Below are 139364 nucleotides of genomic sequence, written 5' to 3'. Positions count from 1 at the left end.
TGTGTGTAGCAGCTGCAGGACTGACTTTAGGCATAGGCAAAGGCGTTTTTTCTAGGACAGCAAGGCACCCATGCCTCTGCTGCTTATTTCACCTACAGCAGAGCCCCGGAGAGATCAGCTAGCCCTGCTGCCAAGAGGGGGTGTGGAATGGCTGCTTTGAGTCACAAACAAAGCAGCTCTCTGTGGCACATCTATATGGCACTGGAGTTACCCACCTCTTTTGGACTTGGCAACAGATCAGCAACCTGCCAGCAAAAGGAGTAAGTTTCAGAACTGCAGCTATTTAATGCTACAGCCCAGAAGAAGCAAAACTAGCCCTGGATGGGGATGTGAAAGTGCCACTACAGTGTCTTGAAGAATAAATGGCGTCTACTATTTATGCAGAGAAAGGTGATCTGAACCAGCGGGGGGGGAAGTATTGACTAGGTGGGTATGTTACGCTGTCCATCCAAGAAAGAATGCTGGTAGCCAACCAAACAATAAAGGTAAAAACCCAAACATCACCACCACCACCCACCCTGAGGGCCCCATACCTGGGTGACAGCTGTAACACTGGGGCTTCTGCCTCTGCTGTGGCTGCGCTGGCGCAAATGGGTGTAGCAGCTCTGATCTGCTGTGGTACCTCTGCTGTGCTCAGGTCTGAAAAGTACCACAGGATGACCCATCAGGTTGCCTCGTTAGCTTTTTCATAGAGGAAAATCACACATGCTGTAGCTTACAAAGAAAAAGAATTAAGCATGCAAAGGCAAAAACATACATAATGGAAAATGCCAAGATGAAAGTTGCAAATGCAGGCTGATCTTTTCCCCTAATGCCTAACTTGTTGTGATAAGGATTTTAACTTTACAGACATTGATTCATTTGCTCATGGGGCCTTCGCTTGGCGTGGTGTGCGGGACAGGCTGTGCCCAGGCAGCGAGCGCCAGCCTTTGCGCGCAGGGAGCCCGGGCTGTGCCTGGATCATGCTCCTCAGCTCTTCCTCTGCTAAAAGAATGACTTGTTTTCTGCTCAGTATTTGTCACTACTGCAGAGAAGTGTGCCGCTGCCATGCGAGGTGAGCAGGCGCTGCAGCCTGCTGCAGAGGTAGAGGCCTGAGGGGGACAGCTGTTTGGCCAGGTCTGTTCTTAATACTTTCCAAGGGACCATTTGAAATGAGTAAGGCCTGAATGCACAGATAATGCGATTTTATTTCATGCTCAGTTCCGAAAATTACTTCTGAGGTTGTCAGCTCAGGTATAAAAAATGAGGACAAAACACTGAGCAACTGTAAGCAACTGGTTTAAGTGACTTGCGCAGTATTACATCAGTCTGAGGAGAAAGAAAGTGGTGTCATCGCTTTTAAACTCTGTGTGTGCGCGCGCGCACTGACTCTACGTACAGAAGAGCAGTGGTAATAAACTCAAGTGCTTGAAAACTTTGTGTCAGGACACCCAAAAGAAAAGCTGAGATTTGCTTGTGAGATTTTATGGATCATGTGTTTGACCTGCATGACTACAGTTGTGTTGCCCCTGGCATGGAAGCATTTAGGAATCATGTTTTTCAGTTGCAATCAAAGGAACTAAAATATTTTTCCAGAAGTACTGACTAGACAGAGGTAAACTTTTCCAAGTTTACTTAGAATTAAACTAGGAGTTACCTGGAATTTGATGCTTTAAGAAACGATAAAAGTCACAATATTTGTGATCCTTTTGAAAGTGCTGGTAACAGGGCGAGGCTTGGTAATTCTGCTGTGTAAGGCAATGCTTTTAAGCCCTTACTGCTCAGTGTATCTGACCTCTACCGCAGCTGTTTATAGACCCAAGTGCAAACTAATTTAGGTATTCAAGCCAGTGTCAAACATGCTGAGAAGTCGTAGTTTCTCTTGACAACAACTACTGTATTGCATGCTTAGTACTTCTGGGTAGAACAAGTACCTAAATGTAGGGGTCTATAAACTGCTGGTGGATTGAAGAGGGTAGCAAGAGCAAGGAGCTGTAATTTCTGTCCAGCCTGAGGAGAACATGGATAAATCCAAATCAAAATAATAAAAAATAAGAACTGAGAAAAATTTTCCTGTTCAGTTTGGCTGAGTATATTGGTGTTTTCACCATCACTCTGCAGCTGAGGTAGTGGTAACTTCCAGCAGGAGGGTGGTCAGAGCACTAATTTCTTAAGCTGTTGAGACTAAATTTAAAAAAGGAACAAAAACCCTGCATGTTCATGCCTCAGCTGCAGATAATGTACACCAGTGTAACCTTCCTTCACATTGCTACATGCCAGACTTGCCATTCAACCTGCATGATATGTGCGCATATAACTTTGTTATTCTACCAACTGTCGGTGGGCTCCTGAGTTTTTGGTAAAAAGGGATAAGTCAAAATTATTAATGCGGGAAAGCCAAGCTAATTAGCACTGTTGGAAGGGAGGACTTAAGCCTTGAACATGCAAACTCCAGCAGCGCAAAACTTACCAAGAGCTGTCGCCATCCCCTCCAAGTCAAGACCCATCCTTGGTCAGAATGGCTGAGTTTTGGCTGAGTTTTGGCTGAGCAAGAACTGTAGAATGAAACTGCAGCAGCAGAGCCTCACTCGCCACCAATATGCACTTACATGAGCCATGAGGCACCCTTACTGGTAGGGCTCAGGAGCTCCTGCTCCTCCCACCCTGTCCTGCTGGCATCCACCCCACCACCTCCCCCCCACCCCCCACCCACCCCCACCCACCCCCACCCCCGGCGCATGCCTTCTGCACTGTGCTGTGGCAGCAAAGCTTGGCAGAACTCTCCCCGTCCACACTGATCTAGCCCTGTGGTGAAATTACTTTTCCTTCAGAATGGCATTTTCTTGGTTTCAGTCTTTGACTGAGGCTTCTGCAGTTGGATGCCCTCAGCTGCAACAGCTTGTGTCAGCAGCAGACACAACATGCCAGAGGGGGAGAACCGTGACTAACAGCCCTCATGTCGATGTGTTGAGAAATGTGCTGACATTTCCCCCACAAGCTGCATATCTACTTGTGATTCTCCTCAAGCTCCAGGGAAGTCCACGGCATTGGTTTCCATCAAACATGCGTGTGAAAACATGCAGCCTGGGGGTGAGCCACAATGACATTGACATCAGAGAACTGATTGCTATAGGAGAACGTTTATAGAAGCAAAAAGTATAAAGCCGGGGGGGGGGGGGGGGGGGGGCATCGGGGGGGGGGCGGGGAGGGAGGAGGAAGACTAGGCAAGTGCCAGTTTAGGACTATTAAATAGAAAGGTATGGAAGTGGCTTCTGACTTAGAAGACCCTTAAACTGCTGATGGCCAGAAACTGGAAAGTATACCCGGGAACGCTCACTCCGTGCATTTCATATTTCAGATGTTGCTAGATGTACCCTGCTGCTGGCATCTCTCCAGTATGAGATGCTTTGGTGTCTTTGGTCTGACCCATTTTTGTGTCACCTCTTGCTAACTCTGCTGAAAAGGGTAGATCAGGTCTTAGTGTAATATCACCCCTAACACAACACAGTGATGTGGGATGGCCACGGGACAAGTTTTACTTCCCATTTGAAAGTCTTATCCAAAGCATTTTTAGGTGTCACCTTTGTGTTAACCATCACACTATGAATGTCATTACTAGATCAACTCATGCTAATTATTTTTCCTTTGTGGCCAAGTGAACTAAAACCTTTTCCTGTTTCCATTCTGTTACTCGCATTCCCAATGTATCTAAATACACTGATCTTAGCACTGGAAGTGTAATGTGCATGGTAAGAAACATTCCTTGCTACAATGAGCTAATAGCTTAATGGAATATAAACTACAGTAAAGGATGTCAGAAACGCAAGGCAAGAAAGGAAGAGGAGAGAAAACTGTACTGGTAACAACATGCACTTCCAAACTATGTGCCTAATTAGGTGGTTTAAATTTCTACCGGGTTTGGGGATTTTTTTTCATGTTGTTGTTCCGCTCCTTATGTAATTATGTGGTTGTACTTGACTGCACAGTGGTAAGCAAATAACACCAATTGCTTTTCTTATTGGAGGGCAGTGGACTGCAACCATGACTTATGTTTATCAGCTCCAGGTAATAAAAATTGTATGAAAAGAAATATTTCAGGCAGCATTAGCACCTTTCATCTCCCTCTCTCTCTTTTGTACAGAAGAGGCAGGTCTGACAAGCAACATAACAGTGAACTCCTTCTGCTGAGTCAGATGCTCAGACTTACATAACTGGGATGTATTTCCATATTCTCTCCCTGCTTTCATATGCATGAAGCACAGACAGAACAAATGACTGCTCCAAGGCTGCTCACAGTAGCTTAGTGTGGAAGCCTCAATGTTGCAACTTAAATATGAAAAATATCTTGACATCTCCACTGTGGAATAATTAAATACCACATTCAGTCAGCAAAGCAGGGCCTGCTACCAAGTGACAAGGGAGTCCATACATTGCACAGAAGCATGCTGAAACTTTTCTGTTTCTTGGAACACTCAGTAAATCAGAATTTGGTCAAACAGTAAGTCATTTCCTCATTTTCGGAAAAGTTATTTTAAAGACATGGTGGGAAAGAAAATGTAATTATTGAAAAAAATCTAATCATGGCAGCATTTCAATGCCATTTTCTGACTATAACTCTGGTATGTTCTGTGATTTCTCAGGCAGTTACTTTTTGCAACAGTATGGTGTAAATGTCTGCTAAAATCCCAGAGCTCTAGCACATAAAACTAATTTACTAGAACTTCATCTGGCAAGTAAGCATTTATGCCCGTAGCAGAAATATTGGTACTGCATTTAGAAATAAGTGCCAAGAAAAGTGAGTTTAATGTTCAGAGACAGCATGTTCCTCATTGACTATTTGAACCTACAACAGATGTATGTACAGCTTCAGCCCTATGGATTGTATGGCCTCAAAGTTGTAATGAACTTTTGTTAAAAATGAAAAACAGGTAGAAGTATAAGAAACACTGAAATAAAAACATCTATTTCATTTATTAAATTAAGAAACAAAGACCGAAAAGAAAACAAAAAGGTGAGAAACACAGCAAGTTAAATCAAACATATGTATATGTAGATAAGATGATTAGATGAGCTACCTGAGAGATGTAAATTCGCATCTTGTCAGGCAGAATCTCCTCCCACTTCTTGGAGGAGTGCCTTTACCACTGGGTTTCAGGATAACAGAAAATGTTTAAAGAGCAAACCGTTCACTTTCTTTTCTAGCTTACAAGTACCATTGCAGGTTGAACAACATGACAAGCGTGCGTTTGGGGTTTTTTTCCCCTCACCAAAACAAGATGAAAAGAATAACATTTATTTTGATTGCCTTCTGAATAATTTCCCTCCCTCTCATTTGGTTGCCCAACTGTAAAAGCAATTACCCACACAATCCTATACCCATTCTCCATTGACCTGCTTTCATCAGGGTTCCACTCCACATCCACCTGGGTTTGGCAGCCACAGCAGCAGAAACTAATTCAGCTAGAAAATCCTGCAGGCCACTTACAGCGTTGAGTCTTCTTTCTGTGCCTCCATCCACGAGGAAGCCTTCTCCCCGACAAACTGGCAAGGTACAGACTGGATAGGTGGTCTGCAAGATGGGTAGAAAATTGGCTAGCGGGCTGCATTCAGAGGGTGGTGATCAATGTTACTTACTCAGGCTGGCAGCCTGTCCCAAGTGGGGTCCCCCAGGGATTGGCACTGCACCCCACGCTGTTTATCTTCACAAATGATCTGGATGATGGGCTTGGAAGAAAGCACCTCCACCAAGCCTGCTAACGGCACTAAACTGAGTAGTGAGGTGGACACATGAGAAGGGAGAGCTACCATACAGAAGACCTTGACAGGGCTAGGAAAACAAGTGCAAAGTCCTGCACGTGGGCTGACGTAAATGAAGAGCCCAGTACAGGCTGGGAGCTGTGTGTGGCTGGGTAGCACCCTTGCTGAAAGGCACCTGGGGGTCCTGGTGGACAACAAGCCAAATATGAATCAGCAGTGTGCTGCTGGAGCAAGGAGGGCAGGTCAGCTCCTGGGCTGCATCTACAGGGGTATTACTAGCACAGATAGAGATGTGATCTTCCCACTCTCTTCAGTGCTTATCAGACCATGCCTGGGGTACTGTGTCCAGTTCTGGTCCCCGTATTTCAAGAAAAACATGGACAGACTGGAGAGGGTCTGAAGGAGGGCCACAAAGAAGATAAAAAGGCAAGGCAACCTGGCCTGTGAGGAAAGACTGAAGGAGCTAGGTCTCATGTCCCTGGAGGAGAGAAGGCTTGGTGGGGGCCTCATTGCAGTATTCCAGTACTTCAGGAGCGGCTACAAAGAGGATGGAAGCTCTTCACAAGGAGCCATATGGAGAAGACGAGGGGCAACCTGATTTTTTTTTTTTACTGTGAAAACAACCAAAGGCTGGAACCCAGGCACATGGCAGAGTCCCCGTCACTGGAGGTTTTCACCATGCCGCTGGGCAGCGCGCTGAATAACCTCACCTAGGCTCCCTGCCACGAAGGGCTGGACCAGATGATGCTACCAGCTCCCTCCCAGCCTGGGCCATCCGATGGTTCTGACTCCGCAGAGCGGCAGGGGCTCCCGGGGCCACCTTCAGCAGCAGGGAACCCCCAGCCGACCCACCCGGCGCTGGCGCTGCCACACAGGCCCATACGCAGCGCCGACGGGGGCGGCCCAGGCTGCCAGACCCCGCGCCCACCGCGCCTGCGGGGCCCGCTCGGCGCCGTGCCGTCCTCACCCGGCGGGCGCCGCGGGCCCACGCCGACAGGCACCGAGCTGCCCCCCCGAGCCGGCCACAGGGCTGCTGCGGACGGGGCGCCCCAGCCGCGGCCCCCTGAGGGCCCCGTGACCTTGGCGGCTCAGGGCCGCGGCGCGGCCCGCCGGGGCTCACCACCGGGACACGGGGCGCGCCGCCCAGCCGGGACCCGCAGCGCTGGGTGAGAGACAATAGCCGGTAGGAGCAGGCGGCGGCGGCCAAGCCCCCCGTGCGGGACGCGGGCCCTCAGGCCGCCGCACCGCCCCCTCCCGGGCATCAAAGCGCGAGGGCGGGGAAGGAGGGGGCGGTGCGGTCTCCTGGCGCGGTGACGGGCACGCGGGCCGGCCAGTCGACGTGCCGACAGTGCCCGATGGGCAGGCCCGCTGGCCTATCGCCTCGGCGTCTCCGCCCCCTCCCCGGCTCGGAGCCAATCGCGGCGTCGGCAGCCGGCGGGGAGGCGTGACCCGCTGCCGGCGCGGGGAGGGGTGTGTGCGGGGGGACGGAGCGCACAGCATCTTTGGGGCTCGCCGCCGCCGCTGGGCTCCCACCCCGATCGCGTCCCCGCTGTCGTCTCGCCTCCCGCCGCGCAGCCCGGTCGTCCCGTCCCCTCCCTCTCTCTCGCGGCTATGTCGTCGCCGTCGTCTGGAGAGCGGTACGAGGAGGAGGAGGAGGAGGAGGAGGACGGCGCCTACGAGAGCCAGGCCAAGCGGCTGAAGCCCAGCGCCGCTGCGGAGGAAGGCGAGATCGAGTACAGCGGCGCGGAGGAGAGCGAGAGCCGGCGGGACAAGCCGCCCCCGCCGCGCGGAGGGGGCTTCTCGGGCGGGGTGAGGGCCGCGGCGGCTGCCGGGGCGGGGGGGCCTGCGGGCCGCCCCCCGCCGCTCTGCCCGGGGGTGGGGGGGCGCTCTCCCGGCGGCGGGCTTCCCGCGGGGGCGACAGGGCAGCGCCGGCCAAGCGGCCTTCCCGGGGCCGCTCCCCGGGCACGGAGGCGCTTCCGGCGGGGGGCGCGTCGCCGCCGCGGGCGGGGGGCGGGAGGGGCCGGGCGGGTGCTCGGGCCGGCGGTTCCCGCCGCGGCGGGGCCCGGGCGGCTGCAGGGCGGCGGGCGGGCCGTGGGCAGCTCGCTGCCTCTCGGGCTGTGCCGCCGCGGGCTGCGGGCCTGCCCGGTTGCCGGGGGGGCTGTAGAGAGGCGGCCGGGGGCTGCTCCCGTCCTCCTGTGCCATCTTTGTGTCTGGCGGGCGGCGTGTCTGCTTTCGGCCTTCCCCCCCCCCCCCCCCCGTGCTACGCCGCCTCGCTGCGGGTTTTGCCGCTCGCGTTTTCGGCTTAGTGGATTCCCACCCGAGTGTAGTTCCTGACCCGTGAATTTGGGCTAATGGTACTCTTGTGCCCACGGCGTTATGTCTTAGCTAACTTAATTGTCTGGCAGATCGTAGCCATGTTTCTTCTTGATGGCTCTCTGTTTCTGACCGGTGAAAGCACGATCAAGAAGACACTGATTTAATGGCAGACCTTGACATTTAGAGTGCTTCTGTGTTGTGATTTGTTAGAACGGACCCGCTTATCGCTGGGGTGAGTTAGTGAGAGCCTTTGCTGTTACCGTCTCTCCAACGGCTGCACCTCTCAACGATGGGATACCTGCTACATCAGTGCAAAGGTTCCTCGGTAAACTGCAACAAAGATACAGCTCTGAAGAGAACGGTTTTAATTCTGTAGTTTATTGCGACAGAGCACCGTCTCTCTCGCAGTCGAGGCTTAGCAACGTGTTTGTCTTAAAGACCAGTTCTGAGTGAAGTTCATGTGCTTGCTTAAGTTATCTTGGGATTTTGTCATGCCGGAGGGCTGGACAGGATGCAGTGTTGCAAGTAGGAACAAGATACTGCTCTTGCCTTTCCCCTTTTCTGAAGTATTTTATGAAATCAGGTAGTTCTTACTTTTGTTCTATTCCCCCTGCCCCCCTTCCATTCTGGGTTCTGGCTCAGATTATCTTCATCTTGAACTCGATATCTCAATTTATCCCAGTTAATGTGCAGGGGACACTGCCCTGCCCCTTCAGGTAATGGGAGCATGGGGTATGTTTGTAACTTTACATTTGGGATTTCAAGAATGGTATGTGCTGAGTCTCATGAGTAAAGAAACTGAAAATGTGTAGCAAACGAAGAACATGAGGATTTTTAGGTAGGTTGTTGTGTCAGTTGCAGTGTGCCTCAAGGAGGTACGTGGCCACACAGTGATTTATTGGCAAAGCTGCATGCACAAGTCCACTGTTGGAGAGGCAGAATTGCCTCGTTAATAAAAGATCAAACTAGTTTCTTAAGGATAAGCTATAATGTCAAGTAGATATATGAAAAATGAATGACTGAGAGCTTTTTTATGTGGGGCTTTTAATAGCAAAATGCCAGCATCTGTTCATTAGAGTTAATGTGAATTTTAGGTTGGTTTTTTTTTCCTCTAATAGATTAAAAATTTGTGCAGGAAACTTATTTATTCTGTGACATGTGTTTTTCATTTCTCTCCAGGGAAATGTTCTTAGCTTATAAAAGTTGTATGTCATTCAGGGCAAAGACGTATAAGATGAAGGTTGGCTGAGAGGAAGGAAGAAGTGTCAGTATCCTGTGTTGCTCAGAGAAGAGCAGAAAAAGGAATTAGTGAAGATGGAGTACGAGGAACTGAATAGAATGGGGAGTTAGAAGGAGGAATGGGAAAATGGATGACTGGGGTAAAAAGAGTGGTAGGAGTCAGTTAGCCTCACTTTTTTTTAACGTGTCCTAGAATATGGTGAACTGTACGTTCATATGGATTATATGCTGTCTTTGCACAAAAGCAGGTTTGTGGTAGGACCCCTGCTAGTGGGCTGGTGGAGTCTGCCTGCTGGTCTCTGTTTATTATTGTGCCACTTTCCTGTTCCTCTGGGATTGTTTTGTTGGGTTGAACAAACTCTTCATGGTTGTAGGTTTTGGGGTGTAGTCCCACCCCCCGAGTAGGTGCCTAGAAGTCTGTATGCTCCATCTCTATGATAGAGAAAACCAAAATGTATTTTGCTGTTCTTTTTCCTGTGTTTCCCACTCATGTGGATGCTTCTCATAGCCCAGAGGTGTACCCTCCTCATGGCTCATCTGAAGGCTGAGGAGCATGGAGAGCCTGGAACAGAGCAGAATGTTGACCATGGGAGGAGTAGGAAGTGGTCTTGCAGAAGTATTCTGTTGATGAGAGTATGATTTGGAAGAATGACATTTACAGAGGCAATGTTGGGTGGTGGTGAAGCCTTGGCAGAGGAGTCAGAGTCATCACAGTGTAACAGGGGCTCAAGGACACTGGGAGAATGTGGATTAAGAGCTGCGTTTGAGGGCGTTTGGAGGGCCTTTCAGCTTTGTCCCCTCTTCCTTAAATTTCAGTTTCATTGATTAATGTTGTATTTAGACAGCCTGTATTTTCTGTAGCATCCACTTGCCTCACTGTCTGACATAGCTATTCTCAAATGTTTCTGTGAAGTAAGGAAGATCTATTATCCATATTCTTACAGTTGGGGACATGAGATATGGCAATTAAATACTCACAAATGTGGCTACAAGCTACCACAAGGTAAGATAGGGAAGTGAACTTGCAGCTTCTCAGCTACTCTGCTGTGATGTCCTGCATGCAGCGTTCTTGCTTTGCGGTAAATGGAAAGCGGCTCACTTTGCAACTCAGTTGCTTTGTGTCTATCACAGGCGTTTTCGGTAATGGTAGCTCGCTGGCAGGGAGTTCAGCTCTTGACCTATTTTGCAGCAATTTGTTCATATATCCATTCCTTAAATGAAGTACATCCTAGAAATTGGTTATGAAGTAGTGTTAATCTTCTTCTTTGTCCTCTATTAAAATAAGTAACTGTTGAATCTCCTGATGATGCTGCGTATTGTGTGGGGTTTTGTTTTGGGGTGTAGTTTGTTGTTTTTAAAGGGATATTCAGATTGTTTTGACCAGAATGGAAAATAGAATAGAATATTTCAGCTGGAAGGGATCTACAGTGATCATCTAGTCCAATGGCCTGGCCACCTCGGGGCAGATTCAGAATTAGCAGAAGGAGCCAGAGTGCAGGTATTCTGTCTTGTGGCAGTTGTAGTCATTGAAAGGACACAGTGGTAGAGAGTGCTAGGAAGAGGAATGCATTAAACAAAAGAAATGATACACCAAACTCCACATCTGAAACAAAACTAAATTGCTAGGTAGCCTTCGGGATTATGGGGTGTGATTAACCCCCTTCTCCTGCCTAGCCTCCTCCCAACCCCCAAAACAAGCCAACCAGCCAACACCAAAAAAAAATAAATATCCAGGATATGCAGAACTGGTACTTCTACTGCCATGGAACCTTTGCTTTGTTTGCTTGGTTGTTCTAGGACACTGTCTTACTTCACTGTGTACTGGAATTATGTTGCCACTGCAAAGCTACAGGAATTCCAGGTGGCAGAGAGGGGGGGTGTCTCCTGTATCTTTGTAGGGAAGAGACAGATCTGCTCGAGTCAGGCTGGTGTGGTCAGCAGGGATGATGTACAACAGGGCAAACAGCTTTAAGTAATGCCACCGTCGTGTCGTACAGCTGGTGGTGGAAGAGTGTACACAAAATGCTGCATATCTGCTTATGAAAGCCATTTCTCATCAGACCATCCCGAGTGGGCAGAGCTGAGATTATTAGGGGAATGTGTTGTGTACCTTGACCTTGTCTTTATAGTGTGGTAATTTTAGCTACCCTTGACATGCTGCAAGGCAGCTGGATGCAGATCAGTCCATAGTTAGGCATTAATAAGGTTTTTGGTGCTTACCTAATTACATACCTAATAAGCAACCTTTCAGCGCTTCTCCCCGCTGCCCAGTTCTGTCGTGTTTATAAGAGCAATTTCAGAGCATTTAAGAGGGATGCAGCGAGAGGAAAAAGTTGAGAGTGAATAAGATAATCTGAATGGTGAGAAATAAAATAACAGTACGTTTAGGTACCTGATGGAGATAATACGAAGGAGGAGTGCAATCCTTTTGTAGTAAGGAGAAAAAGAGAGATGGTGGAGGTAAGCAGAGGAAGAGTAAAGGAGCAGATGGCCCAAAAAAGGCAGTACAGACTAACAGAACTAAGGTGAACGTGCTGACTGGAAAGTATCTGGAAAGAGGATAAAGGATGCATTTATGTGGAAACAGGTGGTAAAAAATTCTCTAATCTGGAATTGGTGAGCAAGAGAGACATCATCCTAGAGCCCATGATGACTTCCTTCCCTTTTGGAATGGCAAATCGTAATTTGTTAGCAAGAAACCAGTGTCTTATTTAAAAAATTGTCTAGAACCATGTAGGGTCACCAAAGAACAGGTGTTAAAGTGCTATGGCCATGCTTTGAAGCTGCTTCTGTTGCAGTCTTACGTATGCGAAGTAACTTGTTTGTGCTTCATCTGCTTGGTTATGTCAGCACTTCCCTTCATGCCTTGGCTTTCTACAGAAGCTTGGTTTCAACGTTAAGTGTTTTTATCTTCCTTGCTTCTTTCTTGAGGGAAACTTTTTCTGTTCCTGTTCCTGGTCTTGAGCACTTAGAAAGGAAGTCTGTTTCCATTATCTATTTAATAATTGCGCTTTCTGTCCAGCTAATGATTCTTCAAGAAATTGTTACTGAGCTTTCAGAAACCCTTAAGCCATCTATATTAATGGGTACAGCAGTAACATCAGAAGAGCAACGGTTCTTCTGGCTTTGGTGGAGTATAAGTGTTAGAGTTTTGCATGGGGCTTTTTTGCCATTGTGGGAGCTGGAGTTACTGGAAGGCTCCTTTGTAAGCAGAGAAATACTGGTGGTGGTTAATCTGTATGTGAGCAGATGCTTTGGTGAAACCTTTGTCTGTGTGACAGCTACAGCACGTGTAGTTTTCAGGATACAGTGGCCATGAGATCTTGGTTAAAAATCCTGCATTTCTCATCTCCAGGAAGAAATGATGGCAGCAGTTGGATGAGTCAAATGTACATTTGGACCTTAGCTGTGGAGATACTTTATGCTTACACGTTCGGTTTTTCATGTGACTTTATTTCTCCTTCTTTTAAAGGAAATCAGGTATCATTCTGGATTCCTGAATGGTAGCTGCAAAACTTGTTTGACAATAATACGTACGTCTGCTCTTTGTGAAGACTTTCTTGCACTCAAACATATGCCTGTGGCACATGTTCATGTCTTTCACCAATATGCTCTGTGAATGTTAGTTTGCGGCTTCCTGGCTCAGGACTGACTTGCACTCGATTCTTGTGCTGCTGTTTACTGCTGCTACTTGGAAGCTCTTTTGAGTAAAGCAGAGGCCCTCTGATTTTGCCATTTATAAATTCAGTGGTTTTATCTGTATAAATTAGTTTCTGAAATGCTGTGTAGGTAAATCCTTAATTTCATGGCAAGTGACTGAGATTTCACTGTTCTGTGGGTTTTGGTTTGGTTTTTTTTTTATTTTATTTTTTTATTCCATGCCTCCTGAGCTTTTGCGGAAGTTACTACAATAGCAGCAGTGCTACAATTTTTGATTCTTGCTAAATCTCCTACTATACTACACTCTACTAAGGGATGTATTTGGTGTTATGGGAGAAGGAAATTTGGCTTGGAAAGCCAAATGTTGCTTTTACTACAAAAGAAAGCAAAATTTGTATTTGCTGATGGAATGATTCCAGTTGCAGAAGTGCAGACACCTGTATATGTGTGTGTAATTTATATAATGGATTTAAAGATGCAAGTATAAAAGTCTTAATTTTTGAGAGAGTTTTAACTGTTAGAAAGATTTGTATCTTTAGTACGCAAGCGTAAATTCAGTGTTAATAAAGAAAAATACAAATGGATATCTGTGATAAAGAAACATGAACTGAAACTAACAGAAGACTGGGCAGGGGAGGGAGAGAGATGCATCATTCTGTTATGATCCACTCTGGAAAGCTTGACTTGATGTATGGGGGTGCTAATTAAGTAAGGTAGCTCTTTGTAGTGAATCTTTGCTTCACAGAGGAAAATCATCGCTTATATTTGCCATCTGATTAAACAGAAGTATTTTTTGGTGAGTTTTCTTGAATGTGTTAAAGAAAAGGAAACAAAAGAAAATGCGTGCCTCTAGCATTAACTAGGATCTTAACATAGTAACAAGTATGCAGGGCGATGAATAGTTGATTTAATAACTTCTGATTGTTCTGTAGACTGAAAATAAAGGTGCCTGCTATCTTAACACCTTAGAGTAATAGACTTTGCAGAAAAAGCTGGTATTTATTGTTAGTTTTCTTTTGAAGGTTTCCTTAGGTACTCTTACAGCTTTGAAACGTGTATGCGGGTAAAGAACATAGAAGCTGAAAAGAAAAGCCTCCATGTAGTTCTGTTCCTTCTGCAGGTGCCTAAGATTTGCAGTTCAAAGTATTGACCCTTTATGACTGCTTTGATCACTGCTACTGCTGTAGACCTCAGCTAATTAATCAGGATATATAATATCTTACACAGATATCAGTAGTGGTGTTTTCCCATGATTGTCACAGCTCTCACTCAAAGAAATGCGTTGCTACTTAAAATGCTTTCATACTGCAAGTGAATAGAATGTAAGCTAAGCTTAAAAAAATTACACACCAGATTGTTCTGACATCTGACAAAGTCTGAAGTGCTGCCTTTTGGTTCAAGTGGAGTGGTCAAATTCTCAATTTAAAGAGAAAATACATAATTGTTTTGGGAAAGCTGTGTATGGAACACAGGAATTACCAACAAATTTAGTCTTCTGTGTGTTTATCTGGAATGTTTTTCCTTTAATCTGTAGTTCAGACAGATAGGGAAGAGAGGAATGTGTGTAGCCGTTACTAGCAATCACTGTGGTTACTTAATTACTGGAGCTGAATGCTTCTTTGTGCTATGAATGAGAATCTCTCTCTAGTTCCAGAAGATGCTATACTACTCCTTGTGAAAAAGTGAAAATCCAACAAGACTTGATCTGTTAGATCAAACACATTGATGTAGTTGCTAAATTTGAATACAGCAACTTTACACTGCTGTTACACTGTATGAAATTTGGGTGCTGGTAGTTATATTTAGTGTGCCCTTTATTATCTCTAATCTTTCTTTATCTCTCATTATTGGCTTACATAATATCTTTTTTTTTTTTTTTTAACCACCATGTCTTAGAATATATAAGATAAATTTCATCCCTCTTCAGGCTTTGCATGGAAAAATGAGCTGATTCCAACCTGAATTCTTCAGTAACACAGAACTGACACTGAAGTCATAGCGATAGCTCTGGAAATTGCGCGTAGTGGGAACTGTGTGTGCTAATGTACAACGGCTCAATCTGTTAATGATAGCCACCGTCGGGGTGAAAAGAGAGAGTGTGCCCATAGGTACAGAACTTGTGAGTTTTTGAAAACGTGTGAAGAGTGTTCAGAATTAGAAGGGAGGTTGGATTTATTTCAAGTATAGTATGGAGCTGGCGTTTTCTTGCATTGTGGGGCACAGCTCTTTGTACATTAGAAAAATAATCAATTTTCATTCAGTTTACTGATGGCCCTTGTTTGTTCTTGCTTTTTTTATCCCCCCAGCCTGCCTCAAACAAATATTGGCATAAATAAACAGGAAGAGTGATGGAAATATTTTAGCTATTGTGCATGTCCAAGTATTTATTATTTTTTTATGCTTTTAACAAATAGGGTGGAAGACCTCTTGCAATTCAGCCAAGTGTTAAGTAGGCTCTTTTTGTATTGGAAAAATCTTGATTGTGCAAACACATTAATGAAATCTGCAAAGCTTTTTATTTCAAGTAGATTTCGGCAACTGAACTTGGCAATCTGTTTGGAAAGAAAAGTTAAATTATTTAAACCATGCTTGGATTGTACATTTAGATGGGTACTTCTGGACCCAGTGTAGTGTCTGCCAGATATTTAATTTTAGTTAATGATAGCAGTATTCGTTGTTCTGTGTTGAATTTTAAAATGTCATTTTGTTGCTAGGATGCCGGGGGAAGTCATCACAAAGTCTCTGTTTCTCCTGTCGTCCATGTTCGAGGGCTGTGTGAATCAGTTGTGGAAGCAGATCTTGTGGAAGCTCTTGAAAAGTTCGGAACCATATGGTATGTCAAGCAGTATAGAGTCACATCTCTGGACGAGTTAGGAGCGTTATTTAACAGTCTCTTGGACCTCTTTAAATATATTATGATAGCCATTTGAAATCCTGAACTTAGTTAATAGTGAAGCATGAAGGTTTTCTGGCTGTGCTCTGTTGGCACGTGGGAAGTCTGGTGGAGTGGGCTCACGCTGTCTGCACGCCCTGGTGTCTGCTGTCAGCCTTCAGCAGCACCGCTGCTCCTGGCCTTAATGTGAGCTGTAGCTAAACTGCATTGTGGAACAGCACAAGGGTCGTTGTGTCAATACAAGTGAATATACCAAAAATGATGGGCCGCAGAGCAGGCGATGCTTTTCCCTATCATTTCATCTGGGAGGAGTGCTTGTGATATGGTAAGACCTTCAGAATGAGATGGTTATTGAGAGAAAGCCCCTTCAGAGGTTTTATGTCATAAAGACTTTTCATCTGTGAACAAAATAGTAAAGGCAAATGGGTAGCACCAGCTATTCTGAGTTTTGAGGGCTTCTTTTTGGAAATTTGCATTTCTTTTCAAGTAAATGTATGTATTGAAGTCAAATAGGGTGTTGTAAATAGTACAATATTTTTCACTGCCTTAATAGTCAAATAATAGAATTATACTTGTACCAGTATCTTAAAAAAAAAAAATGAAGTGAGCACAGGTTTGTTCAGGAGTACAAATAGGTACATTTTAGCCTGAGAGCTTTACTTTTTGAAAACTTAAATCAGCTGACAAAGCTTCTGGAGTTTGTCTGTATCTGAATTTGGTTAACTAGAATACTTCTGTTTATTTCCTCTAAAGTAGTTTTGTGTCAAAAATAGTATTTTAAATACCTCATAAATGGCTTTAATTTTTTTAATATTAATTGTAGTTCTAGTAAGTTCGTGAATAATCGATTGTTGGTTGAATGGTTTTATCCATTGAACTTTTTCAGGAAAACAACAGCTTAATAGTTATTTATCTTACATCTGCATTTCTGTGTTTTGTGCAAATGCTTTAGAAATGCACTGTCCAGGTGTGGGAAGCGTGAGCAGGGAGACCTGCCTTTTATGCTGTTGCTAGCAACAGTTTAGAAAAAAGGTATCATACGTGACAGTTTGGGACTTTGGAGTAGTTTTGAGTAAGCATGTAGGAAAACTTTACTGTAATGTTTCTCTCACCAGCTATGTCATGATGATGCCATTTAAGCGCCAGGCTCTGGTGGAGTTTGAAAATGTAGAAAGTGCGAAGAAATGTGTAACATTTGCAGCAGATGAACCTGTATACATTGCTGGACAGCAAGCCTTTTTCAACTATTCAACAAGTAAGAGGATTACTCGGCCAGGGAACACTGATGACCCATCTGGTGGAAATAAAGTTCTCCTGTTGTCAATTCAGAATCCTCTCTACCCAATTACAGTGGTATGTTTCTTCTGTTTCTTCTGTTTTCTTTTTCTTTTTTTCATCTTTTAATAAAATAAAAGAAGGCAGGTAGCAACAATCTGTTACATTAACAAATAGTGCACATTGGAAATACATTGTACACTGTTAATTTGAGTCAGGAATTAAATTCACCTACCAAAGCTTTACACCATCTTCACATAAGTAACATGCATGTTCTGGGAAAAAACGTTTTCCGAGATCAGTCAGTCTTGTCGTGCAGATATTTTCCAATACATTTTAAGACTTCAATGGTCAGGATTTTGAAATGTTTAAACTGCTACATGCTTCTGTAATATGTCCAAATGTGTTGCCACTACATCAGGAATGTCATTTAGCTTTTAGGCTTCGAGTGGTGTATGTTTAAATAGCAAGTAACTTTTCCAGTAGGAGGGGTTATTTTATTGCAGTCCTTCATTCTTAAGTATTTCCTTTGTGGGAAGTTGAAAAATTCATCTGTTGATGATCAGCTCTAGTTTGATGGAATCTTCCTCACTTTTATTTGGGCCAATACCTTTTACTTTTCAGTATTTCAAGTTATACTATACATATAGTTGCATACTAATTTATTGCGATCTATTTATGGCACATGTGCATGTTTTTTAAATGATACAGTTGTTTTTTGCTAGTATTTAAGAATGCATGTTTTCTCATGCATTGAATGCTTATATTTTTACAGAGGCTTTATAATACATGTTGAATTGCACGGAAATATTTCAGAAAAAAAATTTAAAAGTCTGCTTTAAGCAAACTTAGATTACTGCGATACAAGCATAAGTTACTTGTTCTTAGGGAAATATGGATCAGTCAGTGTTTGTGTTGTGTGGAACCACATAATTTAATGCAATTGTCAACTTTTGTTTAATGTGCCGTATATTATGTTAACAAATTAATTGAAACTTAGTATTCCTGAAATTACTTAAAGCAGTCAGTTCCATGTCATGCTTGTTGCTTCACTGTATTGTGAATACCAATAGGTTTTTGCCTGTTGATTCATTAGTGGATGATGAATTTTCTTTCTCCTGTCAGTTTCCTTTATAGAAAAGCATGGCAAGGTATGAGTTGCTTTTTCATCAGTGTTTAAAAATAGACTTGCTTTGAGCTGTGTGAGAAAACCCACTAAGTTAAACTATTCTTTGCATGTGACTGTAATACAAATTTTGGAACTGTTTCATTCATTCATTTTAAATTTGGCTTGTATAAGCAGCTGAGTGTAGATGCTTGAGGAAACTGGTAGCAGAAGCATCATTCTGGGCTAGGAGAGTTCCATGGAAATTCTGAGGATGAAGCCTCTAGCACAGTAGCTTGCTTTGTGAAAACAAACACCACCCCACCACCCTCCCCTTATTCCTCCCGCTGCCCCCAACTGTTTGTCAGGCATATACTAATGAGCAGTAGAAGCAAACAGATTGTGAAAATTACTTGCAAGCATCAGAGCTCATTGGAGATAATGTAGACCAGTAGAGTTATGGCAACTGGAAAGAGAGTTGAACCTGTAACAGCTAGGAATGTGATGAGAAAAATAAAAATTTTGCACTTGGCCAGTGGGTTAAAGAAACAGTTAACTTAAAAGTCTGCCTTATTAAAAAAACAAAAACACCCACAACACACCACAAGACACCACCAAAAAACCTCCCCAAAAACCACACAAGACCCAACACCAGCTCTCTCTCTTCAACACTTTTTGTCTCCTTAAATTTGAACTACAGTTAAACAAAATAGATGAAAAATTGCAACGAGATTAAGTGACAGGTCTGTCTGAATAACTGCAATAGACTGTTCTATAATTCTTAAGAGCTTTTCTTTCAAAACAAGCTACAGTTGTTGCAGAGAAATTGGCCTGCTCAAGGCCATCTTGTAGAAGAAGCCAAATTATTTTAAAATTTTGCTACAGCTTATTTCCTCCATTACAATTGTGACCTGCTTATTTTCTTTTTAGAGGGGTGTGGCAGTGAAGGGCAAGAAGGGCAAGTTAACTGCATTTAATGCCTAATTACTTCCCACCCATTTGTGATGGGGGGGGGGATGTTTGGTGTTTTGAAAAAGTTTTGCCTAATGTGTCGTATGCAGGCGTTCGAAGTTCTGTTTTCCAGTTTCCTCATCTGTGGGCAGAACTTCATCAGGGATTTGTCTGTAAGAACAAACATATTTGTCTGTTGAAACAGAGCTTTTCAAAGTGACCCCTGCTGCTGCAGTCCTTACTGCCTGTTCAGTTACAGCTCTGCTGGTGTCTCTTGGTTCTCACTTACCTTCTAAACCTTCCGTACATGCACAAGGAAGGGGTGGTTTGCCTTGGCAACTGACATGTTATAAACTTCACTGCCAACTGCCTCTGAGGTTAGATTGTTGCACCTCCTTTTTTATGACATCCTAGTATATATATAGTGTTAGTGTTAATTTTTTTATTTAACATATCCCATGTTACCGTATCTTGTGAATCACTTGATTGATGTGGTAGCTGACTTTAAATAAAAAACAAATTTAATAAATTCAGCTCTGTGTGTCTGCCTGCTGGCTAATGACACTGATGGCATTTTGAGTAGAGCTTACATTTTGAAAGACTACTTTTTAATTAAGTGGCTGTGAGGGAATCTTTTGAAAGACAAATTGTAAAAGAAAATAATATGCCTGAAAATTAATGTCACCTGGCTGGAAAGTTTTCAGGACTCCTCCCCAACAAGAGGAGATGGAAGGCAGCTGCTTGTGCTATTGAGCGTGCATAGAAAATACACCAGTAAATGATCTCATAAATCTTATTTTTTAGGGGTTCAGGCTACTTGAATAATTTCTAAAAATGTCTGTCCATCTTCTGGAAATCTTAAGATTGACAGTCTCCTGTGCTTGCTTCATGTAGCTATGCAGAGCACTCACTGGAGTGTCTGGAGCAAGGCGCCTGAGGATGAACAATGTTTTTGGTTTGTTGTGGGTTTTTTTGTTTGTGTTTTTTAGTGGTAATATGCCCATATATTAAACCTTACAGTACTTTATATAAGCCAGATGTTACACCGCTGCATCTGACGCCAGCAATAAGACATCCTCTTTTTCTAGTTTCTTGTTGGCAGGGGATAGGTGAGTATATGGGGGTGTGTTTGGTTTATTTCTGAGAATTCCAGCATGCACCCTGACCACTTTGCCTTCCAGTTGCTCCACTATTCTGCAGAACACAATAATAAATACTATACCTAGTTCCTTTCCCCCTTCTCTCTCATCCCCCAAGTAAACCTGAGGATGTATACAAAGATCTTGGAATGAGCATTTTGGAATTATTTGGTTTAGATATAAAGAAAGGAAGGGAAAAATAGATCGTGGTAGAGTGTTTCACTGAGAAGTCAGTGCCTGTGCCTGCTAAGTTTAGCTGTGAGACTGACTGACTGGTAACACTTAGGTGCTTTCAGCTGTTTGAACATGATCTAACAGGTGAATTGTTTCAAGAAATCATGGTTCCTGTTTGTTCAGGTTCTCAAGCCCAAGTCCTGGGAATTCTGAGTATGGGTGTGTAATCACTCTAAAATAAACTTGCTGTTCTTGGACAGATTCACGCTGGAGACTAGTTTCTGGTACCATAATGTCTGGATTGTTAGGTGTAATCAAGTGTTGTTTGAGGTCCTCCTAGCACCTAAGCCTGGCCTGATGTGCAGTAAGGAGAGCTTTTCTCCTTACTGTTTGGTTCCCCTGCAGCACTGAAGATGGTCTTGAATTTTATTTGTTCCTAGTAATATAGACAAATGCTGGTGAAAGCAGAGTGTTAACAGTGAGTTTGTATGAACGGAGTGTTTCCTGTCAGAAGTTTTCTCTGCCTTAACTGAAGAAGCACAGCAACCACTTGCAGTGCCTTTAATTCAGGTGAATACGGTTGAAATACATTTGATAAGCTACCTAAGCTTACATCATGGGCTACCCGCAGTTACTCTTCTGAAAATGACCATCAATGATAAAAAAAAAAAACCCTCAGCTGCTAGAGCCTTATGAAATCCAATGTGCTGTAACTACTGGGTCACTTTGTCTGTCTTTGCCTTGGTAAAACTACTGAGTGCATGTTTGACAGGGAGCATAGTCTGAGACATCGATGCAACTATGGGCTTTTAACACATATCTTCAACTGTGTTGAGCTAATGTTTGCATGAGTACTTCTTATAGTAGGTTTTTCCTGGTTTTTTTCAGATTTGAGTGCCTGTACTATGTTAATCCATTAAAATGCTAATCATGAGTATATAAATTGTATAGGGAAAATGATAATTGAAAAATTAACATGCTTTTTCTTTGCTCTCTGGCATTTAAATGTCAATGCAAGAAAATGTTTTGTCAACCTAAAGTGTTTGAAATGTCACATCTGACTAAAATTTTTTTTTCTTCTTCCTTAGGATGTCTTGTATACTGTGTGCAACCCTGTTGGAAAAGTTCAGCGCATTGTTATATTCAAGAGAAATGGAATACAAGCTATGGTTGAATATCCTTTTTGAGTGTGATTCCCCTGCCCCCCCGTAGGCTCTTGACTGCAGATAGAATTTAACATGAGAATGTCAGAAAAATACTGTGTAATTTTGAGACCAAATTATTTTTTAATTTCTATTTAAGGCATCCTAATTTCTATATCTCTAAAAGACAAAATAGCACTGAGAAATTTCATCTTTATAGGAGAATGACACTGTCAACAATAGTCTTGATAACCATGTTTATAGGTAGCCCTAAGGCTAGTAATTGCAGACATGTAATATGTCATAGGTTTGACAACACATTATACACAAAAGCTTCATGGCTTCTGTGTGTGTTTTTACTCAAGAAGTGGGTAAGGGATTGCAGAGGTGCAATTTGACTTCTTTGGTCTTTTAAGATGGTTTGAATATATCCTGCTTATCTTGCTGTTGTGACTTTTAACAAAGCATGAGACCAACTTAGGCCTCCTTGACCTGTTTATCACGTGTTGAGGAAACTCCCTTGCAGCATTAAGTTGTACATAGGATGAAAGTTTGTAGAGTTCTTAATGCGTTACTGCAGTTTGCAAAGTCCAAAGTCTGCTATGATTATGCCTTAGTTTGTAAAATTCTGATAACCCTCTTCATAGAGACTGCTTACCATCTGTTTCTGAGCTGTTATCCAGACAAAATTGTACCGAAATCTCAGAAATTATTTTATGATTTCAGATGCTACTGATGTTGCAGGCTTTGTTAGTGGGTCTCTTCTGTAACATAGGAATTAACCGGTGGTTGCATTGGTGATTTGCCAGGCAAAAAGAATTACCCTAACTTCCATAAAAGCAAACTAATTGCTGCTTATCTATTAAAAGACTTAAACTGTGTCCTAACAGACAGTAGTTTAACTTACTACGATAATGTGTCAAGTTGTGTAAATGCTGTTGTCTGGATCAGATGACTTTTATGGTTGGGGGTTCTTCTGCATCACAGGAAAGATTAGGGAAGCTGTGGTGAGGATCCTGCATAGACTGAAACTACCATAGTTCTGTCCTTTGAATTAAATTCTACAACATTCCTTCTATTAAAAACAAAACCAACCAGCAACTGAAAGAAAACTCACAAATGTGCGAGCAAAGTAATGCAACAGTGTAGGTAAACAGTTTGGGGGGAGGGGGAAGAAGTGAGCTTCAAGGCAAACCTTGTCTGAAAAGTTAAAAAATTTACTCCAATTTCAATGCTGATTGCAGATGTGCTCCCACAGTTCTAGCCAGTGTCAAACAACTTCTTGGAGGTCTGGGAAGCTTAACTTTTCTCATTCTTAAATTCCATAATGAACCCACATCACCTTTGAAGAAGTTGGGCTACAGGAATGCGGTAAAACACAAGGGATATGCTATTGATACAGACTTCTTCCAAAATATCATTTTTCATTATATTGAATATTTTTATATAACATTTGATATAACATTATATCAAAGAGTGGTGCAAAATGTCTGGCCTACTGCAAGGTTCAGGCTTTTTGACACCGTTTGCTGTTGAGTATGTATGAGAACATGGATCGCTGTGCGCTGAGGCTCAAGTATGTTTTTCTCCTAGTCATAGAACCAAGCTTTGGCTTGTGTAGAGGATATGAAAAAACCTGTATGTTGGAGCCTGGTACATACATCAGCCTTGAGCGGTGGATTTAAAGCAATCTTCTTCTTGTATTTCTTGATGCAAGATGATTTTGTTCATTCAAAGTATCTCTTAATTCTGTGGTTTTATTTGGCTAGCAAGCTTAAAAGAGCATATTCTTTTTTAGTTCTTCTTGCTGTAGAGCAGCTACTGAGTTCATGTTCTCTCTACCCACAAGCCTCTAGCTAATGCTGTGAGAAGGGCTGCGTTGTCTTCAGTCACATCTTCCTGCCCCTGAGCTGTGATCCCTTCACAAGTCATGCAGCTTGGACTTCCCTTTCAGACCTTCCTTTCAAATATTCTCTAGGCTTGCTGGGAATTTTCTGTGTCCTCTGATGAGACTTACCAAATCCACCAGAACATCCCCTTCCTTCCAAATGATGTAACATCAGAGCATAAACAAAGTTTGAGTCTATAGAGTCCGCACTGTAGGGTTTACGAATTTATGAATGGTCTCATCATGTGCTACATCTCAAAAACAGATGCTTGACATAAGTCGAACCCGTACATATGTGTTGACAGTTTTATATTTAAGTCTGTATAGAGTTGTTGTAGGGTATATAATAGTGAAATATCTGCAGGCTATGGAAATAAAGACGTCAGGAGAAAGGGACATGAATGAGACACCTGGGGGAAAAAATCCTTAACGTGGTGTGTATGTTTGAGTCGGTGTTTTGTGCCCAGAAGGCGAAGGCTGCGCTCAATGGAGCTGATATCTATGCAGGATGCTGCACACTGAAAATTGAATATGCAAGGGTAATGCTTGGACCTTCTCTTTTCATTTTGCTGGAAAAATAGGTATAGTCAAGATGTAACCTTTTTCACTTTTACTTTATTTGAACAGCCAACTCGACTTAATGTCATTAGAAACGACAACGATAGTTGGGACTACACTAAACCGTATCTGGGCCGACGAGGTAGGTTTTCATACATTATTGCTGTAGATGTTTGACTGTACTAATGACAATCCTTTATACGTGGTCAGGCTGTATCGCAGTAGTCATTCCAAAGCAAGGCAGTGCTGCTGAAGGCTGTGCTCACCAGCCAGGACATTAACCCCGAGCCCTAGTGCCCCCTACTGCCGTGTGCGTGAGCCACTTAGTGCAACAAGGAGCCCACACCTGCAAGCACCTTCGCAGTTCTCAAGGACTTGCATTTCTCCAAGCAGCTCTCTCTCTTTGGAGGAGAGGAAACCTGGTACAGACTATTCCTTACAAACTACAAACTTGCACACTGCTTCTCCTTCGAAAGGACTCTTTTCCCCTATGTTGGACGAGGCATTAAGAAGGATAGAGGACTTCAGCAGGCTGACTCTACACTTCATCATGCACCACATCGGCATCAGCAAAAAACCAAACAAACAAACAAAAAAAAACCCTCTGAAAAAACTCAGACTTGCAATTCACCTTGTCTGCATACTGCATGCACCACCACCACAAGTTTTTAAAGGAGGACACTTTTCAGTACTTCAGATTTGTATGGGATGAATAACATGATAGACTGTACCCATTCTGTTCAAGTTTGTATGTATGCTGGTCTTATTTCCCTTAAAATTACAACTGAAAAACAGAGAACCTCCAAAATTAAGAACCTCTCTTGTTGATATCATTAACGTTGTAATCTTTTTATTACTTGCTGTATGTGAGAGTTGCATTCAGTCTTAACAGTGTATTGTCTAGTAGTAGGGAAGTTTAATCCTTATCTGTAGATAGTTGGAACTGAGCAGTGCAATATCGGATAGGCCCCCTCAGTTATTTAAGTATTAAAATAGGGATATCCATAATGGGTACAGGCATACTGTCTCTTAAGTACTCAGCTGTAAAAATTACCAGAGCTTAACTCATGTCAATAGAAACTATGACTATATATGTAAAGACAAACTGCTGTGTAGCCTAACTCCTGTAAAGTGTTTATTTTTTAAAAAAATAAATATCTGTAATTATTGAGTGCAGTGTTCAGTAACTTATGTACAATCATGTGTGCAATGTAAAGTTAGAAGAGTGAAGACAATGTGTCCAAGATAGAGTATCTGCTTCTCAGAGGCTATATGAGAACCAGGGCTTTGGCCGTCTCAAGTGATACGCACTTTCAAAGTAATTCTGCAGAGACGCTGGGCTTGTGAAACTGTTGTACAACTAAAAACTTAGGGCTTGAATTTTCAAAATGAAGTTCTTGTAAAAAGTTAACAAGGGAGCTACAGTATTGGTTGCAGCTTGTAGATTATGACTATATCAGGATTCAATTTTTTTCCCCTCAAATTCCTGAGTTAAAAAAGGATTTTGAAGAAACTCATGGGCAAGAAAAAAATGTGAAGGTTTGAATTTGAAAAATCTGAAAGATTAACTCGACCCTTGTGTGTTTTCATCATTACGGTGTTTGGAGGCTGACTTGTAACATTGTGCATCTAGTTACATTATGTTATTGGTCTGCAGATAGATACGGCTGATAGAGCTAAATGTTGCCTAAGCTGCAGAAAACAGTGGAAAATGAAAAACCTAGGATAGGTATGAGTTGCTTTTTCTCAAGAACTCTCAATCTACTCTCTTGCTTTCCTTTTGTTACTTTTGACAGCCTGTCTCTTATTTTTTCTATACATCACTCTATTACACCCAAGAGGAAAATAATTAGTCTTACATTATATATATCATGCTATATTGTATATAGCATGATTTTTCATTTACTGTGGCCCACATTCATCTATCTAGAAAACAGGAATATATATTATTGAATGAACACTGAAATGTACTTGAGAAAGCAGGCATCTAGAGCAGTTTTGCCCATAAAGTAATCCAGAATTTTTGGGTTTTTTTTAATTATTTGTGCATCAATTTACTCTTGTAGCAGCATTGTTTGGCTTTTGAACTTAATGTGTGACTGCAGGGACCTGACTGCAGCAAAGAAGATCTTAGCCCAGAGGAATTTCATTCTGAGGGGGGGCTTGCTAACACGTCCTTTCAGAATTTCACACGCCTCCCCTGCCTCAGGTCTTAGGAAGGAAATGCATTTTGCTAAGGCCTTATTTTTGTTTCTAAAGAACTGTTTGTTAGTTCTTAATGGTAACAAATTGCAGACTTCTCCATAGTATTTCTCCACTTAAATAAACTTCCTAACAAGTGTCTACTGCATTAGACTGAACAGAAAAAACCCACCTGACTATTAGTATTATTCTTGCTTTTAACTAGAAGGTTCAAACTGTAGTTCGGAGCATTTCATACACGGTGGCTCAAGGACCCGATTTAAAAACAAAATCAAAAAACAACAACCCCCAAACTTAAACTGTATTATAAATAATATTTCCTTTCAGAATTATTTTAAACACAGATCAGTTGTCATGCTTCAGTGCCTGTTTGTGCAAGTGTTTGTGCTGGCGCAATCAAGGGACTTTGTTTAAGGAAGGAACAAGTATGGGGCAAGGAGAGAGCAGTGGACTACGCCGTCAGGAGGAGGAAGTATTTATCAAACTGTTCTCCTAAAACTCCTTATTTGAAGAATATGGTTCTTTACTATGTTACTGTGTGCAGTTTCAAAGGATTTAAGTATTCCACAATCTGGAATTACAAGCTTGATTTTACTGAAAGGTGATTACTGCATACAGTTTAAATGTGCAAAATACTTGATATGACTGCTCATTTGCTTTCTAGAGCCAAGAACCAGAGCTGTTACCCTGAAAAGGAAATGGAAAAACAAAACTGAACAAAAGTAATCTTTCTTCTATGTATTTGAAGGCATTCAGCACTGTTCTGTCTTCAGGCTTTATTGCCAAAGTAAATAGCTGACTTGGAACCTGTCCTCAAAGTCCTGAGCAGAAAGGGCCCATGTGTTTTCATCTCCCACTGTTGTGTTGTTTAATGCAAGTAATTCCCTGTTTTTCAGGGCAAATACCTCCAGCTGCATTGGGCTGGAATCGCCATTTTCAGCATTCATACCTGAATTTCCTGGGAACTGTTGTAAACTGATAGAAGTCTTGCCCCATCTTTTAAATGTGGCTTTTTTAATTGTGAGAAATCAGTTGTGGCTTACAACAAAGAAATCTGGAAGTTAATTTTCTTTATCATGCAGCATGGATTTGGTTAGAAAAATACATCTTTGGCTGTGATGCACAGCTTGCCTCCAGTAATGTAGACCCCTTGCTTAACTTTATATCCTAGAGAACTGGGTTTTCTTAAAGGATTGACTGTTGTTTACGTGCATTATTCAGTGATGTTTTTCTTCAATTAAACTGTTGTGTGCTGCTGATAATGCAATAATGTACAATCCTTTCAGCACGCCCATAAATCAGTAGGTGTTCTGTAAATATATATGTACACATTTGTAATGCTCTCTGTTTACTGATTATGAAACCATGTAATACAGGTTGTTGTTGGCTTATGCTGAAACTTCTTGAAAGAAGCCCACTTTGAAAATGTGTTGCTGTTGAAGCTAATATTGTGATTCAGGTACTGTCTTTCAAAAGTACTGCATTTCAAATTTGTTTTAAGAGACGCATAGGTAAATCCAGCTGTATGGTGTTATCTATACTAATGTGTGGTGTCTGTTTAGGAAAACTATTGGGTATTTCCATAAACTTTAAACGTCTGAATCTCCACATTGGCCGCTGCCCCCAATCAGCTTAAGTGCAATTTGTTATACAATGGCAGTCTTTTAATTTTGGTGTCCCAGGGCTGCAGCTTGTGGTTTTATACATATAATGAATGAGAAATAGTTTATAAAATTAACAAGGACTCAAATTAACTTTTTCGCTTCTTAAGTAGAAGATTTGTGTCTTAACTGGAGAAATCAAGTGCATAGTTGTGCATACTAAACTGTTTTCTTTCCCTTCCCACATGTTAGACAGAGGGAAGGGCCGCCAGAGGCAAGCTATTTTGGGAGAGCACCCATCATCATTTAGACATGATGGTTATGGTAAGTAACACAGATGACAGATGGTTACGAATTCTTTACATGTTATGTGGAATTCTAAATATTCAGTCAATGCTTAACTGTGGACCCCTACAGCATGAATAGTTCACTTTTGTCCTGTGCGTGCGGTGCTGTCAGTCCACATTCTGAAAACGGTAGCGATTCACTGAGTTCTATGTGCATTTATTGCCATACCTCTTCCTTTCATGGAGAGCATCCAGCTGTACAAATTTATTCCTTGGATGAATGTTTCCTTTCATTTGCCATCACTCTAGCAGTGGATGGAAAATGACATCTGTACTGGGAAAGCAGTTTTCTTATAGAAAATGGCAACACAGCTTGATCAACGGTTTGGTGCAGCACAGAGCTCTTTGATATTCTGGCATGCGCGCTGTGAATTGTGGGCTTTGCATTTATTCTGATTTAGCTAATTCTGAAAAGGTATAGCTATGCAACTGTGTAAGAATGATGTTTTGGAATTAGTGCAATAAAGTGCTGCAGTTGTTACCAGTGCTATCTGTAAATGACAACCTGCTGTCACTTTTGTGCGTTAGACCAAGACCTCAGTGTTGAGAAACGAATGTTCCCAGTTAGATGTGACTTTTCTAGTTATTGACTCTCTTAACTGTCAGATGCAATGTGATTTGTCTTGCCACTTTCTTTGCAAAGATATTTATGGTATTTTACGATGTAGGTTGACCTTCTACATACTCTTTCCAAAGGCTCTTCAAATCTCCAGAATTTCCAAGTTCTACCTTGTATTCGCTGATGTTCTTTTTTCATTCTTCTGATACAACCTTCTACATTAAGTAATGTGGCTGTTCCCTCCTATACTACTGTCTCCCTCTCATTACTGCTTTTTGCTGGGGAAAAAAGGACAAAAGGTTTCTTTTACACTTGGCTTATGTGAACTTCACATTACTTTTGTATCAGAAGAACAGGTATCCTCTCCTTTGTCTGATATTTTCTGTAAACGGAAGTATTGCATACGAGTAATGTCTCTTTATTTAAAAAAAATAATAATTGCTTATATCAGTGAAAATTGTCACTTCACCTGTAGTAGAAAATAGGATAGCTTTGTTTCAATTAATGCAGGGGTTTAAGTATTCCTGTTTCCTCCAAATGAGCTGTTTGTAGAAGGGTAGCCTTTGGACTTAATCTCTTGTCTCTGGAAAAAGAGCCATGTCCTCTCCTCTCCTGATCTCTGGCTAAAAGTTCACTTCTTTTGGTTTGTTTTCCCTGCTTTGTAAAATTCTTTCTTGGTGACATATAGCTTTGTAAGTAGACATGGCAATATTCCTGAAGGTTTATTTTAAATACTACTTCTGACAAGTTTATGTTCAAATATTTTGTATGGTTCAGGGAAGGCACTTTTTTATAATAACTGAAATACCTTTTATTACTTGTATGTAAAAAACCAGCTCCTTCCTTCTTGTCTGGTAATGTAAGAAGAGACTTGGAACATTAAAGGGAATAGAAGAGGGTGGTTTGGGTTTTTTGTTTTCTTAACTGGAAAAAGAATTAATGGAAACTACTGTAATGATGTTTCCCCCCTCCTTTAAGTATGCATTACGTATGTGGGCTTCAGTGCACGACTAAGTAGTGAAACTTGTTTCAAACAATATGAAAACATGGCCTTTTGTCTCCTTAGGGTCACACGGTCCTTTGTTGCCCTTGCCAAGCCGGTACCGAATGGGATCTCGGGACACTCCAGAACTTGTTGCTTATCCGTTGCCCCAGGCATCCTCCTCTTACATGCATGGTGGAAATCCTTCTGGGTCGGTTGTCATGGTTAGTGGGTTGCATCAGCTAAAGATGAACTGTTCAAGGGTCTTCAACTTGTTCTGCTTGTATGGAAACATTGAGAAGGTAAGGCATAACTTATTAAAAACTTGGAAACTACTATGATAATTTTAATTGTTTTGGAAAAACCCTGGGTGAGATGTTCTAAAAATATTTCCTAATAATGTATAAAACTCAGTATAAGTATAATGTATAAAACTGTTTGTTGCAAATGCCATTTTTTCCCAAATCTATCTTAGGTGAAATTTATGAAGACCATTCCAGGCACAGCACTGGTTGAAATGGGTGATGAGTATGCTGTGGAAAGAGCTGTCACACATCTGAACAATGTCAAGTTATTTGGAAAGAGACTTAATGTCTGGTAAATAAGTTTTATTATATTAATAGTCTGCTAGTGGGCAGATGGGGTGAGGTTGTGAACAGACAATATTCCATTATTCCTTTAACATTGTTGGAGTTATGATTTCCAATTTGCAACTTTTATTTTTAGCTATTAATTATTTTATTTAGTATTAACTTATCTATATTAATAAAGCATATGGGTGTTACTTGGATTGGCTGTTAATAAACTGTTTTCCCTAACATATCTTATCCATCCTTTCTACATTATTTTTTTTAAGGAAGGTGTCAAACCCAACCCATCTTGTTCTTCTAATTCAAATTGTAAAGAAATTCAGCTCTGTGCTGGTTAGATCAATGATCCGTGTACAAAGTATACAAGTCTTAATTATTTAAGAAACTCTAAATATATACATATGTGTGTATATATCCTTAAATCCCAGTGTTTCCAAGCAGCATTCAGTAGTTCCAAGCCAGATATTTGAACTGGAGGATGGCACAAGTAGTTACAAGGATTTTGCAATGAGTAAGAATAATCGCTTCACCAGTGCTGGCCAAGCATCGAAGAACATCATCCAACCACCCTCTTGTGTGCTGCATTATTATAATGTTCCCCTGTGTGTAACTGAAGAAACCTTTGTAAAGGTAGGCAGTTGAAATGACTGTGGTGTAGAGGGCTTTGGGGCTCTGTCCTAGCTTTACACTGTGCTACTTTTAAAAAGAAACAACTGGGATAGTTTCAGCATAGTGACTGGAGGAGAACTGGTTTATAAAATGGGTTTGTAGCCTCTCTAGATAGAAGCTGCTATATTTTCACAGTTCTAGCATTGTTATTTATTTATTTATTACATGAGGAACAAGATCTTGGACATCTAGTTGAGGAACATAACGTTTTTTTGTGGAGGAAGGGGAAAAGACACACAAATCCAAATACAGGGAAAGTTAGGGTGACAATTCACAAAAGATTTACTGAGTCCCTGAGATGGTTACTCTAATGACTGCTGGGATATTTTGAAATGGAGCGAAGTGTGCACCTGGAACAGTCTGCACAGCTAAGTCCTAAATGAACTCTGGATGCTCAAAACAACTCCTCTCAAGTGGAGGCAGTGGTAAAACTGATGACAGTTCTGTGAGTTCTTCTGCAGTTCAATAAAAGTTTTGTTGCGGTTTTTGGTTTTGTTTTTAAAGTTTTGTTTGAAAGTTAACTGGTTCATGAGTGGTGTGCTTGCATGTAGGACTTCAGAGCTAGTGTATTGAAGTGTAAATATCAACAAGAACTTGTTTTTACTTGAGGTAGTGATATCAGTACTCTAACAATTTTTTTGCCTATAAAATCGTATTTATCATGGGACAGCACAGATACACAGGAGCCTTGTTTTGCGTACTATAGAATGGTATTCTAAAGAGTTACCAATCTAAACATATTTTAAAAATAATAATTGGCCATAAATTCTTGGAAGCTCTAGTAAAGAGTCAGTATTTTCCTTTTTGTGTCTCTTCCATAAACTTGGAACTTTTGCAAATGTTTTTACACGCATTTTTACTAGAGTTTTACCTCTTTATTTTTGTGACAGTTATGTGAGGATCACGAAGTTCTCAGCTTTATTAAGTACAAAGTGTTTGATCCAAAACGTAAGTAAACTTTGACCTGTTTGGGGATTTACTTGTATTCCAGTTTTGGTAAGAGCATACACTGTCAGGAGACATTACTAATCTCCTCCTTCCCTTTTTTTTTCTCATTTTGACAGCTTCTGCCAAAACACTGTCTGGTCTGTTGGAATGGGAATGTAAGACAGATGCAGTGGAAGCTCTCACTGTACTTAATCACTACCAGATAAGAGTCCCAAGTAAGTCAGTTTTACTGATCTTACGGCTATAATTTTGTTCTCGTTTTCTTACATGTTGATACTGCCTTTGTAAAAGGTGAGGCTTTGCAGCTAAAAACTGCATTGTCCTTATTTTATAGATATAGATATAAAAAACCCAGTGTATATACACACACATACTGTACTAAGTATATTACAAGATACAAATACTATATATTACAGTATTTAACCTCTAGTTTACGTTCTGTTAGTTTCTATCTAAACGGCACTCTAGTTTTTGAGTCAACCTATAGAACTCAAAATATGCTCTGCAACTTGGAAGTTACGGAAGGATGGAAAAAACCAAAAATTGATTTGGGAGGAAAAGAAGGCAAGGCAGGAAAAGCATTAAAATACACTGTCATCAAAAGCAAACCTAATGGGTAATGTCTTACAGAAGATTTTTAAATCTTTCACAATAAATGCAGAGAAATATACAGTATCTTTGGGCAGAAGATTCTCTAAGGTACCCAGCTTACTTCTCTAAATTAACTGTAGTGGATTCTCTTTCAAATCAGAAAGGATGAGACCAAGCTGAATTTAGCTCCAGACCAGTAAGAACGGAGGGGGAGTTCCCTTGCTAAACAAGTACGCAATAGGCCAGATCTGCACTGGACTATTAAGATTGTTTACTGGATTCAATGGAATTTTTCCAGGTGTTCACAGACATAACTTTGAGTCCAGTCCAGTGTCTAATATTATTTTAAACTACTGTCTCCAAACTTTTACGAATTTGTCTCCCTGTCAAGTGTTAACAGTTTAAATCTTTCCTGCACACAAGACACATGCCCACACCCCCACAGCCACCCCCACCCCCCACCCCCCCCCCCCCCTTCTCAGTGATGGGCTGAGATCACTTCAGGGCCTGACTATTTTTTAGGGTGGTGTTGATAACAGACTGTTCATGATTTCAGATTCATCTCAGTTTGGAGAGGTGGTAACAGCAGATGCCTTTCAGCATGGAAAAGGCAGACCCTAATGCATAATCAATCTGGTGCTCAGAGGAAAAGGCAGCATTTTAGACCGAGGACTGCTGGTTGAGTTGCTGCAATCAGCCTGTGGGAGGCTGGCTGGCCAGGACAGGTCCCCCATTGCCGGGAGCGCTGTGTGCTGCCCGCCCTGGCTCCTGGCCGCCCTTACAGCCCGGGGGTGCTCTGCCTTCGGGAGAGCCCTGAAGGGCAAGCTGGGCATCCTGCCGCTCTGCCAGACACGTGTCAAACCTGCCCAGTGCCGCTTGGTCCCTGGCAGAAATGCCACATTCTCAGTCCTGACTTCTGTAAATATCTCGAAGTTGCCTGTTAAATACTACTATTATAAATAGTTCAGCTAGGAAGAGGGGCAGCAATAATGGTAAAATCTTTATAGCACAGCATTTGCAATTCCAAATCTACATTCCTTTGCAACCAGAAAACACTCTGTTTTTGTGTCTGGGAGATGCTGGCAGGCTCTCGGTAAGGCCCGCTGGGAGGCTGGGCGGTGTCTGTGGGCAACTGGTGGCAGTGGGCGCGGGGGGCAGAGCCTTACATCAACACAACTGGTAAACTTGTCGGATTATGAAAAGTGATCTTGATAACAGGAGAGCTGTGCTCAGTGAAAGCCCTGAGTATGTTCTGTGTTGTCTCCTGACAGATGGCTCCAACCCTTACACCTTGAAGCTTTGCTTCTCTACTTCATCCCATTTATAGAGAAGAGGACAGCATGTTAAGAGCTACATTCACATTGATTTGCAAGTTTAAAACTACACTTCGTTCACAAAGCTCTAAAGTGGTTGTTCTAATGTTGCCTTGTTTCAACTTAATTCTAATATCTTTTATCTTGTTTTATAATAAATGGTTGTTCCTTCATAAATACAAAACAGATTTTTTCTTTTTGCCTCTGAGAAGTACATGTTGTAAGCTTACTACAAAGTTTGTATTTTGTTAGTGTAGTATCTCCAAATGTCTAAAGAAGCACCAGTAGTATAAACAAGATTGTTTTCTTCCAAAAATGAAATATATTTGCATTTTCAATAATGTTAAAGATTAGCAAGTATTTTTCCATTTGTAGTCTTAATTGGCAGATAGAACTATTACATAAGAATTTTAAATGTAGAACTTGTTTTTCAGTATGTTAAGTAGTGAAGTATGTTGCAATACTAAAAAGCTTGTATTTATAAATGCTTTAATCAGGTTAATGTTGCACATACCAAATTTTTAGTAGTATGGACTTGATTTATAGTTCAAACAAAGCTAACTTAGAAAATTAAGTATGTACACGTGTATGGTGTGAATTCATACTTACTTAAAGTGGTTTTGGTTTTGTTTTTTTTTTAAAAAAAAATTCTCTTCCATTTGCATTAGCATGATGCCATCTATAGCTAGTCCCACCGTAGGGGCCTTTTAAAAATTAAAATTGCAAGCCTGTATCGATGTGTTCATCCTCATTTTCCATAATTTGAACTTAAACCTTTAGTATTTAACATATCCTCTTGACTTTTTTTTTTTTTTTAAATAGTGGTTATGACATACTAAATGATAACAGTTGGATATATGAGAAGGTCGATCGCCATAGGAACCAAGGTGGTAAAAATAGTTAAAACAAAAAGCAAGCCCCGCTATACTCTGTCGTACCTGGACAGTTAATTTGATGGGGTTTTTTTGCCTGACTTATTTTATACATCTGTTATGACCATGAAAGAATTCATAGGTAGACCTGGCTAGCCTCTCGCTTAAACTGAGGTAATCTAGGTGGGATTCAGATAATGTAACTAGTTACATGATGTGGAATTAATAACAGGAAATGTCTGTTCTCTCTTCTAGAACTGGAGTTGCATCTTACTTGGGCTAGACCCCTGGAAATGGGAGTCCCAGCAGGGAGGTCTGGGAGCTGTGGTCTTAGGCGCTCTGTTTGTTCCCCTTCCTGAACTTGCAGCAAAGTGTTTAGGGCTTTTTTCAGTTCTGCTTTTAGTGATCAGAGAGGTTATTTTATCAGGTGTTTTATGTTTTATCATACAAGTTCTTTGTTCTGTCTTTACGGATTTTATCCACATCCATCCTTTATGCAAGATTATTAGTGCTTGAGAGGTTATGTGACAGTACATTTACTGACTGCGGGCATTGCGCATGTCTGTGAATACAGACCGGCTTTTCCCCATTCTTAATTTCAAGTCAAGTACACCTTATCATACGAGGGAAAATGTGTCAGCTGTTCTTCAGGTTTTCTCATCAACAATGGTTCAGTTTTGCCCTGTCTACCTCTATTTTGTTCATGCTTCAGGTAATTAGTATTTCAGGTATTCAAATCGGGCTTCTGAGATGTCTGAACTGGCAACTGAGGGACAGGCTCTCTGGCAGCCCTTTCTGCACAGGGTTTGGAATAATAACGGGCCTGCTGTCTGGTGGGTGGCGGACTGACTTGTATTTTAGGGGCACTGCTAATACTCTTCCAAGCCTCAGTGCTTTTCCCCCAGAAGTTGCTTCCAGAGGACTCCGGTGTAGAAGGTTATGTGCCATGTCTTGCTACTTGCCAATGGAAATGCTGGGTACTAGTGAAATGTTCTGTGCTGCCTAGCGGTTTACTGTAAAAGGTCTCTCCCAATCGTTCATTTCTCTTCCATCAACTTGAATGTTCTGTGGAAACCTGTTCCTTCTGCCGTAACTTGCATTGCTGTTTGTATTAATGTAATTTCAGAAGTTACGTTGTTTGCGGTTGAGTATTAAAAACATTATGTTGTCTGTTGGTCCAGTTTGGGATGTAGGATGAGTGACCCTTAAAAGCATTCAGGGTTTTTTTGGTTTTTTTTTTTAAAAAAGCAGCACTTTAATGTTTCAGTGTCCTCAGTGGATCACAGTGTTCAGTGCCTAAGATGTTCAGGTGAAAGGAGTCTTTCCTGCGGCTGCCCAGCTCAGAGGACAGGCTTGATACCAGCTAGATGTCCCAAATGCAAAACGAGTAGCCTGTGACACATGGGGAAGAAAAGAGAGGAGACCGGAAAATTGTGCACACTTCTTTCTCCTTAAAATAATCATCATTTTCACATAGAAGTTGACAACAGGAAAGATTCCTTCTTGGTGTTTTGCTGTAAAAAGAAAAGAATTTCTTCTCTTGGGCCTACCAGGACGGATGCTTGTCGTCAAGGAGGAATGAGGTTGGTCTTCTCCTTCCACGCAAGGTCTGTGTTCACCTATGATCTTGCTCTTTAGAATAGAGCCAAAACAGTGGGGCAGGTGAAGAGTTAGTTGCTCTGAGGGGAATGGAGTTTGTCTATAATTTGGTAGCAATACTTACTAGATTGAAGTGAAACCATTAAGGACTTTCAATCCATTTTTTTTTCTGTCTCTTGCATAAGCCATACAAGCAAAATAGTGAACATCGCTATGCACATTCCCTGCTTGTAAGCAGCTGGCATTCACACTGTAGTATCTTCATGTCCAGTGTTTGTTTGTTTGTTGGTTTTTTTTTTTAAAAAAAAAGTTTATTTTTTCTAATTGATCACTTTTCATTGGAGGTAAATAATATATATTGAGGTGGAGATCTTTTTGTCTTTTCTCATGATACTCTAATCCTTGTTTATATTTATTTTTCCTTATATCTAAGAAGTGGGAATAGCTGCTTTTTGACTTTCTATACCACCACAGCAAGAAAGTGTATCGCTAGGATGATGAAGGATTTGGAAGAAACCATTCAGGAAGTGTTTGGGTGTCCTGCTTTATGAAAGGAATGATACAACTTAATGCGGTGTCACTAAGTCTGTCGTTTAGTGAGGGATCATGTTGGGGTAAGCTGGCTTGTAACTGGCTGAAACCCTCTTTGTTGTAATTAAATGCAACTTGCTCCTTTTTCCTGCTGTGTGTTTTCTTGTGAACAGTGCTTGAACTGGTTTGAATGTTATGATTGCTTAGCAGGAGACATTCGGTCTCTTCTGTTAAATAATAACATTGAAGTCTGGCAACACGAACACGCTTGCTCAATTATTTTTTTTCTTTTTCCCACTTCTAGGATGCGTTTAAACATCTTCGGTATTTTTTGTGTCCTCTTTTGAAAATACCTTGTATTCTTACATCTGTAGCTACTAGTGTTGCGTTGGTTTTATTTTTATGCATTCAGGTTTCTATGTCTGCCCAGTGTATTGCTTTATTCCCTTCTGGCAGTTACAGAGGTGGGAATAATCTTGTTTGCATGGGCATGGCTTTGGCCAGAAATAGTGTGCAAGAAGGCGTGGGAAAAACCCCACTTGTTACAGGCCCAGCTTCAAGTGAAGAGCTCTTAAAGCACAAAATACCGTTGTTCTGATTTTGACCTTAAATTAGATGCAGCTGTGCTGCAGCTGAGAGCCACCCACCTTCACATGCCTGGGGTATAAAAGGTAACTTCAGGCTCCTGCCGTAAAACTTGCCTTGCAGCAGTGGCACCTGCCAGTTCGCACGTTTGGTGCTGGAGCCAAGCAGTGCCCTGGCACGCTGGCACAGAGGGGCTGATGGTGCCCTCTGAATACGTGGCAAAAATGTGTCAGCTTCAGGAGACAGACCTTGCTGATGTGGGTAGCGATGGTCCCGAGGAAAGGGAGGCGTGTAAGAGAGAGGCAGGCTGGCGCTGCACGGCGTTCCCTGCGTGTCGGTGCTGTGCTGCTGTGGCGGTGTCCCGCATCGCGGGCTGCCCTGCTCGGGGGCGCCGGGAAAGGCACCGGCGTGTCGGCCGTGCCTCGTCACACCTGGCTTGTTGTGACGTTCAAGAGTGAGTGGAGACTCCTGTCTAAGCGAGGGGCGAGGGGTGCGCAGGGCCCGTGCCAGGGGCGCTCAGCTGTGGGCCGGCCGCGCGAGAGGTGCACGGAACTGTAGCTGGGCAAAGTGGTCTGATAGACGGGAGCTCACCTGTCCTAGAAGAGAGGAGTTGCTCCCGTCCTCTCTTCCAGCTTGTGCTATTTTTGTTCTTAACTGTTAAGACCACACGTTTTCAATTAATCGAGGCTCTCCCCAGCATACCCTTGCTCCCGTAAGGAATGCTCTGGGAGTGGACTGGAATGTGAAAAGTGTTAATGGTATTCACCAGGGAAGTCTAAGCTGAGAAACTCCTGGTGTCATTCTTTCTCCGTAAAACACGGGATGCCAGTTTTTTCCCCCTCACCTGTTAAACCTCCTGCACGCTGAGGAGTGGTAAGACGCCACCTTCTCAGTTGCACCATTACGGCTGGCACTAGCGGAGAGGGGCGATCAGGTGTGCTCACGCAATAATGCGATGCTTCTAGCATGCCACTTGGGGTCTTTAGAGGGGCTGGCGGGGGCGCGGGCTGAGGTGACGATAAGCCGAAAGGAGTAGCTGTTCAGGGTTTGGGATGGTGAGACCCCCAAATTCTACTGCTAAAGCATCTCCTTTGATAAAGGCTGAAGAGCTTCCATTTCTAGACAGTCGTATCATCAGGTTAAAAGAATAAAATATTTGTGTTCTGTTAAGCCTCCTACTGCGTAGTACTCTTTCCCCGTTAAAAATAGAAGACTTCTTTCTCTGAGGATTGTACTTCCCACAGGATGCAGAGGAACCTAATGTGGCCAGATTGCTTGTGCTGTGCTTTGGCCACATCCCTGTAAAGGAAATAACCTCGGTCCCTTTTCTTGTGTTCAGAAAGCCTTGGTATCTGGCCAGTGCCAAGCCTTCCTGCTCTGGCCTTTCCCAGCCAGCTCCCTGGGTAGAGGCACACATTTAATTCAGACAGGTTCCCTGTTCTTCCTCTGGACTGTTGCAGCTGCTGATGCGAGGTCTTAATTTCTGGCATGGTTTATTTAATTTTTTCCTTCTCTGGTGGTTTATGGAGCAGCTGCAGACTGAGTGGGCCTTCATGCAAGGGAATGAGTGCTCTGGGAGGAATGGTGAGGGAGCCAGCAGCTATTAAAAAGGCAAGATAATTAACCCTCTTTTCCAAAGCATCCAGGATCCAGGAATACAAATTAGTCCTGGCAGGAGTAGTATAGCAGTATTCAGAACAAAACACTGAAATGGGCTCATGGCATGGAGGATGGCTGAGGCCGGCAGTTGCTGCAGAATACAGGTTGTAACTATTCAGCTTCATATCAGCCATTACCTGTTTGGTTATTTTTCTCTTGTCATCTCTTCTTCCTTCAATTTGTGGTCTCATCCTTCTTCAAGCCAATAAGAAAATTAAATTGGAGATGCTTGTGCTTCACTTAATTTTAAGTGGGTAGTAGTCACATAAGCCCACAGAAGTTATTAGTTGGAATACTTGCTTACTAAAACTCTCCTCTCCTGAACTTTCTGTCACTTAGGCTGTTAGTGCAGCAGACTTCGGATATTTCAGGAAGCACAGTTTGTATGAGTTGATGCTTTCTCTGTCGTCTAAGTGTAAACTTCTGGCCGTTTTAAACTTAATGGCACAGATGCAGGGATTTTCATGTAATATAGATTATGCTTCTATTTTCTCTTCTGTTAACCACAGCAGTGGAACTCCTAAATCAGATTAAATCGGAGGGCTTTAGATAAGCATCCTGTTGAAAAGCTTCGGAAGAGTGTCTAAGAAATAGCCTGGTCAGACAGTGACCTGGGTAATCTTTTTTGAAGTTACTGCATGGCTTCTGTCTGAAACATGGCAACCTAAAACTTCACTATTTTAAGGTGGGAGTCCCACTCACTGAGCTTTTAATTCTCAATTACTTGTCTTTGGGGCGGGGGGAGGGGAGCTTTAAGCCGAAACCAAACGCCTAAATTCTAAGGATGGACCTCAAACTGGAATATTTTAGTTATACTTGAATATGTTCCTCTTGCCCAGTAATTCTGTGGAGATTTTTCATCTTTTTGATGCTATATAGACAAAGACTTGTCTGTGCCTTTTTAAGGATCCTTTTTGTGCCTCTAACTCTTCCTTTTTGTGTCCTTCTAATGTGAAGTGATGAGAACTAACCACAGGATTCCAGATTAGGACTGTGCTATTCACTTCAGAGCATTTCAGAGTAACATGCTTTCTAGGCTGGCTTTTTTTCAGCTATAGCTTTTGTCTAATAACACCACCACCCCTCCCCTAATAGTCTAAAGAACAAGTTTCTCTCCATGAAGAGAAATGAGGTGGTAATACTTCCCCATGTCTTTCAGGCCCCAAGTTCACAGCCAAGTGTCACCCTGCTGCTCTTGGTTTGTCCTGTAACACACCGTTGGTTTGAGTGTTGCTGCAACCTGCCCCGGCTGTCACCTTCAGTATCTGCATCTTCGATGATCTTGTCACTGCAAAAACAGAAATGGAGCTCTTGCTTTTCATTTCACAAAGCTTCCAGAGCAAGTTTCTGCATTTTTGAAACTTCCTAAGAAGTAGAGCGGGGTATTTGGGGATGCAGGGGCAACAGAGCGCTGAGGCTGCCAGCGCAGCCTCCCTTTCCTTGCTGCTGAGAGCAGTTTTTCGGCAGCTCTGCTTTGCAGAGAATGCCCAGCTAAGGATAAGCCTCCTTTCGTACCGAGGGCAGAGCGGTTCGGGAACCCTGACGGCGTGAGTTCAGCCACAGCAGGTGTGTGGGGTCGGGCTTCATGTGCTGAGGGGCGGCTGCCACTTCGATAGTGCGCTGCCATCCCAGCGGCCTTGGCAGGAGACCTGCCTCCAATAAGCTGCTCGTAGCTGATGGATGTGTGAGAGGGGCAAGTCTTTACGCTGCTTTAGCAGCAGTAGCTTTCCGCGTGAAGCTGCTCCGAAGCCATCGTGCGAGCACTTACGCTGCTTCTATCTTGCACTTCTCTTGAGGTGCTGATATTCCGTTTCCCCAGTCACTGCGGGACTGCCTGTGCCCTGTATTGGTCTGGTCTCTGTTAAAGACCATGAAGATCAGCATTCCCAGCAGCGTCATCCTCTTCTGTGCCTGTCTTGAGTTGTGTGTGCAGGCTGAGCTCAGGTCTGCCAGCTGGGCTCGGCTCCTGAGCCACGGCGGTGGGGGTCTGCCCTCCCCGGCACAGCAAAGCTCCGGGAACAAGCTGCCCAGAGCTCCTGGTTTCACCGGCAGCTCGGGAACTTGCCCACACTTACCCTTGCAGCTCGGTGAGGAGTCTGCCTACCTGCTGCAAAGCTCGCTGCCAGTAACCCCGCATCAGCTTTGTAGCTGGGGCTGCAGCACAGGCCCGGCCGGCAGCTGCTGCCCGGCGCTCTGTGTCCCTTCCACCTGCAGACCAAGTGTCCTGCTGGGGTCTGAGGAGAAGGTGGGGGGAGGGGAGGGTGCTGTGCTCACCGGGGGGTGCTCTTACTGTCAGCAGAGAGCTGACCAAAGGAGCAGGAGAAGCACCAGCATGCCTCTGGCGCCTGGTCATGCCAGCGGTACGGTGGCCACCGGTGCCTGTGCTGCTGGGCTGTAGAGCAGGGGAGCTGTCAGAGTAGGGCTGGCTGAGTGTTTACAGATGGGCGTCTGGTAGACGGATTGCTGTAAAATGGATTTTTTTTATGCTATTTATAGCTGTGGTCTCAGTGCAAGGTAGCGCTGCGCACCTGGCGTGCACCTGATGAATGCATGAGGTCCGAGATCTTTGACTTCCTCGTCGTTTTCTTGCCGGTTCTTCGTGGTTCACCAGTGGTGAGACGGCACGCTCGCCCTGAGCGTGCTCGTGCTGCTTGCTGGACCCTGTGGACTGCATTGGTCCTCAGGGGCACAGCCAGCACGCCTGCCCTTGTCCTCACACAAGTCTGCACTTTGCAGGGGAATGTTACTGGACTGGTGGTTGCGTTGTGTGGGGCCGAGGCTGCGTAAACAACCTGCCCATGCGTGGGTTTTGCCTGCTGGGCTGCGTGGGGCAGGAGGTGCTGGTTTCTGCCGGGAATCTGGTGAGGGGAGGTGAGGGCAGTGAAGAATAGGGCAGCTATTGCTTCAAAGGCATTTGTCAGCCACTTCTCTACAGACTTTTCACAACAGATTTCTCCCTCTTCTGGTTTCTTTCAGAGCCTGTGGTTCTGCCTGTAAATGAATGATACGGTATTTAATAAAGAGGATGCAAAAATGGCTTCAGATGGTGTGTAGTCCCAAACTCCCTTTGTGCCAGGCACAGCCCAGCTGATGGAATCCTGGGTTGCCCTGTTTATCTGAAATACAAAAGGCTGCCAAGAAGGTACATTTGGGGTCCTGAGTGGGTCCTGTTCAGGACAAAAGCCCCGCAGCGCTGCTTCTGCAGCACTTTAACTTATTTGTCCCTCTGGACCAGACACCTGATCGTCTGAAACGCTTCCTGGCACGCGCTCCTCAACTTGGGCATTGTCAGTTGAAGCAGGTACTATCAAAGTAGCAAGCATAGATTTTATTCTTTTTTTTTCTCCTAATTCTTATTTCCTCTGTGCCTGCAGCTCTCGCCTTCCCTCTCCCCGTGGTGGGCTGAGCAGGCAGGGGGGAAGCGCCCTGTGGGCCTGCCTGGCAGCAAAGGTGGGCCGCTGCTGCTGCAGGGCAGGTGGCTGAGTGCGCATGTGGCGCTGAAGGCCAGCTGGAGCACAGAGAGCATCGCATTTGGATGTGCTCAGCTGGGCTTGAGCTTCAGCAATGACTGCTCTTGGGATGGAAATCACTGAAAAGAAGACAACCCGACCTGGAGATCATCAGGCAAAGAGTGGGCAACGGCTTCAGCCTGCGAGGAGCTGTCCTTTTGTGAGGATCCACCTGGGTGGTACTGGGACACCATCTCAGAATTATTTCCCCTCTCCGATTGTCCTCGGAAGCTTGGCAAATGAATTGGGTGCATTTGTCTTCCCTGGCTGCCGGCGGCGTGCTTCCCTGCTGCACCGCACCCGACGGAGGCTGGCGTAGCTGCAGCTCACACCAGCACTAACCAGGACCTCTTCTGCACAGGGGGCAGCATGAGGTTAATGCGAACTACGTAAAAGCACTGCTATAAAGTGGGCTGGCGAAAATGAATCAAGCCCCTTTGTGGGCGTAATTCCAGACTGAAGGAAGCTAAGTTGTACGCAGGCCACGTGAGCTCTGAAAAGGCACATGAGTGGGGTGCGATGCCCAGTGGCACATCCCCTTGAAACACCAAATTGAGTTAAACTTTGCTTGTCCCTGAATATCCTACTGGTGTTGTAAAAAGCGACATTTTGTCCTAGAAAAACCTGCAGAGCAAATACAAGCAAGTCCTGCCTTGGACCCCTTGGAAACAGATCAGAAATTTTGAAGTTGCTGTCTGTCCCTTGCTCAAACTGCTCTTGTAGTGGCCACGTGTGTCCTGTGTTACCTGCTCCCTGTCCTTTCCTAGCTGTGCACGTGCTGCGTCTTCTCAGCCTCTGCTGCTCAAGGAATTGCAGATAAAATGCCTCTTTTGGCTTCTGCTACTCTTGTGCCCATCTCGCCTTGGCTGGTGCTGCAGCATGCTGGGCCCTCTCCTGCTTGCCCTTGGGGCTTTTCACTGCACGGGTTGCACCTAGATTGTCCCCCCCGGGATGTCTCTTGGCTTGTGCTCAAGCCTCTCTCAGGCTGTGGGTGGCAGATGCACAGAACAGCCTGTGGGAGGAAACGGCCCCGGTCTGTGGCAGCCGGAGTCCACAGGGTTCCTCTGCACATCCAAGATTGGGGACACCTCCGTCGGCTGCCATGTGGGGCATGCGAGCAGGAGAATCAGGCCCCAGGAGGCACTACTGCAGGTTCTCTGGCCGTGTCTCTGGGTGCACGAACCCGGCCTCAGGTGCCTCCAGCGCTGCCGGGCCGGGGGCTGCGGGGACCCCTGGCTCCTGCTGTTTCTCCCCCCAGGTGCAGGCTGGGGCTCGGGGCAGGGCTGGCGGGCAGAGCGAGCGGTGCCTGCCCTGCTGACAGGTGGCAGCAAGAAATTCAGGTCCCTTCACTGCGTTTGGCACCAGGGCCCATGTCACTCCACCTGGGGGCAGGGGTCTGCAGCACAAGACTGGCTCCTGAACTGGGGACAGTGAAATCTTACACGTGCTGTCTTAACCAGGTTTCACACTGCTTCTGGCTTGTGCCCGTAGGCTGTTTGAGGTCAGGGGATGCTCTTCTGTAGCATCTGCACTGTCGCCAGCAGGGACGTGCAAAGCTCGCTGTGCATAAGGACCCCCAGGTGCTGGAGCTGGGGCCCTTACCCACCAGCATGGCTGCTCCAGCTCACGCAGGGAAATCTGCCGAGACATCTGTGAGTGCGGAAACTGCGTGGTGTGCCGAGGGCAGCGAGCATGCAAGTTGCTGAACACAGCTACGCTTTGGACAGGGCGGCGGGTAAGGTTGCGGCTGTGGAAACCTTGGGAATCCTCTCGGGGTTGCCCAGGAAAGTCCAAGTCAGAAAACTCAATGTCTGAATCTCTGCTGCAGCCTTGCCAGCTCTGGGGCGTGAGCTGAGGCATCTCTGCGACCCCTTTCCTAAGAGCAGTATTGCAAAAGAGCCCCACTGGGTAACACTTGTGTAAGCAATGTAATCTATCAGGTAGGGGGGGATGTTTCATCCTTTTTCTTTGAGGGAGCTGATGTGCTGCCAAACACACACAAATGCCCTTAATACTTCAGTAATAATGGATAAACAGCATCCTGGCTTGGGCACAGCAGATCTCGCAAGACGAGTGTGATCGCCTCCACTGCGGGCAGAATGGAAAAGGATCCCGCAGCCAAAGGCACGAGCGGTACCTCCAGCGGGCCAGGACCTCTGAGCAGCATTTGTTACGTTTGAGTGCAAAGATGTGTGGTGAGTGGCACAAGAGACCAGCTGTCGCAGTGGCACAAGCGGAGCCCAGAAAAGATCGGGGTCCCTGGTGGGGCAGGACGTCTACCTCAAAGGGCTCGCGGGAGGGGTGAGGGGGGACCACAGGTTTACCCGGAGCAGGTGGGATGGGATCCCTTTCCTCCTGGTTGTGCTCCAGGCTCTGCCTGTCGTACTTGCTGTGGCAGGGGCACCTGGGAAGCAGTGGCAGAGGTGATGTTGTGCCCGCTTCCCTGGCTCCTGCGCTGGCTGTTGGATTGTCCTGTGATCGAGCAGGGAGCCCTGCCACATGAACTCTGGTGGCTTTTTTCAAGGAGGAAGGACATCTTTGTCGTGATGATGGGCTGCAGAAGGAAGGCATTAGTGAAGCATTAATACTGGTGGAGACTGGGCCAGAGCAGGAGCCTGGCAAAGGCTTGGTCTGGCCAGCCGTGTGCTTTTGAGCTGTGGCTGTCCTCTGGAGTCCCTGGCATTACCTCCGCTCCTGGCAAAGAATTGGGACAGCTTCAAACTTGGAGCCAGATCACTTATACCCAAAACAAGCCAGTTGTTTTGATGTCAAATAAACCACATTGGTTATTCTGGGGAAACTTCCACCTTCTTTTTGTTTTCCGTCCTCATTACGTGTAACAAAACCCAGCTTTAATCGGGGTTCGGTACAGGAATGGTGCATCAGTTGTACCGCAGCTGGGCAGCGCCGTGGGTGACTGAGCCCACTGGACAGCTGTTCCTTCGCGCCCCCTCCTTGGCCTTAGCCAGGGCTCGCTCCTGCTCTGCTCTCCTGAGTTTGTTATTTTTTGTTTTTTTTCTTTTGTCTGGGCTCCCTTCTTTCAGGCCAGGGCACATGACTTTCAAGGGTTAGCCAGAGCCAGGGTTTAACCTTGGCTATAGATTTCATAACTCTTGAGGGAAAAGAGGAGCCAACCCCGTCCTGGCATTTCCAGCAGCCCTCTGCCGCTGGGCTGGGAGAGCCCCGTGCTCAGCGCCTCTTGTACAAGCTCCTGGGACTGTCTTGCTGGGGACGGGAGTGAACTGGAAGTGCAGGGCAGCTGCCAGCATCCCTGCTCTTGTGCCGGGCAGTCAACACCATGGCATTTGTCCTGCTGGCCTGGGTGAGACGTGGGACCTGGGGTTTCAACCTTTTCTGTGCCAGGACACCTCCAGTATTGGTGACTTGGTGAACGCTGCCTGCCATGCAATGGGGCAGGTTAACTCTCACAGATAAAGTGGTGCTGGGTCAGTGTGATCACATGGCAAAACCAACTGTGAGCTCCTGCCCTTTGGACAGGGTAGAAACTCCTGCTCACAGGCAGCCAGAGGAGCAGCCTGGTAAACAGCCATGTGAGCGTGCGATAAGGGAGCGCTGGCACCCAGGCAGGCTCCCTGGGCAAACCCTTTGCCTAGAGCTGTGAGCTGCCCTGCTACGGGGCGAGCCGTGACCGCTGACACCCGGCCTCCTGCACTTGCAGCGTGACCCTGAGCTGCTTCCCTTGGGGGTTTGCTGCCAGCTCTGGATTGCTACAGAGGCAAAGTGCAAAGGCGTCTCTTGCGTGGCACAGGAGGGGTGAGGGCCGGGCAGCCAGCAGGAGCACGATGGGGTGTGCAATCCTGGCTCCCTTGCTTGTGGCGAAAGCCGGCACAGCCCCTGCTGTAGCCCCAGCCACAGCAAGGGCATTCCTGTAGCGTCACTGCATTCGGGCTGTGTCCTCGCTTAGCTTGGCTCACCCAGAGACCTTGCTGCTCAGCTGGAGCAGAGCTCTTGCACTCCAGGAAGGCTGAGCAGCCCCCAGCCCACCTGCCAGTGGCTGCACACCAGGACACAGCCCGAGCCTGCTTTGTGCTGCAAAGCACCGGGCGTGCGCATGACGTGAGGCTTTTAAGATCCAAGGACCAGCTCCAAAGCATTTCCCCGTTGCCTGTAAATGAAGCAGACTAGCTTTGCAAAACCAGAATATTCCTAGCAAGCCGAAGTTGCTTCCTCCTGCTGAGATTTGACTTGTCTGAGGGGAGGGCAGTTTCCCTTTGAAACAGCCAAAATGTCTCCTGCATTAAAGGCCCAGCTCACCTCTCAGTGACAGCACTGACAGCTTGTGCCACCTATTTATAAGGCAGCTTTGGAGTTAATTATGTAACCTATTTAAAATACATTAATTCATCCCTTTATTTTTGTCTTCCCTGCCAAAGAAATTGGTAAGCCATGGTTTCAGGTGAGCTCTGATAGCTGGTTGCTGCTGCAGGGTGCAGAGGGGTCAGGCATGGTAGCAGCTCACGGACTCGGCATCCCTCCGTCTTGCTCACTGGGCATTGCAGGAGCATCCCTGTGTCCTGCTGTGTGTCACCTCCCAGCGCTGGCACACAGAGACCTCAGGCCGAGTAATGCAGCACACTGTTCCTCACAGCGCATCACACCTTTTTAGGCCCTTGTTAATGGTAAGACTTAATTACATTGCAGCAGCTGGCTCCCTGGCCCAGATGTGAAGAGTCACAGATTTTAAATATTTGATTTTTTGATCTTGCCTTATGAACCTACTTTTCCTGTGGCTGTTGGTAAACTATGTGGTCCTGAGCTTAGGCTGCTGCAAAATCTACTATGGACCGCTGCATCCCTCAGTGGGTGCATCATTGCAAGTTGTACAAGAGCGGAGTTTGATGTAAGTTGGCATGTATAGCTGAAGGCAGGAGACCGATTTCAGCTCAGTCTGATGTAGAATTGCCACCCAGTTTATCATGGGCTTATAACAGTGCTGGTGGGAAGGGGCCCATGAAGGTCTCTGATCCAGCCAACCCTTGGAGCAGGACGGTTGCCAGCACCGCCTTAGAGCAGCTGGGGCTCTGCACAGCTAAGGATGGGGACCCCTCCTCTCTGGGTACATGTCCCAGGGTGGCACCACCCTTCCAGGGAAGGACTTTTTCTTAACACCCTACCTGAACCAGCCAAGCTGCAATCTCTGCCTCTTGCTTCACATTGGCAAGGCTTTGGCTCTGTCCCCCCTGTATCTGCCCGCCGAATCACTGCAGACTTCTGCTAAATCACCGCAGCCTCCGCCTCCCCCTCCCCCTGCAGGCAATGTCTCCTGACCGACCAGCCTGGTGGTCCCGCTGGGCCCCTTCCAGGTTCCCAGCCAATCCATCCTCATCCTGGAGGGGCTGTTCACAGCCACTGAGACCTGCCCGAAGGAGATGCTTAGAGCTGGGGCAGCTGAACTCAAGCTCAGAAATGAGCTCCTTGTTATGTCTGCTCAAATAAGGCTTCAGGAGAACCTGGGTTTGATTGATTCCTGAATGAGAAAGTGTAGAGGAATTATAGAGGAATGAAGGCAGGTTAATTAACATCGATAATACACAGCTGTGGGCTGGCTTCAGGGGCGGTGGGTTGGCTGGTGTGGATAAGGTGCAGCTGTGGCTGGTTCCTGCTAAGTGGTTAAATAGCTCTAAGGGGTATGGAAGAGGAGCCCTGGAGGAAGAGGAGCCCTGGGAGAGGTAGAAGAGAGCATGTGCCCTGGGTGTAGGAGAGGCCCTGGATGAGGAGAGGCTGGCTGGAAGCGAAGCCTGGAGAAGGAAGAATCTGGATGCAGCAGAGGCAAGAAGCAGGGTGGACTGGCCTGAAGGGGATGAAGAAACAGCACGGACAGTAGATGAACTTTTGAAACCTCATGGGGGATTGGTGGCTGTGCTGGGGCAAGGCGTGCTAATGACTTACTGAAGTTAACCTGGTATGGGGTGGTAAAAGCCTTGCTGCAGCCGGCTAGTTTTGTTAGTGCTGTGACAGGCAAGTACCCGGCAGCGATAAGCAAGGCCTGCCTGTGCCTGTCTCCTCACGGCCCTGCAGCATCCTTCTGACCATGGAGGGCCATAGGGCACTGCCCCAGACTGTCTCCTCAGCCACGTGAAGGAGCATCTTTCTGGGAGCAAAGCAGTTTGGGGATGTCGCCAGCACCAGGCTGATGAGCCTAGAGCCTCAGACTTATGTGGGACTTTCTAGAGCAGCAGGCACCTCCCCACTGCTTCCTGGGCACTGCCCACCCTGCTGAGACAGGCCCAGGGGGCTTGGCTGCCCCCAGACCCTCAGGCAGTGTGGCTGGACCCCAGGGAGCTGCTAGAGCCGGCTTGCCCTGCCCAAGGCCAGCTCAGCCACCTTGCTGGCACAGCTCGTCCTGCCATGGGGAGGCGAGCACAGTGCTATATTTGGATGGTTACCGGGGAGCAGGAGGGCTTTGCAGGGTCAGCCTGGGCATTTCGGCAGTGTCTGGGCTCTGCACCTGAGCCTTTGGTGGGACATTAGGCTCCCTCCTCCCCTCCGTGGGACTGGGGTGTGAAGGGCAGCCCGTTCCTCCTAGAGCTACCTGGTCCCCACTGATCACTCCTCTGAAGGACGGTGTCAGATGTCCAAGGCCTGAAAGATTAGACTGGAAGTTTTCTGGGTGGGAGATGTCCCAGGGCTGAGGTCAGGGACAGAAATGCAACGTCTGCCCTGCTCTGTTATACAATCTGCTGTTAAAAAGTCACTTGGGGTCACTGCACCTGCCAGGCCACTGCGGGTGGCAGTGGGGCTGCCTAGAAAACAGGTTGTGGTTTGTGGGACTGCTGTCCCCCAAGAAGAAAGGAAAGCTGTTACGTGCTTTTGGGTAGTCCTACGCTCAGACCCTTCCTAGCCTTAGGGCTCCTTGTTGCAAGGTGCTTTTTGGTGATGGAGGCACCAGCCTCGCAAGGGCACAACTGATTTGTAAAGCCAGCAGCCTGATGTTCGCGGTGGGGAGGTGGCTTTGGCCACTGAGAGAAAAGGCTGGTGTTCTTCCGCAGGATGCTATGGCTCGATGGGTACAAGCAGGGGCCCGTGCCTCTCGCTGGGACACCGGGTGTCCACCAGATCTAGGCAAGATGCACCTTGCTCAGACCCAGTGGAGACCCGGCATCCATCCAACACAGCTCGGTGTCTCCCAGCCTCATGGCTGCTCTCTGCATTTCACAAAGCTGGAGTGGAGCAAAAGCTAGGGCTCAGCCGTGGAGCCCCCATGTAGCAGCTTGTAGGGGTTAGGCTAGTGCCAGAGTTCCCAGGCACTAATTTTGTGTGGTGATGTCCCTCTGGGGCTGACACCCATTTAACAGTACTGTATTAACGATTTTGAAGGTGCTGCAGAACAAAGTAGCTGAAATGGGTATGTGGAAGGCATCGGGAAACCTGTGGGAATGGCTAGCGATGATCCGTACTGGCTGCAAATGAGTAGCTGCTTGAGGGAGTTGGGTGACGTGTCCTAGCAAGTAAAGGCCAGGTCCAGGAAAAGAACCCATGCTGATGGGGGGGCTCCCAAAGCAAGGCTGCAAAGCAGTCGCCCTGTGCTCAGAGCCCAAGCCTTGCTGCCCTGGGGCTGCTGTTCTTGAGCATGCTTTTAGCCTATTAGCTATTAGCCATAGCTATTAGCCATGCTAGCCTATTTTTGCTGGGTAATTTCTTCCCGGAAAGGGGTTCTGGCAGGTGGCCGTGCTCCCCTGGGGGTGAGGGAGAGAGTTCAATACAAGCAACAAACAGGTCTGGGGCAGGGTGAGTTCCTGTTGTTTTCAAGTCAGTGTAGGTGGTAAATAGAAATGCTGGGGGATGGCTGGATGGCCCTGAGGAAGCTCAGTGTTATCCCTTGTTTGTGTTTTGCGCGCCCCCCCAAACTGTGCTGTTTTGGGGCACTGCTGTGCTGGAAGAGCAGGGCATCAGCGTGTCCCTGTGGCAGTGGAGGAAAGATGCTCGAGCTTCTCAGTTTTGCTGTGCATCTCCCCACACAGAGGTCAGGGCACCGCAAGCAGTGGCGCCATGCCAAGAGCCAGCCCAGAAGCCAGTGCCAGTGTGGGAGCACTGGGGACCTAGGATGATGCGAAGCACCTCATGCACCTGCCAACATCCCTCGTGCGGGGTGACAGGCGTGTTGCAGCCCTGGTGCTCCTCTCCTCCCCAAACACCACTCGCAAAGCTAGCAGGAGCCACGAGCCAGGTCCCCTGCCGGTCCCTTCTGCTCCATCCCCGAGGCTGCTCCGGGACAGCGGGGACGCCTTGTGCCATCCCTGGACGGGACTGGTGGGGCTGGGGTGGAACACTGGCTCTGCCAGATCACTTGCACGTTCCCCTGTGGTCACTTGCTCACCCCCCGAGCAGCACGGAGCAGTGGTCCCGAGCGTGCTCGCCAGTCCCTGCGGGCAGGCTCTTCCATGCCCGGCTTCCTCTGATCCGTGGGGGCATTCTAGCTTAATGCAGCTATTTTGTTATTTAATCCTGCTTGATTTTCTGTAACACCTTTTCAAATATTTTAAGCTGTCCTTTGTGGTGCTCGTCCACTGTTTAATCTGAGCTCAAATGATTGTATCTTAATCCCTGGATCTCAAATGAATTTGCCTTTGGTTTGGGCAGCTAACCCTCCGGCCCTCTGCTACAGCCAGGCTGCATTTACCCGGGGCAGGCCTGAATAAAACGCCTTCTCCCTCCCCTTCTCTCACTGTTTCTCTCTCTTGCAGGTTAGTTACTTGAGCTGCAGAAAATAGGTGATATCCCCCGAGTAATATTTCAAAGTAATTTCATGTCTTAGCCTTGTGATGAGCCACTGGAGCCTTCTTTTGTCAAGCTCCCTAAATGGGATCAGAGCCAGCGCAACACTGAGCTTTTCGTGGCTGACCAGGTGTGCAGAGCAAGCTGACGTGGAGTCAGCGTGCAGGACAGCATCTGAGTCCACTGTACAGTCTTACTGGAGGGACCCAGCCATGCTCTTGATGAGCAGTCCCTGGCAGCAACCTGGCACTGTGCTTTTCCTAAGGGACACGTGCACTTCACTTTGGTGGCATTGGAGTGGCCGCCTTTATTTCAACACACTTGCCTGGCCCACGGGAGTGTGTTTCTCAGCTCGGCAAGGGGAGACCTGCAGTCGCTGAACCCCCCCCTGGAGCCAGTGGAGCAGCACAGCCCTCTGCCGTTTCTGAGGGCATCGAGATGAACAGGACCCCATCAACATAAGCCCTGCTGCCTCTTGAGCAAGCCCCAGAGCAGGGCTGGGGCCAGCAGGTACCAGCCCCCCTGAGCATGCCTTCCCCATGTTCCTCTGCCTTCCCCACACTGTCACACGTAGACGTTTTAGGGCAGGAGGACCACTGAATCAGACCAGTACAAATCCAGAGATGACAGGACGCTGATCTCAGCCCCATCCTCTGGGTGCTGCTAAAACTTGCCTTCTCATTTTATTGTGATAGCCCATGGCTATGCTGTGGGCCCCCTGTGCAGATACATACAAAGAGGCTTGGAGAAAGATTAAATGCCATTTTTCTACAGTATATTCTAGATTTTACTGAGAGTAGATTAAATCTAATAAAATTCATATGTTAATCCAGCCAGATTAAATTACACATTCTGCTTTGTGTCCTGAGCTTGGCCCAGAGGCCAGATTGATCCTGGAAACGCAGACAGCAGAACTGGTCCAGTCCTTCATGTCTAGACTCAGCCCCAGGCTTGGATTCCATGCCAGATGTTGGATCCAGACAGTTTCATCAGTGTGTTAAGGATCATACCCAAGATCTAGGCCTGGTTCAGAGCACAGCGTAGCTGTCAGCCTGGCCCTGGGGGGTGCTGCTGCCCCAGGTGCTTGCTTGTAAACCCACAGTGCTGGTGGGAGAAGCTCAGCTCCCCATCTGACCTGGGAGTTCCTGTAGGTGTTGCCATCAGTGGGCCTCATGCCAGCTCCTGCTGACAGCTACCATGTCATTGAGGTACCCGAGTCCTTGGCAAGGCAGCCCATGCCACTCCAAAACTTCTCTTGAGCTGAGCACAGTGGGCTGTGACCACATGGCTAAACTGCATCCAAACCCATCCTGGTGATGGGCTGGTGCAGCCTCACCCAAGGGTATGTGAGGGGCCCTGTGTTGGAAGGTGTTTGCCTTCCAGGAAAGGACAATGACAGCTGCCACTCAGCTTCTCTGGTGCTGTGGGAATTCACAGCAGAATCCTTCTTTTAAGCACAACTCATCTCTATGCAGCTAGTCTGGACTTGCATGGGAAGAAACCATACGAAACCCTGGGAATAAACCACCCGCCTCCTTGTGAGGACCTGTAAATCTTGCTCAACAGAGCCAAAGTTCGTGTAGTTGCAAAGGATGCAAATAAATTTCACTTTGTAATTAGCACCCTTTGTACGCTAGGGCAATCATACCCAACCCCACATGCAACCAGGAGCCGGGTCTGCCTGCACAGGGCTCAATGCAAAATACCCTCCCCAGGCGTAAGGCTGCACCGCTTCACTCAAATCATATCACACGGTGATGCTTTGCCCCATAGAGGAGGAGCTGGCTTGTGATATCGAAGATCAGTTAAGCTGCAAGGCAAGGACAAATACCCTCTTCTAAAAGCCACAGCCAGTGCTGATAGGGGTGTCAGCCTAGCAAATACCTGCAGCATGCTAAGCAGTCAGTCTTGTCTTATTAAGGAACGAAATGTTGCACAGCGTTTTTCCAAGTGAGCCTCTGAACTGACACTGATGCCTCTGTGACGGTGGGGTACTTTCTCCTTTTTTCCAAACTGTCTTTGGTAACCGGATCGCTGCATGCTGCACCATGCAGGAAAAGCATGACCAGCACAGAGCCAAGCATGGTATCACCAGTTGCATCGACACCACTGGGGACTCCTCTTTCCTTGAGCTGAGCACCTTGCTGTTTGTACCAGCAAAGCAGACACAGCTCTGTGCCTTGGAGGGAGGCTGTACAGGTTCAGTGGCTGCTGTGATTATCTCTGCAAGACATTTGATGGGCATCACAGTGACAGCTGAAGCAATTCCTCTTTTTCTAGGACAAGAGGTCTGGGGAGCTGGAGTCTGGGGGTGTGGAAAAGTTCTTTCTCTGTGGTAGCCTTGATGGCCCAAGGAGCCATCAGGAAATGCCACAAAGGGGACCCAAACCCCAGAGCTGTCTAGAGATGCTCAGGTTAGATGAGAAAAAGCAGTTTAAAACCTGCATGGAAACACAATTCACCATACCAGCATTTAAGACGTGCATGCATGCTCCCCAGTAGCAGAGCTGGTCTCATCTTTAGTGAGGCAGGTCAAAACGTGGCAGAGCAGGCAGTAGGCAGGCAGACACATGCCCCGGGTGAGGCTGGAGGCAGCACGCTGGCTGTAAACAGAGCCACCCCTGCAGTGGGGCAGCCCTGGGGCTTGCAGGTGCGTTGGTACTCTTAAACAGCACTGCGGCCTCCACAGGAGCCAGCATCTAGCCCAGGCTTTAAAAGCAGCCTCACCTTGTTGTGCTCTTGCATAACAGTGAGATGGAAACCACACTGTGTTTATACAGACCCAAAAGATAGGAATGCATTTGAGCAAATACTTGCACATGAAAGCTTCAGCTGGCTACAGAGCTTCCATTTCCAGGAGCAGAAGAAAACCACTTAACCATTTAATCCTTCGAAGACTTCAATCACCCTAATAAAGGAAGGCAGGGCAGGATGGGGGAGCGGGCTCCCATTAGCACCTGCGGGACTGCCCCCTCCCACCAGGCAGGCTGCATGCCACCGCCCCAGGGAGCCCCCCTAACCCGTACTGCGCAGGGAAGCGCGGCTCTGGAGCCTGCCCGCCGTTCCCTGGCTGTGCCACAGCTCCTCGATTTAAACCCTTAATCCAGGGGAGATTGTGCAATAGCTCCTTCAGGGTGAGTACGGACTGTGCCCGTTTCAAAGGGATTTGGGCTGCCCCGGGGAGCCCCGGCGGCCCAGCCCCCCGTGCGGGAGCCCCGGCGGGCAGCTCCTCGGGGGCGCCCCGCACCCGCGGCTGCCACCGCTCCGCCCGGCAGGAGCGGCTCTGGGCTCACCGCCGGGGAGAGGGGGACGTGTCTCCCACTCGGCTTGTTATAAACGGGCGTGAGCCCGTGCGGGGGGCTACTCTCCGTCTCTGGAGTGTGGTGCTGCTGCCCGCTAAAAAGGCATCTCCTCTCGGCAGGTGGGACAGCTTGCAGGCTCGGGAGATTTGGTAAATTGTTTTTCCCCCTCCTTCCCAACTTGCATTCTGCTCCTAAGAGCCTCTCGGCTTCCCTGGAGCTTTCTGCAGGGAACCCAGGCTTGGATCCACACTGAATCCCGCCCTGGCTTTGTGCAGGCAAGCCCCAGTTTGTGCAAACCACACAGAGATAGCTACAAGACTGGGGCTGTGCTGGGCACTCTCTAGTGACGTGTGGCAACTTGTAGATCACCTGCGTGACAGATGAAGGTGCCCCTGAATCTGAGGGAGATGCTCTTGGGAATGGCAAACATCAGAAAAAAAACAGGAAACCAAAAAAAAGCCTGTTTATAGGGCTGAGTCCTCCCAGAGATGGTGAGACAATGCATCACTTGTTTCTACTGGGTTTTATTCCTCTCACTCTTTTTGTCATCTCCCTTTTCATTACTATAATAAAATTTTACTTTATTTCAATTACCAAACAGTTCTTATCTCAGCCCATGGGTTTTACCTTTTCCCAGTTCTCCCCCACATCCCACTGGGGTGGTGGAGGGGCGGTGAGCGAGTGGCCGTGTGGTACACTGTCGCTGGCTGGGGTTAAGCCACCACAGGCAAACACCAGGCAGCCCGGGCAGGACCAGGCAGCATGTTGCTGCACGTGGGCAGGGTGCAGGGACCGGTGGTGGGAAAAGGGAGTCAACGGAAGGATTCAGCTGCAGAGAGGGCAGGGGCTTGGTGGGCAGCACGGCCTCCAACGCTTGCTGGCACCTTGCAGAGGGGAAGGCTCCAGTTGGAAGGGGTGGGAAGCTGTGAGTAGATGAAACCCATGAGTAGCAGGGCCGCGGTGCCACAGCCTGGGCGCTTTTCAGAGAAAAGCAAGACAAGGTGCCTTGCAGGGCTTTTCCAAACTCTGGGAGAGCATATGCTTGCCTCTGGGAGCAAGCCTGAGATCCAGGCAAGTTTCCTAGTGGGAGACTGTTTGGAAATCTGAAGCTTGCCTGAGCAACACAGCTCCCTTGGTGACGTCTGGTGAGAGGGCAGCTGGCTGCTGCCTGCCCTGGCTGATCCCAGCGCTAGCGCCAGCTCACTGCTGCAGGGCTGAGCCCTCCCTGCCTCCCCAGCCTTCGCCCCTGGGAAGCCCCGGGTGGTCCTAGGGGCTGCAGCCAAGGGGTCGGAGGTGCCTTTTTGCTGCGGAGGGTGGGGGCTGCCAGAAGAGCCTCCCTTATCTCCTGGCTCTCTGTCCTCAGCTCCCAGCTTCCTGCAGCCCTGTGTAGGCTGGAGGGAAGATCAAGACTGACCTTGTCACTAGTTTTCACTCTACAGCCTGAAGCAGATGAGGGAAGATGTTAGTAAATGTGGTACCACCAACAGAGACCTCTCCAGCTCATCCCAGGACCCCCAGCCTTTCAGGACGAGAGATTGCTCTGTCCCCCAGCCCAGGAGTGGTGTTCAGTGTGCTTCAGATGGGTGTTTGGCTTATGGATTTGTCACCATAGAGGTCACCTTAAACAACACAGCAACACTGCGCTGACAGGTTAGCTGACAGGGATAAAGAAGTGTTTTATACAGAGAGGCATAAAGAACCTGAGTCTGGTCTGGCCTTTTCTGGTGTCCACCGGGTGCCTCTGCCTGCATGGGTCAGGAACTGTCCTGTTCCCTGCTGTGCCATGCTCTCTGAAGGCCAGGAGATGTTGTGGTGGATCCGTTTCCCTTCCTGCTGCTGGCGGGGACAGCTCTCCCAGCGGAGTGGCTGAGCAGCCCCTGCCTTGGGCATGGCTGGCTCACCGCCCTGATGACACTGGTTGTGTTCAATGGCCCAAATTGGGTTTGGGACAAGCTTGGAACTGCACTTTTTTTGTGGTTTGGTTTTTTTTTGGTTGTTTTTTTAAACCAGCATGGCCAAATCCAGAAGATGCTGTCCGTAGTGCAAAAGTGTGCCTTTGCTGGCCAAGGGGACTACTGGCCCAACCTGCACTTGCGCACCAGACATGTCCTCCTGCTCCAGTGGTCCCTTACCACCACAGTGGTTTGTGCAGTTGCTCCCCAGCTCCTTTCAGGCCAAATCCATGGCTGGCTTAAGCAGTTTCAGTGCTAACTCCTTGCATAACTTTTCTCAGAGGAAAGCGGCGCACAGCTGTGAGTGTGGTGGAGATGGGGACCTTTGCAGACAGAAGATGACATGTTGATAGCAAAATCCTCAGCTTGGGAAACTTCTCCTTTCTTCCTGCAAGCATAAAAGGACAGAATTCAGGTTGAGCATTCTGACCTCTGACTTCTTTTCCCATGTTATAGCAGCAGCAAATCCGGTTGCATGGAGCAGGAATCTGTCTGTATATGCACCATTTTGAACTCTTGTCCACATAAACTGTTCCAGACTTGGTTAGAAACAAAGTTGTTTACTAACAACAGAACTGGGAAACGTCTTCAGAATTGTGGGGTTTTTTTCCCCCATTTTTTTCATATTGAGCTGCTGAAGCTTAAGCCTGTCAGTTAACAGTGTTTTGAGCTTTCAGTGTGTTTTAGTTGAAGGCATTTCCCTTTTCCTGATTTCCTGTGTATCTCTGAACTACCTCTGCATGCAGCATGTGCTCTGCCTTCTTTCTGATGTCAAGAAAGGTCTTAATATCAGTTTGGGATGAGGTTTGAAAGACAGGCAGTGGCACGCTCATTTTTCTCAAATAAGTAGAGGGTATTAAACTGCAAAAGGTCAATGGCAACTTTTGTTTTTCCCCAGGATTCATAACGACACTCCTATACAAAGGAGTTGAATTCTGCTTCTGTTTGTGCTGATGTAAACTTGGAATAATAAAGTTCTTGACAGTTTTACATCATCATGTATTTTATTATTGCAAGCGGCACAACTAGAACTGAATAATGATACTAGTTTGATCATTGTACCCTTCTGCAGTTCACGCTTGCTGTGACTACAGCATCTTCTAGACATTTTAATGTCCTTTTAATGTGTTTTAGACGTTAAACTCTGAGGCAAGGACGGCCGCTGTAAGCACAGCACCAAGTGTAGTGGGCCCTAATGCTAGGAAGACCCTTATGTTGCTATCTCAGCAGTAAGGGACTGAAAGTGGGGTTTGGAGAAGGTTTGCAAAGCACTTTCAGGTGCCATGACAGACTGTTGGTTTTTGCTTTGAACATTTCTTATGAGGTTTCCTCCACCTCCGTTTACGTAGAACCAAACTGTGCTTGTTTTTCAAATTGCTGTCGATCAGAAGCTGCATCTCAAAACCCAAGGAAGTCATCAGGACACTGAGAAAAATGGTTTCTACAGAATTGCCACAGCGAGATGGGTTTTTGCAAAGCTGTTGCCCACTTCACATGCTTATTTACCAGACAAATGTGTTTGTTGTAAGAAGTGACGCAGTCACACTGACCAATTCGATTATGAAGGTTTACATGACCTTCAGCAACAGGAAACCTCGCAGGCCCAACAGCCACGTGCAGCGAGCTCTAACGGCCTTCTGAACGGCGGTGGTAAGCTCCGTTTGGGTTTAGAGGCACAAAACTCTGACAAGAGCTGGGAACGGCAGGAATGCATGCTCCCTGGGGAACCCGCGCCGCCGGTCCCGGTTCGGAGCCGCCCTCTGGCCCGTTTCCCGCCCGAGCGCCGCAGCAGGCAGGGGCCGCCCTCACCGCGGGGGACGCGGGTCCCCGGCTGCCCCTAGGCCCGACGGGCCCGTGCAGGGAGCGGCGGACCCCAGCGGACGGCCTGCGGGGCCGGGCCCGGTGGCAGCTGGCGGCCGCCTCGCCGGCCTGTGCAAGCCGGGCTGCTGACGAGCGAGGAGCCCGAGGGACGCTCCACCCTGAGGTTGCCCGCCGCGCCGCCTCTGTCCCCCCGCCCCAAGCGCCCCGCTGCTCCCCGAGGCCCTGCGGACCCCTCACTCCCAGCGCGCCGGGGCCCTGGCGGAGGCCGCTGGGCCGGCGGGGGGTGCGGGCGGAGGCGGGGGTCCCCCCGGGCCTGCGGCACGGCACCGCCGCGGGCGGGCAGGGCCGAGGCCGGGGGCGGGCCGGCGCCGGGAGGCGTGTCGCGGCTGCGCATGCGCGGCACCGCCCCTGGGCGGGCGGGCAGCCGGGGGCACTAGGACCCGCCCTGCCCGCGCGCCGCCACGGGCGATAAAGGTCTGGCGGCGGAGCTCTGACGTCACGGCGAGTTAATTTTAAACCTGGACAAGATGGCGGAGAGGGACGCGGCGCGGCGCGCGGGGCCGGCCCGCCGGCGGCCTGACCCGGCAGGTAACGCGTCCCCCGGGGCTGGCGGCTGCGGGCCGGTGGCGGGACCGCCCGGCGGAGGCGCGCGGCCGGGCGGCGGGACCTGCCGGCAAGCGGTGCCGGGGGAGGCCCCGGTGTCTCCCCCCTCCTCAAAATGGCGGGGGCGGCCGGCAGCCCCGCCGCCTGCCCTCTCAGGGGCGATGCGGGGGGCAACCGGCGCGGCGGCCCCGTCGCTGGCTCCTCAGCGGGGTCATCCCGCTCGCTTCCCGCGGGGGCCGCGCGGGCGGCGGTCTGTGGGGGAGCGGGGGCGGCCGTGAGCGCGGCCCGGCGCCGGTGACCTTACCGGCCGTGGGCACGCCGCGGGGGACGCGGGCCGGAGCTCGGCGGCCTGGGGGCGCCGGCAGCCGCGGGGCCGCGTCCCGCTGCGGAGTGGGCCGCGCCGAGCAGCTCGGGGGAGGCGGTGGCCGGCCCGCGGTGGCCCGTCCCCCGCAGGGAGCCGGTGCGCTGCTGGCACCGCCGGTCTCGCTTGCAGCGTATTCCCCGGTGGCGACGGGACGCGCTTCCGACTCGGGGTTCGGCCTCGGGTGTGCTGGAGTCTGCGCAGTGTGTGGGGGTTTTAATACGGTTATTTCTCGGGAACAGCTTAAAACCCGGGAGCTCGTTAACCCGCTCCGTGCCGCGCCGGGGGCGGCCGGGCGCCCCGCCTGAGGCGCCGGTGCCGGAGCGCCTGAGCGGGGCTCGGGAGCGGGGCGGCCGGCTGGGCGCGGTTCCGTACGGCCCAGCAGTGCCCTGTGCCGCCCTTGGTGTCAGTGGGTTCACTTGCAAGCCAGCTAGGGCTGGGGAGTGTAACTGCGCGGTGAGCTGGCAGGTGCAGGGTGGCCGCTCTTCTCGCTGCTTTTGAATGGGAGGAAGAGGCAGTGAATGCTTCTGAGCCTGTGGCAATGTGTGTGTGTCGCAGCATTGCGATTTTAATGACTTAAAATTGTCCAGAGATTGCGACTGAGGCTGTGGTACTACTTGAGTACTGTTTTCTCTCCCTGTTCTCCTGTCGTTGTCCCCCTCAAATTTTCTGTGATGTTTCTCTTATGATGTTAGGTTATTGCATAACTCTCTCAGGGTCATAAAAGTGCCAGGACACCTGTAATAAATGGCCTTTAAGGTAGCTGTGTTATCATTACTGGTGGAAACATGCACACGTCACTGTTAAATTGCTACTTTAGGCATGACACAATGTAATTGATAGGCAGCCACACATGCAGACCCTGTGCCTGCTTGCAGAGAAGCTTTCTCTACATTGAAATAAAGCAGTGTGGTGAATTGGAATAGTTAAAAGAAGAGAAATGTTATGGAAGAGTCCTAAAACTCCTCCTGTACTATTGCTATGTTGCTTAACAGCTGTTACGTTTGTGCTTACCCTAAAGTCACTAATGGTGTTACAGTTCCTCCTGAAATAATAGCAGTAGCTCTGCAGTGTTTCAGCTAGAATGCTTTTGAAAACAGGGAGTGGGGTTGAGAAAGGCTGTATTCTTTTTCCTTTCTATGTTCACCTGCCTGCAACTGCAAGATATTTCTGAAATCATTCTAGCACGGAACAGTTTTACTTGAACTATCATAAAAGCATTCCTTTGAACACCACAGCCTCCCCTGGTTAAGGAAGCCAAGCAGCTCTTGTTTGTGTCAGATGGACAGCAAGTGCTTGAGCCAGGTCTTGCAGGAGCGCTGATACTTTCCAAGGTACCTTCTGCCAACTGCAGTCCCTGTGTTTTGGTTACATATTGGTGATTATTGTTTGCTTACTGAATATACTAATAATGTACCACTAACTGGAGCAAGATACTCTGATAGATGAGGGATTGTTTTTTTCTTCTTGTCCTAATAAGAAGAGTAGGGGTGCTATCTCAAGCTGGCCAGACTGGATAAGAGTGGGTCCATTGGAGGTATGGAGGGCTGGGGATTTTCCTCCAACCTAATAAAGAGGGCTTATCTCTTGATGGCAGTAATGCATCCTCTCTGACTTTTGAGTTTTGCTCAACTGCAAAAACAGATGTAATGAGCAGACAGAAATGCAGGTTAAATTAAATTCTGTGTTGTTTTTGTTTTCATAGTTAAGTGCAGTGTCTTTAGTCTCCAGTGCAAGCTGGATCACTTCAGCACTGTGATAAAACTAGTTTTAACTTGGTGCTTCTTGTTAGTAGACTGTTTTACGTCTTGCTACAGCCTGTAAAAGTTTCTAATTGTTCCAAGGACATTCATAAGGAAAACTTCCAAGTTTCACTTAAACTTTACCTTACATAGAAAAGTTGTTTTTGTCTTACTGCACTGCGGTCATGTGCAGGACCTGTCCTGGGGATGACTTTCAATAGTCCTGGCGTGACTGTCTTTGAATGGGAAGTTTTAAATTTTAAAAATCAAACTGAATTGTTTCCTTGTTTTTACTGTTGCTGCACGCTGTGCCTATGATGTCACCTGCAGGCTGCCAGTTTGAGTGCATTTTTCCAACTTTTTGCCAAGTCCTGCATTAACTTCTCAAACTTATTATACCAATCATTAGTGTTTTAAGGCTTTTGTCTTTCATCTCAACTGTTTATGGTGAACAAGGCATAAAGCTTCTGCATGGGCAGGCCTTTATTTGACACTTGTAAACAACTGGAATTTTTCAGAAGTACTTATGTACATTGGTTCTGAAGACTTTATGCTTACTGGAGAGTGACTGGGTCTCTTTCTCATAATGTTTTCAGCAAACTGAAAGCCTTCTTGAGATGTCCTGAAGGAAAGATGGACATAGCTTTCTTTGTTTTTTGGAAGGTTGTTCTTGACTATTATTTCATCCTGTAGCTGATTTTGAGGTCATAGTGCTGTGTAGGGAGTTGAATTACACAAATACATTTGTGGGATTGGGGTTTGTGTCTAGAAACCAGAACAAACAGGTGAGCAAGTTTGAAATGTGTGTGAAAACATCGCTCAGATTGATGTGTCCTGTTTCAGCTAGCTGCCAGGAAATAACTGATATGAAGCGAGTGATGTCTATTAGGACAAGGATTATAATAAAATTGTTTCTAGCAGCAAATTAATACACAATAGGGACTAGTGTTCTGAGAGCATTGGTAGCTAACTTGTCTGACCTTTAACTTCTGTTTATTTTTGAAATAAATTAATATATTGTGTAGTATTAATTTCCAGGAAAGCAAGGTTTTATGTGTTTGCTAAGCATGCTTTTCGAAACACATTTGATGTAAAAGTTGGAGGAACTCAGAAGGCATTTAAATTTGGAAGTTGATCTTCTGCCCGCTTATGAAACCTGAAGTGAGATCTGAGGGACTTGAAGATCTGTCTTTCTTCCTGCACTGTTAGTTCTTATTTGACTGAATGTATTTCTTAAGACTTGAAGGTAACACCCATTGTATTTCCGTAGCTGTACAAATGAGTTACTGGGAGAGGATCTAGGATATTAATTACATGATAGGCAAGTAACTACTTGTTGGTGTTTAACTGGAGTTCTCACTCTGCAGCAAAGCAAGGAGCTTACTCTTCCCCCTCTGCGTTTGGGAGGGAGTGTACATACTCCATTACAGTGCCATAACTGGTAAATTCACTTAATGAATTACCTCCATAGCAGGTTGTTCATGCAGTTACATATCCTACAGCTATCTAGTTAGTTTGCCTGGAGTGTGTCACTGAGAATTCCAGCTGCTCCATGGAGACATTACTCCTTGAAGAACAAAACTAGCTTGTATCTCGTTCTAGCGTGAGAATAGTAGATGTTTGTGCTCAGTATTTGTGAAGCTAAGTAAGTCTCTTCTCCCTTTCCTGTTAACCAAATTAAATAAATAGTTGTGCTAATTTTATAATGGTTAGTAGCTGGCTCCTCCTTAAGGCTGGAAAAACTTGGATGTTTGACAGCAAAGATGGCTTTACTGAGCTATATAGCATCCAAGGCAGAAGTTACCCGAGTGAATGCAGGTAAGCTGGATGTTGGTATTCCTGGTTGATGCCAGCTTGACAAACTCATGAGTAGGGCTAATAGACTTCTCTTTGACATGATATTTGATTTCCTATTTGGGCCACTGCAGAAATGGTTTATGAAAGACCAACTTACTTTAAAAGAATCACCCCACTCTTCTGTATTCTGGAGGAATAGATAAGAAAACTGTCAAAGCTGGAAGACTGCACAAAGTGCCTTTTGGGAAAGAACTTGGCTTACAGCTCAGTTACTAGGCCTCTATCTATGACTTGTGTATGGTATGAGGGATATTCTGATATGCTTTTGCTAGCAGGGGAGATGTCTCATCTAATACTTTTTTCTTGTTCTAGATGTATTTCCAGACTTATTTTCAGTGCAGACAGTGAGCAAATGACTGGTTGCGTTTTCAGCCCTACATACCAGTGATTTCTGCATGGCAAGGTGGGGTTTGTGTGCTATTGCAAGTCTTGGCAGGTTTCTCTTAAAAGACTGGAATAGAAGCCAAAACCTGGAAGGCAGTGGAGTTTAAGACTTGAACTAATAAAATGTTGTACAGATGAATTGTACAGTGTTGAATGTAATTTCCAGTAAATTGATATGTGAGAGTAGAACTTTAATTTCTTGTGGAGTTGTTCTTTGGGTGAGATCAGAATCAGGTTCCAGTCTGTAGTTAGTGTAAAATCTTAATACTTTTTTCTTTTTTTTTTTCCTTCCACCATCACCTTAGTCATGTTGAATTTACAAGTTCTGATTTGTCTCAATAACATTGCTTAAAAGACACTTCAAATATGTGTTGTATAATGATTCCAGGACAGCAAGGCTTTTTTTTTTTTTAACTTGGATTGAAAATTATAGAAATCTGTTGGAGAACTTGTCAACTGCTTGTACTGACGTGTTAGGACTACTACTTATACATTGTATGCACTTGGAAAAGTTGTTCATGCCTCTTATCTTCTCAAACAGGATGGTACTGCTGAGTGGAAGAACAAGTGTAGTTATTTTAACTGTCTCTGTAAACCCAGTCCTATGATACTACTGTCTTGCATGTTACGTCTTTATCCTGCTTCTCACTCAACCCCTTCTGCATTTTCAGCTCCTCAGGTACATGTAATAAAGGATCTTCTGGCTTTTACTTGGAGGCTGTTCATTTATCTTGGTCTGTGTGACCTGCTCGGGGAACCATAAACAATTGGGAAATGAAAGGTACCATCTGTCAATCCTCTGCCTGATACGGAAATCATCACAGTACTGATTTCAGGGGAGAAAGAGCAACTTGAAGTACATGAACTGCTAGACATGGAGGCAGAAGCTTGGCTTGCTTTAATGTAGTGCTTAGACATAGAATAGTAGCAAAAATGACTGCTGTAGAAAATTAGGTTAAGGTTCTTGATATAACCAAGTCACTTCCTTAAAACAAGAAGTCATCTTGCTTTTAATAGAAATAATTTCTTAAATACTTAGTAATTCTGAAGTAATACTAAGGAATTGTTAATGACAGCAGTGTGATTCTAAACATGGCGTTAAGGCTGCCCTCAAGGCAGTTATCTTCCAAGCAACAGTCTTGAGCTTGTCATGGGGATAAGGGAGGGAATGCAGTACAAAATACTTAAAAGGAAATCTTCCTAAATGCTAGCGTGCCAGACTTCTTGGTACAGAAATTGTTTGGAAAAGTGCAGTAAGTAATGCTTTTGGAGGGTGGGGCACAGAACCGGGGTATTTTCTAGAGCTAATAGTACTGTAGAAATAAGTACCTACTAAAAACTTGCCACATACTGTACTCTGAGATTTAAAAGACAAAAATATTTCAAAATAAAATAATGGTGGTAGGAACATTGAAAAAATTAAGCTTAAAAGCAAAAGTTGCATTTTCTAATGTAGAAATGAACATGCTAATCTACTCTGAACATCTAAATAGTGTATGTGATTAAATATTTGCAGAACCTTCAGATGCTACTAGGAATCCTGCTTGCTTGAGAAGATCCTTAAAATGCACACTGGTGCTTTTAAAGAGGTTGGAAGTTGGCTCATGATAGACTGAATGTTATTCTTAGAGTCTTGGTCTAAGTACTTTGAGTTACAGGCATATCACTGTTTCGTTAATCAAATAACAAACCGAGCTGTTCTGTGCTCTGTGTTGTTGACTTATTTCTGTAGTGCCTTAGAACTGACTAGGTTAAGCTTTTGTGAGCTTTTAACGAGCAGCATGTTGCTATCTCTCTCTGTTTGGGTTAGTCTTCTAAACCTAGACTTCTCTCCACAGTGTTTGTCCTCTGTATGCTGGAAGGAAAGATTTCATGGATCCACAGAAGGAGGATAATAAATATGACCTACAGAGACTAAGCTAACAGTTGGTAGGGTGTCTTAAACTGTCCAAAGACTGTAAGATGGATATTAAACCACTTGTAGTCCCAATATACGATACGGTGTGCTGTCCTGTAGAAAAGCAGTTAAGATTGGCTAGATGTATTCAGACTAGTATGAGAACTTGATGTGAAGAGCAGTAATAATTAGCTCTCCTGTGTGTCTTCCTTTCAGGAGGATGATGTGGCTTGCCTTACCTATGGGGTTACTTTCTTCTTTTTCCCCTCCATGCTATATACTCTCCACTAGGCTTGACTGGCCAGCAGCTGTAAGTGTACATATAACAACAACACTTTCTGTCTCGGGGCAAAATGCTGTTTAAGAAACAAAAAATGCTTCTATTGTTAAGACTTGTTTTGCTAGCAGTGGCTGAGGTTTCTGTGGTAACAAGTGTCATAAATGATGTCGAGGAAGTTTAGGTAAGTCTTGAGCCCTTTGAACTGATACAAAGGTGCTTGTTGTGTGGAGCTGAGCTACTAAAGTCTAAGTGTTTTACAGCGTCCTTGTGGCAAGGGAATGCTCCTGTAGTGCAGGAAGGACTATGCTAGGCTCAAGGTCTTCCCACCAGTTACATGTTCTGGCCTGTGTTACTGGAAAAACTGAAACTGGTGTTAACCTCCATTTGCAAAGGAAGGAAACTGTTGTTAAGTGAAGGGTAACAAATGTGTTTGCTAGCCTAGCCTAAATCTGAACTGTTTCAGATCTAGACAAATCCTTGGCAACACTTAATCTGATCCAGTTACAGCCCAGTTGTCTACCCATCTTTGCAGTGTTATCGCATATCGCTAAGTCAGTCTCCACATGAACATGCTTAACTGTACTTGTGAGTTCTGAGAGTCTGGAGAAGTTTTCCAGTTTAACTAGGTTGTAGTCACAAAGCTAAACTTTTCTTTTGGCACCAGTGACTAGTCGAGCAGCTTGTGCCTTCCCCTCAATTGTGCTGTTTCAGCTGTTTTAGAGGCTGTGGAGTGCACAGCACATCACCCTGTGTTTGTTCAAGATAAGTTGTCAGGACCTAGGATGGTGGTGCCAACACAGAGGGCAGCAATCCTGTACTGTTCAATGGTACAGCTGAACCGACCTTGTGCCCTGCAGATGAAGCTGTGTAGCTCTGCTTTTTGCCTTCAGTTCTAGTGCTCATTAGGATAGTTTGTAGAAAACTTCATATTGGATTGCTTTTTCTGCTGGCTGGGTTTGTTTAGCTGATTTGACTCTCAGCAGCATTGGATGTGTGGCAAAATTAGCAGGAAAGGCAGTGTAGGACTGCGTGGTGCTGGAAATAGGAAGGAGTGGGAGAGCCCTTCTATGAGTGGGTGGTTAAGACTCAGCTGTGCTACTCAAGAAGGCCTGAAGAAGCAACAGGGGAGAGAGGAGGTGGCAGTTACTGGTGCTGTCCTGTTGGCAGAATAAGTATACTTTGAGTTGTCTTAAAAAGGGACTTCTGTGCAGCAACAGCAGTGATGTCTGGCCAGAGACTTGGGAGTTGTGGAGAGTAGGCATGGGGCTCTGAAGTGTATGGGCATGGTTAGGTGCTGTATCAATTGTTAGGAATTAATTGCAGAAAAAGTGATGCGGCAGCCGGGGCCTCTTTCTCTCTGTGCTTGGCAGCTGGGACTGAGAACTGCTTTTGTCATGGCTCTGTGCAAGAAGTCTCTTCCTCCAGTGGAGATGAAGTGAACACACACATAATGTGACTTGTGGTTTCAGTTCTCCCTAAATTGACTTGTGTGGGGCTTTTTTTCTGTTTCAGTTCGAGTTGTTGATCTGGGCATTGTGTTTTCACCTGCTCACACTTCCCTTTCATCTGGTGGGTGTGTTAGTGATGCTATCAGGTTAAGAAAGGTTGAGAAGTGAGAGGAAGGAGGAAATGAAATACTACATGAAGGTTTCTGGAGGTAGTTACTCTATCAGTTTTGTTAGCTACATAATCTAGAGAAGACTGGTTTTACTTTAAGAAACTGTCTCTTCCTGTACTGCTCTTTATTCTTTGAAATGAAATATAGAACTTCTTACTAAAACAGAATTATGGAGTTCAGTGCTGGAAAAGCTGGATGGGAGGCTCTTAGCTGCAGGAACTTAAATGGAGATGGGAAGCTAAGTGTAAACTGGAGGTTGGGCTAAGATCACTTTTGCTTAGAAGCTTGAAGTTGTTAGAAGCATGGTTTGATCAAAAAGCAAAAATTGAAGCCTTCTCAGCTTGCACTGTTTCCGTAAACCTGTTGGTGTTCTGACTGACAGCTTGTTTATCCTGGAAATGAGTCTGAAAACCAGTGCTTTGTGCCTCCCTGTACAGCAAAAGTGAGCACTTTGCTTGCTGCTGCGCTCCTCTGTGGCTGTGGTAACAGATGCAGCTGGGTGACTAAACCTACGCTGGTTGGTAATCTGAAGATCAAACATGGGGTAATTGGAGTTGGCATCTCTTGCCTTATTATTTTCTCCCTTTCCTTCTCATTCAAAATCTTGGTTTAAGTTAGGTGATAGTTGTTTAAATTATCAGCTGCTGATGCAAGGAATACATATAAGGTATGTAAAATGTAGTTATGGCTGAAACCAATGAGAAAATACTGACTGAATCTTCTTGGGTGAGCAACAACCTTAAACAAAATCACTCTGAAGTACAAGCAGAAGTCTGCCTAGTTTAAATCCGTGTGGCATGCAAGGATGCAGATAGCCTGCAGTGTTCACAAGGAGCTTTCACTTGCCGTTTCCAGAGTCCGTGGTGAACTAGGGCATTGTCAGATCCAGTGTTCTCATTTCCATCCTCAAGAACCTGAGGGATGGGTAAGAAAGGGGAGAGAAGGCAAGGAAGAGGCCTTTCAGTGCTCTCATCTGTCTTACTCTTAGTATTCCTAAAGCAGTGTTTTCTGAGGGGGCTGGAAAGTACTGGTAAACCATACTGTGGGTAGAGATCCTGTTAGGTCCTTCAGTGAGTGTGCTAATAATAGCTGTGGTTTTTAGGCAGAGTGGAAGAAGGGTGAGAAGCATGCTTTGTCACTATCCCTACCCTTCAAGTTTTTCCTTGTAGCTATGGAGAAACATCTTTCTTACTAAGTTCACAATGTGCTTTCAGAAAGACATTCCTTTTATATACATAAATAACTATTTTTTGGGGGTTACTTACTAGGTTGTGTCAGGGTTCTGTTTCTGCCTTAGTCTCTGCTTGTTGGTATTCTCTTACTTGTATGCATTTGCTGAAAATAGCTGAATTTAAGGGTTAACTTTTTTGCTGCACATCTTCATTATAATGAAGTCTCCCTCTTATCTTTTCTGTCCCTTTAAATGGAGAATGCAAAATGCCAGCTTATCAGTATTTGGCACAGGGGAGAGCTGTCTGCTCCTGCATGCATGTGGACCATTCAACAGAGAAGCAATTTAAAGCACTTAAGAGTAGACAGGTCTATGTTTGATTAGTTATGACACTTCATAGGTATCTAGGTCATCCGAATATCTTCTTTTTTCCCTTCCCTGGCAGAATTTTAGCTTCAGGTACTTCTCGATTCTGCTCACGGTTTATGTAACAGTTCTAGATCTGTCCCTTAACATCCCATTGCCCTGAAGGAACAGAGAGAGTTAAATGAAATGCGCCTTCCCCCCTCCCCTACTCCTGTCAGTCTTATTGGATATCCAAACAAGTCTTTGGAACTTAGCTCATCAGTCTTATTTATAGCTGAAATATTCAAAACATTTAATTATTTCTGGCCTTAAAATGAGCTACTTGGCAGTATTTACTACTCAGCAATAGGAAAGCAGTGATGCGTTAAGGTCTGTGGCAGCTCTGTAGCTTTCATGTGGATCTTGCCTTGAGTTTATTGCATGGAGTAGGACTGCCAGAGAAAAAAGGGGACGTCAATTTTGTGATTTAAATCTAGTGATGATTTTTCCCCCCTCCCAGTAGATGTGCCAGATTTTTTTACCTTGTCGAAATAAGATTTGAAGGTTAACCTATTTTTTTTTTTCTTCTGTGCTCTGGAACTCAGTTCACACATGCCTACACTTCCCTCAGATCTCTACACCAAAACAAGAAACATTTAAACAGTTTGTCTCCTGTCTTAAGGAAAACTTCCTAGGTGAAGCTCAGAGAGAATGTATTACATTTAAATGTGGTGCAGCAGTTCTGTCATGATAACTTATTTTAAGCTTTTGATTCAAGCTGTGAACTCTTTCAGGCTGTGGAGGTAGAACAAGATTTCAAGTTAGATGGTGTGAGCTTCGTGCAGCCCACTTCAACTTGCTTTACCACTCAGGTGTGTGTGTGGGGGGGAATCTATTATGCATCTGTATTGAACTGTGAGTGGGACGCTTCAGTTGATTTTGTGTGGACACAAATGTGTGGTGTCTGTAGGGCACAGGGAATAAGAGTTCAGGGATGTTGAGAGCTGCATTATCTAGGGGCACCAAAAGTTTTGATTTGAAGTTGGACTTGTAGCAAAGTGCAGGTTTCTATACAAACAAGGCATTAAGACTACCAGCTTGAAGATGTACAGTGACTCCATGTGATAGAGCAAATGGAAGGAGTAATGATGAGAGCCATCTACGCTAATGAAAGTGAATTCTTTAGACTGATCATAATCCAAGCCTTAAGCCACTAAAAAGCAAATGGGATTTAAATTTACTTTAATGTCATGCTGCATCTGTGTGCAGTTGTCTGTGTTCAACCCACTGTCCAGAGAAGCAATAACTAGTTATTGATGAAAAACCTATACTGTATCTAAAACAGAGTTTAGGAATTAGTGTGTGCTTTTTTTGTGTTATAAAAGAATGTGAATGATGTGTTTTAACAAGCTCAAGCCATGTTTGGGTTGAAACGTAAGTGTGACTATATTGGTTCTTCATTTCAATTAATGTACTTAAAAGGAGGAACTTGCAGTTAAAGCACACTGGCTCTTTTCACAGCGCATGGGTAGCTGGCGGTTCTCACTCCTGTGTCCTTACACTGCAGGACATATAGGTCATCAGATGCTAGCTGTGTACATGGGGAAGCAGGAATTAGCTTTTCGTTTCACCTCATACTTTAAGAAACAAGTTATTTAGTTGAGTTTGTTAATTTGAAATAGTGACTGTACACACACAAGAAGCTACTGTTCTCAAAATCTGGCTTAGCATTTCAACAAATGGTGCTTGTTCTGGATACTTAGCTGATGAGTGTCAATAGTAGTCCTGTAGTTGTTGCTGAGTGAAGAGCTTCTATGGAACTGGGTAGTGCTATCTTCTTTTGGCTATATTTGCTTCCATTCAAGCCTCTGTGCTTCTGTGTCTTGCTGCACAGTATTGCTTCTCTTCTATCTCCTGGCCTGTTTGACCTGGGTTAGGAAGTGATTATGTGGAGTCAGAACTGTGCATTAGCTCACATGCTCTAATTGAATGATTCAGGTTGGAAGAAGCCAGAACAGGGTAGGGAATGATTTGCAAACAGTCATAGTAATAGGCCTGAATGAATGGCAGACTTCAGGAGCAAGTCCAGTCAGTGATCTTTTTGCATCAGCTCCAGCCACAGTGGTAGATATGACTGTAGTCTGGAGTATGTTAGTTCAGTAGTATGGAAGCTTCAAAGGTCAGATGAAGTGGGGTGTGTGAGAAATGTAGCCGTGGCTTTCTGGGCCCACAACACTGCGCTACAAGCTCTAGTCCTTATACTTTGACAGATGAGAGCTTTTCTGTATGTACTCAAAGCCTGAAGTCTAGTCTCTTGTGCACATGGGGATTTCCAACAGCACTGAGACCTGCCCTCTGAGTTGGATGAATCTACCAGCCTGCGTTTAGTAGTCTGGCAGGAAGCAGTGTTGCCTGGCTGTTCTGCATGCAGTGCAAGGAGCCATCAGCCATGCCTCAGAAACATCCAGTCTCAGAGTGTGGATGTATGGGGTAGATGTGCTGGGTCCATAACCCCATTACTGGGATGGAACTGGACTTCTCAAAGTGTAAGAGGGACTATTAAAAGATAAAAAAAGACAAAAACCCCCAACAAACAAACAAAAAAACCCACAACAAAAAAGCCCCCAAAATAACAAAAGTCTGTTGATTTGGTTGTCTCTGTAGCAGTACTGAATGTGTTGTCATGGAGACTTATACAGGTAGGCTGCCATGAGCTTTGCAAGTCCAAGCTACTGTCCAGTTGGCTAGAAACACTTCAGTGTAGGGATGGTCATTCTGTGAACACCACCTCTTCTGAAGTTAATCCTCATCCATTCCTATACGTGGGCTGCTGGGACACGACTGGATTGTTGCAAGAACCTGGAGCACTTTGTGGCCCTTAGACTGGGCTTTAGGACAAACTCACTTGAATTCTGAGTGTCAGGTAGTACACTATGACTGCGCTGGGGCAGGTGAGGAAGGGGGTGTGGGGGGGCAAGTAAGGAGTAGGGCTTCACGTTCTGAATTTCATTAACTCCTGGCCTGACTTAACGTTGCTATCAGTATGCTTATTTTATGAACTACTTACTATGATGCTTCTGCAGCTTTTGCAGTAAACTGGACTGTGAAGTGGAAGTTCTTGTCCTGACCATTGTTTTGAGAGACTACTCTGGAAGTAGTTCTTGGAAGTGGGATGTGATCCCTCTGCCTAGGATGCTGAAGCCTTCTAGAAAGGCTTCCAAAGTACTCTAGTGCTGCCTGAGATGGTGACTAGCCAGAGTAACAGGGTAAGCAGCCAGAAGGTCATATTAAAGACCAAAAAGGTTGTGGCATCTACCTAGGAGGGTGTGATAGGTTAACAAATGCTGATTATGCTGCTGGGACAAGCAGTAGCACTTGTTCTACAGTTAACGCGCTCAACTTGTGCAATGTCCATCCTGGTAATTGCTAACTAGTTCAAAATCTCTTGAAGGGAAGGGTGTTCTCTGTAATTTGAGCATGAAGTTGTCAAACCAGCTCTTCTGGATGAATCAAGTTTCCTTCACAGCTGTCAACACTGTAGTTCTCTATGGTATAAAGTGCTTGATTCATGGCAATGATGGCCTTTTCTGTAGGTAGTTTGAGAGCTTTCAGATACATGAGGCTGGCTAGTTTAAAAAAAAAAACCACAACCAAAACCTAACAAACCAACCTGACCCAAAATAAAATAAAAAAAACCCCAACACTCAACTTGATGCTCTGGACTTGACCTTCCAATTTCTGCTGGTAGGTGAAATCTGACAGGAATTGAATAGGGTCTGAGATGAATCTTCTCATGTCCCATCTGAGCTAAGTGAGCTCCCAGGGTTCAGAACACTGTTAAGACATTGTGAGCTTTTAATGGACATACTGTGTGTAAGCTCTTGATAGTACTATCTCCTTATGATATGAAGAATCTGCTTGTTTGGAAATAACTAATGATAAAATACCACCGTACTTGTTTGTTTGGAAAACTTCTTGGCTTGAATAGGCTTTGGGTGGCTATGCTCTGCACTGGCAGAAGGATGTTGCTACAGCTGGTGCTTTGAGGTCTGCTAAGGTTCTGGTGACTTCCAGGTAGGAAAGGATGGTTAATGTCAGGCTCAAAGTGAATGAAGAGAAGTTGCAGATGTTGCTTCAGACTATTTTACATTCTACCTTAGTTTACAAAACTTGCACCTTACTGCAGCTGAAGTGAAGTATGCAATTAAATAAAAGAATATAAGGCTGTTGTAAGTAATCAAGTTAAATTTGTTGCCTGGAGAATATGTAGAAGCAGACTGATACATTATGTGAATATCTGTTTGCTAAAACACAGGTGTCTCTTCTTGGAGCTATCTAATCTTAATGCTTTTATCAATAGAATTATTCCCTTTATGTTTCTAGGATATGAAGCTGAAGGCTTTCTTTCTGACTGTCAAAATCTTCATACGTCACCATGGCTATCCTCCCAAGTTCTCTGCCTTACAAAGGATGCTACTGATACGGGGCAAAACCTGTTTTGTAAACTCTTTCAAAAAAGGGAGCTTGTTTAATTTCTGGGATTACAAAAGCTTTAGGCTAAAGGTGAGAGTTTTTTTTCTGAAGTGGTGACCAATATTGTGTCAATGTAGTTTTTACAGTTTGGTGTCCTGTTGACAGTATTCTCTTTTTAAAGTTATTCCTTCCAGTTGTCAGGCCTGGTGGTGCAATTGAATTTTTTGGCCTGCTTGCTCAACCAGTTTGAGTTAGGGCAGGGGTCCTCAAACTTTTTAACCAGGGGCCGGCACGTGGATGAAGTGGCAGGGACTCATCTGTGGCTGCTTGGTTCCCACCCCCCCAACCCCAGGCAGGGGTGGTGGTGTCTGTAAATACCAGGGTCCGGATTGAGGACCCTGGGGGCTGTATCTGGCCCGTGGGCTGTAGTTTGAGGACCCCTGAGTTAGGGTGATGGTAGACACTGTCTTGCACACCCCCTTGGATAACATTGGGGTTTGTTCTCGATGCTTAGGATTTAAGCATTCAAGCTTACTTCCCATTCAAACTGAGTACTACACTAGCTTAATATATTCAAACCAATTTTTTTTAAGATTCAGTGCCACTGGTCTTTGAGGAAGCACAGGTTTGATGCTTGGAAATGGAAACATCCTCTCTGATTTGCAGTGAAGTGAAATGGTGTCAGAAACAGCTGAAGAGATAGCTGCTGGAAAAACTTCAGGGTCACCACGTTACCAATTTTTTTTTTCAAGTTCACGGTAATAACTCAAATGTCTCATTACATCCACAAAACAGCACATTGGAGTACTGTTCGTAAGTCTTTTGCTGAGGATGGTATCTAGGATGCAAAGTCTGGCAGGAATGACTTGGCAGATCCTGTGGGTATTGGCAGGGTCTCTGCCATGAATGAATTAAACAGTGTTGTGTTCCATGGTGCCCCATGACACATCCTGCAAGAGAACCTGCTTCCCCAGGAAGCATGGGGGCCACGTAACATGCCTGCATGCCATGCATCAAGTAACTGGAGACTTTGTTAAAGCAAAGCTTGGAAATGCAAGCATGACTAGCGCTTCAATGTACTTGAAATCTTACGGTGATGTTCCCAGATACGTAACGGCTAGGCAGGTACCTCAATCGGGTTTGTGCACGTGGGGTTCTGATAAAATATGGCAAAATGTAAATCTGGAGTTGGAGGCAGTTCTGTAACCACAAAAGCACTTCCAGGTGCTTCATAGGAGTAGTTGGATCAGGCCAGTGGTAGAGTTCGTTTCTGCTGTGTGACCTCAGTGTTGTGTTACTTGAACAACAGAGGGCTTAAACTGTATGGGTTGGTTTGTTTGGTTTTCTTTTAGGCCTCTAACCCAGTAACTCCTGAGTTCTGGAATTTGGAAAAATACAGCACAATAGTACCGATATGGTATGTCTGAAGGGCTGTGTTACCTTAATTTATTATTCATTAGTAGCTTAAATCTCATCTGAGTTACAGTTCTTTCAGCTACTGGTTGAACCTGAAAAGGTATTGATTCTTAAATAGTTTCTAAAATACTCTCTTAACAACAGTAAGTACTAACTCTTTTTGAAAATTTTCCTTAATAATGTGTCATAGGAAAAGCATGAAGCCAGAAACTACTTCAATGTTTTTTGTTTTTCTTATCCCAGAAGTGTTAGGCCTTGCCCATGCTCAGGAGCTTATCATCTTGCAAGCAGTGTATAGGCACTCTGAAGTCTGTGCTGTATTGAAAAATGGAACAGGTGTAACATGTTGGAATTAAAAAGAAATTTAGTCATCTGCTGATGTATGTGATCTTGGGGTTACATACTAGATCGGTGATCTTGCTTGTATGTGTTGACAAGCAAAACTGACAGAAAACATTGGGGGGTTTCTCCCCCCTTACAGTAGTATAGGAAGGTGATGATCTAAAAGCGGCCTTCTTTGATCCTCTTTGGAGCTTATTTTAAACCAATAAATTTTTTCCAGATAAAAAGCCCTTGCTTTTTGGTGGAAGTTATACTCAAGAAGCCTTTTAAAGGAGTTTTGATGCTGAAAACCAGTGCTCTTTTGTGATTTCTTGAAGCCTTGAGAGTGAAGATCTGAAATGTAGACTATATGCAGAGCTGATGGACAGGGAACTGCTGTTGATCTCATTGTCTGCACATGTGCATTCCTTAGAATGTCACTCTTGTTGCAGGGAATGAAAGCTCAGCTCAAGGCTTCACTTCAAAGAAATGTCTAGTGCCCTAAGCTGACTTACTAATGTATTGTAACCCCTCACTTTGCAGGTAAGCATTATGAGGAAGAGGAGGAGGAGGATGCTCTACCTGACTCAGATGCCCTGCCAGACTCTGACGACGATGAGGTGGATTTGGATAAGCCACGCCCCATACAGATTGTTCTTGCTCATGAAGATGACCATAACTTTGAATTAGATGAAGAAGCATTGGAAAAAATCTTGCTTCAGGAACACATCAAAGATCTTAACATAGTAGTTGTGTCTGTAGCAGGAGCTTTCCGCAAAGGAAAATCTTTTCTGCTGGACTTCATGCTTAGATACATGTATAACAGGGTGAGTAATTTGGATTTTCCCTGCAGGAGAAAAGTATTTTAGTAATTCACCTTTGTGTTTGTTGACTTGAGCGCAAATACAGCAGGTCAATTTTTTTCCTACTTCTTTGGGCACGGGCAAGCCAGCTGCTCTTGTTTCTACTCTGTGAAGAACTGTATTTAAGTGACAGGTTTTCAATATAAATTTTCCTGCAGTTGAGGGAACTTCTTGGTGTCCCAGTGTAAGTGGGCCTGAGAAGAACTTGAATGAGGGATCATGGTAGTCTTCTAGTTGAGGCTTTCGGGAAGGATTCATCCAAGTGGTGGCTTGGAGGAATCTTGCTTTGACTTAATCTCCTGAAATGGTATTGTAGCACTAACTTATCCATTGTTGCAGACAGAAGAGTCTCATTAGATAGCTATTGTAGGACTAAATCTGCTTAAATCTGAGGTATGGCAAAAGGGAGAAAGTTTGCTGCTTGGAATGTGTCTCTGAATGTAATTCAAGAAGAATTTAAATCCTTTTAAGTCATTGGTTAATGAATGCCTCATCCAAAATTTAATTTGTTCTTTTAGTTTGTAGCTTTTGGCTGGTATTGTCTTGTGTCTACTATACTTCGAACTCTTGGCTGATGCAGAGAAGGTGGAGTAGGGCCTCCTGTGAGCATATGCATCTGCCTGGCACAGATTGTGGTGTGTTTCTTGTAATCTGCATAGTGAATATTGACAACTCAGTATTTTGTTGCTTTTTTGAAGCTCTTAAAAAAAAAAACAGCTAAACAAACACCCCCCCAAACTAGAACTGATTCTTTTTTCAGTCACTATTCTTTGGAGTTGGAATTCATGGTAGCAGAAACTAACCATGACTACATCTGTTTTACCTTTGTGCTAGCTGTCTTGAGGAGAAATCAAGATGAACTCTGCAGTTACGAGAAAGATGGGGATATTGCAAAGAAGCTGCTGGTAGCTGGCAGATGAAGACTTATTTTTTCTCTCTCCCCCAGTAGTGCCTGCTGTTGAATTCTTTGTACTGACTTGCCTAGAGCTCCGTAAGAAAGACACTGAGGTTATGGTAGGAGGAATACAAAGTAGCAAGCTGATGCTCCCAACTTCTTCAGACTCTTAATCTAGGGAGGAATAAATGTTTCATTGATACAGCTGTTCAGTGGGTGATCTTCTTTCTGTGTGTGTATATATAAATGTTCTCAAGTGTCCTGTTTACATTAAAAAAAACACCCACAAACCAAACAAAACAAACCCCAAAATAAAACAAAAAAATACCCCCAAACTCCCAAGAAGTGTAGCAATCTGAGCTAGATGACGGCTGGGTAGGGGTAGTGCTTGTTCCTTCCAAAAATAGAAGGGGTGGGCTTTAAGCAAATACTCTTTCAGATTGTGAAATAAAACAAGAGTTCATAAAGTAAAATGGATTGAAACATTGTTTCAGCCTTGTGTAATATCATACCTCTGTTCCCTTTATTGTGCAATCACTTTTTTCAGTTTTCTATAGGTGTCCTTCAAAATACCTTTTGTTCTTTTCACTTAAACTGAAGAGGAAGGTGAACTTGGCCATCTACTGTAACAACTGTCTCTTACCAAAAAGCAGAGAGGTCTTGCTCTCTATGTGCTGTTTCTGGCCAGGCATTTGCATTCTGAAGCTGTAAAGCTTGCAGGCCCTTAGCTGATCCAACTCAATGGTGCATCGGAAGACGCTGCACTTTGCTGAATTGTTTTACTGCCAGCTCAATGATGTAAACTGGCTTAGGGAAAAAGTTTAACAAGCATTAGAGCTGCTGCAAACTGATTGATGGGAGTTGGGGATGAGAAGAAAAGTGCAATGCCTCCTATTCTGAACACTGCTGAATTGTGTGAAGTCAAATAGTATCCTCTATGCTTATGCAGATTTCAGTACAGGAGGGGAGGCCTTGGTATAGTTTTAGAGTACTCTTTAGCCTGATCGCTCCATCTTCAGTCGGGCTTAATTACAAGTCTTTATTTTCTGTGAACTAAATACTGGATCCTGCACAAAATACTAAAGGATCTGCATTCAGTCTATAAACTAATCAAACAATTTTGGGATATCCTCCCTTATGGATATTAATGTGTGTGATGGAAGACTTGCTGAGATACTTCAGAATCCCATTTTCTTCTCTTAACCAAGAGCTGGAGGTCATGGGAAGTTACCATTCTAAAAATACCACCTGTACCAGCTGAAGTCACAGGTAGGATTTTGGCATGGCTGAGATTGGTTACTGACTTCAAGGAGGAAGTGTCTCACTTTAAGCACTGATACTTAGTGTTATGGTTGCTTGTTTGAAATGGAACAGAATAATCTGCCACAAAATGCAGCAGTTGTGTACTTGGCAAACTGCTGCAAGGATCCTGTGATCTTGTTGCAGCTTAAGTCTTATTAAGAGTTGGGTGCAGCAACACCAGTAAATTTAGATTTCAAAGTTGTTGCTTTTTTTTTCTTCAGGCATATGACCTCCTTAGCTTGTATTAATCTGCAAGGTGCACTGTGTACTAACGGTACTATGCAAATAAAACTGTATTGGTCCTTGGTGTGGAATATATTGAGAGAAGCGAACTTTTAGGTGACCAATATAAAATTGTAGTGCACTTTCTAGCTTGATTTCATGTAGGAACAAAGTAATCTTTTTCATCCTCCCAACTGTTCTCTATCTTTCAGGCCAACTTAATGGATGGAGACTGTTGAAATATTGAGTGTTAATTAAGGAAAGACAAAGATAACAAGCTAGGAGTGTATCAAACTGATGCAAAGGTCAATTAGAGAGAGACTTAAGTGCATAATCCACAAGTTGAAGTGGCTTCAGCTGAAGTTGTGATTGTTAAGTCACCGAAGTCTTCTGTGACATGAATCACATATGAAATCAAATGTGGTCATATCTAGTGCTCATTGAGGGACTTGTCAAAAGATCTGTGTAGTTTTGGTCTGAATTATTACCAGTAAGGATAATTTCTGGATCAAACTGGGAAAAAGTATTCTTGTATAAACTTATGGAGTATATTGTTGAATAATGTAACAGATCCTTTTGAAAAAGTGAAAAGCCACAGTCCATTGACTGTGAAATGCAATTCAGCATTGCAAAACTGTATCGTGGCATGTACTGAAGCCCAAAGCAGGCCTGGGGTTTTGATGTCTAGAGTAGTAAGTGGATGCATAAGGATCTTCTGGGATAAAAAAAATCTCTGGAGGAAAGCTGTTCAGGTTTTGCGTAGTCTCTGTAGTACAGGTGTATGTGCGTGACGAAATGAAACAAATGCACACCCACAGAAACCCCAAACAGCTTACCTGTAAAGAGCTGTGGTTCTCTTCACTTGGATATCCTGTGTTCATTTTCTGATTTTATTTTTTTTTTTCTGTCTGCTCATCTCATTTACTTATGTCATGTCTGATGCAAGTAGCAAGGCCGAATGACAGTAGAGTAGCATTGTGGTTTAGTATTTTCTGTAGTAGCCTGTTGGGTCCGAGAGAACAATGTGGATGTTTGCTAAAACATAGCATGTTAAAAAAAAAAAAAAATCATCCTTGGTTTTAAATAAGTTTCTTCTCTTGTTTTCTAGACTTCTCCTTGCTGGATAGGTGGAAACACTGAGCCATTGACTGGGTTTACATGGAGGGGTGGATGTGAACGGGAAACCACTGGCATTCAGATTTGGAGTGAAGTGTTTGTAATTGATAAACCCAATGGGACAAAGGTAAGTGCTTGACCTTAAATAGGTGTACATAAGGGGTTTTGCATCTGTGTAGCTATCTTTAATGCCACGGGTTTCATGGAGGCAGTTCAAACACCACTTGCTTTCCTTTGCATTCAGTAGCTCCATAACATATTTGGAAACCTCATATCAGTGCAAGCGTGAACTTTCCTGCTGGGTTGTAAGATTCGGTCTCCAACAATAGTCCCATTCTGAGAGTACTTTGTTTTGGCAAAGTCTGTTCTGTCCAGGCTAATGGGTGGGTTATCCTGTGGATGTTGTAAAACTGTAATGGCTATAAATACCATATATAGACACTGTGATAAGAACAGCTCCGTAGCAAACACTGTCTTTTGAGAGGTGAGAATGTGTTTTAGCTTGTAGCTGTATTTTAGTGAAATGGAATGCATGGCTATAAGTACTGAAAATAGCTTCAATGTCAGGAAGCTGGTTCTTCCATGTAGTTTAACAGGTAGTCTGTAAAAAAGGACTAAGTCTAATAGTGGGATAAAAGACACTAACTCTATTCTAGTCAAAGCTGATTCATCTTTTTTAACTCTAAGTCAGTTTAACTACAAAGTTTGGTTGTAGGTGTTTATCTTCATGTTGAAACAAAATGTTAATGTTTGTTAATAAATATTTGCTCCATAGTACTGGTGGCGTATCTTGAACTGTTCATGTTCTCCTGAACCATGAGCTCTTGGTTGTTTAGCTTTCATACCCTTCACGTCTGCAAAGGAAACATCTGATGGCCAATTAATAAGGGATGCTGATCTTAAACAGGTAGTGGTTTAGGGGCATGCAGGAAGTTTTATCAAATTTCATAGCTAACCAAACAGTTGTCTGACTTGACTTTTTTTTTTTTAAGTTGCAAGGATCTGTTTGTGCTCTGTGGACAAATAACTCCTCCTTGCTTATCAGTCATCCCTAACTGAAAGGGAAGGGAATTGTAGTAGATCCTAAAAAAGGGAATTGGACAGATTAGCTTTCATCATTAAGACCATTTCATTCCTTGTCATTCCAGCAGGCAGGCAGACAGTATCAATTATCTTGTTTCCTTCTGAAAATTATTATTTTGAGATATATTTTTTTTTAAAGTAACCATTTCACTCTTGGCACTGGTGAACTATGCTGGGTTGTCAGCTGAGCTGAAATTCTTACAGAAGAGGTGTCTGTTACTCTGCACTGTGTGCCACTGGACTGAGGAACAAAATTTCTGTGGGAGAGGATAACTCGTGTAGCAAGGCCAGGGACTTCAGGGTGATGTTGTGGCCCCCTAGTTGTTGCTCTACTCAGCTGTAGGTATGCATAGCATGTGCACTGGGAGCTGACTGAGGTTTAGTAAGTAGGTGTAGGAGCAGAGACTTGTTCTACTTGAAATAGAATTTATCCTGATGGCCTGGAGTTTGAAAGTGTTAACCATTTGGTTCATTATTGAATTATTGCTACTTTTTAAAACTTTCTAGGTTGCTGTACTACTCATGGATACCCAAGGTGCCTTTGATAGCCAATCCACTATCAAAGACTGTGCAACGGTTTTTGCTCTCAGCACCATGACAAGCTCTGTCCAGGTGAGAATACCTGTACTGGCAGGAACCCTCTGTCATGCACACCTAACATGCAAAGAATATGTCTCTAGCCACACTTTGAAAGTTCACCTGCATATCTTCCTCCAACTAATTTAAACTTCTGTACTTAATGTCTTATTTTCAGTGTAGTATACTACATAAGTTTCTCTGTGGAATCAAGGTTATTCGAGGCCAAGCTGAATTCAACTGCTGACTGGACTGAGAAATAGAAAAAAAAGCAAACAAACCCCAAACCCAAAAAAGATGTCAAAGTAGCAACTGCTTCTGTACAGATGTGTTATGGAATCTTTTTTTAAGACTTCAGATACAGTTTGGGATGGAATTACACTGTGATCAGCTAAACTTAGAATTGGTGCTATTGTTAAACTTCTGACAATTCTCTGACCAGGCCAAAACTATTTTTGAGCTTGTGCCTTAAATGTGCCAAAAGTGAGCAGGTTTTTGAGGGATGGCAAGTGACCTTCTTCAGACATACTTTCATGTTGTAGTAACAGGAGTATGTAGAGTACTACTTCTGCCATGTAGGATTGTTTTTGGTGGATGGGTTGTTTGTTTTGTTCGTGTGGTTAGGCTAAGTTGTGGGTTATTGATGCATCTTTGAGTGTACTGCTCTTCAGTATTTATGCTGTTGAAACAGTCATGAGCTCCCTGGATAAAATCAGATTTCTCTGGGAAGATCTGAAAGCAAAAAAAGCTGGTGAACTAACTACCTAGTTGTTTCTGTGTTGGAGGTGCAGCTGCTGGCTCACTGAATCCTAGAGCACTTGGACTTGCAGATGGCAAAACAGACATGCCCTTCTCCTGTCTCACACCTGTGTGGTCATTTGAATCGTTCAGCAGTCTTCTCTGATTCCTTTTGGCTTGCTTCATTGGAGGGAAGCTGTTCTGAGAAGGATTAGGGTAGTCAGCAGTGGTTTTGTCCCTTGCACTTTATATAAGGAAGCGACTTCCTTATACACCTTATAACATCTTTCTAGTTGCTGACTTTCAGGTAGTTAGACTTTTCTAGAGGGGGTAAAAATACTCAAGATACCTAAAACAGACTATGTGAATGTAAGGTGATGGTTTCATGTTACTCAGTAATTCTTTTGCTGTCTCTTGCAGGTATATAACTTGTCCCAGAATATTCAGGAAGATGACCTTCAACATTTGCAAGTAAGAATATACTGAATTTATTTTAAGCTGCTTCTGAACTGATAGTCTTGACTTTGTTTTTGAAGTTACTACTATTTTAACTGTGATTTGGGAGCTGCCTGCTACGTCATATAAATCACTGAAGCTGACCTGATGCTAAAACTAGTGCTGCCTATAAGAACGTTATTTGCCTCAACTTCTTGATGCTGTGTTGCTTCTGCTGTGCCAGTGCAGAGGTAAAATAACACAGGCTTCTAATTTGGCTAAATCTTATCTTTCTGAAGTCTGTTCTCTATATGGTAAGTCCTGAAATTCCTCTTAAGTATGAGAAAGCAAAATGATTTATGGAAGTGCTTAAAGAGAAAGTTCTAGCTTCTCTCCATTTTCCCTAAAATAGTGGATGCTATTTTATGACCAGTTTCTAAAGCAATGTGGGAGCTTGGATCAGGGCAGAAAGAGTATCTTCTGCCCAGAAGCCTTCTCTAGTTTTTCAACTGAGAAACTTCTAGAGACTTTTATGTATGCTCAGAAACAAAAGCAGGAAAGAGTTTTCCAGTCTCGACTATGTAGTTTTCATGGAACATTCTCTATGGAACATTGTAGTCAAAGGCTACTGAACTCTGGCTTCATGTGAATGGTGCAAGAACCTTATCTCCTTAACCTAAAACCTGTAGCTTTAAAGGCTAGCTTGTGTATTAACAAATGCCTGCCTGTGCTCAGGCCATGACCTTGTCACAGCTTAAAACTGTTTTACATGTCTTCTGATTGAAAGGACTTCTGTCTCGGTCAGTGCTGCAAAAGACTGGCTGCCAGTACTGGAAGTAGAAGAGCACTAACTAAACATAGTCTTGTGATGCTGTTCTCAGTTAACAGAGTTGTATCACTGGACCAACACCCCTTCCCCCCCCCACAACCAAGCACTGCAAACAAAAAAAGCCATAGCTAATTATTTGAAAGCCACGATTTCCTCATGACTTTGGTCTTTTGAGAGCCTCAGTGCAATCTGAATAGAGCAATCCTGTTCTGTTATACAGGAGGGTGAGATGGGGGAAGGAAGGGGAGAGAAGGATGATGGACATACACAGTGGGCAGGGGGACAACCATGCATTTAAAGTTGGAGCAAGGAATTGTGGGCTGAAGGAAGGATATTCTGAACTTCTGTTACAACAGGAGTTTCTGTTATTCTGAAATATTGTTAGTCTCTGGCTACCTTTTCTGTGTAGCAGGGAAGTGAATGGGGTGGGGAGTTAGGACCAAAGGAGTCAGTCTCATGTGGGTACTTGGCCACTTCGGGGCTTCTTTTGCTGAGGGTCACAAGGGACTGGAAGTTAATTTGTGTTAAATTAGTCTTTTAAGTTCTCAGATGCTCTTGTGATCAACACAGGGCAAACCGTCCTTTTAGCTATGAAGTTCATCTGAAATATTCCAGGAGTTAGTTTTAATGCGGAACAGCTGCCTGGTACTAGAGGATCCTGGTGTGTGCTTCCATCATCTTGACCTCCAAGATCTGTAATAACCTGACAGTGTTGACTTCTGCTGGAACACCCAGCACAGTCCATGTCTTGTGTTCTTGTGGGTTGTCTGGCCCATTCAGTCCAGTGAAGAATGCTGCTGCTGGTATTAAAGATGGTGAAAGCAATGAGAGGAAGACAGCTGACGCTTGCCTTTATACTGGAAGGAAGGAACAATTATCAGTTAAGGTCACGGGCTGAAGTAGAGATGTGGGAAGCTGCTGAACTTGGCTTGTATTTCAGTGTCTGATAGATTGGCGCTAGCCAAGTTCCTTGAGGTTTCCAGGAATAAATCCTTTGTGGGAAGTAAGGGGCAAATTTTACATAGGCATAGCTTCTTAGCCTAGGAAGCGAGTGTTGGAATCTGGCTTGCTGAGAGATGCAGCCAGCTTTCCTTTGCCAATAGCCCACAGGCTACCCACTTAGAGCTTTGGTGTGTTGACAGTTACGGAATGGTGCTATGAAACTAGTGGAGTTGTCTCCTACCTGAATTTTACTGAGGATTGCTGTACTTGTTCTTGAGGTGTACTGGCCATTCTCAACCCATAATAAGATTTAAGATCAAGTGCTTTATTTTCTAGTGACATAATAGAATTTTTTGCAGCAATGTGTTTTATATGCGACACCCTTATGCTTTTCTTTCTATCAGTTGTTTACAGAATATGGACGACTAGCTATGGAAGAAATTTACCAAAAGCCGTTTCAGGTAACTGTGTATGTTAAATGGATCTTAAGCAATTGAATGTGTAGAAAATGAGCTCAGGGTAATTTATGAAGAGAAATTAGGCAGACTGAAGCTAGCCTGTTCTTTGCAAGACTGATTTTTTTTCCTTCCCTGTCACCACATTTCTTGGCAAAAACACAATGGAAAAATGCTGAAGAGGGTCACATTTTGGGCAAGTATGGCTTTGTGCCAGAGTTACGTGGCATAAAAGGAATGAAGGTGTCGAGTGATGTGGAGATGTTTTGTGCTGCCTTCTTACTCGTTACTCTTTGAGGTATAGTTGGTCTTTTCTGGTGGTACATGGTTCCGAGTAAAGGTGCTGTAGCCTCTAAGAAATAGCATTGAGGAGGCCCATGCTGCATTTCATGTACTTGAAGCATTACTGGCTTCAGTGGTAAAAGTCTCAAAAGGCTAGCATCTCCTGACTGTTTGCTAGGCCAGAGAAGGGTTTGAGGCTTCGTCTGTTTAGTGAAGACAAAAGACTGAGATCTCTCTTTTATCCTGAAGTATCCCCCGTAACCTATAAGGGTAGTAGTCTGCTCCTAACTCTGTACTGTAACTGTAACTCACTACTAACTGCTGTTGGTGAATTTTAAGACTCTTGAGTCCCCAGTGTTCTTGTGATTGGCCCAGGCAAGATGCATTCTTTGTAAAGCAGCTCATCTGATATAAGAGTAATGTCAAGGTTTCTTTTCAGCTGATGGTAGAGGGGACAGCGTAATCCCTGTGGGATAGTAAAAGGCAAAGCCATGGAACAGGGAACTGTCTTTTTGAGACACTTGGGTACTTCCCTTCAGATAAGGAGCGAGTTGCATTTGTATGTTTGGTGTGCGGTTTTGGTGGTTTGGGGTTTTTTCGTTATTTTAAACAAGCAGACACTTGTACCACAAAACTACAGGGCTGCTTCATAATGCTTGACTTTAGGAATGGTGCAAGCTGTTCCCTACCAATGTTCTTCCTGTTACAGACACTAATGTTCTTAATCAGAGATTGGAGTTATCCTTATGAACATGCATATGGCTTGGAAGGAGGAAAAAAGTTCCTAGAGAAAAGATTGCAGGTAGGTTATCTCCAGTAGTCCTTGTGTGGTCTTCGAACTTAACTTACTGTCAAGATAATGAATGATGCATGTTGAGCTATTCTTTGTGCTAATAGAATACACCTGCGACGAAGGGTTCTAGGGTTTGGAACTTGACATTTTTAGGTTCAGGAACGAAAGCTTAAACACTACTTTTAAGCTGATATTTAATCTTAACTGCAGTACTGCAAAACTCCTGGCAGTTCTTACAACCTTTTTTTGTTCTTTAGGTAAAGCAAAACCAACATGAAGAGCTACAGAATGTACGGAAGCATATTCACTCCTGTTTCAGTAATCTTGGCTGTTTCCTGTTGCCACACCCTGGTCTTAAAGTTGCAACAAATCCAAATTTTGATGGGAGGTTGAATGGTAGGAAGCTTTCCATTGTGTGTTTCCTGATTCAGATCAATGAGTTTATTTTCTTTTATAATGGAAGTTAAACACTGATATGGTTGCCTATTGAAGCGCGTGATTAGAAAAATGTAGGGCTAAAAGGTGAAACTACAGAATCTAGAAATGTGCATTGTGTGCTCTTTTTGGCAGGTTGATGGTGGAGGAGTTAAGCAAGCAGAGGGGGTAGATATCTTTCTGTCTAGCTGTTGATTGTAATCTGATAACTTGAGACATAGTTAAAGGTCATTAAATAAGGATTCCAGAGGGAAGAATTCACAAAATGAAAGACTTTCTGAGATTTGAGAGGTTTTTTTCTCTGAGAACTTGCTAAACCAAAGGTCAAAGCTAGAATGACTTTAAAATAAAAGCTGTAGAGTTCTGCTACTGCAGAATGAGAGGCAGTGAGGATTCTTCCAATTGCTGCTTGTCCCGCAATGGAAAGGATGTATCAGACTGGCAAAGGCTAAAAATGTGGATTTGTGGTAGTGGGATGCAAGCCACCTCTGTGCTGAGGGCACAGACCTATGAGATTATCGTGTAAGATGTTGATGTAATTGGGGAAATGCACTTCAAATATTACAAGGGCTATGGAACTTTGTTCTCTCAGTCTGAAGTTAAAATTAAAGAGTACCTAGAACTCACTAAAGCTGTAGTTAAACCTTTAAACATCTTAAAAATTCAGTTAAGATTTGTAATACTATGGATTTTGAAAGATCATGTGTTATCAGTGTAGGAAATGTAAGATTGGAAAGAAAACTAACCACACTTTCTTTCTTTCTGAAATCGAATTTTACTAGATATAGATGAAGATTTTAAGAAGGAACTGCGGAATTTGGTACCATTACTGCTTGCCCCTGAAAACCTGGTAGAAAAAGAGATTAGTGGATCCAAGGTGACCTGTAGAGATCTTGTAGAATACTTCAAGGTAAGCAAACTCATACTAATTATTTCTGTTAATGGCTTAAAAGAAAGTATTCTAATTTTAGGGCATGCTGTTCCCAGAGAAGATAAGATAACTAGGCTGACGCTCACTGATCAGCTTACTTTTCATTTCATTACTCTTGACTTTCTAGAACTGGCACGCAACTTCCTAACAGTATAGCCCTTAGCAAACTACTATCAGTAGAACTGCGCTGTGGGGTGGGTTTTTTGGGGGGGTGGGGTGTGTGTGATTGTGTGGGGGTTTTGTTGGTTTATTTTTGGTTTGTTTTTTTTTTTTTTTGAAGAGGGTCTCATGTAGATTGTACAGATAGAAAACTAGCTCTTAAACTGCTCGGTATGTAGGAGAAATTTCAGGTATTCCCCTCTAGATTTTTAATGTGCAGGGAAGATGCTTTCTGAACACTTGCATGTGCAGCACTACTGTGTGCTCTGAAATATTTGTGTATGATACTTGCAGCTGTTAAACTCTTGAGCTGTTTTGGTATCATGGTGACACCAGCAGAAATGTGATAACATAATCCCTACATCACCAGGAATTGGTCTGGTGTGTGTAACCTTTTTTTTTTTTTTTTTAATTGGAATGACTTAGCTGGCTTGGTAGGAGAAACTGGCACTCATTACTAAAGACATTGACTTTGCATTACTACTTTTGAGCGTTATGTTAAAGGTGTAATATAGTTGGGCTGATCTGAAGAAGCTATGCAAGGGAGGAAACTGAGACCAGAACTCTTCAACACTTGTAAAATGAAGTAACTTTCTATAAAGGAAGTTGCGGCTGTTCTGACAAGCATAAAATCAATACTCTGTAGCTTGTGTGTTCAGTCTCTGTATTTGCATGGCTGCATGCTGCTATTTGTTCCACTTTCTTCTCTGGTAGGACCTGATCCTATGCAGTGTAGGGAGCGTGCATTCAGCAGCAGTTTAGACAGGACTGCACCCCAAAAACTGAGTGTAAAACCTCCTCTATCGAAAAGCTGCTGGATTCGTATCCAGTCTGGGAGCAGTCCTGCAGGGTGCTGGGTAGCACCGTGGTTACATAACTAAAGAGGACCGCTCCCTGGGGATTGTGCATCTAAAGCTGAGATCATGAAGTCGGAGTTGGAAACTGGAGGGCTTTTACTTGGAGGAAATAGCTACAGAAGCAAGGAGGGTGTCGAGGGAACAGAGCCCTGTATAACTATACGTTTTTGTAGGTTGTCCTACAACCTAGAGCATTGTGTATGTAGGGACCCTGATAACCTTGTTCCTTCCTCCTTTACAGCGGAAAACCCTCAAGGCAGAGGCCTGTAGACAAGCAGGGATGGGGGAGCAGTAGTAGCACAAAGAGGAGTAACTGCCCAGCCCCTGAGGCGTGAGAGTGGCTTTCTTGGTCAAACTTGCACAGCTTGTCCGAAGTGCCAGAATGGCGGCGGCTGCCTGCCGTGCCCCCTGCACTAACCCGTCCCAAAGGGCTGCACCACAGGCCGTCTTGTGGGCTGGAGAAGTTATGAAGGACGTGTTCTCTTCCAGCCTTCTGAAACCCTGGTGGGAGAAAAGGTGCCTGAGGGTTGGTGGGGTGGGGCACAGAGGGATAGGTTGCCTGCTTGGCTTTCGCAGTTCAGCTCTGTCTGCATTAGTGCTTTGATCTCCTTTTTTTTTTTTTTTCTCCCGTACTTCAAGGGAGCAAGATGCATTGGGGAAATGTAAGTACTGGTTCTTCCAGCGCTGGGGTCTGTTTGGACAGACCTCTTGCCAGAAAGGGTGTGTGAGATAGTCATCTTCACTTTCCTGTTTTGGGTGCAGATTCCCTGTCTAGCAAAGGCTTTCTTATGTATTTGAGGGAGCAGAAACATACTGTCAAGCCTGTCACTTCTTGAGATAGTGGCCGTGTTTTCTCAAGGTGCTCTGCTATCCTGCTAGGCCCCAGCCTCAAATGCACAGGGAAGTAAGGGATTAAAGCACTAGGAATAACTGAGAACGCCAGACTTGTGTGAAGAAATTTTGTGTTATTACAAAGAAATAATCTACAAACTCGTTTTTTATATCGTTCCTCTTTTCTCCTTCTCCTCATTCCTAAACACTTGGGAAAAAGAAACCTTTTATTTTTTCTCCCATTTAGGCCTATATTAAAATCTATCAAGGAGAGGAGCTACCTCATCCGAAATCTATGCTGCAGGTATTTTAATTTTCTTTCAAATAATCTGATTTTGCATACTTCATGAGTGCAACTGAAGATCACGACTGGTGTGGGTCTGAAGCTCCCACACACAGAGCTGTAGTTCTTGAAGGAGCTGCGTACCTTCAGAGAGCTATCTGAACTGTCGCCTGGGTATATGCTTGTGCCTTCCCTCAGTTCTAGCTACCAAATGCAGCCAGGGGTATATCTGGTTGGCTGGGATTATTTTAGTTGCTTCAGTTTCTAAGCATGTGTTTCCTGTAACTTGTTATTTTTTCAGCATCTTTCAGACTGTATTCAGAGGGCTTTTAGCATCAGATGCAGAAGATAAAATGGAGAAGACTTACAGTAATGCAACTATTGCCACTGCCTTGCGATGCTGGGCTTCTCTGTGGGTTTGCTAGATTGGATAACTGCATTGAGACTTCTTTTCTGGGTTGATCCAAAGAGGATGTAATCAGCTTTAAAGCTATCTGAACACAAACTGATTATATAAAGCTGTGTGTTGAACTTTTGAATTGTTTGGGATGAAGTGGGGCTTTAGGGTCAGTTTAAACCATTTTGTGTTTGTAAGACTGGGTTTTTTTAAGCTTCCTGTGTCACTTCATTAAGACATGACTGTTCTGAGTGTTTTATTTGGGGGAGTTCAGAAAACTCACCACAATGAAATGAAGGCTGCTACTGCTTCCTCTATGTAGCATGCCATAAAGGTGGCTCGGAGAACAGAGGCTGACATCTTGCAGTATTAGCTAGAATAACTGTCCCTGACCCAATGCAGGTTGAAAATAGTCTTATTATTCTTACAAATCTTTATCTTAAATTCTGACACCAGAACTGCACATGTATAATACAGAAATAATACAAGCTTGCCTTTTTCCTCACAGGTAGTGGTGTATCAGGATTAACATTTAATAGTTTAGTGATCCTTATTTGCTTATTAACAGTAGAGCATTCAGAAGAGATGGCTCACGATTAAAAGCCTGCGCAGGCAAACAGGGAGTTTGTATGCAGCTGTACTAGAGAGCTGAAGAAAACATCCTCCTAGTCAGTAATGTGTTTTTATGTATGTTGCTAACCTTCACTTGTTTCTTCTGGGGGGGTTGGGTTCCTGGCCATCCTAAGCTTTGGAGGTTGTGGGGGTGCTGGGCAGTGCAACTACATGTGTGTAACTGGCTGGTAATGCTGTGATGGTACATGGTGCTCAATGTTTTCTAGGCAACAGCGGAGGCAAACAATCTTGCTGCTGTGGCAGGAGCAAAAGACTTGTACAGTAAAGGCATGGAGCAGGTATGATGACACAACATTTTCTAACTGCCTATGTGCAAATACAGGCCTTCGCTTTTAATGTTGTACTTGGTGTTGGTTGTGAGCCTGTTAACAGAGAAGAGTAGCTTAGGGCTAGTACTCATGTGTTTTCTGCACTCAGGTTAGATGTCCAATGCAGTAAAACCAGGATTCTTTGAGAGCGAAACTTCTGGGGCGGTATGGGAATGGATGTCTTTGTAAGATACCACCTGTTAGTTCCCCCTGCTGCTCTTGACAGACATCTTAAAATGCTGTGACATGAAACGGGCAAACAGGTGAGGAGACATTTGCTGGGAAGGGTCAGGCAAGGGTAGAGTTCTAGAATTCTAGTCTCATACTTCTGAACTGCAGTTGGTTGTTCGCTGTAAAATGGAAGGATTACAATTATTCTAAGGTTTTTAAAAACGCCTTTGAATTACAAGAATTTTCTTGGCTCTGATACTTGTTTCTTCTCTTGAAGATAGTGACTTACACCACTCAAAGCTGAATGGATGTGCTTCATAATTCAGTGTAGTGTTATGCAAGGTTTCAATACAGAAATTCTGAAAACAATTCCATGTCTTGTAAAGCTTAACAGGACTATGCTTATTGTGAAACTCCACAACCAGAAAAGACCAATATGTTTGTAGCATGTCATCACACCTATCTCCCCATTAATTAGGCTAGTTCTGGTCTTAATTGCTGAAGTAGCTTTCCATTTTGAAATTAGAGTAAGACCTAATGCTAACGGCAGACTAGCCAGTTCCAGTTGTCATCAGGCTGTTTTGGGAATGCTGTGCTGGTGTAGAGGGACTCCTTCATTTGTTTCCATTCTGGAAAATCTCTTGAAATAGCGAATGGGTGGTTTTATTATAAATGCCAAGTCTGCCTTCCTGCCTTGACTCTTCAATGGCTGTTGAGATACTGTAGTTGTAAGGTTTCTTGCTTGGGGTAGGGAATAAACAAGAACAGATGTTCTCTTAAACAGACTTTGTTTCCATAGTACTGTATATTTTTATGTCACTGTAGAGATACACACAAGTGTCTTGAATTGGTTTTTATCCAGATGTCTCAGATTATTTTCTTAATGTGACACAGCTCTGAAACTTCTATTTTTGGGAACAGAAGTGGGAACTCTTTGGATTTGAGACTGGGTTATGTAAAGATAGTTCTTGCCATAGCTTTTGTGTTCTCCTCATGAACCAAAGCCCTCCTTTGCTGAGTGTGCATAACCCAAAATACTGTCCCCCTAAATGACCTTAAATGTAAGGAACAACAGGTGCAGTCACACAGAGTATGAGAAAACAGTGGCAGTTATTTGTGTGGTGGTCTTAATGATTCAGCAGCTCCTAGTGTTTAACACTGTCCGGGCAATGTGAAAAGACCATTTTGGGGGATGAGACTAGTAGTAATTTTCCAGGGAGTTTTGCCAGCTGTGGAAAAATACAGAAAAAGCAGAAAGGTGCTTGTTAAACTTGAGCAAGGGGCAGAGCGGGAGTGTCGGCATCTTGACAGTGAGGTTTGCCTTGAAGCTAGGCGGTGAAGCTGCGTATCTTGTCAGGCAGAAAGGGGATGCTGTACTCAGAGAAGGTGGTCTTTTGTGTCCTGCTGAAGGGATAGCAGCAGGAGAAAGTTAAAAGTTGTCGTTGCACTCAGGACATGGGATGGCAAAAGCTGTGCTAAGACTACCCTAAGGTAGGAGAGGGAATGCTGCTCTTTGACGTCATATGGAAAGAGTCTACAGTTTTTAGACATAGCCTCAGTGTGAGGGTCTGGAAGAGGTGGAGCTATGGTGCCACACGTATGTTTCTGATGGCCTAGGTAATTTCTAATCTTAGTCCTCAAGAGGTCAGAAGTCAGTCTTACAGAACAGGAGTCCTTGGAGTCTGATCATTTTCATACTCATGCTGACTGAGGGAGAGGGAGGGTGGTGGTCTGCGCATCATGGGTATCCATTTGGGTCCACGGCCTTGTCCCTTCACCAGAAGCGTACCCTCACAAGTTGATCAGAATCAAGCCTAGCGGGGACAGTCTAGGGAAGAGTAGGCTAAAGGTGTCAGCAACTAGTTCTTGTTAGTTTGTATCACCTGGTAAGCTTCATGGAGCCTGCTAGTGGCAGCAATAAACAGGAATAAACTTGTTAAGTGGGCAAAGTCTACCTTCTGTGTCCAAGTTCTGCACTGACCCTCTTACTGACATGGGTGACCAGGAGTAACAAACTGAGGGGAGGGCTTGTGGCCTTCAGAGCTCTCCTTGACTTGCCTCAAGCCAAGTTTCCTCTGCCTCGTGGTGTTCCTTTATTTCACCTTTTCATAACAGGAGCATACATGTGGCTGACAACCTGTACTTTCAACTGCTCCCCTTGGGCAAGCCCAGAAGGACAGGACGAGTCACATGGTGTAGCTTTGTGTGTGATTAGACAGATACAGCTGTTGCTGTGCCGTGATGTGAAGTACCTTTAGCTGCTTCATTTGAGACAGGACTCTCCAGCTTACGGAGCCAAGAAAGCTGCAGGAGGTAGTCTGCTGCTGGCTTGAGAGGGGGGCAGCGAGGAGCAGGTCTGCTTTCTGTACAGCAAAAGATGCTCAGGGTGCGATGACCTCCTCTCTGATTGCTCTGACAGGTTTGTGGGGGAGATAAGCCTTACATTGCCCCATCGGACCTTGAGCGGAAGCACCAGGATTTCAGAGAGTCGGCTGTCAGGCAGTTCCGCTCGGTGAAGAAGATGGGAGGGGAGGAGTTCTGTCGGCGCTACCAGGAACAGCTTGAAGTGGAAATTGACGAGATCTATGCAAACTTTGTGAAGCACAACGATGGCAAAAACATCTTTTATGCTGCTCGTACCCCTGCCACTCTATTTGCAGTCATGTTTGCCATGTATATAACCTCAGGACTGACTGGGTTCCTTGGTATGAACTCCATAGCTACCCTGTGTAATCTCGTGCTGGGGATGGCTCTTATATCATTTTGTACTTGGGCATACGTTAAGTACTCTGGGGAATTCAGAGAAGTTGGAACAGCCATTGATCAGATCGCTGAAGCTATATGGGAACAGGTTGGTATCCATTTTTAATGCAAAATCTTCCTTTCTTGAGCAGACATAGCAACCAGTTTCTGTTCAGGGCTGTGAGTGACTGGTCTAGACCTAATGGGGAACGCTAGTGTTGCCAGGGGGGAAACTGGCTCAGAAGCATGACTGCTCTCTTCAGGAAGAGATGCTGCACACAAAGAATGTTAAACAAGCTTAGGATATTATCAAGAAAGTGTTACTTAAAGGCCTTACCTAGGGGATTCGGTGGTAAAGAGCGGAAGGACTCAAAACATTTGGTTACTTTTTCAGAGCAAGGAGTTCTGCTTTTAAAGGTATGTTTAAAGTGATAAACTTGCCCTGTGGATATGGTGGATAAAATATCTCGGGGTGGTGCAAGAAATGGGAAAGGTGAACACTGCTACCCTCCCTCACCTCACCTGATGATGTGACACTGGAGGGCTAATTAGACCTCAGAGAGAACTGGCTGGTGACTTGCAGCAACCCGATTGGCTTGCAACAACAGCTACAAGAGGATGCACAGCAGGTTTCTTCCTTCAAGACTTGTGTTGTCAGTGACGGCTTCAGTTGCTGCAACTGCTCTTGCAATAAATACTTGACAGACAGACAAATTCCTGAAAGAAAAGACAACACGAGTGTAAGAGTACCAAAGCTGGGGGAGAAAGCCTTCTGTACAGAGATTTTGCTGCCTGAATCCAGCTGACACAGCTGTGCCGGTAAAGCCCCTGTAGAGAATTCCTGAGCAACTCTTACAAGTTGTGTCGGAGCATTCCGAGTAGCTATGTCCAGTGCCAGCAGGAGGGAAACACTTTGGTACTGCTGTTACTAGAAATAAAGGGCTCGCTGACCTTACCTGGGGTGACAGTAAATAAATCCCGCAAGGCACGAGCAGACAAGTAACTGGAGCCTTCTATACAGAGGCTCTTCTACACCTGAAAAATGACTCTGTTCAAGCCTCACTATAGGTGAGTATAGTGGTACTCTAGACCCAAGTGACCAAGTAAGGTTGTGAGTCACACTGGAGTGGAAAAAGTGGATTTCTAATAATAATGAAATGAGCATCAGGGTACTAAATTTTGAGTTACACCTGTAGCTAGTGATTAAAATCGAGGCTTTCCTGTACCACCGTAGCTTCTTGTTTTGGAGCTTGGGGCTGAAGAGCACAGCAAAAAGTGGAAGGTGTCAGCTCTGTGTTTGGTTAGCGCTCACTGAGGGTGGCTGCTGGCATAGGATACCCAGAGCACGTGTAAGGCTTCATCTGACTGACTGTGTCCTTCCTTGGAGGCGGCAGCACTCGGCTTATGCTGGCAGGAGCTTGCCTTTTGTGGGCCGGAGGAAGGTGCTCTGCAAAAGAACTTGCTGGTGGGGATGTTACAGTTGCACATCAGCAATAATAATGCAAAGCACCTACAGGTCCTTGTCTGAGTCGCTCTCATTATATACTGTGTCCTTGATATTGGGGTTTTTTTTTTCCTGAATCTCTGTCTGTCTTTTCCCTCCATGCTTCAGAGGAATCCCAGGAAGGTGAGAAGTTACTGGCAACTGGTTTCTTTTTCTGAACTTGATTGACTTTTTCTGCTGCCTTCTAAAAGCCGCTTTTCCTAACAGCTGAATTCATGTTTTAGGTGTTTTCCAAACTCTTTGAAGTCCTTAGACGCCGAACGATTCGCCGTGCTCTTACATCAGTGCCGCGACAGCGACTCTCATCCAACAATAACAAGAAGAAAAACTAGCCAGTATTTTTAACTTTCTTTCTGTATCTGAAGTGTTCACACTTACACATATAGGACAATAAGCTGGACTGTCTGGGCCGGTCTGCATAAATGCTGTAACCATACCAGACTGATGCTGCACATAGGGTATGGAATTGCACATCCATCTTCTAGGAACTGTAAAGTGGTTTGAATTCAGTGAAATACTGCTGTATAGGAGGGGTATCACTTGTGTCCATAGCATGTGACCGATTTAACCTCATTACTGTAGCAGCAGCGCTCCATTTCTCTTTCAGTTCATGCCAGTTTGTCAGACTTCAGCATTCTTTTTTTTTTTCTTCATTATTTCAAATCTTGTCTCTTTGTATGTTTTTATATTTTATTTTCCTTGGTTACCTCATTTTTTTGTGTTTTTTTTTGCACGTTTCTCATTCCACAGGTGTTGAAGCCCATGAGTGATAATTTGATGGAGGATCATATGAGGCAGTCTGTAAAAAACTCTATCAAAGCAGGCCTGACCGAGCAGGTGTCTCACCATGCCAGACTAAAGACAGACTGATAGTTCATCTCCTCTTCAACTCTGCCCTCTCGTCCTAGACATGCTTGCTGTACCATGAGAACTCAATAATAATAATAAAAAAAAAATAAAAAAATAAACCAAAGTTTACAATCAACTGTAGAAGTAGTTTAGTGTGACTGGCTTTGCAGGTTACTGCCATCACCTGGGAAGAGCGAGTTTGTCAGTGCTCTGCTGCTGAGACAAACTGTTGCCATGGCGACTGCTGGGGGTGGAAGGGAGGAAGGTGTTCTGCAGGGAGTGTGCCAGGGGTGGGGGGTGTCTTTCCCCCAGTGCTTGAGTTGATGCAGTCTCTGGCTTACAGTGGGAATCTGTCCTCTGCAGGAGGTAATTTCAGGGAAGTACGACGATCGGGCCCACGTAAGGTGTGCTCTCACCAAATGTACCCAGCTCCGCAGCATCCCCTTGTGTGTCTGTGTATCAAGTCAGTGATGCCATTAGAGCCACTACATTACAATATGTATCTTGCTTTATTGCCTTTTATACCAGTGTTACACAACTGCATGTATTGGTTCCTCACGCCGCCAGTGGCAGAACTGACTTGCAAGGGAGGCGGCGGGACAGACCGCAGGGTGTCTTGCCTTGAACTCGCAGGCCTGGTCCCGAGGGAGGTGCATATCAGATCCGAGCTGTCTTTTTCTGCAGTTTAGCCTTTGTGTATATAATATTGCCATTAATTCTACTGGGGGAGAAATTCCATCCAAAAATGTTGCCTACAGCTACGAAGCAATGAGTTAGGATTGTCTGTACAGTGTGTTTAGTTTTTATTTTTTAAGAAATCACAGATAGGGCATGTATATGAGATATAAATATATAAATACAATTTTGTATCAAAGTTTTGTAGTTTATGGCAAAACCTGGTTCTGTGGTAGCTAAGTGCAGTCCCTGTAAAGGAATGTTTGTGGCTCATGTAAATGTGTGAATGCATCAACAATTTGAAGTTTTTTGATATATTTGTGATATTTACCTGCCTTGAGCACTGCAATCTCCCACCCCCTTGGGAAAATCAATGGGAATGTTTGTTGTGAACCTCTTTGTCTTCTGTTGCATTTTAAAATTATTTCCTGTAATTTATTTTCAGTACATGATTAAAATCAGTTGTGTATATATGAAATGAAATCCGTGCTTATTTTTAAAAGATGTTCAAGTATGTATTCTACTACATAAACTATGTCAAATACTTATCCTGACAATTATATGAACAAATTGTCTATTGTACTTCATAGCTTTCTATCAAAGCCGATGTTCCTCTCATGCTTGTCTCTGAAAGATGACATCTGTCTAGCTCATATCCCCTCCTGGCGCAGGAAAACTTTCTGGTATTCTAAAGCACGCTTCTTGACTTGTGGAGTTGCTTGTCAGCTTCTGCCCTCTGTCCGACAACTGTTATCACTCGGAAACCTTGTTACCGGCCCTGTTTTCACTTGACTAAACCAGAATCAGCTGTGTGGAGTGTAAAGGCAGCTAAATAATTAACTGCTGTAGTTTCAGCTGGAAATGACTGTGTGCAATAGCTGTTTTTTTGCATTCCTAAGTGGTAACGATTTCCATCCACATTTGAGCTTCATCAGTCTCCCCACTCTTGGGTGAGGGAAATCATCTGTCTAGGACTAAAGTAATTGCACTGTGACTTTTGTACCATAAAGAACTGCTGGGGAGCGGTGGTTACCTGCCCTCTGGAGATGAGGGCTCAGCTCCAGGTGAATGATGCTGAAGGTGAGGTAGGAATGTTGCATTTTATGATATCTTCTCTCAAACTGTACAGATTAAATACTGTTATTTAAACAACCTCATGCTTTGCTGATTAATCTCTTTATTAGTCAAGCGACTGGAGTCACAGTGGGGGCTTGGAGAGCTGTGCTTGCTTTCGCTGCTCGTGTCCTCCAGGAAGGTGCGAGTCAGAGGCCAGGCTGCACCTTGCTCTGCACGATGGTGAGAGCAGGACTCTGCCCAGGACGGGGCTGTGGACCTGGACCCAGGTGCTGTCCTAACAGAGGACTGAAACGGGGCATGCGGAGGGAGAGTTCCTGAACGCTGTGCCGAGAAGTTGCAGAATTAATGCAAAAAAAACCCCCTCCACTTTGCGGGGTGGGGGGTGTTGGGAATCAAAGCTAGGAGAAGTGGAGGACCAAGGTGATTTTTGGGAGGGGCAGGTGTGGAAAGTAGATGATTAAGGGGATAAAAGGGGCATGTGGCAACAGGTTGCCGGTGCCTGTTCCTGTCCGGCTCCACCTTCACTTCTCAGTTAACTCCCTTTCTTGCCCTCTCCCTGGGTGAGGGGCTCCGTTCCGTGTGCACGTGCGCGGAGGCTGTGCTTGGAGGGCCAGCAACCGAGGCTGGAGCGGGTGCAGAGCAAGGGGGTGGTGGGACACGAAAACGGAGCCAGATGTAGCCAGCAGGCAGGTGAGGGCCGGGTACCGCAGCAGCCCAGGCCTGAGCTGGGCGGGAGGCGCGGGGGGCCAGGCGGGCCGGGGTCCAGCTGCATGAGCCTCCCAGCGCGGGAGGCAGCTGGCGGCAGCGGAGGCTCCACGGGCATTAAGGGCAGACGCGTCGCTGGAGGCCACATGTGCAGCGGGTGCGCACATGGGCGGGCCGGCCCGGCAGCCAGAGCGGGGCACGGGCCATGTGTGTGCCAGCTGTGGAGCAGACCGGTGACCCAGCGCCCAGCAACCGGACACACTGAGCCTCCTTGTGAGGTTACTGGAGGGATCCACAGCTCGGCTGGTTTCCACCAACAGCCCTTCATCCCGACCAGCTGGAGGGCCAGGGCGCGGGGGGGGCTGCCTGCTGGGAGCGATGGCTCGGCCCTGCTGCTGGTTGCACATGGGGGCCTCCCCCCTGTTGGGCAACCCCTTACAACTGGTATTAAAATAAGGTTAGTAGTGCTCAGCCTGTGCCTGTATACTGTTAAGACCAGGACTGAGCACAGAGTGAGTACAAGGGAACAGAGGGGCTTCCCTGGCAGAATACACGGGGGTGTAAAGTGCGCTCACTTTCTCTACCCAGGGCCACTCTGCCACCGGTTCTGAAAAGAACTCTGAGAGCTGTTCCAGTTCTCTGCAAACTGGTGGTGTATTAAGGCCTGCCTTTCCCCTTGACAAACAAAAAACAATTTAACAGAAAAAACAGTAAAACGCGGTGACATACCCCAAACCAGCAGCCAACTTGCCTCAAAAGGGACACAGCAGAGCTCAGCAGGAAAGCTACGTGGAAGATACTACAGCTGGCAAAGGACAGCATGCTGCTGCCGGGAGATCAACGAGACCTGGGAAGATGGAAGAAGCTACAGCGTCAGAAAGGGGTGGAGAAGGCAACAAAGTAAACCATGCTTGCTCTTTCCCTTACTTCAGGAAATGCTGATTAGAATGTATTTCACAGAATCACAGAATGGTTTGGGTCGGAAAGGTCCCCGAAGACCCCCCAGTTCCAGCCCCCTGCCACGGGCAGGGTCACCTCCCCCCAGCCCAGGCTGCTCCCAGCCCCGTCCAGCCTGGCCTTGGCCACTGCCAGGGATGGGGCACCCTCAGCTGCCCTGGGCAGCCTGGGCCAGCGCCTCGCCGCCCTCACGGGGAAGAATTTCTTGCCAATATCTAACCTGAATCTCCCCCCTTTCAGTTTAACGCCAGTACCCCTTGCCCTGTCACTACCTCCCTTGCACAAAGCCCCTCCCCAGCTTTCTGTCAGCCCCTGCGGGCGCTGGGAGCTGCTCTGAGGTCTCCCCGGAGCCTGCTCTGCTCCGGGCTGAACAGCCCCAGCTCTCAGCCTGGCCCCACAGCAGAGGGGCTCCAGCCTCTGATCATCCGCGTGGCCTCCTCGGGACTCGCTCCAACAGCTCCAGCTCCTTCTCGTGCTGGGGCCGCCCGAGCAGACGCAGCGCTGCAGGGGGTCTCAGCAGAGCGGGGCAGAGGGGCAGAGCCCCCTCCCTCGCCCCGCCGGCCACGCTGCTGGGGATGCAGCCCAGGGCTCGCTTGGCTTTCTGGGCTGCCAGTGCACATTGCTGGGTCCTGTTGAGCTTCTCGTCCACCGACACCCCCAAGTTCCTCCTGCTCAGGGCTGCTCCCAGTCCGTTCTCTGCCCAGCCTGTGCTTGTGCTTGCGATTGCCCCGACCCACGTGCAGGACCTGGCACTTGGCCTTGGTGGACTTGATGAGGTTTGCACGGTCCCACCTCTCAAGCCTGTCGCAGTCCCTCGGGACGGCATCCCTTCCCTCCAGCGTGTCAGCCACACCACACAGCTCAGCGGTGTCGGCAAAGTCACTGAGGGGGCACTTGGTCCCACTGCCCACGTCCCCGACAAAGATGCTAAACCAGCACCGGTGCCAGTGCTGACCCTTGAGGAACATCACCCCTCACCGGTCTCCACTTGGACATCGAACAACTCTTTGAGTGTGACCATCCAGCCAATTCCTCATCTACCAAGTGGTCCATCCATCAAACCCATGTCTCTCCAGTTTAGAGACAAGGATGTCACGCAGGGCAGTGTCAGATGCTTCGTGCAAGCCCAGGTAGATGACATCAGTTGCTCTTCCCTTATCCACCAGTGCTGTAACCCCATGAAGGCCATCAAACTCATCAGGCACGATTTGCCCTTACTGAAGCCATGCTGGCCATCACCAGTCACCTCATTTTCCATGTGCCTTAGCATAGCTCCCAGGAGGATCTGCCCCATGATGTCACCGGGCAACAAGGTGAGACTGACCAGCCTGTAGTTCCCCGGGTCTTCCTATTTCCCCTTTTTAAAAATGAAGGTTGTGTTTCCCCTTTTCCAGTCAGTAGGAACTTCACCGGACTGCCACGACTTCTCAAATATGATGGAGAGTGGCTCGGCCACTTCAGCCGCCAGTTCCCTCAAGACCCGCGGGTGCATCTCATCAGGTCCCACACTCATGCACCTTCAGGTTCCTCGGATGCTCTCAAACCTGATCCTCACCTACAGCAGCTGGTTCTTCGTTCTCCCAGTTCCTGCCTTTGCCTTCTGCGACTTGGCCGGCGCAGCTGGAGCGCTCACCGGTGAAGACCGAGACAAAAACATTGCCAGGTACCTCAGCCGTCTCCATATCCCAGGTAACCAGGCCTCCCGTTTCCTTCTGGAGAGGCCCCACGTCTTCCCTGCTCTTCCTTCCATCACTGCATACCCACACAAACTTTTCTTGTTGCCCCTGTCGTCCCTGGCCAGGTTTAATTCTGTCAGGGCTTTAGCTTTCCTAACCTGACGCCTGGCTGCTCGGACATTTCTCTATTCCTCCCAGGCTGCTTGTCCTTGCTTCCACCCTCTGCAGGCTTCCTTTTTGTGTTGGAGTTTGTCCAGGAGCTCCTTGCTCATCCATGCAGCCTCCTGGCGTTTTTGCCCGACTCCCTCCTTGCTGGGACGCACTGGTCCTGAGCCTGGACGAGCTGGTCCTTCAGCATTAACCAGCTCTCTCGGGCCCCTCGTCCCTCCAGGGCTCTACCCCACGCTACTCCACCAAGCAGGTGCCCGGAGAGGCCCAAGTCTGCTCTCCTGAAGCCCAGGGTAGCGAGCTTGCTGCGCGCCCTCCTCGCTGCCCCGGGGATCTGGAACTCTGCCATTGCAGGGTCACTGCAGCCAAGGCTGCCCCTGACCTTCACGCTCCCCAGCAGCCCCTCCTTGCTGGTGAGAGCAAGGTCCAGTGGGGCACCTCTCCTCACTGGCTCCTCCATCACTTGGGGAAGGAAATGATCAGGCATCCCAGGAACCTCCTGGATTGCTTATGCCCTGCTGCGTTGTCCCTCCCGCAGCTACTGGGGTGCCTGAAGTCCCCTATGAGGGGGGCCAGGGCTTGCAAACATGAGGCTGCTCCTTTCTGTCTGTGGAGAGCCTGATCTGCTTGGTCCTCCTGGTCAGGGGGCCTGTAGCAGAACCCCACTGTAATGTCACCTGTCCCTGCCCTCCCTTTATTCCTGACCCATAAGCTCTCCTGCCTCCTCATCCACCCGCAGGTGGAGCTCCCTGCACTCCAGCTGGTCACTGACAGAGGGTGACAGTCCCTCCTCGTCCCCACTGCCTCTGTTTCTCCAGCCAGCACCAAGTTAAAGAGGCTCTCGCCCTCACAGGCACCTGCTCAATCCCTGGGATCCTTGGGAGGCAAAATACTCATGCAGAGCGACACGTGATGTCATTTCTGGCTCCAGAAAGGCATAAATAACAGGAAATTCTTTTCTGGCTATCTTATAACTCAACTTTCTTAGAGCAGGATCGGGTCAGGCCATAGGCCTTTCCTGCAGATGGCTGATCCTGCAGCTAAGGAAACTAGGCAGCACGGCCCGGGGACAGGGAGAGGGCAGGGAACAGCAAGCAAGCCCTGCATTTATCTACCTAGGCATACTGAGCACCCAGTATTTCTTCAATTGTGCTAGCCAAGTATGGCAGTATCTCAAAACTCCCTGCCTGTTACTATCTTGGGTTAATTAAGTACAGGTTATGGTAAAACTTTAATTTTTTTATTGAAAAACATGGGTGGGAGTAAAGACATTATTTACAGTTTCCAAGTGCAGCTCAACTCCGGAACATACGGACCAGCAGTATGGTAAAAGGATATGCGTCCAAAAGAGAATTACGGAGGCTACTAAATAGTACAACTCCCTGGTAAACATGGACCTTCAGATAAGATCGGCAACTGAAATGAGAGAAAATGAGAGAACGTAAGTATGCACCGAGTGTGCCAAGAGCCGCGGTACAGCAGTACAGCACTGCTCCTGCTGTTCCCAGGTTCTTCCCCAGGGGAATCCAAGATGGGTCAGGCTCGGGAATGACACATTTGGCCAAATAAAGCATCTGGCATTTCTCTTTCAGATGCAGCACACCGGTTCCCAACTGGAGGAGGGCGGCAGCCTCACTGGAGCTGGCCCGCACTCACCGTTCATCGGCATCTCGTCTATCTGGGTGGAGTAGTACTGCTCAATGTCTCGCAGGATGCGGATGTCATCATTCTTCACAAAGTTGATCGCTACACCTTTTCGGCCGTATCTGCCTGACCGGCCAATTCTGTGGAGGTAGAAGGAAGGAGAGAATGGAGCCACCTCAGGGAATGGTAACGCAGCCCCTCCCCCGTGCAAAGGCCAACCTTACCTGTGTATGTAGAGCTCTCTGTTGTTGGGCAAGTCGTAATTAATGATAAGGGACACCTGAGGCACATCCAGGCCTCTAGCCCAAACATCTGTTGAAATAAGGACTCGGCTGCAAAGAGAAGGGGACAGGTATGGCTGTTCCACCTGACTGAGGTGGGTGTGAGAGCTGACAAGTCCTAGTCTCCAGCACAGGGCACCCCCTGCTATTCTGTGCTCCTCCCTGCCCACAGCACACTGGCAACACACACACTTTTGCTGCAAGGAAAGCCGTCCCATGCAGCATCACCAAACTTCAGTGGAGACAGAGAGCACCACAACAGCTTTGATCTTTAAGAAAGAATACAACGCTCCTAAGAGTTTAAAGTAAGAGGACAGAGCCCAAATATTTTTCTTCCTTGACTTACTTTAAATGTACCAACTCCCAACCTCTTCAGCAAAATAAACCAGACTAATTCTATGCCTAGAAGCATGAGCATCCCTCCTCGAAAATGGCATCTCCCAGCCCTGCGACACCACGGGGGGATACACAGGAACTGAAGCTCTTCCTAATGTGAGCTGGACAAGGCCTTCAGAGGGAAGAGGTATTATGGGTTTCTGAGGCCTGTTCCCTTCAGACGCTAAAAGAAATCCTGCCGCGAGGTAGCAATGCTGTAAGCAACACTGTTTAAGGCATTTACCTTGCACCAGATCTGAACTCTTTCATGATGGACTCCCTCTCCTTTTGCGGCATGTCCCCATGCATGGACGAAACCGTGAAGTTGGCTTCTCTCATCTTCTCCGTGAGCCAGTCTACCTGTGCATACAGCCAAGCAGCCTGAGTTAGTTCTTTGCTCAGGACAGCCAAGTGCACTAGTTCTGCTTGGAGAATGTTTGCAAAGACATAGGCTAGTAAGGACTGAGACACTTTAAGCAGCATTCCACAGCTAAAGGAAGTAAATAATCCTTACAGAGCCTTGTCTATATGATACAGGGCTCCATGAGCCCTGACAGGAAAGGAACTGAGGGCATTTATTCAGAAACTGTGGGTTTGTTTCAGGGATTATGAACAATTAGAAGAATATAAGCACATTCTTAACTACTTGTCTAAAAAAGCAGTTCCTGCCAACTGTATCAGGTCTGCCTATAACCAGCCATTCAAGCTAGGCACATCCCAAAGACAAACATTTAACCTCTGCTCTTGCTCTGTTCCCAAAGAGGGAAACAACTGGCCCTCTTCACTGGGTTTGTGCTAGCATCCTCCTCTGAGTCACCCTCAGAAAGTAACATGCCCACCTGAGGGCTGCCATACCTTTCTCTTGGTGTTACAGAAGATGACAGCCTGGGTGATTGTGAGCGTGTCGTAGAGATCGCACAAGGTGTCAAACTTCCATTCTTCCCTTTCCACAGCCACAAAGAACTGCTTGATTCCTTCAAGGGTCAACTCATCACTGCAGGGAAGAAGAACAGCTATACTACACCACAAGCAGCTGAACAGATACAATGCGGTTGGAAGGGCTGGGTGTGCTTCGGCAGAGATCACACCTCTGCCCCGTGGCTTGCTGCGTCTACACCTAAGTCCAAGTTGTTACAGAAAGTCCCTGGCGAAGTATGGGGCCTAGATGTGACCCATGCAACAGAGACAAGGAACTGGGGCACCCTCTCTACTCCAGGTGGCTTCAAAGGGAAACATTTCGCTTCTCACTGTTTTTACATTCAAGCTTCTTGACAAGCGAGGCCAAAGAAAGGTAAACGGGGCACTGTATGTGATCAGGCAAGAGGGAGGCTTCTCCTGTCAGGCTGTCTGATTACTCCTCTTGAATCCTGCCGACTTCCAGTGCATGAGGACCTGTGATACCACCAGACACAAACTACACCTCCAGGGGCATTTGAGATCGGTCAGCTAACAGCTTTTCTGGCTTGCTATGTAATAGCAAATTAACAGAAACGGCCTACAGAAGTCCTCTGGAGGAGCACAGGAACTGGGTAAGTGTCAAAGATGGATTTCCAGAAGAGACTGGTATGCATGGAGAGGATGTGGAGGCAGGGGGTAGTCAGGCTGAGCAGCAGCAAACAACTGGACAAGGGTAAAGTCAGGGAGATGAGTCAGCTCCTGCTGGAAAACAGGACATGAGCATGTCTGCAAACACCCAGGCAAACTGCAATAGTGAGAAGGAACGTGAGAGAGAACCTGCACATTTAAATCTCTTAACACTGTGAAACGCCCAGGGCTGGACCAACTCAAAGAGCTCCTGTTCCCTCCAAAGAAACTCACCGTTTCACCAAGATGCGAATGGGGTCTGTCATGAATTTGTTGGTCATCTCCAGAATTTCATGAGGCAAAGTGGCGCTGATCAGGACCACCTGCGTAGCTGGAGGCAAGTATCTGTACACATCATAGATCTGCTCCTTAAAACCTGAAAAGCAAATCAAGTAGCATGCAACAGTCAGCACGTCTTTCTTCCAAATATCCTGCTCTTTCACAATTTGATCTGGAATTCAGTACTGGGCCTATGCTATGAGATTAACATTAATGAGTGAATCAGTAACTCAAAGCCAGTGTCACATATTGCTCGTCTCTTCATTTTCCCAGATCCATTACAATGTGGCTGGGGTACACAGTAAAGTATGAAAGGCAGTGCTCAAGAATTCATAACCATTGAAAAGGAAACTACAACTAAACCATACAAGACTTATCAAGGAGTTTATCCTGTTACAGCCTATAATGAACTGTAACTGTCTAACTTCAGCAAAACCAGTTGTTTTTAGAAGCAAGACTGCCAGCTGGGACACCCTGGAATCTCACAGAAACGAGAAAAAAGGAAGTAAAAGGGAGACAAATATTTTACCTTTATTGAGCATTTCATCTGCTTCATCCAAAACCAGCATTTTGATGGCACGGGTCCTTAAACTTCGACGACGAATCATATCTGGAAGATTTAGCTTTGTAAGATGAAAAGGCTCTGAAAGCAAGCGAGCCTGCACTGCTCCCAGCCACTGTCAGGACGTTTCAGTGGAGGAGGGACAGGCACTTCCCCTGTTGCCAACAGAGACTGGTGTTTGGTGACAGAAGGCACAACCAAGGGCCACAGTGTGCCCAGTCCACCCTGCAACCCAGGTGGATGTCTCTGCAGCCCAGCCAAGGGAGCACTGACTGCAGGGAAGCTCTGAGCATCCAAGCTGTGGGATACTATTTGCTAACTGCACAGGACAGGTGACCCAGTCTCCCACAGCAACTGGATGTGAGAAATGCAAAATGCTACGTGAACTTTTTCTCAACAGACTGGGCAAATCCACATCCTACCTGAAAGAGCACATGGCTTTGTGTAATCCCTTAATACTGCAATAGAAAAGCATTTGCTATTAGTGTGCTGTTCACAGCCAGCTCACTTTGGCAGCTGCAAATTTTTTTGGTTTTCGCTTGTGGAGACTAGCTCTGTGACAGGTGCTCCAGTAAGGAAGTGCTGCTGGTTTCTCAGAGACCTGGAAGGTATGAGCTTGAAGGCTAACACTACCACTGTGGCAACCTCCATGAACAGCAAATATAACCTTCATGCAATGAAACCAGAAAGTACCAGGTGCAAGAGCACCCCATTTAACAGAGCAACGGCCAGTACACAGAAAACGTGGACCCAACTTTGACATTCAAGTACATCCAGCTCCAAGATTCTGAAGTATTTCCTGGGATTGTAATATTTTTCTCCTTAAAAAATACTCTTTGATCCCATGCCACCATATAAAGAAACACTTCAATGATGATAAGCAAAATATAAACACAGAAAATCCAAATACTATCCCCATTGATTTCTCTAGTATTTTCCAGGTATTACTACTGTAGGTTGTTACCTTGTTATACCTCACATTAATGGTGTCACGATACATGTAATTTTCGTGCTTTTCAAATCTAAGCGCACAGAAGTTGCAAAAGGTTCCCATGGCTCAACTCAGGTCTGAAAGCTGGAGGTGATACACCCTCCCACATCTCCTTACCAAACACACGGCCTGGCGTGCCAGCAACGACATGCTGTCCATAGTCGAGTTTTCGGATATCTTCGCCAACATTGGTCCCTCCAATGCAGGCATGGCACTGGACGTTCATGTAGTCTCCCAGAGCAAGAAGACCCTGTGTTGATACAAAGGAATAGCTTAATTAACTGAGCTCTCATAAAGCTTGTATTTTTGAAGAGATGCAGGTCTGCACAGCCATACAGCGGCCTTTTTTTTAGACAGGTATGCACAAGCAGTTAGAGGGATTTTTTCATGTCTGTTACAGAAACCTCCTCAACAGCAGGCTTTCAAACACTGGGAACCGAGTTCCCCAGGAATCACAACTGTGACTTAACAGTGTTGTCCTTAAGATATGCAAAATTTTAGACTGCTAACCAGCACCGTCATGTAAGAACAGATACAACGCAAATAAGCAAAACAGCCCTTTATTAGAATTTCTTACTCCTTTCAGGAAAAGAAATAAAAAGCAGAAGCTGTTCTTTGAGCTCTGCTGGGGAACACCTGAGAATCGGCTCCAGGCCTTGCAAGTGCTTTATAGGCAGTGATTTACATGCTCCTACCTTCTGAATCTGTACAGCCAGCTCCCGAGTTGGTGCCAAGATCAATGCCTGGGTCTCACGAACCTGGTTAAAACAGGTGATTGCATGGCAGTTAACCACAGGGCAGATAATTACAGATCCCACAGTACTCTGAAATGTCACATCTTAAGGATTAGTTATAGAATTTTGTGCTAGAACAGATTTTTACAAGGGTCAGTATACCTAGAAAGCTGCTATCTCACCAAGCATTTACACAGTAAGAGCCTGTTGATTAAGTTATTTTTGACAAGACAGCACTTAAGCAGTTGATATGTCATTTTTTATTTCAAACTAATTTCTGAAAATAATTACAGAAGTGTCTACTTTTCTTGCAATAGAATAGAAACAAATTTAAATCACTTTGATTTCTTATGTTCAGTTCAGATAAAACCCTTGCATAGTACAAGGATTCCAAGATGACGTTTTAAAGTATTACATTTGAGAAGTATTATGAGCACTTTACAGAAATGAAGCAAAAAGCTGACCTTTGCCTTTAGAACAGACATCATTTATTTTCATGTCTCCAGGCAGTGGCAAGTGAATAACAATCTAAGCTTTATTTAAGAGGGTACTAGCCCTCGGAAAATCAACATTTTATTCAACAGCATCTACACATTCAAGTTGTACTTCAAACATTTCTCATTCAAAAAGCCAAGTCTGATTCTGTGCAACGTGCACCAACTGTTCAGACAGGTAGCTGATGCTGTTTGAGGACAATTCTGCCTGCTCAGAGATTGATTTAGCTCTCTAACATGTAAGAGGTCAACTGACAAAGACAACTTTATAATTACAAGACTTCATCTGAATGTATTTTCCCAAGTTTGGGTTTTGACTGTTAAATTGTTAATGAGTCTGGTAAAATTCTCATTCAGGAATCTGTCTGAGGTTCACTGCCCATAATGAAAAAGATTTCAATGTAAAGCTTCACTTACTCACTCTAAAACCAAAGGCTTTTGTGATGGAAGACTCTACCAATTTAACTAAAAATCATTTTCAGCACGTGCTGCGAAATTACCTGTATGTCCAGGCACTGCAGAACAGAGATGGAGAATGTTGCTGTCTTCCCTGTTCCTGACTGTGACCTGAGAAACAGATGTTTGGTGAATACTCCGGATGTCTGACAAAGAATATAGGCAATTTCAATCTATTCCCAATCTATTCCACCGCTCTGCTCTTTACCACTCTTTCATTACAAAGAAGGTAATATTGCCAACAGTGTATCTTGACAAAGTTTTATTATGATCACAGCATGATCCGCAGACAAGCAGCTTTGAGAACTGCAGTATCAGGGACAGGGCACGCCACGGCTGGGTCCCCAGCTCTAGCAGGTTTACTCTGTATCAGACCAACATTTTAACTTCCTGCAATCTCTTACACAATTTTTTTTTCTAAGTAAATGGTAGATAAGCCAATATAATTTGGAAGGCTACCAGTTCCCACTACTGATGCAGAAAGCATTTTGGTTTTTTTCAGTGGGATGTATATCCTTCTGTGTCTCTACAGACATCATAGACTTTCTTCTGCTTATTTTTTCCCTTAACTGAGACCGCAGCTGTCTCTATACTGCTCTGACTTTGCTGGGAAACATTCCCAGGGATCTCGGAGCCCTGTTCGCTGAGAACGCCCAGCACTCGGCCGGGCCTCTGTGACAGCGCCATGCCTACAGGAACCGCCGCTGGGCCCGCCGCCCGCCGCCCCACTCACTGCGCGATCACGTCTCTCCCCTTGATGATCTGCTTGATGGCTCTCTGCTGGATGGCCGACGGCTTCTCGAACCCTGCGGAGGCCGTTACCGCCACAGTTATCGGCAGCCCCGAAACCGAGGGGCGGTGGCGTCACCGCGCAGGCGCACCGCCCCCCGCCGGGCCCGCCCGCCGCCGCCTCCACCTCCCCGGCCCCCCGCGCCGGCCCCGCCGCCCCGGGCCCCCCACCACGGCCGCCCCCCTCGGGCCCGCCGCGCCGCGCACCGTAGGCGTAGATGCCGCGCAGCAGGTCCTCCCGCAGCCCCATGGTGTCGAAGGTGGGCGTCACGTCCACCTCTTCGCTCGTCTCGAACTCCACCTTCGTCATGTCCTCCTCCTTCATCAGCCGCTTCCGCGCCGAGCCGGCCGTCCCGCCCGAACCCGCCGAGCCCGACATCGCCGCGGCCTTCCCCACCCCACCTCACGCACCGGCGATGGCGGCGACGCGAGCCAGCCACGCTGCGCACGCGCGGGGCGGGCGGGTACAGCGGGCGCACGCGCGGGGCGGGCGGGTACAGCGGGCGCACGCGCAGTGTGGCGGCGGGCGGGGCGGGGCGCGCACGCGCGGCGCCGCGGTGAGTGAGGGCCGGCGCGGGGCGGAGGGGCGGGGCGGGGCGCGGGTCCCTGCTCACGCGTCGCTGGGCCGCGTGTGAGTGGGCCTCGTCGCCGGCTGAAGGGTGATGCGTCCCCCTCGGGAGCCCCGGGCGCTGTGGGCCTGTCGGTACGGGCCGCCTCGCCTCGCCCCGCCCGTGTGAAGCCGAGTGCGCAGGCCCCGGAGGCGCCGGGCTGCCGGCCCCCTGTCACCTCTTGTGCAAGTCGGGGTGCGAACGGCGGTTGGTTTGCAAACCTGACCTCGGACAAGGCCGCTGAGTGAGATGTAGATGTCGTGAGCAGAGGGCAGGGCAGAAGGGCCCGTGCGTTGCTCTGCCTCTCTTCTGATGCTCTGTTTGCCCGTGTCATGCAGGCAGCTGGGAGCCAGGTCTCTGGGTTTGCTTTTGGGGCAGAAGACTTGGGTGTGGGCATGCTGCACTCCATTATCTTCCAGAATATCTATCCTAGAATTCCCCCCTGGGATTGCAGTAGGATTTACATCTTTCATTTTTTCTCTTTTTTCTTCTCCTCCAACGATCTTTTCATGCTTGAACAGAGGGCTGATTTAACCCTGGGTACTTGCTTTATCTCCAAACAAACCCTTAAACTTTTGTGGGATAAGGCTCTCTCCTGCTTGGCAGGGCACTATTCTGTGTTAAAATGTTTGACGTGGTAAAGTGAGGTTGTTAGAAAACCACAAACATTTGCGGTCCCGGTGTGTCTGAGGGTGCCTGGGTGAGTCAGGCTGAGTGCTGCACGTGGGTTCTTCCCGTTCTGGCTGCGGGCAGATGTCTGAGGAGCCGCGTGTTTGGGTGGAGGAGCGGGCAGGCTTGCGGTGTGTCGCCCCTGCCCTGGGTCAGACTGTGACTGATGCTCTTTCCCCATTTTTCTTATTACAGGACCTGAAGGCAAACAAAGAGGCAGAAAGTGATACGTCTCTTGTGAGTGCAATGGTGGAGGCCCAGGGTACGATGGTCTCCCTCCTCTCTGTGTGCAATGTATTGGCAAGCCATCAGGAGAGGACATGGTACAGATCCTCCAGCATTTGCGAAAGGGGCAGCATGGTGTTAAGAGGCCTGAACTGAGATTGTGGCAGGGGAGTAATACTGCTTCGTCCCCTTTGTCCTTGTGTCGGTGGCATTGTCCTTGCAGGGATGAGCACAGATAGAGGGGGCGCTTGGTCCTCACAGTATTGTTTTACAAATAGTTGTGGGGAGGCGGATTTTAGGATGGCCGATGGTGTGCTGTGTTTTCATCTGGAAGCTTGTCCTGGCCTGCACCTCTCGGCGGGTGCCCAGCCCTTCCCTGGACGTGTCTGAGGCTCAAGTGTGGGCCCTCCCAGAGGAGGTAGGTGCAGGAGCCGAGGCTTTCCTCAGCCAGCGTTTGGCTGAAGGAGCTGAGAATGAGGTGAGCAGGGGAAGGCTGGGAGCCGGCTTGTTGAGAGAGGGATAGGCAGTGGGTCCTGGGCAGTGAATCCATAGAGTCAGAGGAAGTGATGGTCAAAAGTAAGCTTTGCCTCCCGTGGACCACAGGCGCTAGTCCTGAGCTGGTGTACCCCAGCATGGCTGCATTTCCTTGGGAACACAGGTGGCTCCCCTTGGAGAGGAGCTGGTCTGTAGTGTGAGCATGGCAGGGTTAGGTGGGAAGGGTGCTCCGGAGGCATCTGGGTTAGTCCTCCTCACAGCAGGGCTGACTTTCAAGCTAGATCAAGTTGTTCCACATTTGTCCAGTCTAGGATTGTGTGTCTTCCAGGATGGAGACCCCACAGCTTCTGTGGGCCTGTCCCAGGGCTGCAGTGCGCTCAGACGGAAGAATTTTTTCCTTGTGGCCAGTTGAGGTTTCCCTTGTTACACTTGTTCCCATTGTATTTTGTGTTTTTGCTGTGTGTCTCCGCGAATAGCCTGCCATTTCCAAAATGAAGGGTGACTGTATCTCTTCAGGGTCCCAGAGTAGGCAGGGGCCCTTAATCCCCCATCTTTCCCAAAATTGAAGCAGAATTCAAGTGGGTTTTATACCTGTCTGCATCCACTACTGGGGTTCACATTTCAGACATTGTGGAGAGGAGTTTGTTCCTTTGTGTGTGCATGGAAATAGAGCAGCATTAAATTTCAAAAAGTTTTTTAATTGTGTTCCATTTGCACTGTAGAAAAGATGGGATTTATTTTAAGAAGCTGTTTGGATGCTTCAAGCTGTGTTCCTGCAGCTGGTTTCTCTTATACTCATTTTTTAGGAATGTTGGAGATTTATTCACTAAACTGGAAAAAGATGGAGATGGAAGGGTGAGCTTTGAGGGGCTGCATTTTGGCATGTTCAGCCTCATGACCCCCTTTTTCCAAGGTACGTCAATGTCTCTCAAGCAGCCAAGACTCAGCACTTCATGAGGTGAGTTGAAAGGCAGAAAACTTTCTTTATAAAATGGATCCTGGTTGATTGCCTTGGCCTGCAGCTCCTTGGAGGTGATTTCCATTAGCTTTGAGTAAGGAGCCCTAAGTCATTGCCAGTTCCCTACACAAGACAGTTGATTTGTGTTTGATGTTTCTACAGTGTGCTGCAGGAAATACAGGCACAAATCCAACCGTCACACTTAGAAAGGTTTCTCCATCTATTTCCCTGCAAAAAAGGAGGCTAAAGAATGGGTTCCACTGAGAACAATTCAGACCAAGATGCTTTGTTTCACAAGGGAGTGATTTAATAGGCCTTAGTTGGGCATCTGAGGGTGGCAACCTGGGGAGACTCAGACAGTTTTTGGGTATGGTCTGGACTTCAGCCACTGCATGGTGACTGAAAGGCTCCCTTGGGAGCTGCCTGAGCAGGAGCAAACCCTGTGCAGGTGGGGTGGGGTGGTAATACTGAACAACAGAGGGCTGTCAAGCCTCATCTTTTTATGGGAGGGAGAGGGATGCATATCCTAACAGACACTCCAATTCTAACGTTGGCTTCAGATGTGCTGACATCTCTGCATCTCTTGTGACTCAGGCTGTCTGCTTTTTAGTGCGTGGAGCAAGCTTCGTCCATATTGTCTTTGATGTAAAATACTTCTTTCTCCTTAGTGCTTTTAATTGCAAGGACTGGCAAGGCATTTGCAAATGCTTTTGAAGTAACTGCAGGTTAATGCACTAAGGTGGAAATGAATCTCTGATTACCTTGACAGCCTGGACAGGTTCATCCAGGATCCTGAACAAAACAGCTCCAAAAAAAAGAAAAAAAGAATTGTTTCAAGTTATTTTAGCCTAAGACTTTGAGGTAACGGTTTTCTGAAGATAGGCTTCTCCCAAACCTGGAATGAAATCAGTGCTCTTGGAGATGTTACCAGTTCTGTACCAGTTTTCTGGTTTCTGCTTTTTTGGTTCAGCTTGGCCGAATCTCATTTACTTTTGAAGCTGACTTTAACCCACTTTTAGCTTCTAGATCAAACAAAATATTGGCTGGCAGTCCACATCTGACAGTTTTCACAAGACCCGCTGATGCTATATGACTTTCCACATTGTTTCCACATTGGTCTGTGGACCATATTCACATATCTGTGCATACGGGGTTTTCATGAGTTAGCAGGGAGACAAAAGTATGTGGTCCGTGCCTGCCAACCTGCTCCTTGTGGCTGCCTTAAGGACAGCTCAGGATATCACCCTCCTGGCAGCTTGGGCTTCTTTTTAGAACGTTCTCCAATATTGGCAGGGTCCCAGGAGTTTCCTTTCAGCATTGAAAGCTGCCTGTTTTTCTTTGCCAGTTTTGCCCCACTGACTTGCCTCTGCTGCTTTTTTCCTCAGTGTCAGAGAGTGCTCAGGGAAGGAGTCCATCCTTCCAGCCAAACTGTGTGGGCCCACATCAGCAACGGCACGAGATTTGCCAAGGCTGAACTTGCCATTGCCTTCTGAGCCCTGGAAGAACTTAGAGAAGATCCTCAGGGTCTCTGGTGCTGCCTTGACCAGTGGTGGTGGGTGAAGTGAGCAGCAAGGCCTTCCAGCAAGCAGCCGTCCCGGCGTGGAAGAAGCACTTGCAGTCAGGTTCGTGATGGGCTAGCAGGATTTTGCCATCCCAGGGCTGGGGAAAATTGGAGGTGGATGTGATCTAGGCCCATCTGTGAGTTGGGGTGGATCTCTGAAAGACTGGACGCTGATCAGATGGTTTAACAACAGAAGTCCTGTTAGCACTGTTAGAATGGGGAGGTGATTTCACTCTGCGTTGCCCTTGCAGATGCTGAGGAGCAGCACAGAGGAGCAGGTGAGCCTGGCAGAGCAGCCTGCAGCTCTGGACAACACACTCGCAGTCTCCAGGAGTGGGCTTCAGCATGCAGCTGTCATCTCCTATGGATACAAACTGCAGTGCCTCAGGTAAGGATGCTGCTCACTGTGAGGAGGGCCCTTCTGTGGGTGCATGAGATGTCTCCTAATGCACTGCTTTCCGTGTCTGCAGGATCCAAGTGAGGCAGATGGCCAGGGAGAGGGACAAGGCAAGGTTGGACTTGGAGAAAGCAGAGAGACGTTGCCTGCAGCTTGGCAGGGAGTTGGACAAGCAGTACATCGCTCTCAAGCACACCCAGAGCAAGCTCAAGTAGGGAGGGGTCCCTTTTGGTGGGGCAGGGAAAACAGTTTACCTGTGGGTGCCCACAGCTTCTGCCTCCCGTCCCAGTCTCCATTTATGAATCTCCCACTGGATTTACCATTGTGTCAGTGCCACACTGCGGTCCTGGCATCCCTCCAGCTGGGCTCTCATCTCCTGTTTTGTGCATGGTGAAAGGGGGTGCCTGGACCTTGTGGCTATCTGAGAACATGCTCCAGGTGCCGCAGGCATGATGCTTTTTTTTTCCCCAGGGATTTTCAGGCAGAAATAGAGGCAAAAGAGCTGCTTTTGCAGCAAGCAGTCAGTCACCAAGCGAAGCTAGAGGCTGATACACAATTTCTACAGGGCAAAGAGGCCAGCTTGCAAGGGAGACTGAACCACATGATGAAGGTAAGTAAAACTGCCCTGGGTGAGACATCTTCACTTCTTCAGAGGAGGCAAAGCAGAGGTGGTGACAAAGATGGATAGTTTGTGTTGCTCTTGCTGGGAAGGACAGGAGTTTTGTGCAGCAAAATAATCAGCCACATCCATACTATTGAATTAAATACAGAGCTTGTTCCCTCGCCATGACGTTATTAAACCCCCATGTTGTCTGTTGGGAGTGCTTTGGCTCTTGGTAACACCTGAACACTTGACTCCTGAGGCTAAAATTGTGCCACGGACCATGCCAAAAGCAGAGACGATGGTGTCCACATGCCTGGGATTTTTCCAGTACTCAGTGTAGAAGTACAGGTGGAGATAGCTCAGAAATTTCTGCCTCTGTTGGTTGTGAGGGAAACCACAGTTTTGTGAGGCAGAGGTAGAGACGAGCCTGTGGGGCTGTCTAGCTCTTACTTTGCAAAGCCTACTCCTATGTCTGTCCTTGGGAGACATGAGCCAAACCCCATCCCTCATGGTGTGTATCAGCAGTGTGCTGTCCAAAGTAGGGTCCCCTGGGAGCTGTGCTGTGTTTGGCATGCTGATGTGGCAGTTCTTGTAAGCTTCCCGCTGAAGGCCCATGGCTGATGAACCCATCTTGTGATGTGAGGTCCCACAACATCAAGAGAATCTTCTCTCTTCTGTTTGCAGGAGAACACGCAGCTACAAAACAGGGTCACAGAGATGGCTGAGAAACTGGAGGCCTCTGAGGAGCTGGTGTTGGGGCTGCAGAAAGAACTCAATCACGTTGTGGAGGTCAAGGTAGCTTTCCTTTCTGTTGTGGTTAAATAGGGACTGTTCAGGAACTCATCAAAAGATTGACCCTTTTCTATGAAATCTTGTGTATTTTGGGTCAGTTGTTGTGGTCTCCCCCTCTTTGAACTCTCCTGCACATTAATGACAGCCTGGAACGAAAAAATATTGCCTTTTAATTTAGGCCTGTCAAAGTTTGATTTAAAAAAAAAAAAAAGGGTGAGGAAAGTTTGCAATTGGAGAAAATTCTGCACATCTGCAGTCTTCAAATGAGAACTTCAGAGTCTGGTTTCCAGAAAAGAAGAACTTTCTTTTTCATGAGTATGGAACTGAAAGGTTAGTTTTAGTGTCTTCCATTCCAGTGAGGCACCTGGTAAAATGGACCTGGGGGAAGAAATGAGTCCGTGATCTTGTTAGCCAGTTTGGGAAAGCTAGCTTGCCTGTAGTTTGGTGTCTTTCATGCGTGAAGAAAAATGTTTTTCCTCTTTTTGCATCTGACCCATCCCACGGGTGTCAGTAGAAGCCTTTCTATTGAATCTCTGGGTGTATTGCCATGACTGTGGTGATTTAGTAGAGCTTTTGACTCTCCATTTGGAGAGGTGATAATTTTCTTGATGAGAAGTGTTTCCCTCTGCTTGTGCAGCTGGGCCAGGTGGAGCCCCACAGCCCAGAGCTCCTGAACCAGAGTGGGCGCTTTGCAGAAATTGTCCTGGACTACGAGCGGCAGTGCAAGGTACGGGTCGGCAGCTCTCCAGCAGTGCTGTTGTGAAAGCACAGCTCTCACTGGCACATCTGTTGGGCACTTTGGCCTGGAGGGAAGGAAGGAGGCAGCCCTGATCAGAGTGCAGAGCAGGGATCCCTCTTGCCTTGCTTGGAGTCTGTTGGCAGGAGGCAGGACACAGCTGTGTCCTCAGTAAAGCAGCTTGTCTCCTTGCTCCTGCAGCCAGCCCTCCATGGGTTGGTTCCCTTGCTAGGATACTGGCAGGAGGGGAGAAGAGGTGGGTCCAAAATTCCTCCCTTCCTACTACCCTGTAGCCATGGAGTATTTTGTTTGGGAGCTAGTTCTGTGTGTAAGGACAGACCACCCTGGGCTCTTCTGCATTTCTTCTCGAATGCAAGGAGAAAGCTGTTCTTTGGAAAGCATGTTGCCAGCAACATTCTTCTATCTTTTTGTTTTTTCCTTCCTCCTCCTTCCCCCACTTTAACAACCCCTACAAAACTTGTTGCTGCTGGACTCTGCTAGAGAGTCAAGGTGAGCCTGTCCAGGTACCTGCTGTGTGTGTGGTCCAGGCACGGGTGTTATTTGTGGTGTTGTACTTCATGCAGGATGCTGTGCTCCCACCCAGAGCTTTGGGCTCTCTGAGATGTGAACATAGCCTTCATTTCCCTTGTCATGTTTTTAAGTGTATCTTGCATGTTGTGAGTTGCTGGGTGCTCCGTACCTTGGCTCCTGAGTACTGTGCTTATTGCGTTGCCCATTTGTTTCCAAGTGCTGTGTGTGACTGGGGAACACCACTGAGTAGAGATGGTGACTTATCAAAACCCTCCAGCAGAGGCTGAAATCTGCGCGTTTAGCAAAGCCATTTCATGGATGCAGCAGACAGCCCCTCTCAAAGCTGTAATTAAAGGCAAACATGCTGGACCACTATCCAGCACAGCGCTGCTCCAGGTGGCACCAGAGGGTTGAAGATGGTGCTGCAATTTTTCCTTGCATTGGAGCAGCCCCAGAGTTGTCCATGAGAATGCTGATGATTGGAGACGTTCGGCCTTCAGGATTCATCTGCCCCTGTGTGGGCGCCCACCTGGGTTTATCCTTTACCGCTGTTGCATGCTGTCAAGCCCCCCTCCTCCTCTGCTCTCCTCTTTGGAGGTTAAACAAACGTGGTTTGCATTTGTCTAGACCTGCTCAGTAATATTTATTAATCGGAATCTTTGGGAGTATCCTAGTTCATAGGCTCTTGTAGCCCATCAGTTTCCTGGGTGGCAGTGTAGGGGATATAATTTGATGTCTGATCAAAGTGGACAGCCCAGAGGGAAGCAGGATAGCTTGTACGCTGTTGTTTCCAGTACAGGATGGAGGGCGTGAAGTGAAACAAGCAGGTGCTCAGCTCCAGACACCCGCGTGGAAGTGGCTCGTTGCACTAGTGTGGTGGCTCACTTGCTGTGGGACTCCTTGCTGCAGACTGATGTTGGCACTGTGACAGGCTAAACTCTTGCACTGGCCTCTGAGCGTGTGTCTGGGCTACACGGGCTAAGCAGGCCCTGCCTTGTGCTGTGCTTCCCATGGGATCAGCACCTTCTCACCCAGCTTTATTCCTTCTGCAAGCTGGAAATGTTCCCTTCCAGAGCCTGATGCAACTTGCTTCACCGTAAATCCTGCTGTTGGTTTGTCTGTGTACAGTAGTGGTTGCTGGCTAGCCCAGATGCCCACAGGAGTGTCTTGAGGGTGTAAATGCAAACCTCTGGGCTGTGTGAAGGATTGTACTGAGATCATGGTGTTTCTTGTGTGTTGGTTGCTAGCAGTGTTTGTATTTAGGTCAGGAGGGGTCTCAGGATGTCCAGCCCTTTGAGGTGTCTGCAAAAACCCCTGGTGCTGTGTACTTTTGCATGTGGTGGCAGTTGTTTGTGGCTGCTTGTGCTTTGTAGTGTCTAATGATGGTGATCTTGGTAGTCTGGGCTTCTGTGTCGTCTCTGGCTCTTCCAAAATCTGTCATCTCTGCCTGTTCGGGAAGGAAGAAGATCCCCCTGCCTTACTCTCTGACTGATGGCAAGGGGAGCTGTGCTCTTCATGCTGCAAGAGACCCTGAGTGCACATGGCCTCTGGGAGCCATGGGTGCTCGGACCCTGCAGCCCTGGGGAGTTTTGTAGCCGCACCATGACCAGTCTCTGCTTCAGGTGCTGTGGGACCAGAATGGAGTGCTGCGAAGGGAGCTGGAAAGGCTGCGTCTCCAGCTGCAGGAGAGCAGGGCTGAGAGAGGGCTGCTAGCAGGAGGTAAAGTGCAGGAGGGTTCGGTGCCTCTCCATCTTCTCAGCATGATCAAGATTCCCTCCAGATCGGAGTTTCCATGGTAGTGTGGGGTGGCTTGTGCCTGAGCTGCTGCTGCCAGTTCTGGTACTGGGCAGCCATGGGAGGGAAGAATTGGGTGATGGGTGGTGAGGAGGAAGGGAGGTGGATGGAATGAGGCTCTTCCGACTTGAAAGCTGGTGATGGTGACCTGTGGACTGGGCTGCCGGGATTGAACAAGCAGATTTTCACCGTTTTGAGGATGTTGAGGAAGCGCTATAAGGAGGGGGAAGTAGCCCCAAACTGTGGATTGGGAGGTTCGGGTTGAGCATTAGGAAGAAAATTCTGGCCCGGAGTGGTGATGCAGCCCCAGGACTGGTTGCCAGGTAGATGGGAGATCTCTGTCTTTTGGGGTTGTATGGACTTGACTGGATGAAGCTGCAGCTATCCTGATCAGGACAGCCAGGGCTGTCCTCACAGGGCTCCTCTCTGCCAGTGTGCCGCTCCCCCAGCCCTCTGGTTCCCGCTTCTGCGTGCACAGAGATGTCACTCTCAATGGAGCAACTCCAAGAGCAGCTGCAGGACCTGAAAGCGCAGCTGGAAACCAAGGTGAGGCGGGTGGCGGAAGTTGTCCTGACTTCCTGGCACAACTGCTCGGTGGGCACCCTGCTACAGCAGGGCTGATGGGGCATCTGCTGTGGGAGGGTTGCTGGAGAGCTCGGGCTGGGGAGCAGGGTGGCACCTCGTCTCTGCTGGGATTACTGCATGTGCTTCCTCAGCCTGTTTTAGCTGATAGGAGCGTTTGGAGCCCTCGCTGGCTGGCAGAGGCTTTGTGGAAATCTCTTTGTCACCTTGCAAAATGTTTGTGTGGGTCTTGCTCCTTATGGGGAACCAGGGGTTAACTCTACTCAGTGTTGCTGTTGCAGTAAAGCCAGCAACAGGACCGAGAGGAGGAGCAGCCAGGTATCTCCCGATGGCACGCGGTTATCAGAGCCCTGTCTCCCTGGGCTTGCAGCACGCTTTTAACCTGCTTGTCCTGAGGTGACGGTGTGAGTCCATCCCTCCGTTTAGAAAGCAGTGAATGCTCATATGTGTGAGGCCTCGGTTTCCACCTTCACTCTTCCTTTTGCTGCTGAACTGAGGATGCTTGCTGGGTTTGCACTGCAGCACTGCAAGACTAAATCCTAAACTGCCACATAGGTGACAAAACAGTTCAAGGAGCACAAAGCTGCTTGCAGATCTTCTGCCTCCCTCACAGTCCTGCCTTTGTGCTCATCAAATCCTGGAGTTTCTGGTGTTTGCAGGGGAGCTGTGGGGAGCAGCAGCTACTCACCACCGCATCTTGGACAAGGGACCACTCTGAGGAGTGGAGGAGGGATATGAGGAGCAATGGCGGATGATGCCCTGGCCTCTCCCTTCTCCTCTCTGGGATCTCTTGCAAACAAGGAGAAAGGGGAGAACTGTTTTGCTTGCTGGGAAGGGCTGGGACCCACTGATACCTGCTTGTTAGAGGCTGCTGCGTGAGACTGATTATTGCCCTATGTTCAGTAGGGACCAGAACTGCCTGAAGTGTCCCCTGTTGAGAGGGACCAATAGATCGATCTCAGTCAGAGCCATTGGAGGAGAGGGGAGCTCAGGAGCATGGTGCTAATGTCTAAATCCTGTCTCCTCCCAACAGATAAAGTGTTACGAGGAGGAAATTCAGATAATGAGGAAAAACTTTGAGAGAGAAAGTAAGGACAGTGAGGAAAGATTCCAGATTGAGGTGCACAAGATGGAAGACCAGAGAAGAGACCTGAAAGAAACGGTTGCAAAGTACTGGGCTGTAACTGATAGCCTGAAAGAGCAAAAACGTTTGTGGAGCCTGGAGGTGGAGGAGAGGTTTGAGATGGAGCAGGCCAGGGTGGGACAACAGCACACCGAAGACGCTTGCCATCCAGGACAGCAGCTGGACCAGGAGGGAGAAGAGCTGAGGATGCAGCGCAGGGACAGAGAGAGCTTGAGGTCTGGCACTGTTCTCTTTCTGGGGCTAAGCAGAGGGCTAGAGGTGCATCTCCTGCTCATACCAAAGTAGGCTGGGCTGATTTCTCACAGGGCTGGAGATCTGGTTTAATTGGGAAGAAAATCTGGGCAGTATTGCAGGGCTGCAGCCACTCAGTGTGAGACATATAAAGTCAGTTTACATGAGTGCTTTTATTTCAAGACGTTAGGTTTCCCTGCATGTTCTAGAAGCTTGTGGCAGAGACAGCACCCAGCAAAGACTGTATCTCAAAACAGTGAGAGAAATAAGAGAGCTTTCATCAGTGTTTTCTTGTTATCTCTTTCTTTGTCCTTAGCAAACCTACCTCTACTTCCTAGATCATCACTACCTGCTGTCTTAAAAGCAGCAAAAAATGGCTTAAATTTCTCTATATATCCAAAACACACTGGCCTGTGGGAGAGTAAGGTTGTCACTAAATGGCTGTTCATCTTCCCTTGCTGTGCTTGTGGTGCTAGTTCTGCAACCTCCCCGGGGCCAGAATGGCTTGCAGAGCAGACTGGAGAGAACTGGGCAGGAAACTCTTGCATGTCCACGCCTGCCCCCTCCTGCTTCCCAGCCCACCCCACCACTACCCCGCAGGCTTTCCTCCTGGCTCTTCCCTGCTGTGCCTCTTCAGGAGCAGAGACTGCTTCGGCAGCGCACAAGTGGAGGATTTTGCTAGGTCATTATCCCTGTTTTAGGGCTGAGGAGCTGAGATGTGGGGTAGGTGTGGGAGAAAGGAGGTGGCTTGGCTGAAGTCTGCGGCAGACCAGGGGAACAAACCCAAATAACAGGAACGCAAGGTATTTGAGCTGTGTTACCACTGTCTTCCGTGAATGGTAGAGGGTCTGGCTGTCTTGGGGAGCTTTCAGAGTTGTTGGAAGACATCTGATGGATGGGTCTTTGAGAAGTGCAAAATGGTGTGGGAACTTTCTGTAACATTTAAGTAATAGCCTTGACTTTGCAACCTAAAGAAAACTGTATTGCCTCTGCAGCAAAAGTATGTTCTGAGGCTTGGCTGAGCTTTTCAGGCTGTGTTATCAAATGCAGGTCAGCAAAATGGTTTTTATCTTTAGGAAAGACGCAGAGGCTGAGCAGAATCAGGAGCTTTCATGGAGTGATTGCTAAGCGTGAGGACAACTGTGTAAGGCTTTGTTGCAGCAACATTGGTGCGGAAGGAGGTGATTTCCCAATGATAAAGGCTCCAACGAGAGATCTTCCAAGAGCAGCATGCCCAGGAGAGGCAGCAGTGGAAGTGGAAGGGGAAGGACATGGTCTCTCTGTGGAAGAAGAGGCATCTAAAGATGGAGGAGAAGGTTCATGAGGAACAAGTTAAGATGTGTGAGATACTGGCTGTTGAGAAGAAAAAGACAAAAAAAGCACCAGGATGAAATGGGAATAATGCAGAGACCATGAGGCTGAGGACTCTGATGTAGGAAGGGACGAGGTATTTGAAGAGCTGCCATCTGGGTGAAAAGGAGCACGTCCCCAAGACTCGGAGGAGCAGCTAGGCCAAAATCGCCTGTTGCAACCTCAGCACTGGAGGAACAGAGAAGAAATGAAAAATTGTGTGATGGATGGACCAGTGCAGACGACAGTTGCAGTGAGTGGCCTACTCTGTCTTGAAGCTGGAGTCAAATCTGAAGGCATTTGTCAAGGAGAAATGAAATCTTGATAGCTAAGGGGATGTGCTTGGGAAGGAGGCAGAGAGAGCAAAGTTAAATAGTTTGCCTTCACATAGCAGACACAGCAGTGTGTTAGGACATAGGTGGACTTCATCTGCTTGGGCAAGGAGAGGAAAAAAAAGCCCTGGGAGACAGAGTGGCACAGCAGCGTGGGCAGAAACATGATATTCAGGCTGTCAAAATGGAGCTGGAAAAGGAAAGGAACAAGGTGAAACTGGAGCTGATGCAGCTCAAAGGTGTTGTGCACTGGCTAGAAAATGACCCAGAGCTCAAGTGAGCGGCAGGTTTGAGCACAGAGGCAGTTTGCAGAACTAACACAGTGCTGCTGCAAAAAAGCAGATGCCTTCTGAGACACAAGGCTGCTTAACAATGTGTGGTGGTCCAAGACGCTCTAACAGCAGCTGTGTTCTCTCTTGACACTCTGTAACAGCAGCTATGTTCAGTCCTGCTGTCCCCTGCGTGTCTTTTACTAACTGTGGGAGTGTGGTCAGAGAGCTGGGTTGTGCTCGCGTGACACGCTGGTCTCCTCTGCTTTGTACAGCTGTGTGTGGGTGTTGGAGGTGCCACAGGAAGCACAGCATGGGAATCCTGGTGTGAAACGGGCTCAGAAAGCAGCTGCTGTGAGGAGAGTCCTGCTGGGTGGGGGGAGCAAACGCCCAGGGCCCACGCACTAGTCCTCTCGCTTGGTTGAAGAGAGGAGGAACTTCTCCACAGAGCTCCTCTGCCTCCCACCTGCCGTGCCACAAACTGCAGTGCTGTCCTCCCTGCCAGGGTGGACAGTCTCTTCTCCTGCACTCTCCACTGAGGAATTTGGGTCCTGTATGGACCTGGGGTTTAGCAGTAGCTATTGGATAGAACTGTTTAACGCAGGACTGAGCTTCCTTCCAACAAACGCCAGTATTGATGGCCTCATGGGGGACTGGGAGTACCAGTGGGAGTGGAAAAATAATGCAGCAGAGAGGCTACCTTGGTTTTGAGGTCTTAGCTGTTGTGTCCAGCACTGTAAGATCACAGAGGCCTCACAAGCAAGCTGCCTTCCCCAGATGTGACTCTATTGCAGTTGACGAAATGGGGTCACCACCTGATTGTCCTGTAATGAAGTCTTGGTGTCTCTTGATGAGCCAAATCACTTTCCACTCCTTGGAGAGGCATGCAAAATTACTTCAGCCAGCTGGAAGCCACACAAATTCAGGGCCTGTATCTACTTGTCCTTATTCTATAGAGGCTCTCCACAGACAGAAAGGAGCAGCCTCATGTTTGCAAGCCCTGGCCCCCCTCATAGGGGACTTCAAGCACCCCAGTAGCTGCGGGAGGGACAACGCAGCAGGGCATAAGCAATCCAGGAGGTTCCTGGGATGCCTGATCATTTCCTTCCCCAAGTGATGGAGGAGCCAGTGAGGAGAGGTGCCCCACTGGACCTTGCTCTCACCAGCAAGGAGGGGCTGCTGGGGAGCGTGAAGGTCAGGGGCAGCCTTGGCTGCAGTGACCCTGCAATGGCAGAGTTCCAGATCCCCGGGGCAGCGAGGAGGGCGCGCAGCAAGCTCGCTACCCTGGGCTTCAGGAGAGCAGACTTGGGCCTCTCCGGGCACCTGCTTGGTGGAGTAGCGTGGGGTAGAGCCCTGGAGGGACGAGGGGCCCGAGAGAGCTGGTTAATGCTGAAGGACCAGCTCGTCCAGGCTCAGGACCAGTGCGTCCCAGCAAGGAGGGAGTCGGGCAAAAACGCCAGGAGGCTGCATGGATGAGCAAGGAGCTCCTGGACAAACTCCAACACAAAAAGGAAGCCTGCAGAGGGTGGAAGCAAGGACAAGCAGCCTGGGAGGAATAGAGAAATGTCCGAGCAGCCAGGCGTCAGGTTAGGAAAGCTAAAGCCCTGACAGAATTAAACCTGGCCAGGGACGACAGGGGCAACAAGAAAAGTTTGTGTGGGTATGCAGTGATGGAAGGAAGAGCAGGGAAGACGTGGGGCCTCTCCAGAAGGAAACGGGAGGCCTGGTTACCTGGGATATGGAGACGGCTGAGGTACCTGGCAATGTTTTTGTCTCGGTCTTCACCGGTGAGCGCTCCAGCTGCGCCGGCCAAGTCGCAGAAGGCAAAGGCAGGAACTGGGAGAACGAAGAACCAGCTGCTGTAGGTGAGGATCAGGTTTGAGAGCATCCGAGGAACCTGAAGGTGCATGAGTGTGGGACCTGATGAGATGCACCCGCGGGTCTTGAGGGAACTGGCGGCTGAAGTGGCCGAGCCACTCTCCATCATATTTGAGAAGTCGTGGCAGTCCGGTGAAGTTCCTACTGACTGGAAAAGGGGAAACACAACCTTCATTTTTAAAAAGGGGAAATAGGAAGACCCGGGGAACTACAGGCTGGTCAGTCTCACCTTGTTGCCCGGTGACATCATGGGGCAGATCCTCCTGGGAGCTATGCTAAGGCACATGGAAAATGAGGTGACTGGTGATGGCCAGCATGGCTTCAGTAAGGGCAAATCGTGCCTGATGAGTTTGATGGCCTTCATGGGGTTACAGCACTGGTGGATAAGGGAAGAGCAACTGATGTCATCTACCTGGGCTTGCACGAAGCATCTGACACTGCCCTGCGTGACATCCTTGTTTTTAAACTGGAGAGACATGGATTTGACAGATGGACCACAATGTGTATAAGGAATTGGCTGGATGGTCACACTCAGGGGACCGGGGGTTTGGCACTAGATGATCTTTAAAGGTTCTTTTCAATGCAAACCATTCTATAATTCTATGATATTCCCCATTATTTCCCTTCCCTTGAAGACCTGCTTCTTCTCTACCAATGTCTCTTGGCTGTCCCCTGTTTTGTATGAGTTATTGGGTGGTTTCTCAGATTTCTTTAGTTCTTGCTGTCCTTGCAAACCAAGTGGGAATACATCAGGGGGGCAGCATAGAATGCCAAGAGCAAACTGGGCTTTGGCGTAGCCTCCTCACTGTGCTGTCTCTCCCAGCAGGGAAGAGTTGTGCCAGCTGAAAAGTCAATTGGAGAGACTCCAGCAAGAGCTGAGGCTAGCAAAGGAGAAGAGCAGCAAACATGATGAGTAAGAGAGGAGCCAGCTGTGGGATGCTGGGAAATGGATGAGTAGTTACTACTTGTAAAAGGAACAACCGCTCAGATGCATTTACCAGATTTCTGCTGGCTCAACTGGCCTTTTGGTTTTTTTTCGTTTCTGAGAAAGCCAGCACTCTCACACCCTTTGCTCTGTGCAAAAGCAGCCAGCACTGGGACAGGCTTGGCCAGCCAAAGGCTTGGGCAGCCCAGAGCGCAGCGTCTGGAGCTGGGTTAGGGGAAGCTTGTGGGGATGGATATGCCGAGGGAGGAAAGGATGGGCTTTTTCACTACACAAACCTTTTGGCCAGTGGTGTGCTGCTGCCTTAGGAAGCTTGGGATCGGTTCTGGGGTCACCCACTGAGCCACAAATTCAAACAGAGCCAGGTTTCTGGTGTGGATGGTCCCAAGAGTCTGCTAAGCTATCTCTGCCACTGTTCTTTGTCCTCTGCTTTTTAGGTTTTTGACAATGTTGCAGGGCTTTGGATGTCCCCTGCTATCTGCCCTGGGCTGGGGCAGAGAACCCTGACCCACTCCTGAGTCAATTCAGGACAATATCTGTTTTGGCGTGGATTTGCTTCTTGTTGCAGGCCAAAACCAGATGTGTGGCTCCCCAAAACAGGGCCCTGCTCTTGGGGAGCCGTGGTTTGCTGCGCCGAGTGTATTGCGTGAAGCTGAGTGTATCCCTCTCCCCAACAGGAGACACATGAGTGAGATGTGCCGAGAGAACGTGGAGGAGCTGGCTGAAATAGCAGAGTTAACAGCGTCGGTAAGGAGCCAGGACAAAAGCTGCATGTGCTTATAGAGGAGAATCGTCGAATGGTTTGGGTTGGAAGGGACCTTAAAGATCACCCAGTTCCAGCCCCCCTGCCATGGGCAGGGACCCCTCCCCCCAGCCCAGGCTGCTCCCAGCCCCTCCAGTCTGGCTTGAGAATGGGAGTGTTTGTTTCAAACATTCAAACCCAGTGTTGCTTTGAAGACCCTGCTTCATTTTACAGCTTGTCAAGTAGTGAAAATCTGTGTGACATAAGCCAGTGAAGGTCTTACAGAAGGGAAGGTGTTACTACAGAATCTCTAATGAGGTTGACTTTACCTGCTTGCACTCTTTCTCCCAGAGATTTTGGTTACTCCCAGTCTCAAACCCACATGCTTATGAGCCCTTGGACATGTGTGCACACCAAGCCTGGCTAGGATTGCTTGTGTGCGACATGGATGAGGGTTGCAGGCTTTTAGTTCCTCACCCTGTTCCTGGGATTCCTCATGACTGGGAACTACAACCCGCTTTTTTTGGACGTGTCTTTTGTACTTGTGGGTGCCATCAGCTGCAGCAGGGCGGCCTTTGCTGGCCCTTGTTGGCTTCAGCTTCCATTAACCTTCAGCCACAACCTGCTGCCCGTTGTCTGCTTTTCCTCCTTTGGAGGGAAGCTGTGTTGGTTGCCCATTTTCCTGGGAGGCAAGTAGAGGAACGGGATATGGGGTGCGTTACTGCCCTGTTGTTAGATGCAGGCTTTCTGCTGACAGCTGTGCTGTCGTCTGATGAGAGTGTGGGCCAGAAACTGCACCTTGCTTAGCATTACTGCTGGAGATGGTGTCCTAGGAGCATCATCTGGAGAATGGTGCCCTTTAGTGTCAACGCAGGCTGCTCTTGTAGCCCTTACTCTGCTCTTTCATCGCATGTGCCTGCAAACATGTTTCTATTCATACTGTATCCTTACCAATCTTAACATTTCTGTTATACATAAGTACAGTTGCCCCCCACCCCTGGCACAGTGACCTCCTCCAGGGCTATCAGCTATGTGGGTTTTCCTACATGGGAATGCTGTGCTTGAACTTGGCCACTGGGCTTTGGTCAGGCTGGGAACTGAGGGCGCAAGGTCCTGCAGCAACAGTGGTATTCCTGAGAGGGAACCCAGCAGGAACAGCGTAGGACAGGTTAAGTCTCTGTTACCTCTCCTGTGTGAATTGGTTTTTTCCTCAACCTTTTCCAGGGTGAGAAGAGCAAGGGGGAGGTCTCCCACCTGAATGTCAGGATGCATCAGCTGGGTGGTAAATTCACTGAGCACAAGGCTGGCCACAGTGCTGGCCCTGCCACTGTCCACCTGCGGAGCCAGAGGCTTGTGGAGGCTGAGTGGCTACAAGGAGCAGAGATGGCCGCAAGGCTGGAGCACCACCAGCAGCACGCAGCCTGTCGGATGGAGACAGAGCTGCTCCAACAGCAGCTCAGGGCCTCGCAGGGGAAGGTGAATGTGTGTCATTTGGTTGGTGGCAGGGTGGTGGCTGCTGAGTGGTGTCTGTGATGTTGGTATTGCCCTGCTCGGGGCTGTATTTGACACCTTCCCTGGGCAGGAAAGACTGTCTTCTTCCTCTTCCACCCTTGTGGGGGACAAAGGCCTTGCCTTCCTGCTGAGATGCATCTGAAGCCAGTTCAGGTGCAGCCTGGGGCACGTCCTTGCTTGCAGCTGCCCCTGTGGAGTGCCCTCTGTCCTTGTCTTCTGCAGGCTGGCTGGGAAGAGGAGATGGAGGCTGAGTGGAGGTGGCTCACACAGTGCCAGGAGCTGTGGTTCCCCATGGCTCAGCTGACAGAGGAGCCAGAGGAGTGGCCAGATCAGGTTGGGGCTGGGCAGGGATGACAGGGGCCAGGCAGGCCATGTCTGAGGGGAGGGAAACGAGGCAGGTGATCAGAGCAGGGTAACAAAGACCACTAAGATAGAGGAAAGGCAATGTGAGAAATCTCCAAATGTGTTAAAATCCCTCTCCTGCCTTCTGCGCTGGGGACAGGATCAGGGACTGGCTTTCTAGAGTACAGCTTGCCCATGCCAGCCACCCCTAGGTAGTCCTACAGCAAAGCTGGACCAGATCTGCCTCCCAGGACCAGGTTTGCCCGTTGCTGGTGGCAGGAAGCAGAGGACATGTCGTACAGGCAGGATTGAAGCCCGGCTTGCCTGGGATGTATCTAAGAACAAAGCCAGGTGAGCCTCCCCCTCTGCCTCTGGCCATTGTGGCCCTTGGTGCTAGGGCTCCCTCCCAGAAGATCCTTCCAGCAACTCCTGCTCCTTGCTGGTCAGCAAGAGGAGTATCTCTCAGCACGGTGTCCCTGCTGCAGCTCTCGGTGCTCTCCATCCCTGGCTTTGTAGGCTGCCCAGCAAGCACCACTCCCGTGGTGCTGCTGCTCTGCTCTGGCCGTGCTAGTGTGAGAGCTGAAGTGGGGGCTGAGGGTGCCTCCTAACCTCTCCCCTCACCCACAGCACACATTGGGCCTGTCCCTTTGCTGGCACAAAGCTGTAGACCTAGCTGTCAGCCTTTCTGTGTTACAGCTTTTAGAAGCTGAAGGAAGCCTGAGCCTGGCCCAGATGCGGCACGCTCTGCAGTTGCAGCAGGCCAAGGCCCAGATGAACAACATGGTGCCAAAGAAACAGTTTGAGCAGCTGCAAACCAGCTTGAGAGAGGAACAGTGCAAGTCTCAGCGGCTCCAGGAAAACCTCCACTGGCAGGCTGAGCAGACATCCAGGCAGCTGATCAGGACGCAGGTAGGCAGGGAACTGTGGGAACTCAGTCAAGGGTACTGGGGAGGGAGCTCTGCCAGCCTGGAGGGAGGGCAGCTGTGGTCGAAGCCACCAGAGGTTTGGGTGGAAGATACTATTTATCAAGAGCCCACATGGAAGATGCACTTGATCTTCAAATTCAGCTGCAATTTTCATTCCTTGTGAACCCAGTTACAGCTCTGCACTCAAACAGGAACCCTCCCCACTCTAATCCACCTACCCCAGACCAGATACCATGTGCCTAGAGGAGCAGGAGCTATCCAGGGAGACACTCTGTGTTTGCGTCAGGCTGAGGAAAGGTTTGAGCCCTCTACATGGAGATGTAGCCTGCACAGAGCAGGGTGGTTTCATCTCTAGGACACTGGGCAGCAAGGAGCTGGGGTTTTGTGAGTTTGTCATTTGTTTCAGGACAGTGTAATTCAATTAAACTAACCAGGGCAAAAATGGAAGAAATTATAACCTAAGGAATTAAAGTGAGCAGACAGAAAAACTGCATCCAAGGGAATTATGTCTCCCCCTGGGCTTTGCTGGGTGTGGCTGGGAGAGGGGAGGTCATTGGCTTGTTTCTATAGAAAACATCGCTGGGAAATCTGTGTCTTGTCTTAAAACCAGTTGGTGCTGACCAGGGAAGGCGGTACTGCTCTAGACACTTCTCCCACTGCTTTTTGTATCCTGCACCACCTCTGCTGATCAACCCCCACCCCCCCCTTCTTCAGGGAGTATGAAGGTTCTGTGAGCAGGGCCCTGGAGAAACGCATGGTCCAGGATTGCCAGGCTCCAGCTGACTGCTGGGACAACCCAACCGTTCGGTTTTGTTGCCCACTGCAGGAGGAACATGAGCGTCTGCTGCAGGCGGCTGTGGAGCAGGCAGAGGGGCTGGAGCACAGTCTGAGGAGTGCTGAAGCTGTGCTGGCAGACAGGGTGGCTCAGCTCAAAGATGCCCAGGTGAGTGCAAGAGGGGTTAGTGCTGCATGATCCTGCCTGACTAGGACCCCTGTGTGGTTGGTGCTGAAACTTAAGCCTCCTGTCCCTGCTGTAGGCCCAGCTCTCCAGGAACAAACTGCTGATCGAAGACCTCCGTGAGGAGAACAGAGGGTTTGCAATTGCCCTGCAGGAGGCTGAGCTCAAGCAGAAGAGCACTGAGGAGAAGAACCAGCTGCTGGAGGAGCAAGCCTCTGCTTTGAAGCAGCTCATCGGAAAAATCACGCCAGCATCTCTGAGCGGGTGATGGGGCATCTGCTGTAGCAGCCCTGCCCCTGGCTGTGGTTTGTCGGGTGTGGAAGGGGAGGTATGGCTGGGCTGGGAAGTCAGCCTTGTCCTCCCTGGTCTTGCCAGGATTTTCCTGGGTAGAAAGTAGAAAAGGGAGAAACCAGACAGGGTTCTGTAAGGAAACTGGTCCTGCAGATAGCTGAATCTTCCTGCTGAAAGCACAAGCTTTGGTGCTTTTCTCGGTGGCAGAGTGTGCTGTTCTAAGTCAGGTGTGCTCAGGGCAGCCATCCCCCAGAAGCTGCCTGCACTCTGGCAGTGTGTTTGGTGGTGGTGCAGATGTTCCCTCCCTGCAGAAGGTTGCTGCTGGGACCATGCTGTTATGGCTGGAAAGCCAGGGCAGGAGGGCTTGCAGGATCCTGCTCCTAGCTCTCTCCAAGCAGGAAAGCTGTGTTGTGGCAAAAAATAAAATGTTTGCAATATTACAGCACCTCCTGCTGTCTTGTGCGCTATGTAGTTCAGTAGCCTCCCCCAACTGTTGAACTTTTTTGCCCTACAGCTTCTTCTGGGCTCTAGACTAGCCCTCCTAAAGCCTGATGCAAACCAGCCTGTTACCAGATTGTTGCCTCTGCAGTGAGCAGGACAGAGGGGCTGAGGGAAGTTCTTTCAGTTTGAGCCTCCAAGGCTTGGGGCAGGTTAGCGACCCCTACTCAGCACTGTGCTTCTTCAAAGGAGACACAGTAAGTGAACTGTATTGCCTTGCCTTCCCGGCTGGCTTTCACACACTGGCAGCAAGTACTCATCTTGCCAAAATAAGTTGTCTAAAAGGCCACAAAGCCAAGCACTCACGCTGGCAAATACCACATATATTGATCTGCCCAGGCATTACCCTCTGCACGGAGGACACGTCGTTGTCACGGTGCCCCTGCCTTGCTCTGTGCAGAGCAGAGGGTATTTTACATGGGGGCTGTGCAAGGACCCCTAGGGTTTTGGGGGGCTATGGAGACTACTGTGCGAGAGACTAGACAAGCCTGACTGATCAGATAGCAAAGCAGAGGCAGGCTGGACCAAGTCAATGGAAAGAAGAGGGCTTAAAAATACCTCAAGGTGGTGTTAGTTCAGGAACAACAGGGGATAAATTGGCTGTGAGCTGAAACTCAGCCAGTGCCTTTTAAGTCCCAGCCTGGCAGGGCAGAGGAGCTGCCTGGCCCTGGGACAGTGCCAGGAGATGGCTGGAGGCTGTGACTGAGGCGGCCTCCTTGGGCTCTAGGCACGCTGCTTCTGCCCTGGTGGATGACAGCAGACTTCCTCCTTCACCTTGGGGGCAGCCTCGATTACAAGGGCCAGAGAGAAGCTGGGCTGTTACAGGGGGGGAAGCACCGCGGAGGGGGGGGTGTGCTAGCTCTGGGAAGTCCCTTGGCTGGCGCTGGGAAAGCAACGCAGTAATGGCCCAGGCATTTATCCTGTTCCTGTATTCTTCCCTAATTTGCCTTTTGGCTCCTGCCAGGGACTATGACTAGGCAAACCTCTAGTCTTACCTAGGGCTTACATTTTTGGAAGCGTTCTCTCTCAGCCACTACTCAAAGCCAGACAGGGAGAGCATCTCTTCAGCCTTGTTCTGGTTTTGTGCTGACAGCAATCCTTAAAACCCTTAGCTCCCTTCCCCACCCCTACTGCAGCCAGTCCCCAGGCCCCGCCAAACCAGTGCTCTGGGGAAAGACTTCACCGAGGGACAGGAACACAACCCAAGCGTGCTGTCAGAGACCTTGGCCAGGCCCATGACCCAGACTGCAATGCTCATTCACTCAGCACCTTAAGAAACAACATTTATAGGCCTCTGATGGGAGACAAGGCTTCATGTCTAATCCTAGACAGCAGGTCACACAGCCTCATCTGACACTGGGAGGAGCAGCTCCACGGAGACATGTAAATAACCAGCTGAGCATCACTCTCCAGGATCAGATGGATTGGGCCAGAGCACCAGGTCAGAGCATTTAACAAACACAACGTTAACTCTTGAAAAACACTGACGTGAAGGGTGAAGCAGTTCTTTATTCTGCAATCATGGAGCTCTCCTAGCTTCTGGAGCCCAGCCAGTTGGTGTCTTACTCCCACATGCACAGTGGGAACAAAGAACTGCTCCAGACAGCACACTGACAAAACCTAAGCTGTTAAAGAGGAGTGGCAGGGTGCCTACTGCAGAAATCCTGAGGTGTCTGAAGTCCTGCGTACACCAGAGTTCAGTCCCTGTTGCAGGCAGGCCACCGAGCAAAGGCTGTCCCCTCCTGTCCTGCACGCTTACGACAGAATGTGCTCGAGGACTCCTTGTCTGATTAACTGCTCGCATTTCCACCGGGGTAAGAAGTGCTGCAGATAAACACACACAAAACTTGCCTTGAGACCCAGACAGATTGAATTTGTTACTGCATGCAGCCAGCTCTGTTATGCTGTATGCCCACTGCATCAATCAGGCAGAGCTGAACCACAGCCCTGGGCCACACAGCTTGCAGTGTGTGCAAGGAGCCACGTGTGCAGGAACTGTGACACGCTGTGAAGGTGGGATAAGCAGGGGGATATCATGGGAGTGAAAAGGAAGGAAGGGAACGGACCACACTTTTGTCACAGATACCTGGCTATTCTTTTTCAACAGGACGGTGGTACCATCGTCAATCTCAAACTCTCCATAGTCTCTTAAACACCGCACCTGCAAAGCAGAAACACAGCTCTCAGATCATCAGATCTCCCACAGAAAATAGTAGCCATCACTGCTGACTTGAAACAAGTGCTCCAGAACTGTTAAGTATGGACACATTCCTGCCTGCCTCCTGGAGCCTCAATATTACAGCAGACCTGGAAATGCAGAACAGGACTGATCCCACAATCTGTGGGCTCCACTTGCTCTCTTTTTGCCTCTGCCTGGAGCAAGAAGCCCCAGCGAGCAGCCCAGCCCAGCCCTCCACAGAGCTACTACATAAAGAGCAGCACAAGAGGCAGGGCCTGGGGAATAGCAGCTGCACTTACTGGAGAACCTCCCCACACACATACCAGAAAAGCGCCAATCTTAGCAATGAAACTCTCAAGGAGCAGGTTGATTGTCACTGCATGTTCTTTCAAAAAGAACGTTAGAACAGAGCACTGCAGCTGACTCCCAATTTCTCGCATGTGCTCCATTGTATCAATTGTGTAAAACAATTTGTAGTTACATCTATCACAGCCAATTTTAAAATAACAACAAAGACTACTAGTTGGCAGCACTTAACATGGGAACAAGGTTTCTAGTTGATCTGAGAATTGGTTAAGTTTCTGCAAAACACTGCAAAACCTTCTCAGTGGGGTTCAGACCACTCGCCCCACCCCATCAATTCTCTGCAGACTAGAATGCCACCTTTCACCACACCGAGCCCTCAGTAGAAGAGGCAGTAAAATGCTGGCAGGCAGAGAGAAGAGAGTAAAACATAGAAGCTTGTGGAAGCTTTGGTGCTCTTGAAGATTTGCTCAGTGACCTCCTGACTTGAGATGGAGGTGAAGCTCTTTTTTTAAAAAAATAAAAAAAAGATGGTTGGACAAAACATTTGTTCACAGACAAGAACTCCCTATCTTGCACTTACTTCAATGTACAGGCTTTTAGGAGGTTTAATGTCCTGTGTAAGGTCCAGCCCTTCCTCTCCTCCTACTGACCTCATGTAGGTAGCCAGAGACTTTTTGTACAGATTGAACCACTCCATCTGCGGACATCAACACAATGCCTCAGGCAAAGCCAGACAGCTAATGCTGAAAGACAGGTCCCCGATGAGTGACATCTAGTTTACTTGTGCTGTTACACCACTGTTCCCAAGTGCCTTCATGCCAGCCCAAGATGAACGCAAGCTCTGCCCCAGGGGCAGAGCAACAGGGATTCAGGGTAGGAATCAGGTCCGCAGCTCTGTGTGCTGGGCTGCAGACGCCACTGGAGAGCAGCAGGGGAAGACCCAGTTGTGCTGGCTACAGGTCAGGTCTGCTGAAGGCCAGCTGATCCTTGCAAGTGCCACGCATCACCTGCACTAGTAACCCTTTGGAATTGCACCCGCAGGCAATCAATAAACAAACCAGTATTTACAGAAAGGCACAAGTGCTACATTTACCGCAGGGGGAGGGAAGCCCCCCCCTATTTTGACTCTACAAAGTAATAATCCATCAGGAGGAGCCCGTGGGAGGAGGGGAAGAGTTGAAGCGACCCCGACTCACTTCCTCAGCCGACAGATGGAGCTGGACGGCGTTGGGCAGGACGCTGCCGCACTCCCAGCGCAGCGCCCGCACCCGCAGCAGCCGGTCGTACCTGGGGGGAGAGACGCGGGGGCGGCGCCACTGAGGCCGGGGCGGCCGCTGCCCCCTCCCCCCGCCGCCTCCCCTTGCGGGCGGCGAGTTTTGGCCCATGCAGAAATTACAACTTCTACGGAGCGGGGGGCGCGGGGCCGCCTCTGCGCCGGTTGGCACCGGCACGGAGCACAGCGAGCCGGCCCCGCCGAGGGGCCGCTCGGCCCCGCCCCGGGGACCCGACGCTCCGGGCCGGGGGGCCGAGCAGCCCCGCCGCACTCACAGGTAGGCCAGCACGCAGCGCTGGTTCCGGAGCAGGCAGCAGTGCCGAAAACGGATGAGGAAGATCAAGTCGGCCCGCCCCGCCTTCGCCTCGGACCTGCGGGAGGATGAGGAGGAGGATGAGGAGGAGGATGAGGAGGAGGATGAGGAGGGGCCGCGCTGCAGAGAGGCGGCCCCGCCCGTGCCCCGCGGGAGCGCGACCCCCGCACTCACACGTCCGCCTGGTTCCGCTCGTACAGCGCCCGCATCTCCTCCAGCGCCTGCCGCAGCCCCTCCGTCTGCAACACCGCGCGGCCGAGGTCAGGGTCAGGGTCGGGGTCGGGGCCCCGGCCCGGCCCGCGCCCCCCCGCTCACCCGGAAGGGCGGCAGGTGCCCGCCGGTGGCGCGGTGCAGCTCCCGCACCAGCCCCACAGCCCGCTCCCCCGCCATGCCGCCCGCGCGGGGACCGCCGCAGCGTGGGAAATGCGGTAGCGCGGGAAACGCCGCCGCGCCGTGGCCAATAGGGGCCGGGGGCGGGGCCACTCGGCGCGCGGGCCCGCGCGGAGCTGTGCCGCCTTCCGGCGCCGCTGCGGCTGGTGCTGCTGCGCCCGGGGCGGGGCGGGGCGGGGCGGGGCGGGGCGGGGGCGGGGCTCTGCCCACCCCGGCTGGCGGAGCCCGGGGGGCCGCGGGGCTGCAGACCCCCGCGGTGGTGGGCAGAGGCAAGCGCCAACCCCGCACCGGGGCGGGCCAAGCCCAGGTCATCCCCTCCCTCCTCCTCATCCCCCCTGTCTCGAAATCTCCCGGTTTTGGCTTTTTTTGGCCTCCCAGCCCGAGGCGGGCCGCCCTCTGGGCCGGCTTCAGGTTCCCACGTTCCGTTCCCATCCCCCTCCTCTGACTCCGATGGGAATAAATCAAACCGATAATAATATCAATAAATTAAACTGATTTCCCCGGGGCGAGCCCGCTGTGCCCGTGCCGGTGATCGCTGAGCGCCCCCCCTGCCCCCCCCGGACCCACCAGCCTGTCGCTGCGTTTGCTCCCCTGCCCGGCTGAGGAGGGAGCGATGGGGCTTGGGGGGCACCCGCCGGGCGAGGGGCGCTCGGAGCCAGCAGCGTGGGGCCTCTCCCTGCCCCTCCAGCCGGGGCTGAGCCCCGCACTGCCAGCAGCAGCAGCAAGAGGGGGAACAGGGGCATCACCACAAACACTCCTGGGGTCCCGCCGACAGCCCCCGAGTAAAAATCGGCATTTTTACCCTGCACTTTAGTAAGACAAAGGGGGTGTCTGTAGCTAAACTGGTTTCACCGTTCCCCTTGTTGGTCTTCTGCCTCTTGGAGAACCTCCTCCCTGTGCCCAGCCCTCTCCAGCGCATCTCCCTTTGGCCAGCAGCATCCTTCAAACCTGAACCTTGCCAAAACTAAAGGGAGGAAAAGAAAAAGGTGAGGTGTGTTTCTGGATGGGAGACGAAATTTTTTTAGCACTCGAAGCCCTGGAAAGGAATTCAATAACCCAGGATCACAGCTTGTCCTTCTCCGGGAATGTACTTCCCTGACCATGTGTTTCTATGGTTACTAGACAAAAAAAAAAAAACAACCAAAACAAAAACCACGGGCGTTTCACACAGCACAGTTATAGCGATGGTCAAAAACTGGGAGTGGGGAGTGGGGAGTGGGCTTTTACACTGCTGTCGAGACCCCACAGTGGGGTTTCACACGCCTAAAACAATTACGGTGCTTGTGCCTAGGTGGTGTGGCACGTGTACGGCTGAACCGGGACCGTGGCTGGCTCTGGCACAGGGTTTTAATGCTCCCAACGACTGTTGTACTTGGCATTTTAGGCATGAAGGGACAATGCCCAGAAACACCACAGTCAGCTCAGAGCCGGAGATGAGCTTCTGGGGGTCTGTTCCCCAAACAGACCCGTTTCTTGGCTGCACAGAGCTGCAGCCAGGAGACCCAGCAGTTGTGCCTGGAGGGGGACAGAGGGGTGACACGGCAGAGTTGCTGAGCCCCACTGTGGGGGGCATTGGGTCATCTCTTGCTCTTGTGCGGCCACTGACACAGATTCATGCCTACCTCGTGCTGCTTCCTCCAGCAGTGTGGCACGTTCTTGAAGGATCTGCCCTGTGCGTGGTACGCCGGTGTCTAGATGGGAGTGCTTGCAGTTAGCCAGCTGGGTGGTTCTGTGGCTGGAAACCAAAGCTAGAAACCCCCCAGGCGCAGCGCTGGCAGCTGCAGCAGGAGCAGCCGTCGTGGGGGGTTTGCATCACACAGCATCAGGGTGAGACGTTGGTCTTTGGAGACATGCTGCAGCATGAGGGTAATGAATGGACACGGTGCAGGTTTATGGTTGAGGTCATGCAGGAGGGCAGGGAGTGTGGGCTTGGGGCGCCTCGTGTGAGGAGCAAAAGCACCTCAGAGCCAGGGTTAGTAACCACCATCTCTGCCCTCTCCCCTGCGGGCTGCCTGGCGACAGGGACATGGACCCTCTCCCCTCCCACCCGGCCTGTGGCACGGCAGGGGTGTGGGGCCGGAGGGTGCCACCGTAAAGCGCCTGGTCCCCAGAGGGTGGTCACTGCAGAAGCATCATGTGCGGCTTGTCATTAATCATTGTGTTCTGCGGTGATAATGGGCCGCCTGAGCCAGAAAAGATAATAGCAATAAACATACGTCCCTAATTCCAGTTGTAGCTGCTGAAAATTGGTTGTTGTGTCTTGCCGAGGGATAGAAATATAACTGAGCCTTGATTGAAAAATTCAGGGGAAGCTGCCTTATCTTACTTGTTTGCCAGATTAAAAAAGCCTCATACATAAAAATAGACGAAATGAATGAAGAATTTACAAACATCTATATTTTGTGTTAGGAGTTGTGATAAAATTAGGAAAACAGCTGAAGACACTGATTTATACAACTCTGACTATTTCAGGCAATGAGAGGTTTACATATCACAGTTTAACAAGATAAAAGGTCTCCTACAAAATACATAGATGACAGACAACTCGTCTGAATTTAACATAACACAGCATCAAGTACACATGTAATGTGATGAACAGTGCCAGGTCATTCCCCAGTTAGGTAACATACAACCTCTTGAATAAGGCAGTTCAAATATAACTCTTAATTCAAATCACAACATACCCAGGCAGCATGCAGGGAAAAGTAATTTATTTTGTACATTGGAATGACACAACTTGCAACATGTTTCCATTTTATGTAGTTAGAGCGACATGATATAAACCATTCAGATTTTTTATATATATATATACCTATATATATATATCTCAAGTCCACAGTTGTCTTTACTGGAATAAAGATTATCTGTTTTTGGTAAAAATAAAACTATTTGAATTCACTAATTAACAAAATGCACAGTGATCAGAAACCAAATTCTTCTCACAGTTGTCTTCCCCGGCTCGCTCGCGTTTCCCTGTGATGCAGCAGCTGCGTGACCCCGGATTCAGAGAGCTTGTTGCACAAACAGCCCCTCCTCGGCGCGTGGCGCCCAGGGCTGCGGGCTGTGCCGCATGCTTTGCCGTGCAGGTGCTGACACCCGCGCCGGCCGGCTGTGCTCCTGGCACCCCACGCCGTGGAAATGGCCTCACACCTCCGCTTCTGAGCGAGCGGCCAGCTAAGCACTCGCACACTGCTGGACCTTTAGAGAGTCAAAAGCTGAACTGCACACAGAAACCCGTTCACTGGAACGGGGCCCTTGTTTCTTTATTACCGGTTAATTCCTCTGGACCTTTACGACCAAGAAATTCAAGAAACTGCGAATCTGCTCAGAAGTGAAAAAAAACTGAGCCCAAAATCTCTCTGATATGGTGGACCCTAATGGATGTGGCTGAGGATGCCCACCAGCCTTGGGGATCACAAGAGGCAATGAAGGCTTTTCCTAGCATTGAAAAGTTCTATTGAGATGAAGAAAGGAAATAAGATTTTTCCCTATTAAAACAAAATAATAAAAGTTGTGATTTCTGAACAGACTCAGCCGGGCAGCTTGTCCCTGGCCAAGGGCTGATAACGAGGAGGCAGAAGTTACCCGTGAGGGTGTCCAAAAGCCCCCAGCCTGCAAGTGGGTGGGCGAGGGGTCCCCCCCCGCAGGTGAGCTACGCACGGCCGGCCCTTCCCACCCCAGAGCTGCACTGGCTCCAGAGCCCACCTGCCCCCAGAGCTGCTACAGCAGAAACCGGCTGTCCAGAGTGACTGTTAGGGATCCCGCCTGTCACCTTTACAAAGTTGTCTTGTGCCTCTGTACTGCGCTATTTACTGCTCTGGTAAAAAAATCATTGGCATATTTCCTTGCCCTTAAAGATACAAAAAAGCAAATCTTCAAAAGATAGTGGGGAGAAAGTGCTTTCACAATGACATTCAGAGCAAAAAGAGAGAAACGACATTTTACAGATCCTTAGAGAGCTATCTTTGGCAGAATATTTCAAATAAATTATTTTTACAAATATTTTCTGCAGTCGTATATTTATTTTGAATAGTTCACTTTCAGCTATAGGGTTACTGGTTCACTACTCTCTATTAATAGGAAAACACCACAAATATAAAAATATATGAGCTTAGCACAATTTTTAGGCTACCACGACTGTCTCCAACGATTTCAAAAGTTGTAGATCGATACCACGGAAAATATGAAACAGGTTTTCTAACAGCATGTGTCAGGTCAGAAGGTCACAGCCCGCTGCTGCGGGAGGGGACGCCGGGGGGACGGCTGCGGTGCCGGGTGCTGTGCCGGGCTGGCACAACAATGCGCTGGAGGGGCTGGATGCTCAGAGCCGGGGGGACGGCTGCGGTGCCGGGTGCTGTGCCGGGCTGGCACAACAATGCGCTGGAGGGGCTGGATGCTCAGAGCCGGTTACTGCCGACATCCCCCTGGGGATGGTCTCTCTCTGACCGTAAGGCTTAGAGATGTCACGCTGGGTGGCACCTGGGCAGGAGAGGAGGGCAGCGGGTGGGTGACGCGCTGGCTGTGCCGAGCTCAGGACACAGGGAG

The 139364-nt window shown here is 47.2% G+C and overlaps 5 protein-coding genes across 20 annotated transcripts; 3 read left to right on the top strand and 2 right to left on the bottom strand.

Annotated features, from left to right (window-relative positions):
- The first annotated feature begins 7203 nt into the window (after positions 1-7203).
- Positions 7204-34611, top strand: HNRNPLL (heterogeneous nuclear ribonucleoprotein L like). Its single transcript, XM_055713691.1, has 13 exons — positions 7204-7545; positions 15666-15784; positions 16960-17197; positions 21577-21662; positions 23961-24057; positions 24146-24218; positions 28132-28203; positions 29852-30069; positions 30243-30364; positions 30786-30987; positions 31917-31974; positions 32091-32189; positions 33837-34611. Exons 1-13 carry the CDS (start codon positions 7348-7350, stop codon positions 33890-33892), a joined length of 1638 nt encoding a protein of 545 aa, XP_055569666.1. The 5' UTR covers positions 7204-7347; the 3' UTR covers positions 33893-34611.
- Positions 34612-58875: 24264 nt separating this feature from the next.
- ATL2 (atlastin GTPase 2) lies at positions 58876-97370 on the top strand. 5 transcript variants are annotated; one of them, XM_055714826.1, is made up of 14 exons: positions 58876-59032; positions 75456-75739; positions 79303-79437; positions 80901-81005; positions 82128-82178; positions 84318-84374; positions 85360-85452; positions 85701-85839; positions 86661-86788; positions 88904-88960; positions 90176-90247; positions 92868-93299; positions 94803-94817; positions 94919-97370. In XM_055714826.1, the coding sequence occupies exons 1-14, from the start codon at positions 58972-58974 to the stop codon at positions 95024-95026; spliced, it is 1737 nt and encodes a 578-aa protein (XP_055570801.1). In that variant the 5' UTR covers positions 58876-58971; the 3' UTR covers positions 95027-97370. The 5 variants fall into 5 exon arrangements, with proteins under 5 accessions (XP_055570801.1, XP_055570799.1, XP_055570802.1 ...); XM_055714824.1 differs by having other exon boundaries at positions 58877-59032; positions 95445-97370; XM_027801768.2 differs by lacking the exon at positions 58876-59032 and adding an exon at positions 64151-64172 and having other exon boundaries at positions 95445-97370.
- Positions 97371-102025: 4655 nt separating this feature from the next.
- On the bottom strand, positions 102026-109441 carry EIF4A3 (eukaryotic translation initiation factor 4A3). The gene is made up of 12 exons (XM_055714828.1): positions 109198-109441; positions 108935-109007; positions 108246-108312; positions 107213-107275; positions 106635-106767; positions 105494-105574; positions 104920-105061; positions 103957-104095; positions 103346-103461; positions 102670-102777; positions 102458-102585; positions 102026-102217 (listed from the first exon to the last, which is right to left on the bottom strand). The coding sequence occupies exons 1-12, from the start codon at positions 109367-109369 to the stop codon at positions 102201-102203; spliced, it is 1239 nt and encodes a 412-aa protein (XP_055570803.1). The 5' UTR covers positions 109370-109441; the 3' UTR covers positions 102026-102200.
- Positions 109442-109531: 90 nt separating this feature from the next.
- On the top strand, positions 109532-130305 carry LOC106631005 (ninein-like protein). Of its 12 annotated transcripts, none has more exons than XM_055714816.1 (18): positions 109570-109855; positions 110463-110529; positions 111794-111900; positions 113331-113567; positions 113758-113894; positions 113977-114114; positions 114375-114513; positions 115192-115302; positions 115937-116026; positions 118189-118285; positions 118794-118906; positions 119976-120301; positions 124970-125059; positions 125767-125836; positions 127056-127307; positions 128382-128594; positions 129438-129554; positions 129649-130305. In XM_055714816.1, exons 5-18 carry the CDS (start codon positions 113758-113760, stop codon positions 129835-129837), a joined length of 2082 nt encoding a protein of 693 aa, XP_055570791.1. In that variant the 5' UTR covers positions 109570-109855; positions 110463-110529; positions 111794-111900; positions 113331-113567; the 3' UTR covers positions 129838-130305. The 12 variants fall into 12 exon arrangements, with proteins under 12 accessions (XP_055570787.1, XP_055570791.1, XP_055570793.1 ...); XM_055714811.1 differs by lacking the exon at positions 109570-109855 and adding an exon at positions 109886-109951 and having other exon boundaries at positions 111794-111945; XM_055714818.1 differs by lacking the exon at positions 111794-111900 and having other exon boundaries at positions 110463-110504.
- A 1542-nt stretch (positions 130306-131847) lies between these two features.
- Positions 131848-134902, bottom strand: GINS1 (GINS complex subunit 1). The gene is made up of 7 exons (XM_055714865.1): positions 134745-134902; positions 134604-134668; positions 134392-134487; positions 134040-134130; positions 133424-133540; positions 132445-132519; positions 131848-132182 (listed from the first exon to the last, which is right to left on the bottom strand). The coding sequence occupies exons 1-7, from the start codon at positions 134817-134819 to the stop codon at positions 132114-132116; spliced, it is 588 nt and encodes a 195-aa protein (XP_055570840.1). The 5' UTR covers positions 134820-134902; the 3' UTR covers positions 131848-132113.
- Positions 134903-139364: the final 4462 nt, after the last annotated feature.

Source organism: Falco cherrug, chromosome 6 (assembly GCF_023634085.1).
Source record: "Falco cherrug isolate bFalChe1 chromosome 6, bFalChe1.pri, whole genome shotgun sequence".
Taxonomy (NCBI): domain Eukaryota; kingdom Metazoa; phylum Chordata; class Aves; order Falconiformes; family Falconidae; genus Falco; species Falco cherrug.
The sequence above is the reverse complement of the archived record's forward strand: the minus strand, read 5'-3'. Positions and strand labels throughout refer to the sequence as shown.

What these genes read in the sequence shown, in the direction of transcription:
- ATL2 (XM_055714824.1), top strand. Translation starts at nt 58,972, where the DNA reads ATGGCGGAGAGGGACGCGGCGCGGCGCGCGGGGCCGGCCCGCCGGCGG. An exon ending in CCGGCGGCCTGACCCGGCAG is followed by an intron (nt 59,033 to 75,455) that starts GTAACGCGTCCC and finishes CTCACTTTGCAG; the next exon opens with GTAAGCATTATGAGGAAGAG. An exon ending in ATCCGAAATCTATGCTGCAG is followed by an intron (nt 88,961 to 90,175) that starts GTATTTTAATTT and finishes AATGTTTTCTAG; the next exon opens with GCAACAGCGGAGGCAAACAA.
- EIF4A3 (XM_055714828.1), bottom strand. Translation starts at nt 109,369, where the DNA reads ATGTCGGGCTCGGCGGGTTCGGGCGGGACGGCCGGCTCGGCGCGGAAG. An exon ending in AGATGAAATGCTCAATAAAG is followed by an intron (nt 105,062 to 105,493) that starts GTAAAATATTTG and finishes TTTGCTTTTCAG; the next exon opens with GTTTTAAGGAGCAGATCTAT. An exon ending in ATTCGCATCTTGGTGAAACG is followed by an intron (nt 104,096 to 104,919) that starts GTGAGTTTCTTT and finishes TCTTCCCTGCAG; the next exon opens with TGATGAGTTGACCCTTGAAG.
- GINS1 (XM_055714865.1), bottom strand. Translation starts at nt 134,819, where the DNA reads ATGGCGGGGGAGCGGGCTGTGGGGCTGGTGCGGGAGCTGCACCGCGCC. An exon ending in CGCTGCGTGCTGGCCTACCT is followed by an intron (nt 134,131 to 134,391) that starts GTGAGTGCGGCG and finishes CTCTCCCCCCAG; the next exon opens with GTACGACCGGCTGCTGCGGG. An exon ending in TGTTGAAAAAGAATAGCCAG is followed by an intron (nt 132,183 to 132,444) that starts GTATCTGTGACA and finishes GTTTATCTGCAG; the next exon opens with CACTTCTTACCCCGGTGGAA.
- LOC106631005 (XM_055714812.1), top strand. Translation starts at nt 113,758, where the DNA reads ATGCTGAGGAGCAGCACAGAGGAGCAGGTGAGCCTGGCAGAGCAGCCT. An exon ending in AGGGACAGAGAGAGCTTGAG is followed by an intron (nt 120,302 to 124,969) that starts GTCTGGCACTGT and finishes TGTCTCTCCCAG; the next exon opens with CAGGGAAGAGTTGTGCCAGC. An exon ending in AAGAGCAGCAAACATGATGA is followed by an intron (nt 125,060 to 125,766) that starts GTAAGAGAGGAG and finishes TCTCCCCAACAG; the next exon opens with GAGACACATGAGTGAGATGT.
- HNRNPLL (XM_055713691.1), top strand. Translation starts at nt 7,348, where the DNA reads ATGTCGTCGCCGTCGTCTGGAGAGCGGTACGAGGAGGAGGAGGAGGAG. An exon ending in GAAAAGTTCGGAACCATATG is followed by an intron (nt 15,785 to 16,959) that starts GTATGTCAAGCA and finishes TTCTCTCACCAG; the next exon opens with CTATGTCATGATGATGCCAT. An exon ending in GGAAAGAGACTTAATGTCTG is followed by an intron (nt 30,365 to 30,785) that starts GTAAATAAGTTT and finishes CTTAAATCCCAG; the next exon opens with TGTTTCCAAGCAGCATTCAG.